At 43.3% G+C, this 136212-nt stretch overlaps 5 protein-coding genes across 6 annotated transcripts; 1 reads left to right on the top strand and 4 right to left on the bottom strand.

Annotated features, from left to right (window-relative positions):
- Window positions 1–15069: 15069 nt before the first annotated feature.
- On the bottom strand, window positions 15070–19731 carry LOC133460801 (uncharacterized). Its single transcript, XM_061741569.1, has 3 exons — window positions 19687–19731; window positions 19320–19449; window positions 15070–16356 (listed from the first exon to the last, which is right to left on the bottom strand). Exons 1-3 carry the CDS (start codon window positions 19729–19731, stop codon window positions 15821–15823), a joined length of 711 nt encoding a protein of 236 aa, XP_061597553.1. The 3' UTR covers window positions 15070–15820.
- Window positions 19732–20013: 282 nt separating this feature from the next.
- Window positions 20014–26307, bottom strand: LOC133461181 (uncharacterized). Its single transcript, XM_061741982.1, has 2 exons — window positions 26116–26307; window positions 20014–20749 (listed from the first exon to the last, which is right to left on the bottom strand). Exons 1-2 carry the CDS (start codon window positions 26179–26181, stop codon window positions 20375–20377), a joined length of 441 nt encoding a protein of 146 aa, XP_061597966.1. The 5' UTR covers window positions 26182–26307; the 3' UTR covers window positions 20014–20374.
- A 1746-nt stretch (window positions 26308–28053) lies between these two features.
- LOC133461180 (uncharacterized) lies at window positions 28054–32386 on the bottom strand. The gene is made up of 2 exons (XM_061741981.1): window positions 32235–32386; window positions 28054–28751 (listed from the first exon to the last, which is right to left on the bottom strand). Exons 1-2 carry the CDS (start codon window positions 32292–32294, stop codon window positions 28233–28235), a joined length of 579 nt encoding a protein of 192 aa, XP_061597965.1. The 5' UTR covers window positions 32295–32386; the 3' UTR covers window positions 28054–28232.
- Window positions 32387–59200: 26814 nt separating this feature from the next.
- On the top strand, window positions 59201–64988 carry zgc:114119 (Mediator of RNA polymerase II transcription subunit 30-like). 2 transcript variants are annotated; one of them, XM_061741083.1, is made up of 4 exons: window positions 59201–59688; window positions 62411–62569; window positions 62687–62776; window positions 63970–64988. In XM_061741083.1, the coding sequence occupies exons 1-4, from the start codon at window positions 59506–59508 to the stop codon at window positions 64060–64062; spliced, it is 525 nt and encodes a 174-aa protein (XP_061597067.1). In that variant the 5' UTR covers window positions 59201–59505; the 3' UTR covers window positions 64063–64988. The 2 variants fall into 2 exon arrangements, with proteins under 2 accessions (XP_061597067.1, XP_061597068.1); XM_061741084.1 differs by having other exon boundaries at window positions 63967–64985.
- A 2850-nt stretch (window positions 64989–67838) lies between these two features.
- ext1c (exostoses (multiple) 1c) lies at window positions 67839–124568 on the bottom strand. The gene is made up of 12 exons (XM_061741082.1): window positions 124153–124568; window positions 120375–121692; window positions 89967–90060; window positions 87888–87995; window positions 83408–83527; window positions 81494–81626; window positions 80487–80605; window positions 75319–75414; window positions 75156–75242; window positions 74913–75073; window positions 69094–69265; window positions 67839–68408 (listed from the first exon to the last, which is right to left on the bottom strand). Exons 2-12 carry the CDS (start codon window positions 121319–121321, stop codon window positions 68223–68225), a joined length of 2223 nt encoding a protein of 740 aa, XP_061597066.1. The 5' UTR covers window positions 121322–121692; window positions 124153–124568; the 3' UTR covers window positions 67839–68222.
- Window positions 124569–136212: the final 11644 nt, after the last annotated feature.

The following is a 136212-nucleotide window of genomic DNA, read 5'->3' as shown; positions in this document are numbered from 1 at the left end:
TTTGAAGTGTTTTGGTTAATAACAAAGAGTCACGTCTTGCATGTAGGACCCAGATGCAGGAGACAGAGGTAGCAGGAGTTCCAAACAAACAAGATTTAATTAAACTAAAAACGCTGCTGAGTCGGCTTAAACTCTTCCCACCAGACCTGGGGCCTGTACTACGAAGCAAGTTCAACATACCCAGGATATCTTTCCCTTATCCAGATTCACTAAGCGGGACAATTGCAATCACGCTAAGCGGTCACACGACGGCGGTTATCAACTCGGTATATCAACCCAGGTTTCTCCAATCTGGATATGAGCGCGTGCACATAAAAGGGGCAGTGTTTTCAGCGCATGACCAATCGCAAGCATGGAGAAGTCCGCTGTCAGAGCCGTTTATTTCAGTAGCGAAGAGCAAACAATAATTTGACGGAAATATGATGAGTATAGGCATATAATACAGGCAAAAAGCAACACAGTTGCAGCTGCAAAATGCAGGAAAGACAGCTGGCAAAAGATCGCTGACTGTATAAATGCGTAAGTTCATAGGGATATAAACATATATTTGAATATTCTGGGAATCTTAATCTTAAACTGTAAACCATGATCAGCAATATTAAAATAATAAAAGGCTTGCAATATTTCAGTTGATTTGTAATGAATCCAGAATGTATGACATTTTTTTTGTTTTTGTGTTTGCATTACAGAAAATCACAATATTCTAATTTTCTGAGACAGTCCTGTATATATTGGTTCTATAACTATTGTTGTTGACCGATAACTTGTGCTGATGCTGTACCAAAGAATTGGGTTTATTTATTTATTTTATTTAATTTTTTATTTTTTCAGGAGGGGGGTATTTAGTATTTTAAAGTGACTTCTCAGAATGTTCGAGGGACGAATTTGAAAATCCCTTTTTTGCTATCCCCTTACAAATGCATCTTCTTTTTGATTTCTTCTTGATTTATTTATTTAATTGGTATTAGTTTTGAATTGACTGTACATCGGATTTTGGGTGATGATTTGTTTTATTTATTCATTGATTGATTTATTTTTTATTTTCTCCTCCACCTCTTTTTTCTTTTTTTCCTTTTTTTTCCGGATCGTTCATACAGGTACTCATCAGGGAAAGCAAAGGGGTTTTGGCAGCCCCTGAATACGCGTTCTCTTCGGAGGGATCCTCTCACGATCCGCGCACCGAGCTGCACTGGATTCTCTTCGAAAGGGCATGTCATTTTCCAAGAGAGCTGATTGGTCAGTGGGCGGTGCTTTTATACCCGGCGATCTGTATCTCGAACATAACCTGCTCCGGAGCAGGTTAGCTGTTCAGCATAAGTTACCATGGCGATGTACCCCGGTAAGAAGTGAACCACCGTCGTAGTCCTGAAAACCCAGGGTTAAACCTGAAGTTACCTCGCTAACCCCAAATCCTGCTTCGTAGTACAGGCCCCTGGGGCCTTATAATGTACTAAGAGTGCGGCGCACAAAAAACGTGCGTTCGCCACTTTCAACGCTCACGGTCGGATGTACAAAGAATGACGTGAACGTAGAAAGCTGCGGTCCGTCACTCACACATTAAGGCTGTTGTACGCACTTTTCTGAGGTTTTGTCCGTTGGTGACACTCACTGGTGATGCAGTGAAGTGCAGAATATGAGGAAACGTAAAGTGAACAATAAGTTCACGACCACGTGAAGGACACGACAGTCCCCACATCACCAGATAAGTTACACAAGAGTGGAACTGCAACAATCTCACAATCAACTACATGATCTGAACAAACAACTAAAGGCAGGAGCTCAACGATGGAACCTGCAAATCCTGATGGAGCTTTGGCTCCATTAGAGGAACCTGCTGATGGCAGGATCAGGAGCGAGTCCTCGGGCACCAAACTGACCTGCTGGTCCAGGACTGAGACTGCACCATCAGCTGGTTTATGTACCAAGATGATCCTCCTAGATCTCTGCCCTGAACTGAACCAGCTGCTCCGGTTCGGACCAACATGATGCTTTCAGCTGGAGCTGCTACAGGTCGGACATCTGTCTGTCGTCATGACGACCGTATGGGAGGACTATGAGATAAAAGCCAGATCTTAAAACATCCCATAACTGTGTCTGGACAGAAATACATTAAAATTAATTTTGCAGCAAAAACCAGTTCTGTAAAGATGTCTTAAATTAAAAAAAAAAAAGGTGTCACGGGAAGGTTGGTTGCGAACTGATGTGATTCAGCAATGATGAAAGAAGTTTTTATTGAATGTTTAGGCAACTTTCAGAGTCTGATATGGAGTCAGCTGCAGGTTCTGCAGGATCCAGAAAGTTTTTCTCCGGTGATGGACCGGTGTTGTGCAAAAAAATGATTGCCTGCCAGAATCTGATTTCTTCTGATTTGTGGCCGCGGGAGCGCGCACAGCAGCCCGTTGAGCCAGAGCGCTAAAACGTCAGAGTTTCAGATTATGAAACTCAAGAATGAGATCAAGTCATATTTAGGCAGAAACAACTTTTCATTAACTGTATTTGGCCTTCAATCAATATTTGGCAGGTAAAACGACCCATTTTCAGGGGAGAAATCAGATTCTGGCAGGCAATCACTCTTTGGCACGACACAGGGATCTAGACCGGTCTCTCCTCCTGCGGATGAAACACTCCAAGTTACAGCAACTTTGCTCTTTATTTCTCACGTTTGCACCTCGATAATCCCGTTGGCACAAATTGTCTTTATTTCTGCAGCGGAGGAATCAGATCGTGATGCTTCATGTTTTAAATATAAATTCATGTTGTTCACATTGTTATACTTATGAGAGAGGTGATCGCGGACATCCACAATGTGTAAGACTAAATAAACGTGTACATTGGTCTTAATCCGTTATTATAATATGCATGACAATAAAGCAGAACGAGGAGCCGTTTTTCATCCACCAAAAATTCTGGTGTCGGTTCTTAAATTACAAACAAGAAAAGCAGAGTGTAATGATGCACTAACACTGCACATAAACATTCACAAACCCGTACGATCATAATAAAACCACAACTCTTCACGGAACGCAAAGCAAAGCACACCATAATGTAGGTGTCAAACTGAATCCCAGAAGGGCCGGTGTCCTGCATGTTTTAGATGTTTCACTGCTTTAACACACCTGATTCTAATTAATCATCGTCACCAACTTGTCATCAAAGTCTGGATAGTTCTGTTGATGACACAGGCCCAATCCCAATCTCCACCCTCACAGACTCGCAGACTTACGTGCGCGCTCCCGCACCTTGCGTAAGGGCTTAGGGCTGTCCCATTCCTCAAGTGGTCAAGTCATGGATGTATTATATAACTGGATACAGGATCGAAAATGGCCGCCCATTCATTTCAATGGAGTTTGCTCACCCAGCGCATCCGCCGAAAAAATTTCTGACTTCCTGGTTTACTTCCTGGTACACGGGCCCATAGAGCATGCGCAGTTGAGTCACCTCCCATGATGCTCTGGGGCCTCCCATCATGCCCCGGGGCAATGTGAACGAGCGCTGCGCGCTCTGGACAAGCGCTGCGCGCTCATGAGTCCTTCAGACCGGTAATGATAGATGTACACAATGAAATTAGGGATTTATAGGGCAAATCAACCGATGCTGTTCTCAAAGTCATGGTTATAGACTATACATGGTTCATTTGTGTGTTTTTTTTAATTAAAGATAAAACGAGTCATTTTTATTTAAGATGAGACACAGGTTAATAGGCTAAAATAGGGTAAAAATGTAAATAGCAGGTATCACCATGAAACTTCCCAAGTTTATTACTTACATTAAGACAAATATTTTTTGTATTACAAGTTTTGTCAAGTATTATGTTTAAATATGTCAAATATTATGTTTAAATGTGGTTAATTTGTGGAGTTTTATTTTTTTGAGTAAGGATAAAACGAGTCATCTTTATAAAAACAAACAAACAAAAAAACACATGGGATTCCCCACAATAACACAAGCTGTCATATGCTATTTATCTATATACCTTTGGGTAAATCTTTTTGTCTATTAATGATCGTGCAGTCCGAATGTTAGGCGTAATTAACTTTGCATTTTCTCTGATTCTTTTACAGCTTCTGGGCTCACATTAAGTGTTATTCCTGCCTGATATCTTATTTTCACAAACCATACACCGTTGGCTACAACGGAAATGTTTAAGTACAAGAATGACAAACCATTATTATTCTTGCTATTAAACATTTCCGTCTGTGATCCCCCTGGTCAGGGCGTTTAGACCGAGTGTGACCTGAGCGTCCCACCTGAGCTCTGTGCCATAGCGCGCAGCTCCAGCTCAATGAATGACAGAGGGTCTCCTGCTCAGCTGCTGCTCAACACTGATCAGAGCAACTCCCCCTCGTTTACTGAGGTTTTATTATAAACCCAATGTCTTTTGTCATGGAAAAAAAAATTAAGAGACCACAAAAACACACCTTTGAGCCGTGTTTTCCACTTTTCTGAGTGATTATTCCGCCGAACGGCTTAGCCATGCTCGTTCCCGAGACACACACGACCGCGCTTTGCGAGTGCACGGACAAAGCCGTGACGTCACGCCCAGAAAGAGACTTTTCTTTGACTTTTCTGGCCGTTATAAAACATTTTTGACGGATATAAAGTCCATGACTTAAAAATATAGAATACAAAGATTAGTAATTGCCGGTGATTACAGCTGGAAGTGTCCTGTGAACAGTTTTAGAGGCTTCTCTTTTACTATTGCGGTCTATGGGAAAAAAGCTTTCTGGGCCCCATGGGATTTTTTGTTGCAGTACCGCGGCTGGCCACTGGAAAAAATCGGCTCGCCTGCTGAGCGTGAGACTGGGGGCCTGGGTCAAGTGCGCGAGGGCTCCCGGCAGCCATTTTGAGCCCTTACTGCCCCCTTCCCGCAAGTCAGCATCCCAGCCAGGCCCCCAGTCTCGCGCTCAGCAGGCACGCCGATTTTTTCCAGTGGCCAGCCGCGGTACTGCAACAAAAAATCCCATGGGGCCCAGAAAGCTTTTTTCCCATAGACCGCAATAGTAAAAGAGAAGCCTCTAAAACTGTTCACAGGACACCTCCAGCTGTAATCACCGGCAATTACTAATCTTTGTATTCTATATTTTTAAGTCATGGACTTTATATCCGTCAAAAATGTTTTATAACGGCCAGAAAAATCAAAGAAAAGTCTCTTTCTGGGCGTGACGTCACGGCTTTGTCCGTGCACTCGCAAAGCGCGGTCGTGTGTGTCTCGGGAACGAGCATGGCTGAATCTAAGCCGTTCGGCGGAATAATCACTCAGAAAAGTGGAAAACACGGCTCAAAGGTGTGTTTTTGTGGTCTCTTAATTTTTTTTTCCATGATAAAAGACATTGGGTTTATAATAAAACCTCAGTAAACGAGGGGGAGCTGCTCTGATCAGTGTTGAGCAGCAGCTGAGCAGGATTCATTGAGCTGGAGCTGCGCGCTATGGCACAGAGCTCAGGTGGGACGCTCAGGTCACACTCGGTCTAAACGCCCTGACCAGGGGCCTGTACTACGAAGCAAGTTCAACATATCCAGGATATCTTTTCCTTATCCAGATTCACTAAGCGGGACAATTGCAATCACGCTAAGCGGTCACACGACGGCGGTTATCAACTCGGTATATCAACCCAGGTTTCTCCAATCTGGATATGAGCGCGTGCACATAAAAGGGGCGGTGTTTTCAGCGCATGACCAATCGCAAGCATGGAGAAGTCCGCTGTCAGAGCCGCTTATTTCAGTAGCGAAGAGCAAACAATAATTTGACGGAAATATGATGAGTATAGGCATATAATACAGGCAAAAAGCAACACAGTTGCAGCTGCAAAATGCAGGAAAGACAGCTGGCAAAAGATCGCTGACTGTATAAATGCGTAAATTCATAGGGATATAAACATATATTTGAATATTCTGGGAATCTTAATCTTAAACTGTAAACCATGATCAGCAATATTAAAATAATAAAAGGCTTGCAATATTTCAGTTGATTTGAAATGAATCCAGAATGTATGACATTTTTTTTGTTTTTGTGTTTGCATTACAGAAAATCACAATATTCTAATTTTCTGAGACAGTCTGTATATATTGGTTCTATAACTATTGTTGTTGACCGATAACTTGTGCTGATGCTGTACCAAAGAATTGGGTTTTTTTATTTATTTTATTTTATGTTTTATTTTTTCAGGAGGGGGGTATTTAGTATTTTAAAGTGACTTCTCAGAATGTTCGAGGGACGAAATTGAAAATCCCTTTTTTGCTATCCCCTTACAAATGCATCTTCTTTTTCATTTCTTCTTGATTTATTTATTTAATTGGTATTAGTTTTGGATTGACTGTACATCGGATTTTGGGTGATGATTTGTTTTATTTATTCATTGATTGATTTATTTTTTATTTTCTCCTCCACCTCTTTTTTCTTTTTTTCCTTTTTTTTTGGATCGTTCATACAGGTACTCATCAGGGAAAGCAAAGGGGTTTTGGTGGTCCCTGAATACGCGTTCTCTTCGGAGGGATCCTCTCACGATCCGCGCACCAAGCTCCACTGGATTCTCTTCGAAAGGGCATGTCATTTTCCAAGAGAGCTGATTGGTCAGTGGGCGGTGCTTTTACACCCGGCGATCTGTATCTCGAACATAACCTGCTCCGGAGCAGGTTAGCGGTTCAGCATAAGTTACCATGGCGATGTACCCCGGTAAGAAGTGAACCACCGTCGTAGTCCTGAAAACCCAGGGTTAAACCTGAAGTTACCTCGCTAACCCCAAATCCCGCTTCGTAGTACAGGCCCCAGGGGGATCACAGACGGAAATGTTTAATAGCAAGAATAATAATGGTTTGTCATTCTTGTACTTAAACATTTCCGTTGTAGCCAACGGTGTATGGTTTGTGAAAATAAGATATCAGGCAGGAATAACACTTAATGTGAGCCCAGAAGCTGTAAAAGAATCAGAGAAAATGCAAAGTTAATTACGCCTAACATTCGGACTGCACGATCATTAATAGACAAAAAGATTTACCCAAAGGTATATAGATAAATAGCATATGACAGCTTGTGTTATTGTGGGGAATCCCATGTGTTTTTTTGTTTGTTTGTTTTTATAAAGATGACTCGTTTTATCCTTACTCCAAAAAATAAAACTCCACAAATTAACCACATTTAAACAAAATATTTGACATATTTAAACATAATACTTGACAAAACTTGTAATACAAAAAATATTTGTCTTAATGTAAGTAATAAACTTGGGAAGTTTCATGGTGATACCTGCTATTTACATTTTTACCCTATTTTAGCCTATTAACCTGGGGTGTCTCATCTTAAATAAAAATGACTCGTTTTATCTTTAATTAAAAAAAACACACAAATGAACCATGTATAGTCTATAACCATGACTTGACCATGAGAACAGCATCGGTTGATTTGCCCTATAAATCCCTAATTTCATTGTGTACATCTATCATTACCGGTCTGAAGGACTCATGAGCGCGCAGCGCTTGTCCAGAGCGCGCAGCGCTCGTTCACATTGCCCCGGGGCATGATGGGAGGCCCCAGAGCATCATGGGAGGTGACTCAACTGCGCATGCTCTATGGGCCCGTGTACCAGGAAGTAAACCAGGAAGTCAGAAATTTTTTCGGCGGATGCGCTGGGTGAGCAAACTCCATTGAAATGAATGGGCGGCCATTTTCGATCCAGTATCCAGTTATATAATACATCCATGATCCCAGCACACTCTGGGAAAGGGAATTACCCACAGTTCATTGCGTTGTGACATGAAAGGAGGTTACCAGGGAGAATGTAAACAAAACAGGGGGCGGAGGAAAAGGAACCATATGCGACTGAGAGAAGAAAGTTCACCTGTAAATATAAATACATATCCCACTGGTGATTTAAATTCAGAAACTGTTGTCCCGTGATGATTTTTCAACGGCCCTATTATTTCCTTTACAAACAAGGAGCGACCAACAAACATATTATTTAACTATTGTTCTTTGGTTTAAATATATATATATATATATTTCTCTTTTCTTTTTTTTTTAGCATGTTCGAAATAAAGTTTTTCATTCACTCATTCATTCATTCAATCGGAGGGAAGAAAACCAAAAAAAAGGACAAATGACGTTTTGGACTTTCTTCAAGACTAAAGACAAAAAGAGAGGCTGAGGGAGCTGGATGAAAAGGAGGAGGAGAGGGAAAGGAAGAGGGATGACCAGTTATCTAAGTTAATTGACATTTGTGGGAAGATGGAGGACAAAATGTAGTTTTCTTCATCATTTTTTCATTCATAATTTGAGGTTCAATTTCATTTGTTTTCATTTTATATTAGACCAGTGTTTTTCAATCCTGGTCCTCGTGGGCCCCAGTCCTGCATGTTTTAGATGCTACCCTGCTTCAGCACACCGTGATAAAAGTACCTGTGTCATCAACAGAGTTGTGCAGACCTTGGTGACAAGTTAATGAGGACCTTTAATTAGAATCAGCTGTGTTGGTGCAGGGAAACATCTAAAACATGCAGGACAGGGAACACGAGGACCAGGATTGAGAAGCACTGGATTAGACAAATCCTCAGTTGAATAAACAAGACTTGCTTTTCTTTAATCTGAGTACAATGTTTGAATTAAGATTCCCTATGTTAACAGAAATGCATACACGTAAATACTAGCAAGATAGTTTTAGATCCAACACAAACAAGTCAGGCAGTAATTTGGTTATTAATTTATTTATGACCACAAAATTTAAACAATTTCAGCAAGTTGAACAAAAACGTTGCAGTAAATAGTAATAATATAACTGAAATATTTAGCTCAGGTTACCATCAATTTATACGCTCTCTTACAAAAATGAAATGACATCATGCTGAAAAATGGAAAGTAATATTAGATGGTCATAACACAGCTGGAATATTTAACTCAGTTTACACGCGCTTACAAAAAAGAAATGACTCTGCGATTGATCCTGGCATACTGGATGTGCTGGTATGGGTAGATTGAAAGAAAGACAATGTTAACAAGGAAATACATATTGTACTGTGCGCATGTTTAAATTGTGTTCTTTGTTGAATTTTATGCTCCTTTATATCGGCTACCACTTTGTTTTCAAACATCCGGATGATCATTCCCAAACTTATAATACCGGTAGGTAACATTTTGACCTGACTAGGAATTTTGTAAATTGAAATTTTAAATAAAGTTTATTGAAAAAAAAACAAAAAAACAGACGTTTTTATCTGACTTGTTTCCGGTTTCTGCTAAGTGTGTCCCATTCCTATTTATACCATTTGGAGCCCTCACACCCTCGCACACTTGATCACGTGACGCTGACGTCCAGTGTTGGGCAAGTTACATCCAAAATATAATACATTATTTATTACTAGTTACTGTCATTTGAAAGTAATTAGTTACATTACAATATTACTATATCTGAATTGTAATGCGTTACACTACTTGTGTATTACTTTTGAGTTATTTTCAACAAAATAGCAAAAAAAGATAAATCTTGTCCCACTGGCAGATTTTTCTACTTATTTCAAGTGAAAATTTACTTGAAACAGGTGAAAATTGTCAAATAAGTTATTTTTCTGGTGTTATTTTTCTGGTGATGACTCTAAATGTTGAAATAGCAGTAAAACCACATTCATTGATGAAATGACATAAGGGATGGAAAGGAGGGATGGCAGTTTTACAGGGGGGATGATTTGGACCGTTTTTATTTCAGGGGGGGATGATTTGGACCGTTTTTATTTCAGGGGGGGGATGATTTGGACCGTTTTTATTTCAGGGGAGATGATTTGGACTGTTTTTATTTCAGGGGGGATGATTTGGACCGTTTTTATTTCAGGGGGGATGATTTGGACTGTTTTTATTTCAGGGGGGATGATTTGGACCGTTTTTATTTCAGGGGGGGGATGATTTGGACCGTTTTTATTTCAGGGGGGATGATTTGGACTGTTTTTATTTTAGGGGGGATGATTTGGACCGTTTTAATTTCAGGGGGGGTGCCATCACATCACCCCTCATCCCCCCTCAACTCGAATACTGCTCACACGGAACTCAGAACTTCTTCATAAATAACTCCCAGAGAGAAAAAAAACACCAGCAAGCTAACAAACAAACCAATATTTCTCTCAGAGTTAACAAAACGTACCAGCAATCAACAACTCGCAGGTGTTTTAACCTCTCCTCCTGATGGGCTGCAGGTGTGGTTTAAGGCTGATTTATGGTTCCGCGTTACACCAACGCAGGCCATACGCCGTGGGTTACGCGAACTACTGCGTACCCTACGGCGAAAGCTCTGCGTCGATTTAACGCGGAACCATAAATCCGCTCTCACAGCGCGACTGACTGTGAGCCCGGCTCCTGCTCCTCGCCGGGCGCAGCTCCTCGCCGACTCCGCGCTCATATATATTTAATAAATGTATAAAGCCCATATATTAATAAAGCCTCACTTGGCCGAGCTCTAACGCTGAGACCATGGTAGATTTAAGTTACACGCGGACACGCCGCACTGTTGACTTTTCCCTGCCGGCTCTGCTCACTGGCTAAACAGTCCCCACAAACAGTGTCCAGCGGCGCTACGTTCCGCCGCGCCGCGTTCCCAACGCTTTTTTCTGTTGTCATATTCGAGGGAGGAGACGGGGCGGAGTGTTTTGCTCCCGCATGTGCGCTCAAATCCACGCTGATTGGTTTGTACAGAGAAACCTGCGTGGATTTGGGCGAACACACAGTTTTGTTCATCTGAATAAAATTGCGTTCACGTTGAAATCCACGCACTCTTAGTACATGAGGCCCCTGGTGAAAAAGTTACTCAAATGCTGTCAGGGTATTTTCTTTGAACTGTTTCTCAAACAAGAAGCCCTAAAGCCAACATGTGAAAACGCCAAGTATGTTTTAACAAAGTATTTGATTATAACAACTTCAAAATACATATGCAACAAAGATGGCGCCCCCAACAGGAGCAACACCCGTAACCAAACGCAATAGAACGCAAGATCAATTTTTCTCCAACCCAACGCAGTGGGTATCATGTGAAACTAGAAAAGCTACACTTTCAGATGATACAGAACATAATCTTTTCCGGGCCGACCACTTCATGCCAATGTCAAAACACTGCCAAAATTCACATTTCACAGCCAGCACATCACATTGCTTGTTCATCACACAGTACGTCAGCAAATCCCAAAGCTATTACGACCAAAAGCAGTATATTTTATTTCCTTACCTGTGAGAAAGTGAGCAACCCCTCCCCTTCTCACCATCACCAGACTTTTTTTTTTAATGTGTGTGGCAGAGTGGAGGATTGGGCGTGGTCTGCGGGGGAGCAGCACACAGGTGTGCCTGGTTCTGCTGATTGTGGTACACCTGTGTCCAATCAACCTCTCCACCCTGCCTGGGTTTATAAACAGCAGCTGCATACCAGAAGAGGGGTCTGCTGAATGGAGGAAGCTTGTTGGGAGGCTATGCCCCATTGTGCCTTTTTTTTTTAGAATACGGATTTTGCCTTCCGCCTGTATGTCTGTTTTTTTTACACAAAATAAAAAGCCTTATTTTTTGGCATTCTACGCTCTGCAAGGTCTTTTTTACACCTCATCACCCACGTCCAGTTTTGCCTTGTCCCCTTGTACGTGGGGAGGCCGCTCTGGTTCCTCCCATTTGGTGTCAGGAGTGGGATCTTTGGCGCCACTTGAAAAACTGGAGAGAAGAGGTGGGAAGCGAGGCCGTGGGTTTGGCGGAGTCTGGGAGCTCCGGTGACCAGGAGGAGTCTGGGAGCTCCGGTGACCAGGGGTCTGGGAGACCCGGTGACCAGGAGTCTGGGAGACCCGGTGACCAGGATGCGGCTTGTAACCGGGAGGAAGCGTCCTCGGCAACCGGGAGGAAGCGTCCTCGGCAACCGGGAGGAAGCGTCCTCGGCAACCGGGAGGAAGCGTCCTCGGCAACCGGGAGGAAGTGGCTGATTTCCAGTCTCGCAACGGGGTTGGCGAGACTCCAGAGGGGGAGGGAAGTGTGAGAAAGTGAGCAACCCCTCCCCTTCTCACCATCACCGGACTTTTTTTTTTAATGTGTGTGGCAGAGTGGAGGATTGGGCGTGGTCTGCGGGGGAGCAGCACACAGGTGTGCCTGGTTCTGCTGATTGTGGCACACCTGTGTCCAATCAACCTCTCCACCCTGCCTGGGTTTATAAACAGCAGCTGCATACCAGAAGAGGGGTCTGCTGAATGGAGGAAGCTTGTTGAGAGGTTATGCCCCATTGTGCCTTTTTTTTTTTTTTTCTTCTTTTTTTAGCATACGGATTTTGCCGTCTGCCTGTATGTCTGTTTTTTTTTGTTTTTTTTTACACAAAATAAAAAGCCTTATTTTTTTGGCATTCTACGCTCTGCAAGGTCTTTTTTTACACCTCATCACCCAGGTCCAGTTTTGCCTTGTCCCCTTGTACGTGGGGAGGCCACTCCGGTTCCTCACATTACCGTTTCATTGTCATTTTCAGTCTATCCACACCATTATTTGACCAAGATTCACGGCTTAATCCTTCATAGTTGTGCCACAAAGGGGGTGCTGGTTCCGTTATTAATAATAATTAATAAAAAAGATTACTTATCAAAAGAAAACCATGAAAACGGGGCCCCACCTGACCTATCAGGAAAATAAGAACTGAACACAAATGTGAAGCTAACTTCACGTGTGCGCTCTGGTCGTTCAACTGGGAAATGAGGAAGGGCTTTTGTTTTCTGTTGTGAAAGAACATGTCATCAAGATCCAGCAACGTGGATGCAGCAGTCGACAAACGATAAAATAAACAAACACAGTTAAACTAATAAACACAGTTGTGACGGGATCAGCAGTCTGGCTTACAACGTAAAACAAAGCTAGTGAAATGTGTTAACTATGTTTCTCTGCCGAGAAACAAAACAGCCTCTTACGGGGATCTTTGTAATTAAAGAAAAGGGTGGTTTGGTCTGGCCGGTCAGCGGTCCTTGGTGAACAGCTGGTTGGTTACGCTCCGCAGGTGATCCTGGTGAATAGCAGCTCTCTTTCCTGCTCTCCTCATCTCAGTGTGGATGAGGAGTGCAGCATGGGTACAGCAGCTGGGCCTCCTTCAGCTCCAGGTCGGTCCAAAGGCGTTCACGTCCAGGCATGCAGGGGTCCCTCGGTCGGCTCATCTGGGGCTCGGAACGTTTGCAGGTCACTCGTGGCTGCGCTGCAGACTGTGGTTGCCATTTCAAGGCAACCAGACGCTTTTTGAGGCACAATAATGGATAAGGCCGCCCCATAGTTAGTAGCTCTTCATGCAAAAATAGGAGCTGTGGCCTTCTTCATACTGTAGCTCACAGAGAACTCCATGGGACCCTAGACGGGTCCAAGGTAGAAGAGATGTTGGGAGCAAGAGTGGAAGAAAAGAGAGTGAGAAAGGGGGGGCTATTCTTTATCACCGAAAGGTTGTAAATGCAAAGCCTGCCAGGGCTTTGAGTCATTTTGGAGGTTCCTTTGTTTCGAACCATGCGGTCGGCTGTAAGAAATCAAGGCTGGCCTCAAAACTAGGCCTCAGAATTGAAATCGAGTCTTTCTACGTTCAACACAGGACTGTGGCCCAATATACTAGTGAAACTGCTTCATCCCCCGTCATTTCATATCCTGCCGGTTGCGGCCATTTTGTTGACTTCTCGTTTCTTTTGGGAATTTACATAAACTTTGACATTTTACGTGTTGCAAGCTTTCAAACAATATATTACACTTTTATGAGACTTCATCCAGCAGGCCTCTACCTTTGAGCATAAACTCTGTAGCGCCGCAGCCATCTTAGATCATTGATGCATGGGTGCACAGCGCATAGAGCGAGACGCACTGAGAGACCCGCACTGAGCGCAGTGATTTTTGGATTGAGATTTTACATGTTTACGACGGAGACTAAAAGGTGTCAGGAGATTACTACCTCAGACAACTAAATACACCATCTAAGAAGTTCTGGAGGAAGTAATGAGACGTAGTGATGTGGAAGTAAGAAGTTCTGAAGAGACGTTAACTATGACTCAGAGGAGGAGGAATACTTTTTGTCCAACATTGACACAGTTTATGAGTAAGTATACGTGTTTCCTGTATTTGGAATAACTACAGTATAGTATAGTTTTGGTAGTTTTATTGATAGTATAAAAGTTTCTTATTTTAGTTCATGTTACTAATGTGTTACTACATATATATGTTACTATATATATATATATATATATATATATATATATATATATATATATATATATATATATATATATATATATATGTATATGTATGTGTATGTATATGTATGAGATTGGGTACATTTAGAATATGCTCTGTTCGTCAGCTGTGTGAATAACTGATTCTGTATTCATTTTATCATAGCCTACCAATTATGTTGAATTCATCATAGCCAAGAAGCCAGTGACAAAGAGGGGACCCCTGCTGTTGCCGAGCCATCAAGTACAGCAGCCTCCCAGCCTCAAGCTGAATCATGTCCTCCTTCAAGGTTTGTGTATTGAGCTGTTTTTTTAGTTTCAGACATCAGCACATTTCAGAAGAATGTTCTCAATTTTTAGGCAGTAAATTTTGGGGTAAGTTATTTTTATGAACCAATGCAAACTAACTAGTTACTCTGTTCTCTGTTTCCATAGTGAAGGTGATAAGTTTGTTTGACCTCAATGGCAAATAAACAGAAAGATATCCACTTCAAGGCCAGTGACACACCTTTCACGGGGAGACTCCCCCTCCATCGATACATCCCAAAACAACCGGGCAGAGAGGGCGTGGAGCTGCAAGTAAGCGCCTTAATAAACAGGCTGCATCTGGATTTTCTGGATTTACTGGAAAGGTGGCATAATGCATTTGACAGTTTATATAGTGTATTGTTGAAATACATATATTGATTTGAACAGCTACTGTAGATGCTGCGTTGTATTTTCGTTTAGTGTGCATTTTTGCACGTATAAGTACCTATGTGCTTGTGTACATTGTTAAATTCATTGTTTTTTTTTTTTTACTATATATTGCATTTTGCTTTTGTGTTTTTTATATTTGACTGTTTATATAATATATTGTTGAAATAAATATATTGATATTTGAACAACAACTTCACTGTCTACTCATTTTTTATTGATTTTATACTGTGCAGAATGAAAGAAACTGGTGCTACAGTGGCTAAATGCCAGAGCCATAGAATGCATTGTATACACACAGCTTCCTGTAGTGGAAGTATTTTATAGCCAGATTCTGTTCAAAGAGGTAAAAAACACATTTGGCACATTTTGGCACAGTGCCCAAATGGAGAGTCCGCCTGGTACAGTACTATCCACACTAAAACCTTTATAAAATCTATGTGCTTTAAGCTATTCTCATTTAACTTGGTATATTGTCGTCATTGAGTTGCTGAATGCAGACAGTGGTATCTTTTTGCATAGATGCATTACTATCATGATGTTTTCCACTGTAAAAAAAATTAGATGAGGATAAGAATGTCATTTTTTTCTTTGGTTTATCACAATTTGCTTAGGCATGTGCAAATTCAACATTTTTCTGACACAGGAAATGTATGCTGTGAGGTCTTGGCTATCCATTGAGACCAATATTATGCATATTGTCCTTATAATAGGGGAGATATTGTTGATTTAATTTGGAGAGGCTTGTTTAGGCAAAACTCACCTCCACAATCCCTAGGGATTAACAGGTTGAACAAAAACTAGACTGAACCAGGATGGAGTACATGAACAAAAAAGTAACCATGGCATGAACTACAGACCAGCATGGAGCAAGGTACAAAGATATAGACACACAGGGTGACAAAACACAGGTACAAACACTCATGGCAAATGGGAATAAGGGAAGTCAAAACAGAACTAAAAGGCAAGTACACAGGCTTTCAAAATAAAACAAGAAAAGATAGAAACCCAAACCGTGACACAAGAGATTAAAGTGGTAAACCTGATCTTCACATGTCTTTACATGATTGAGGAATAAAGCTTTTACATACAGAACATGTGGAAAAGGGCTACAACAAACAGCATGGAAGCTTTTACCCCAGAGCCTCCGCTCTCTGTGGTGGCTAAGGTGGTTGATGGTTTGGTAGTGGCAGTAGTGGTTGGTGCAGCAGTAGAGGTGGTTGGTGCAGCGGTAGAGGTGGTTGGTGCAGCGGTAGAAGTGGTTGGTGCAGCGGTAGAGGTGGTTGGTGCAGCGGTAGAGGTGGTTGGTGCAGCGGTAGAGGTGGTTGGTGCAGCGGTAGAGGTGGTTGGTGCAGCGGTAGAGGTGGTTGGTGCAGCGGTAGAGGTGGTTGGTGCAGCGGTAGAGGTGGTTGGTGAAGCAGTAGAGGTGGTTGGTGCAGCAGTAGAGGGGATTTTTAGAGTAGATCCTGTATCTGTTCCACCCTGAGTAGAAAAAAACACAACATTTCAGCCAATGTTAGATTTTATGATTTAATTTAGTTAATACTCATTCACTTGTCTTGATGTGTTTTCATTGTTGGATTTAATTGTTTGCATTGGTGAAGCTCAGGACACACTGGACTGGGACTCTGAGCAGGTGTTGGATTTTGGTTCCTTAACTCCATAACCTAAATCTAATGACATACAATGGGATTGTTTCTGGTCAAATAAAAAAATACTGGCCCAAGTTCTGATGGTGGTAAAACATCAACTCCATGACGTATCGATGCTGTTCAGATATAGGGTCTTGAAGATTCTGATGAAAAATGTACAATACCAAAAAGGAAGGACATCACCAATGGCCATTGAGAAGCAATTGGTGCTGCAAATAAATTTGTAAAGGGTTCTTAAACCATTTCCAAAAACAAGCATGGTTTGTTTTGAAGGGGTTTTTTGTAAGTCACCAATTGACCCTTTGTTAGCCTTCTGATTGGTCCTTCTGATTGGTTCCTGACTGATCAATCAGAAAAATCATTCTCCCTGACTGACCAATCAGAAAAATCATTCTCCATTGCTACATCTGGGTCAGAATATCCGGTTGGACAAAACAGCCGTCTCTCTCGTTCACATCAATGGAAAAAGCGTAGTTTTTACTTGCCTTGTATCGACATTTAAATCACTGGATTATTATATAAACCCAGCACAGAACCTGGAACCAGTCACCTTGGAAGAGGCTGGACCTTGTTCCAGTCTAGACTCACCCAGGACGAGATGCAAAGGCTTGGGAGAACTTCGGCTCTTCCTATCATTGTGAAGCAGAATTCACCGAGCGTTGGATTGTTCACCCACTAATAGGGAACGTGAGCTGGGTTTAGACCGTCGTGAGACAGGTTAGTTTTACCCTACTGATGATGTGTTGTTGCAATAGTAATTCAGTCAAACAGCAGATGACTTGGAGTCTGTAGGTTGGGGTTTTCCCACAGAAGGCAAGAGGGTGTCTGCCCTGCACCCTCAGATGAGGGAACAGGTTCTAACTGTCTTTTGTGCTTATTTACCAAACAGCAGTTGGGAATACCCAGCATTCTCCTAAAAGGAAATCCATCCTTGTCCTACAGGAATACTTATAATAATTTACTGTGCGTCCATTGAGAGCCTGCTGATGTACTGTATCATATTATGGTTAGGGCTGTCCAAGTTGACGTGTTAACGACGCGTTAACTCAACGTTCTCTTAACGTTCTCTTAACGCCGACAATTCTTTTAACGCACGATTAAAAAAAAAAGAACGAAAAAAAAGGCGCAGTTTGCAAAAAAGGACGAGTCAAATCAAACTTAATTTGTTAAGCGCTTTTCTTACAAAATAAGAAATGCAATGCAAAGCGCTTTACATCAACAATGCCCCCCCCCCTGCACACAGACGGGCGCGCGCACACTGCGATTCGCACTGAGGATTCAGGTGAGGAAACGGCTGAGTTACTCCCGTTACATGTGCACTTTATTTGTTTGTAATTTAGTTTTTGTATCCCCCTGTTTTGATCCCACTTAGGAGAAGGGGATATTTTTTTAGCCTTTTATTTTCCTCCATATTAGGTTAGACATAATTACAGGGAAAATGTAACTGACCAATGCACTTCTTGTACAATGTTTGTGATGCATATGGTTCATTGTTTTACATTGAGCTGGTTAAAAAAACAAGGAATCTAAGTTAGTCTTTACAAGTGTAAAGTTGGGACTACATTGTGTTTGTATTTATGAAGGAATGTTACATTCAGGTCAAAAGCTTTTTTTGTGGAAAGTTGAATAAACATTGGCATAAAGCAGCATATTTGCCCTTTCTCATGTTGTTAACAGTATTAAAAACATAAAAAAAATACCTTGAGGTAATTTAGAACAGCACAAAATGTGTGAATAAATATGCAATAAATATGCAATTAATATGCGATTAATCGCAGTTAATTACAGAAATCATGGATTAATTAAGATTAAAAATTTTAATCGTTGGCCTGCACTAATTATGGTACATAAGCTGCACCATAGTGGCAAAGGAGAGACTCGAGAGGATGGCACAGAAGTTCATTGGATGCCCTCATCCCTCCCTGATGGACATCTACACCTCCCCCTGCCATTTTGCCACGCCCATTAATGCAAACCATAAAATATCAAATTTTTCGCCAGGCCTGGTTTGCATGCAAAATTTGGTGACTTTTTGGGCACGTTTAGGGGGGCAAAAAGGCCCTCCTTTCGTCAGAAAAATAATAATAATAAAAAAAAAAAAAACGCGAAGAATTCCTACAGATACAATAGGGCCTTCGCACTGAAGGTGCTCGGGCCCTAATAATATTTTTTATTCATAGAGCGCTTTTAAAAGATGTAAAAGACGCTTTACAGACACAAAGATAAAACATCGAGAGCAAGGAAATTAAAATTAAAAACTACAGGATAAAAAAGATAAGAGATAAAAGATAAGATAAAGGATAAGAAACAAATCACACATTAAAAGCTGTTCGGAAGAAGTGAGTTTTGAGATGCGATTTGAACAAGAACAAGAATAAGAACAACTTAAAACCATAAGAGCATAAGACCTGGGTTAAAATAACAAGAACAGCTAGTTAAAACAAAGGTATACAAGAAAGACTAAAAGGAATCAGCTCAAAAGCCAATTTAAAAAGGTGAGTCTTGAGCTTGCTTTTAAAAGCATCAACAGTCTCCGGCAGGCTGTTCCACAGACGTGGGCCGTAGTAATGAAATGATGCCTCCCCGTGGGTTATGGTTCTAACTGGGAATGATTAAAAGGCCGGTGCCGGAGGACCTCAGGGTCCGCAAGGGTTTATAGGCAGATCAGACTGATAAGAAGGCCAGAGACCATTAACAGATTTAAAAACTAATAAGAGAACCTTAAAATCGAAGTGTGGAAGAATGGAAGAACTCTGCTGGTGAGGTGGGGAGGATCATGAGCAGATACAGTACCTGAACAGAAGCCTGCAGATGCAGCCAGGCGAAGCCCAGAACAAAAACATACATCTTCATGATGGCGAAACAATGGTGGCAAGGCGAAGCTGCTGCAGAGAAATCGGGTCCGACTCTGCCACTGAAATGCCTTTCATCCAAATTGTATATGACAGGTCAGGATCGAATTTATAGCCGCTGGTTGGACAAATACCTTTGATCCAGGAAGATGTTATTATATTATTGACAGGTCGTCGTGATGAATGATAACCAGAGTTTGAATATTTTATTGCGACTCGGTCCAATGAAAACTTCCTCTTTTTTTTATGACTCATCTTTTATCATGTTTTTAAATGAATTGTCATGACTGTTTCCTTCTTCAAGTTACCTGACCAAGCATCTGCTGGACTCCAGACCTGCAGCTAGAGATCATTGACCAAGTTTTCTGTTCAGAATAAAATCCTCTTCCATTTGCCACCCAGTTCTGTTCTTGTGTTAAGGATTAACTCGGCAGTGAGCTATTTCATGATGGATTGTTGACCGTAAAAACTGTTTCTGTGGTACTTCCTAAAAGCGACGGCGAAGGTCACCTTTGAGAGGAGAGTCCAGAAGTCAACATGATTCGTGGATATATTCAAACAGAGGCATCAGGGTGATAAACCACCTGAGTAAAAGCATAAAGATAAAAGGACAACGGTGTGAATGTGGGAGGGTGACTGTGAGGAACCACATAAATGGTTTTAGTCAGTCAGGCTTTATTCTAAGAACATTTATTTTGTATATTCAAATGTTACACACCGAAAAGTTTACATATGTCCATTTCACTCTGTTCATTGTTTCCAGCATTTTTAATTTATTCGTACAAACATTAACACTAATACACACAAGCTCATGATCTTTATGACAGTAAAATGTAACATAAAATATATTTTCATTTATTTATCTGTGAGGGTAAAATCATGTGATGCTACATTGTAGAGGCCAACCTAAAGAACAAACTAAACAGTTCTGACTTCAGACAGAAACCAGCAGCAGCCCCTCTGGACAGAACCAGCTGATCCTGTTTCTGGATCCTCTCACTGCCAGACTGCCTGAAGAACCCCGCAGGATCCCAGCAGCAGCCCCACGCTGGCCGCCGTCGTCATGGTGCCGCCGTTGGAGTAGTAGTAGGTGCAGCTGCTATTGGACCCAGAGCAACTCCCGGACCCAGAGCCGCTACCAGAGCTGCTGCTGGACCCAGAACCACCGCCAGACCCAGAGCCGGCACTGGACCCAGAGCCACTCCCGGACCCAGAGCCGGCACTGGACCCAGAGCCGCTCCCGGACCCCGAGCTGCTACCAGAACCAGAGTTACCCCCCGAACCAGAGCCACCACTGTTGTTGTTTCCGTTGTTACCAGAGGTGGTGTTGGTGCCGTTGTTGCTCCCAGGTGCAACGGTGGTAGAGTTGGTCTGATAGAGGACATAAGAGAAGACACAATGGCCACGGTTACATGATGTTTTTTAATTCGGAATTAATTATTCCGAATTAAATAATTCCGAATTAAACTATTTTCCTTCGAGTTTACATGGAAATAGTAATTCCGAATTAAGGTTTACATGGAAAACACGTTTGACTGGCTTTATCCAATTCCTCTTAAGGTCTGTGGGTTGGGAAAGGTTCTGATTGGATAGGGGGCGGACCGGAAATTACGTCTACTGGAAGAAAAACAAACTTAGCCGCTACAACTTTGAAAAGCTCACAATTTTTATGTTTCCTGCCATCTGTTCTTTTAATTATTTCCAGGTCCTCCAAGCTATTTATTAAATGAATCGTCTCTGCTCTTGACCACCGTTTACTGCGTGCTGCCATCTTGAAACTTTGTTTCGAAAACAAGCCCAGCGCTGAATATAAGCGTCATGGCAACAGACGGGCAAGGGAACGAGCAGCGCGGAAAGACCGGAATTAATTTAAAGGTATTGTGACATGAAAAACTAATTTTTCTTGATTTTTTGTGTTTTGTTGGGTGTCTTGACATCAATTACACCCAAAAAACAACGAACTTTTAACATTCAGTGTATTGTGTGCTTTCTGGGATTTTCCACATAACTATGCAAAAACGGCGCATGTGGTTTGGTGGCGGGTCGTTACGTAACGACCCGCTAAATCACCGCCCCCTCCACCCAGCTCCCTGCCTCCTCTCCTCTCCAGCGCACCATAAAGGCTGATTTATGGTTCCGCGTTACACCGTACGCTGAACCCTACGGCGTAGGCTCTGCGTCGATTTAACGCGGAACCATAAATCAGGCTTAACACGGAGCTGTTTAGAGCCTCTTTTGTTCTCATCACCGGATGACAACTGCTAAGAAGACCCGCGGCCACTGACTGGACTTAAGATCAGGGGACACTGCTGCTTGCATGCCTTTATTTTTATGATTGTTTGCTGTGGTTCGCCCTGCTGCTTTTCCGTGCATGCTTCGCCTGTCGCTCCCGGCTTAACTCTCCGACGCCGCTGTGAGCGTATGGGCTGGGTTGGAGGAGGTTTGGAGGAGGAGCGGAGCAATGATTGACAGAAAAGGGGGAAAGCGTTTTTCACGGCGCAAAAAAACACCGTCATAAAAAGCCAGGAATGGAGTACTAGAGTGAAGTTTTTCTTGTTACACTCTTTTAGACACATTTGAGGGATGTTGGCCAAGACTTTTAATAGTGTTAAAAGCATGTTAAAAATGATGTCACAATACCTTTAAAGCGGAACGAGTGTATACATGATCGCGTAATTAACGGAATAAACCAGCCACTTACTTCGGAATTAAGTGTAATTCGGAATGGCCATTTTCATTCAGAATTAGGTGTTTACATGGTCATTTTTACTCATTTTAAATCGGATTTAATTTTAATTCTGAATTAAAGAGAAGTTAAACTTCCCATGTAAACGCACTGTATCAGATAAAAGATGTCATAGAACAAGGTGAGGGGGGGGGGGGGGGACGATCAAGAGGAAAAGAAGAGAGAGAAGATGGGGAGAAGGACAAAGAAGAGGATGAGACTTCTGAAGTATGTGCCCTTAAATACAATGTAGCATTCAGTACGTTCCTCAGTTGCATTGTAGTATCCAGAATGTATCGACACATACAGTGAAGTAGATGTGTGCTGCATACTACACCATCTATAAATCATGACTACTCAATCAATCAATTCCCCTTTCGGGATTGATTAAGTATATTTGAATTTAATTGCAGCACATACTGGATAATACACTATATTCAATTTAATTTAATTTATGTAGTATCTCTCAGAATACAACTTGTCTCTAGGCGCTTTCCAGAAACCCAGGGCATGACCCCGAGCAATAATTGAATATTCAATAGTAGACATATATTGATTGATTGATTCATTGATTGATTTGATTTATTTTGTACATGTAAAAAGACAACAATTAAAAGAGAAGATAACAAAACAAAACAAAAAATACAAAGAATTCCATCCTTTAACCCTTAATATCTTAATTTACATGTGCAAAAAGGAGTAGGAAGAAGTGTAACTTATTTAATCCTACCCCCATTCACTAATAATTTGTTAACAAGTATTTATAATAACTAACTATACAATAATTATACTCACACACTGTACTCACACACATACCTATACATACTATATACTCCCCTAGCGGGAGAAAACCTTAAAGTCAAACAGTGGCAAGAACAAACTCTCCTTTAAGAGAGAAAAAACCTTGATCAGGACCTGGATCATAAGGGGGGACCCTCCTGCTGAAGACCAGCTGGGTAGAGCAAGGGAAAAAGGAAAGAGAGGATAAAGAACAGAGAGAGTAGAAGTACAGAGGAGTGACGTGGAGTCAGGGGAGGCAGGAGAGGCCGTGCCTCACCCGTCATCAGGGAAAGAAAAAATGCAAAATGAAAAAATTAACTAAATGGTTATATTTATCCAGTGATTTGCACAGTGATGTTATTTTTCATCTAACTTCACCAGTTTTAGATTTAAAATCGCTGAATATTCATGTTTACTGTTCAAATACTGAGAACAGGCGTGCGGTGAGGCTGCAGCCAGATGAGCCTCAGCATGGATGGTGCTGGCATGCTATGCAGTGAGATCCTATTGCCATCTCTCTGTATGTCGTTAGTAAAATGTTCAAACACTTTTGCCATATTAACTAAATTTCCATAGTTTAGCGGATGTATATAATGTGCATTTTTTGGTTAACTTTATGGGTGTTGTGTTTCTTGTGCTGAGCAATCGTAAAACGCCTGCAGAGGGGTGCTAAGTGAGGCACGCAGTTCTCCTGCCTCAAAGTAGGGGGCAGTCATGACACCAGAGATTCTTGAGACTCCTCGGCTGCAGAGAAAATGACAGCAAGCTACAATCTACAGATAATAAGTCAAATGCAGCCATCCGTTTATTTTTCCCTCTTTTCTGATCTTACTTTCAAAAGGCAAGACTTAATTAACAAATTAAGGTCAGACTATAATAGCATTTCTTTTAATTAAATGTTCTTTTTTAGGTGATACAGTTTGAATGTGTAAAGAAAGCTGATATGAGATTTTAAACATAACCCATTAACTACTGCCAATCAAATAGTGAATAAGCTACTCTGTCAGGTTCCTGTTTGTAAATCTGATTGTGATGAAGTCTCACTGCACGTCACTGGTTCAGATATATTGTCAAAGGTACAAAAAACAAGACATATTAGTATTAATTATCCACTTGCTGGAGAACTAAGAGGTCTATGCACATATTACTGGTAATTATTGGATAATTAGATGGTGCACTACAGGGATGACTATATAAACAGGTAGACACTAGACACTGAGGTGGTCAGAGGAGGGGACTGCAGGGCAGTGGCGCCACCAGGGGGTGGCCACGCCCCCCCCTACAAAATTGCTGGCCACCCCACTTGCCTCAATAAAAAAAAAAAAAAAAAAAAAACACTTGCCGGGCACTTAGAGTCTATCGTCAGTTATGCGTTTCATCCCAAACCATTTGGGCCAAATGCACAGCCAGCCAGGCCCAGGAAGCTGCTCTTGATCTTCCATCACTCACAGTAACTCTTGATAAACTTTGTGGATGTGTTTGCCAAAAAACACAGCAATAGGCAAATAAAACTGTTCTAAATATGCTGTATAGCCTTCAATGGATCTCAGAATCAGAAATCCATTCATGTTACATAGAGCATAGACATGTTTCTGTACTTGCTTCTGTTTGTATCTGTCACTACCTTCTTTGTCCCAGTAATTGTTTTGATTACAATAAATGTACACCTTTAAATTAAGCTGTATGTGTCTTATTAAGGAAAAGGATAACTAGCCTGTTTTAAAAATAATTAATCACCCAACACATATACATTACACAATAAAACAAGATTGTTGATTGGAACCCAAAATGTTAACTGTACTATTAGTCTATGCACATTAGACCATTAGTAACATTAAATGTAACACAATAGACCTAAGTATATCAGTAGGCGTTTCTTTAAATATTTCTGAGCCTGTATACTACAACAGTATAATAAAATACTGTAATGATGGCTTTTAATTTTGGTGTTCACCCCAAGAATTTAAGTGGCCCCATCTGGCCAACCCTATGAAACATTTTTGGAGGCGCCCCTGCTGCAGGTCAGCATGCAGCTCCTGAAGCTCTGGCCTGCAAACATGCACAGAAGAGAAAAGGAGGGGGCAGACCAGCACAATAAACTACAAGAAAAACTGAGAACAATTATGGTGATGAAATATGTGTAATTAATAACTGATAAAGGAAAGAGAAGGAGGGGTTATGGGCACCACTCAGTGGATCTTGTTGGTGCCCCCTGCAGTGTAGGTTTATATACAACAAAGCTATATTTCCAACCAGCTGCTCTAGTCTGGTCCTGCAGCTTTGTTGACTACTGGCCCTAACACACTAGAGCAGGGGTGTCCAAAGTCGGTCCTCGAGGGCCGGTGTCCTGCATGTTTTAGTTGTTTCCCTGCATCAACACACCTGATTCTAATTAACGGTCGTCACCACCTTGTCATCAAAGTCTGGATAGTTCTGTTGATGACCAAGCTCCTTGTATCACGGTTTGATTAAAAAAGGGACACATCTAAAACATGCAGGACAACGGCCCTCGAGGGCCGACTTTGGTCACCCCTGCACTACAGTTTACACTAACTAGAGCCTTTACTTCACTGCATCTTGGTTTCAGATCGGATACTACAATATAACTGAGGTAGATCCTGGATAGTACAATACATTTGAAGTAGATACTGGATACTACACTAACTGTGGCACAAATTTGATACTAAACTGTAATTGTATTACATACTGGATACTTTACTTTATCCTAGGTACATAATAATTGGTACTACACCCTATCTATGACACATATGAGGTACATGTTGAATACTACACTCTGAGGTACATACTACATACTAAACTGTATCCTTGCCTCCTCGCCGCCTTGTCTCCTCAACTCTTCACCTCTTCACCCCCTCAACTCCTTATCTTCTTCAGGACTATTTCAGGCACTCGTTGGTTCTGGTTTATGGATATCCAGCAGGATTTCAAAGATCTTGACAACCTCTGCTGGGTATTCTTGGGCCGCATTAACCTGAAATTTATTCAGGGAGTTTGTGAAATTTTTGGTGAAAGAAAAATCATCCTTTTTATGGTTATCCTGAAGAATATAGAGGCCTGATGAAAGTTTGTCTTTTGTCAGAAATCCCTTCCTGCATTAACAGAGACAAACATCTGCTCAGAAACTTTGTTAAAACCTTCCAAACCAACTGAACAGTGATTGAACCTGCTGTTAGATCAGAACTCAGAACTTGGCTCGGTAGTAGAGTTTTACCGCTTCCATGCAGATCGCAGATCCCAACAGGAGCAGGCAGACCAGCTCCAGGACCTCGAGCTTCATGCTGCAGAATGGTGGGGCTTCTCCCAGGCACAAACGGAAGGTTCTCAGCAGGTTTCCAATCCCAGTGACCTCGCACACCGGGTGTGTGCTCAACTGACTGTCTTCAGGTCTGTAAACGGCTCCAGGACCTGTCCTTTTATAACCCCCACCTCACCTGACTCTCTGCAGGAAATCTAGCTGCCGTCCCCTCCCCAGTGATGGGCCACGGATGCAAAACGTCCTGAGATACATGCTGGAGATCCTTAAACTCACCTGAGGCTGCCACTCGTGGCTCTGATTGGTTGTTTGGACTGTGATGAAACAGATTACTTTCTTATCCGAAAACTCTGAAAACAGATTTTCTGTGAAATTAAGTAATTATTTCTCACCACTGAACAAGCACAAACTGATTTGTCACCGTGATGTTCTTCAGGACCTTCACCTGATGTTGAATGTGGGTTTTTTTGTGGTATCATTTTAAACATCCCTCTGTAAAAGAACACTACCAGGCATTTTCCACATTTCCTACATCATCGGTTTGTTTCTCCAAAATCTGTATGTGTTTGTGGAGGCTAAAGAGTCCTAACAGATGCTCAACAGAGCGAAGACAGACATCCGACACTGATGGCGATATCAACCCATAATTTGCATGTTGGGTTGTTTGAATAAAATGTGTTTTGATTGCAAAGCAAACATGCAAATCTAGTCCCTGGGACTTTGTCATGGTTTTCCATCAGCTGCAGATCATTGTCACACAGTCAAATCTAAATGACAGTACATCCTTTTAAAAAAAAAAAAAGAGTTTAAAAAACTAAATTGGAAAGCTCAAGTAACCCCGTTGCTGGTTCCCTTAGATTTAAGAGTTGCAGCCAGATGCTGCTAACGATCAGCCCTTGGTGAATTAGTCATCAGCATATGTGCATGTGGCAGGGTGGAGTAGCTGCAGCCACTCAGGCTGACGGGACACAGCTGTGTCCCATCAGCCTCTCCACCCTGCCAGCCTTGATAAGGAGGACTGGGAGACTGCAGCGGGGTTCGGAGGAGCTGCTGTCAGGCTGTGATGCTTGCGCACATGTGAGTGTTGTGATACAATAAACGGTTCTGCACGCAACTGTGTCTCTCCGTCCTTCGGTCGGGCCCCCGTGGAAGACGCTCTCGTCCATTCTTCGGGCCCCACGTTGGGCGCCAGATGTAGCAGGGTGGATGCTACGGGGGCCCGACCGAAGGACGGAGAGACACAGCTGCGTGCAGAACCGTTTATTGTATCACAACACCCACATGTGCACAAGCATCACAGCCTGACAGCAGCTTCTCAGTCTCCCACCCAGCTGCAGTCTCCCAGTCCTCCTTAGTGGCTGCAGCTACTCCACCCTGCCACAGTGCACAACTCTGTAAAACCAGAGGCTATGGTTTGTAGAAACTGGTGGCAAGTGGAAAACATTCAAGAAAGACATCAATCTTCTAGGAGTGGACATCCCAGAAAATGTACTAGAAAAAAAACACCCAGGAGTTCCATCTTATAGTCTCCAGGTCTCACTGAGCATGTTCAATGTCTATACAGCACAACTAGAAGAAGACTGAACCACTACAGTTGGTATGGAAGGGTTTCCAGGAGGAAACCTCTTCTGTCTAAAAAGAACATGGAAGCACGACTGAAGTTCACAAAACTGCATCTGAACAAACCCGCACACTTTCTGTCATCAGGCATAGTCCGTCCAGAACTATGTTTGGAGAAAAATAAACACAGCAGAAACACCTCATACCCACAGTCAAGCACGGTGGCTTGGGAATGATGGTCTGGGGTTGTTTATCTACATCATAATGATGAAAAATAAAATAAAAAATAAGATGATCTAGTCAGAGTAAATACCAGTTTTATAGAAGATCACAAACTCAACTCGGTTACAATTTTATTTGTAATAAATGTAAAAAAAAAAAAAGCCTCAGTGGTTTGTATTATATTTAAGGGGAAAGTCTTCATTAAAGTGGACAGAGCTCAGTTGGCACGGCTGTTAAAGCCGGAAGACGGGGATCTCTTCTTGCCCTCCCTGTGGTGGGTCTCCAGGTCTGGACTAGACCAGAGGCCATTGTCTGTGGACCAGGATACTGATGAGCGATAACAGCAAGGGGCTGCAGCAGACTGATACGCAGGCGCCGCCCCCTCTTGGTGTGGTGACCTTGTGTGATACCAAGACGGAACCCGAGGTGGATGTCCACGTGGACCTCGAAGTGGTGGAAGCACTGCTGTTGCCATCCTTCCCAGCTGTAGAGGAACCGGCGGCGGTGAGAGGAGAGTCAGTGGTGACAGCGGAGGAGGAGGAGGAGGGGGGAGCAGAGGAAGTGGTGGAGGCAAGGGAGGTGGAGGAGGCAGGAGAAATGGAAGAGGCCAGGGAAGTGAGGGGGGGAGTTGCAGAGCTGCTGCTGGGACTGCTGGGGCTGCTGGGGCTGCTGGGAAATGTGACAGCTGAGGCCATGGGACTGGACATACTCTCTGTAGACTGGCTGGTTGCAGAAGCTCCAGTGACATTAGTGGTCATGTTGGTGAGGGTGGCATTTGTGCACGAATTGCATGGTGTCACGTGGTGTTGCCCCTAAAACACAGAAGACATGAAGACATTAAAACAACCAAAGTTAAAACTGACACGTTTCAGGACACCACTGCATAGCTGCAGTGGTGCAGGTTGAATGAACAGGACATCTGAGCTGGAATAACCAAAAACCTAAACAGAGATCTAAACAGATGACTATCCAAAGGGCTAACCAACCAAAGAACTAACCAGAGGACTAACCACTGAACTAACCAGAGAACTAAACAGATGACTATCCAAAGGGCTAACCAGCCAAAGAACTAACCAGAGGACTAACCACTGAACTAACCAGAGAACTAAACAGATTACTTTCCAAAGGGCTAACCAACCAAAGAACTAACCAGAGGACTAACCACTGAACTAACCAGAGAACTAAACAGATTACTTTCCAAAGGGCTAACCAACCAAAGAACCAACCAGAGGACTAAGCAGAGCTAAACAAATGACTATCCAAAGGGCTAACCAAGAAAATAACTTACCAGAGGACTAAACAGTGAACTAACCAGAGAACTAACCAGAGCAATAACCAGAGAACTAAACGGATGACCATCCAAAGGGCTAACCAACCAAAGAACCAACCAGAGGACTAACCAGTGAACTAACCAGAGCAATAACCAGAGAGCTAAACAGATGTCTATCCAAAGGGCTAACCAACCAAAGAACTTACCAGAGGACTAATCAGTGAACTAACCTGAGGATTAACCAACCAGAGAACTAAACAGATGATTAACCAACAAAGTACTAATCAGAGGACTAACCAGGAGATGAACTAGCTAGTCCTGGCATCAGCTGGAACAGCTATCCTGAAGCCTGGACTCTTGCTAATAGACCAGACGCTAGCTGTCAGTAAATTAGCTGGTGCTGCATGGATCCCCACCAGGACCAGGTTCTGACGGAGCTCCAGAGACCCCCAGACTGGACTTGACTGGTTATTGTTATTGCAGCAGCGCGTATTAATAAACCGACTGTTAGCCCATAGACAGTTGGGCTTGTATCATGTGATGTTAGGATCCCGACTTCTTGAAACAACTCACGCAAGTGATTTCTAATATTGCTCTTTTTATTCTATTTCCATGGTTTTATAGTTTTGCTGGAATACTGAGTATATTTTGAACTTTTCCTGTTCCACATCTTCTGATCTGCTTCAAACTACATCTCATACAGCAAATACAGCAGAAACATTTGGGCCGGTTTTGGCTCTTCTGGTTCAGTGACAGTACAAAGAAGTGTTACGTGGAGCAGACATGTTCCAAGGGTCCCGGACTAGACCACACTTGGGCTCTGGCATGAGCTGTATGAGCCAGATGTGACCCAGATGTCACAGTCTAGTTCTGACAGGTCCTACAGCAGATGTAGTTAGGGGCCAGGCGTGGCCCAAAGACCCAAAGCAAATTGAGAACTGCTCCATGACTGGTGGACATGTGGCCGAGTTTAGATACCCAAATGTGGGCCAATAACTCTTTAGGTATGGGGTGGGCTTGGCCCCAAAACTGCAAGAAAAATCCTTTCTTTCAGGGTTAAGTTTCAATTCAGGATAGCCAAAGTCAGACTTAGAGGCTGTAAAGACGACAGGTTTTTCAGTCAAATTTCCTTCCTGCAGTGTGTGTGTGTGTGTGTGTGTGTGTGTGTGTGTGTGTGTGTGTGTGTGTGTGTGTGTGTGTGTGTGTGTGTGTGTGTGTGTGTGTGTTTGTCATCCACAGCTCACACACTTATTACCACAGCAGCTACATGAACCGTGAACACTTTCGTTGTGCTTTGCATGTTTGTGTGTGTGTTGGGGGTGGTGGGTGGAGTCCACCTGACAGACGGGATTAGCTGGTGTTGGACACGCCTCCAGCACATCCAGACATATGTTAAATAAACCTGATTAGCATGATAAACATAGCTAGTTGAATAATTGTGAAAAGTTAAATAAATCTTAAAAGTTAAATCAAATATGTTTGGTGCTATAAAGCTGGCTAGTAAAATAAACCTGGTTATTTAAATAAACCTGGTTAGTTAAATACACCTGGTTAGTTAAATAAACCTGGTTAATTGAAATACACCTGGTTAGTTTAAATAAACATGGCAAGTTATAATAATCGGGTTAGCACAATTTGCCTTGCTAGTTAGATATTTATGTCTGGTAATAAGATTCTGCCCCAGTTAAATTATTTTTTTAGTTAAATAAACCTGGTTAGTTCAGTTTCTTAGAAGTGAACTGAGTTAGCATGATTGTTAAAAAAAAAACATCAATTTGATCAATTTACGAACGTGAAAAAAGAAGTTATTTCTGACTTTAGATTAAATTTTAAAGATAAACTAAAGTATCACATTTTTACTCAAAATTATTCTCGAAAATGCTGGTGTATAAATGACTGAATCCATCTATTGCAAGGGAAAGGACTTTCTAAACTCACAAATTTCAATTCAAATTTTTGACCTCATAACTAATTTTTTAAGAAAAATATCTGAAATTCAGGCTCTGAAAAAAACAAAATTCTGAATATATGACTTTAAAGAATCTAAATGATGGAATGTATTAGTTTGAAAGGGAAATACTTTATGAAAGATTTTTTTGTAAAGAGAATGTATCAGAAAAATCTCACAGAAATGTTCCTTAAAATCTTGCACATTACCAGTATATTAAAAAAAAGTAACTTTGGATTTAGACTTTAGAAGACAAATATCAGAAATGGTTTTTATGAACCTATAATTCCTGTTAAAACTTTAAGAACTGCGTATAAAATCTTTTGAATCCAAATACAAAAACATTCTTGTCGGTAGGTTTTTTTAAGGTTGAATTCAAATATAAAGTTGTCCTTAATCTGTAGATTAAGAGGTGGTTTTACTTCTCGTTTGACAGAAAGATTCTTGTTTAACAAAGAAGTTTGGTGGAAAATGAAACCTGTCATATCATTTATGTAGTGCCTAGAACAACAACGAGTTATCTGTAGAGAATAGGAACTAAAACAGTTTAAAGTGAAGTTTGAGTCTTTCACACCAGCACTGCTGAGTTCACACTGAGCTCATGTTATCCATCAAACAGTAGTTTGATTTAGTCTCCGACGTCCAGATTCTCCCCTGAGATCCTGGTTTTACCGCAACATTTAGGTTGAACCCCCGCATCCAGATTTTCCCCAGACATCCCGATTCAACTGCAACATCCAGGTTTAACCACAAAGTCTGGATTTAATCCCCGACATCCAGATTAAACCTCCAAGTGCTGGGTTTAACCCCCAACATTCAGGTTTTACCTCAACATCCAGATTTAACCACACACTTAAGGACTTAACCGCCAACAGTAGATTTAGAGAACTTTCTGTTTCATCTGCATTTGTTTGTTCTTCATGGAAATCCGTCCAGTCACCTTGAACTGATTTGAATCGCCCATCACTTAAGCAAAACGTCTAAAGCAACACGGCAGACACCGGATTTAAATCCAGAAATCACATCTGTGGGTCAAAGCTCCTCCGACTTCTCAGCTGTCCATCACATCTGTCTTACCTGAGTGTTTCTCAGTGACAGGACCCCCAGACAGACGCACAGCACCAACATCCTCTCCATGGTTGTCCTTTGCAGCTGTCTGCACCCGACACACACCTTTTATACCTGCTGGCTGTGCATGCAGCAGGTCTGATAACAGAGCGGGACACATGCCTCCTGCACAGCTGCAAGCGTAGCTCTGTAAAGGTCGACCTGACACCTTCTCACTCCGCCCCCACGTCACCATGACACCTGACCAGGACCACAACTCGAAACCCCACACAACATAAACAGACTGAAATTATTTATGAAAGTCATAAACACAGATTCTATTCACCATCAAGAATAAAACCCATGAAATCCACCGTGTGGTACATTCTCTTCTTCCTCTCCTCTCCTTCGAACAACATTGGAACTGAGGACACCAGCTGATGAAGTTTGACAAACTAAAACTAACATAACATTGCTTTGGGTTCTATTCTGACTCAGTTCAAAAGGTTTTAAACACATCATTACTCCTGAAGGGTTGATCATAGTGGATTTTTCTTTTTTTTTTAATGCTGTAGCTGATCGGAAATGAAACCAAGGAGAAATGTATCAATTTCAATCAGACAACTCACCTAGTGAAATTATGAAACACTTTAATTGTAAAACATACTTGGCTTTGGCATTTAGATTCTGTTGAAGCATTGTTTATCAGGCCCACATAGAAGTACAGGAGTGTAGCATTAACCTTTTGTACATCAAAAACCAAATGGAGTAATTGTAATGAACCATTAGACCATCAGAGGGTAAATAAAGGTGCAGTTGCTGCAGGGATTACTTGCTCTAGTTAACTCCAAGGTCGATTCAGTTTGTTATTGTACTCAAAGTTTTCAGAGTTCATGAGTCTGACTGGGTCTTTTCATGTATTAAAAGGTGATGCTGTAATTTTGAATTAATGAATGGGTTCTGAGTAATGGTCTAAATCTCTTTCTATTTTCCGCTGTTATTTTTTGATGTGTTAAATGTCCATTTACCTCTAATGCCGACCAACCAAGTGGACCACATCAGTTTTCACTTTTTGTGTGAGGGAAATGGGGTTGTGATCATTCATTATAATTAGGTAGATTGTAGTTTCACTAATATTTGGGGAAAGGGAATTACTAATGAGAAAGAAACCAATTCAGTAAAAAAAAAGGAATAATGTGGTTCATTCTTCCCTAAACATCTCCAAGTTTATCCTGGTACATGCATTCTTTAATATTGCACTTTCATTCTGGAAGTCTGAATTTGAGCGATGTAGTTTCAGATTAATGTTAGTGCTAAAATCTCTTGCAATAATAATAATGTCTATTGAATCTGTTAATGATGAAAAGAGATAAAAAGAAAAAAGGTAGAATCATCATTATTAGGACCTTAAATGCTGATGGAAGTGAATACATTGTGATTGACTGAAGCATTGATTATGGTTAATCTTTTCTCAGAGTCTGTCGTTGTTCTATGAACAAACCTTTTTTTCATTGATCAGTATTCTGACTCCTCTCTGGCTACTACTGTATGGGTTGATGAACAATGTGTTTGAATTGTTTAGGTTTAATATTTGGGTTTTTCTGTCTCTAATATGTGTGTCCACTAAGAGGTGTATGTCTGCCTTTAGTTTATTACATTGTTTTCCTGGGTTCTGAAGCTGCAAAGATTCCATAAGACCATTTTAAGCCAATTCATAGTAGGCTAATACTACGACGGAGTATTAGGGCCAAACTAAGACCAAAAAAAATTGTAAATTACGAGAATAAAGTCGTAATATTACGATAATAAAGTCGTAATATTATGAGAATAAAGTTGTAATATTACGAGAATAAACTCGTAATATTGCGAGAATAAAGTCGTAATTTATGAGAATTACAAGGAGTTTGTCATAAAGCAAGGGCATTCCCTTTATGATGCTTTATGATTGGATAAAAAAAACTTTACATCGTTATTTGTTTCCTGAAAGAACAGATTTTTTCCGCCATAGTTTGTTCCTTTGAGCTACTTTCCTCTGCTATTGATTGATTCTTTATGTTTATAATACTCTAATTTCACACCAATGGCTGATTTGTTGCTGCAACACCTGAGATGGTAGTTAAGCTAAAGCTAATGTTGGCTAAGATAAAGCTAAGCATAACAGAAGCTACAACGAGCGAAGCTGACTTTAAAATCCATATTCTGGGTGAATTTTAGCTAAACTAAAGCTATTAACAGCTACAATGAAGCTAACAATAGCTAATTACTGTCTGATAACCAATGATGGTGTGGTAAGACGCACTTAAGTGCTTATTTGTGAGTGCGCAGCCTTGACCAATGGCATGCGTCGCCAGCCTATTTAAGGGGAGGTGATGGCGAACCCGGAAAGAAAGCGCGACTCTTCGCCCCCGCCCACTGCGGGTTCCAGTCGGTTCCTGTCTCGTTCCTCATCCATCTGTGGCTTTGGCCGGCTCGTGTCAGAAGCGGATCTTGTGGCAAGAATTCATGCAACTGCACGTCCGTTGTTCAGCGTCCTTTCAGTCGGTCGCAGCTGCGCCTTCTGAGGATGATTGGCTCGCTGGGAGCGTCTGCAGCGCAGACGACTTGTGAAATGCAGCGAGCTGCTTTAGAATAAATTAAGAAGCCTTACATCGCCTGGTGTTGCTGGTTTTAGCCCCCACTGCCGTTCTTGCCAGCGTTCTTATCTACGGGAAAGAAACAGAGCCGTGGTCTGGCTGGACTGACGCGGCCGCTCACGTGAAGAGGCTGCAAGACCTTCGAGCATCCAAGACTTTTTGATACACTTAGTTTTTAGCAAGCGTGCGTGCGTGTGTGTGTGCGTGTGTGAGAGAGAGTGTGTGTTTGGAGCGTGGTGTGAGGGATATTCTTCTTTTGGGTTAATTTGTGTTCTTTTTGTTGCCCCTGCTTTAAAACCTATTGGCAGGAGGTCCATTTGTATAACTGCAGATAACCAATAGGTTTTTGGGCCGGGTTTATTGTGTTCTTTTTCTTTCCATACCTGTTATTTGTTTTGGGGCTCGAGAGCTTGTTGAATTCATTCATTCGCGTGGTTGGTAACCACATTGGTTAATTTCTTTATTTTTCTTTCTATTACTTTTGTGCTGTTTTGTATGTTGGTTCATCTCCTAATACCCTTTTTGGTTTCTTTGCTTTCCAGGTGCTGAGCGTCCACGGCGGGGTGGCAAGCCAATCCTTGGGTGATGGTGCTTTATTTTCCGTGTGTGTGAATTTCACGTATGCTTAGTTTTCCTTAGTTTGCTGTGCCTCTTGATTTTTATTATCCTACGTTTGCAGTTCTTGGTTTATTTAACTTACTTTTGGTTTATAGTTAGTGTGACACGTGTGTCTGCATGGTGTGAATCTCTGGACCATTGATCCATTCCTTTGGTAACCCCCCCTGCTGGTGGGCCTCAGCCCTATCATTAGCGAGGATCCCCTCATCCCTGCCCCAAAATACGGAGATGTGATTGTGTTATATATTGTTACATTTGTGATGGTTTTAAAAAGAATCCTGTTTTTTAGTCATTAAATAAAATAAGAATTTGTATTTTCACAACCGTTTTGTCTCTGGTGTATTGGTCATCCCAAGATCTCAGTGCGCCCTTAAACTGTATCGGGCCACATTTGGCGTTGTTGGCAGGATGACTTCTAAACACCAGTGACTATTGTTGTGAAAGTGGTTGGTTGTATGGTTTGTTGGGGGAAAGGAAAACTTTTTTTTTTCTCAGGCATTTTAACTAACCTTTTCTATTTTTGTGTGAGTGTTGGCAAGAACGGCAGTGAGCCCAGTGTGGAGGTTGGCAGTGTATTCCTCTGGCTGTGGACTGAAACCTTCTGGCAACACGGTAAGCTGAGTTTTGAGGTATGGAGGAAGAGACGAGGTTCGACAAGCGCTGGCGATACATTCTTTGCTTCTGGGTCCTTAGTGACCGAGAGGCTGGTATTTGTTCCCCGTGAAAATGTTCAACGTTTTCTGGGATGACGATAATTGACTCCATTGAAGAGGCAGATTTCTGCGAAAGGGCATGCCACCTCTCCACCAGGGAGCAGGCGGTGAGGTGGTAGCGTTTATGATCATGTTTTTTTTTTAACTTTATTTCTTGAAAAAAAAAGCGTCTGTTGATCGGACGACTTTTGGAAGTTAGCGCTGAGTGCTACACTTTTTCTTAAGGACAATTTGGTGAAGTTTATCTTCATGCAAAATAGAGTTGAAGCTGTCTACCAGCAGCTGCGTTATTTGGGCTCGGACTTTGTCCGAGTTCTTGGTTCTGTGACCTTCGTAAAGGGGGCTGCGTGTTCCAGTAACCTGGTGGCTGATCAGCCATCGCAGAACCCAGGGTGATTGTTTGCGAGTGCATCGGCGGGGCGCCGATTGAAAAAGCTGGGGGCAGATTGTGGTAAGACGCACTTAAGTGCTTATTTGTGAGTGCGCAGCCTTGACCAATGGCATGCGTCGCCAGCCTATTTAAGGGGAGGTGATGGCGAACCCGGAAAGAAAGCGCGACTCTTCGCCCCCGCCCACTGCGGGTTCCAGTCGGTTCCTGTCTCGTTCCTCATCCATCTGTGGCTTTGGCCGGCTCGTGTCAGAAGCGGATCTTGTGGCAAGAATTCATGCAACTGCACGTCCGTTGTTCAGCGTCCTTTCAGTCGGTCGCAGCTGCGCCTTCTGAGGATGATGGGCTCGCTGGCAGCGTCTGCAGCGCAGACGACTCGTGAAATGCAGCGAGCTGCTTTAGAATAAATTAAGAAGCCTTACATCGCCTGGTGTTGCTGGTTTTAGCCCCCACTGCCGTTCTTGCCAGCGTTCTTATCTACGGGAAAGAAACAGAGCCGTGGTCTGGCTGGACTGACGCGGCCGCTCACGTGAAGAGGCTGCAAGACCTTCGAGCATCCAAGACTTTTTGATACACTTAGTTTTTAGCAAGCGTGCGTGCGTGTGTGTGTGCGTGTGTGAGAGAGAGTGTGTGTTTGGAGCGTGGTGTGAGGGATATTCTTCTTTTGGGTTAATTTGTGTTCTTTTTGTTGCCCCTGCTTTAAAACCTATTGGCAGGAGGTCCATTTGTATAACTGCAGATAACCAATAGGTTTTTGGGCCGGGTTTATTGTGTTCTTTTTCTTTCCATACCTGTTATTTGTTTTGGGGCTCGAGAGCTTGTTGAATTCATTCATTCGCGTGGTTGGTAACCACATTGGTTAATTTCTTTATTTTTCTTTCTATTACTTTTGTGCTGTTTTGTATGTTGGTTCATCTCCTAATACCCTTTTTGGTTTCTTTGCTTTCCAGGTGCTGAGCGTCCACGGCAGGGTGGCAAGCCAATCCTTGGGTGATGGTGCTTTATTTTCCGTGTGTGTGAATTTCACGTATGCTTAGTTTTCCTTAGTTTGCTGTGCCTCTTGATTTTTATTATCCTACGTTTGCAGTTCTTGGTTTATTTAACTTACTTTTGGTTTATAGTTAGTGTGACACGTGTGTCTGCATGGTGTGAATCTCTGGACCATTGATCCATTCCTTTGGTAACCCCCCCTGCTGGTGGGCCTCAGCCCTATCATTAGCGAGGATCCCCTCATCCCTGCCCCAAAATACGGGGATGTGATTGTGTCATGTATTGTTACATTTGTGATGGTTTTAAAAAGAATCCTGTTTTTTAGTCATTAAATAAAATAAGAATTTGTATTTTCACAACCGTTTTGTCTCTGGTGTATTGGTCATCCCAAGATCTCAGTGCGCCCTTAAACTGTATCGGGCCACAATGGCAACCAGTGTTAGCTTTCATTCATTCTGATTAAATCTATCATTAACCTAACCACTGGAGAACGGAGATCAGTGGAGTTCCAGTCTAAACACAGTCTGCAGCCAGACATTCATGCTCACATCTGGATCCAAAACCTAGTGGTCAGTAGGGGAACCACAGGTCTAGGTCCAAAACTAAGGGTCAGTAGTGGAACCGCAGGTCTGGATCCAGAGCCCAGTGGTCAGTAGGGGAACTGCAACTATCTTCACTTCCTGGACTGAACCAGACTAGCACACTGAATGTCGGTCCTTGGTTTTACTTCAGTTTCTTCAGCTTCATATTGAACAGGTCACATGTCTGCTGGTGGCACTAGCAGACATGTTTTTCAGGTGATCTGAACTCATTGCTCTCCCTGTCATTTTCAGCATTCAACACAAGAAACAAAAGAAACCCTGCGGTGGATTCCTACCAACTTTTCTCTTTGTTGTTCGTTACCTCTTCATGTTTAACTTTACAGCAGCAAGTAAACAGCGGAAGACTCACTTGATAAAGTTATCTAAAGCAGGAATGTAGCTACAGAGGTACTGCAGGACGGCTCTGAAAAGCCAAGTCTTCACCAACCACTGCATTCTTCAGTGTGGTAGGTCTTGATTAAATAAAAACCCCACGTTGGCATGTTGGAACCTCTGATTTCCTGAGCTGAAACTGGACCTTTATCATCTAATACCAGTTCTGTGATAACTGTGATATTTTCCAGCCACAAATCCGAAACACTGTTTGATATGGAAAAACAAAATCTAACAAAATAACATTTACTCAGACTTCTATTTCTTCACCGATTGTATAGAAATAGAAATAGAAATAGAAAGCCTTTATTATCATTATACTGGTACAATGAGATTAGGCAGCAGCTCCGTAAAAGTGCACACATGCAAAGACTATGTAAACAAAGACTGTAAACAACAAAATGAGAAACAGGAAACATAAATATATATACACTATAAAAATGAGTGAATGAGAGAATAATAATGCACATGAATGGGTGGAAGAATATTGCACGTAGATGAGTAAAGAATATTGCACATAATGGATAAAGAGTATTGCACATAATGGATGAAGAATATTGCACAGTATGAGCTTATTGGTTTAGAAAGTTCACAGCTTTGGGGAAGAAGCTGTCCAAGTCTGTTTGTTCGGGTTCGTATGGACCTGAAGCGCCTTCCAGAGGGCAACAGGTCGAAGAAGTGGAAACCGGGGTGGGTGTTGTCCTTTAAGATGTTCCTTGCCCTGCTGAGACAGCAGGAGCTGTAGATGTCAGACAGGGAGGGCAGAGAGGGTAGAGGGCAGCCGATGATCTTCCGTGCTGTGTTTGCCACCCTCTGCAGCCTCTTCCTGTCTGCTTCTGTGCAGCTGGAGTGCCACACTGTCACAGCATAGGTCAGCAGGCCCTCGATGGTGGAGCGGTAGAAGGCCACAAGCAGCTGTGTGTTCAAGTTCTCCTTCCTGAGCACCCTCAGGAAGTGCAGCCGCTGCTGAGCCTTCTTGACCAGTACAGTGGTGTTGACAGGCCAGGAGAGGTCTGCAGTGATGTGGACGCCCAGGACTGCACTTGCTCCACACATTCACCGTTGATGTACAGGGGGGAGGGGAGGCTCTGTTCCGCCTGAAATCCAGGATGAGTTCCTTGGTTTTGGTGATGCTCAGTGCCAGGTTGTCTAGTGCGCACCACTCACCAAGTTTAAGGACCTCATCTCTGTAGGCCGTCTCGTTTCCCCCTGTGATCAGCCCCACCACCGTTGTGTCATCAGCAAACTTGACAATTATGTTCTCTGGGTGGGCGGGGCTGCAGTCCGATGTATAGAGGGAGTACAGTAGTGGGCTCAGCACACAGCCCTGAGGAGAGCCAGTACTGAGAGTGCGGGAGGAGGAGAGGTGAGGACCGAGCTTCACGCGCTGGGGTCGGTTCACCAAAAAGTCCTTAATCCAGGAGCAGGTGGATGGTGGGAGCCCCAGGGTGGATAGTTTGTGGATTAGAATGTCCGGTATTATTGTATTAAAGCCTGAGCCGAAGTCGACGAAATGCATCCTGACGTAGCTCCCCTGTTTCTCCAGGTGACTCAGCGCGAAGTGGAGTGCGATGGTTAGCGCGTCTTCCGTTGATCTGTTTGCCCGGTATGCAAAATGGTGTGAGTCCAGGGTGGGGGGGAGACAGGCTTTGATGTGCTTTAAGACCAGTTTCTCAAAGCACTTGGTGATGACTGGGGTGAGTGCTACAGGGCGGAAGTCGTTGAGAGTTGCAGTGGGTGACTTTTTGGGGATCGGGATGATTGTGGTTGATTTCAGGCAGGGTGGGATGAAAGCTTGGGCAAGAGACAGGTTGAAAATGACTGTGAAGAGTTAGCTGGTTGGCACATGCCCTGAGCACCTTCACAGGTACTCCATCTGGACCTGTTTGGTGATCCAACTCTGAGGTGCAGATGTTCATAAACCTGGTGGCTGACGAGAGAATTAAAAAAGGGATGTAGACGGGCTGTTTTCTTCTCAGCCGCTCGCGGCTCCAGTTGATTTTCTCATCAGCGCGACACGAACAAAGGTGTTGCGCAATCGAGTACGTCACAGCAGCTTCACCCCAACCCGCCCACTTCTCACCTGGCTGTGGAAAAACAAACGAGACCAAAGCGGGTGGAGCCGGGACGAGGCGTGACGAGCCGTCCCGAGCCGAGCCGCGCTGAGTAGGTACTAGTGGAAAAGCGCCATTTGTGGGCTTTGTTTGACGACTGAGGGGGGTGTATGCGGGGGTGAGGAGCAGGGAGAGGTGATCTGACCGGCCCAGGTGGGGGAGGGGTACGGCTCTGTATGCATGTTTGATGTTGGAATAAACATGATCCAGAGTGTTCCCCCTCTTGTTGGGCATCTTACATGCTGGTGAAATTTCGGCAAAACAGTCTTTAAATTTGCCTTATTAAAGTCCCCTGCGATAATGTGGGCGCCATGGGGGTGGGCACGCTGGTGTTTATTGATGACGCTAAGCAGCAGAGACAGAGCCGTGTTTACATTTGCGTCCGGTGGTATGTATACCGCAGTGATGACAACAACAGCAAGCTCTCTCGGTAGAAAAAAGGGTCTGCATCTCACCGACATGAACTCCAGGTCCGGAGAACAGTGGCTGTCCAGAATAGTGCTGTTGTTACACCAACCTTCATGGACGTAGATGCAGAGCCCCCCTTCTCTGGTCTTCCCAGAGTCACTGTTCCTGTCCCATCTGTGTAGCGTGCGGCCGGTTAGCTGCACCGCGGCATCGGGGCTTTGTGTGTGAAGCCAAGTCTCCGTGATAAAAAGCACACAACAATCATGAACATAGCGATTTTCAGCCAGCTGTAGTTCCAAATCGTCCGTTTTGTGTACCATGGATCTGGCGTTTGTGAGATAGAGGCTCGGCAGCGGAGGTTTAAGTGGCTGGTTCCTTAGTTTGGCCAGTAGCCCTGCCCGGCAGCCCCGCTTCTGCTTGTTCTCGCGCCGCCATCTGCTTCGCCTGACAGACCCGATAACAATCCACGGAGATCCCGCTGGTCTCGCTATCTCGTCCGGGATGTTGTGAGTGCGTTTAAAGTCGCTGGAGATGGTCAATTTCTGTCGGAAACCGATGTCCAGTAAATCCAGACGACTGTAGTGTATGAAAATGAAAGTGCAACACACAAAAAGTATTAAAAAAAAGCACAAATAGGGTCTATGGTATGAACCCTTGCCTGACCCATTCCTGGCCGGGCTTAATGAGAGAAGGCCTGGCCACCAGACTCTTTAGACTGGTCTGTTTCCAAGGTGACAACCTGGTGAACCACTAGTCCATCATAGCCTCCTTAGAATTTCCCTGATGCAAATCTGACTGATTCCTCCTAAGAATGGCCTGTCCCCTAGGACCAGTTTTGTTTAGGACTACTAAGAGCATTAACCCCCAACAATATTGCTCTTTAGATCACTTGGGAACATACATCACAATGTCAAGGTGGTGATCCATAGAGGAGCTAGTTAATTCACAGTGGGTAAATGGTGGAATAGCCTTTATGGGTTTAGTGTGTCATCGGGGGTCCGTTTCACAAAGCAGGTTTAGTGAAAACTCTGAGTCTGTTAACCCTGAAATGAGGGAAACTCTGAGTTTTCCGTTTCACAAAGGTAACTCAAACCGGAGAAAGAGGGGTAACTCTAGCCTGTTTCACAAAGAGAGGTAACTTAAGCTCTCGGCCAGTTACCGTAGTAACAGACTCTCTATTGCCACTTTTGCACTAGTATCGGTTGAGCCCGGCTCCGCTCGGCGCGGTACGGCACGGTTCCACCCGTGTGTTTTCGCATTGCCAGGGGAGAAGCGGGCAGGTTTGGGTGAAGCTGCTGTGACGTACTCGATTGCGCAACCGCTTTGTTCATGTCGCGCTGATGAGAAATCAGCTGGAGCCGGGAGCGGCTGAGAGTAAAACAGCCCGTCTACATCCCTTTTTAAATTTTTTCTCCTCAGCCACCAGGTTTATGAACATCTGCACCTCAGAGTTGGATCACCAAACAGACGTTTTGCGCTTTATAATAAAATCGCTGCGAGCCGCGAGTCGCCTCGCTCTGACTCCCGCTTCCTGATTCAAACGTCTGACGGCCCCGCCCCCCGACCAATCAGAGGCGCGGAGGGTGGTGACGGCCCCGCCCCCCGACCAATCTGTGGCGAGGAGGGTGGTGACGTCAGAAATAGTCCCTTCTCAGCTCGCAAAGAACCTGGCTGAAATGGTTACAGAAAAAAGTATCGACTTGGAGCGGCTTTACCCGTCTCAGCCCTAGTGCGAAAGCGCAAAATGGGGCCATAGCGGGTAGAACCGGGGAGAAGTGAGACTAATGCAAAAGCGCCATATGAATGAACCTGGAGTTTCTCTGCGTCTCTGCCCTCTTTCAGAGACACACGCACATTTGATTTCCTCATTCATTCAGTCAGCAGGCGAGTTTTGGCGAAGTTCTGCCGTCTGTCATTAAAAACAGAGTCAGAATATATATTAGAAGTCCATTGTCACGAACATGGCGTGTCCTTTTGATGAAGACCCAATTGATGAGGTGCAGCATTAATGCACAGAGAATTAAATATTCGTCGGGAGATGGTTAGCAGACCGCGTAATACATGTATATTACATAGTCTCATTACAGGCAAAGCAATATATGTTAATCCTTTATTTGTTATAATTTTGATGATTGAATTGTTTATTGATTTCATAATATATTCTAATTTTTGGAGATTTTTTATTTGAGGTTTTCATAAACTGTGAGCCATAATCACCAAAATTATAACAAATACAGGCTTGAAATATCTCACTTTGTATGTAGTGGGAAATAATATTTGTTTCACCGTAAGTTGAATTTACCACGAATGAAGTTTTGCAATATATTAAAATTTTCCGACCTCCACCTGTATATTATTACATAAATAAATAAGAGCATAATATGTGTCTGTATTGGTTCAATACAGAACGCAACTTTTAGTTCACAATTACGGAACTGCGTCCGCAGTTATGCGGTCGATGTACCGGACCGTCGTGGTGAAGAGGGAGCTGAGTCGAAAGGCGAAGCTCTCGATTTACCGGTCAATCTACGCCCCTACCCTCACCTATGGTCATGAACTTTGGGTAGTGACCGAAAGGACAAGATCGCGGATACAAGCGGCCGAGATGAGTTTCCTCTGCAGGGTGGCTGGACGCTCCCTTAGAGATAGGGTGAGGAGTTGGGTCACCCGGGAGGAGCTCGGAGTCGAGCCGCTGCTCCTTCACATTGAGAGGAGTCAGCTGAGGTGGCTTGGGCATCTGTACCGGATGCCTCCTGGACGCCTCCCTAGGGAGGTGTTCCAGGCATGTCCCACCGGGAGGAGACCCCGGGGAAGACCCAGGACACGCTGGAGAGACTATGTCTCTCGGCTGGCCTGGGAACGCCTCGGACTCCCCTCGGAAGAGCTGGAGGAAGTGTCTGGGGTGAAGGAAGTCTGGGCATCCCTGCTGAGGCTGCTGCCCCCGCGACCCGGGAACGGATAAAGCGGAAGAAGATGAGTGAGTGAGTGAGAATTACGGAACAATTCCGTATTTCAAGGGACGGGTGGCAAGCCTACATAAACCTGTCCAAGCCATCAAGGAGTTCCACAGGATTGCAGGTGAATGATGTAGAGATCTGTTAAATTAATTTTATATTATATTCTGTGCTGCGGTGTTATTCTTTTTTCGAAAAACATGTTCAAATTCGCCGTATGCGCGCATTAAAATCTCTAATTCCATTCGGGTGAAAAAAGCAGACCTCCTCTTTCCCGTTGCCATGGTGAATCGTTGTATCAGGGCTCCATTGATGCTGGCTTTTTATAGTTGTGGTGCACGCGCTTAACTCCAGGTGAAACTAGAGTTGAGTAAATTAACTCAAATCCGCTGTTCTGGAACCGAAAACTCAGAGTTTCCGATCTCGGAGTAGATCAACTAAGAGTTCAGGATTAGACTCAGAGTTTCTTGAACCTGCTTTGGATGGATGGATGGATGGATGGATGGACTGCCCGAGCTGCGGATTTCTTGGCCTGCCGGTACCTATCTACTGTATCAGGAGTCTCACAGGCTAACATGCAGACGCTGCACCGATCTGTCTGTCAATCTCACGCTCAATCTTTCTCTCCGTCGTGAACAAGACCCCGATATATTTGAACTTCTCCACCTGAAGCAGGACTTCCACCCACCCGGAGAAGGCATGCCACCCTTTACCGATGGAGAACCATTACCTCGGTTTTGTAGGTGCTGATTCTCATCCCTGCCGCGTTGCACTCAGCTTCAAACCGGCCCAGCACATGCTGAAGGTCCCGGTCCGATTAAGCCAACAGGACAATGTCATCCGCAAAAAAGCAGAGACGACATCCAGTGGTTCCCAAACCGGATCCCCTCCGGCCCCTGGCTTTGCCCATAAATCCTGTCCGTAAAAATGATGAACAGAACCGGTGACAAAGGGCAGCCCTGCCGAAGTCTAATAAATCTATCCTCCCTTCTGCTGCAGCACATATTTGTGTAAAGGATGAACAACAGAGGTGACAAAACACATCCTTGTGGTGAACCAGTCGAGGAACACACTTGTTCATAGTGTTATTCACTCTCCCTCTCTGTGTTCTAGTTGATAAAAAATCTAAAATCCATCCCACAAGGTTAAGACTTAATATAAAATTTTCTAAAAGCCTCTCTATTAAAATGTGTGGTTGCATGGTATCAAAAGCGGATGAATAAAATCAACAAATAAAAGTCTAGCATGTGTTCCCTTCCCTTCAAGGTGTTTAAAAAGCAGATTTGTTAAAGTGACAGTGACATCTTCAGTGAATCATCTGCCTCCATCTAATCCTATCCTCTGCATCATCTTCTCTCACACCAACTGACATCATTTCCGCTCTCACTTCATCCCTATATCTCCTCTTTGGTCTTCCTGTCGACCTCCTTCATGGCAGTTCTAACGTAATCACCCCTCTACCAATGTGCTCACTACCCCTCATCTGTTTATGTTCAAACCATCTCAGTCTGGTCGCTCTGACTTTCTCTCCAAAACATCTAACGTGCTGTTCCTCAGATGTACTCATTCCTCGTCTATCCATCCTCAATATTTTAACCACTGCTACTTCCATCTCTGCCTCCTGTCTTTTCTTCAGGGCTCTTGTAAACTTTCCCGTTCATTCTTGCCGACAATCTTTTACACCCCTGACACTTTATTCCATCCTTTCCAACCTCCTTGCATACACTTCTCCTCTTTTCTACACAATCTTTTGAATGTAACTACTGTATGTTACTGTTGGCAAAGGCTCATCTCTGCCCTCAGTCTAACTTAAATTACTCCAGGGCAGCGAGAAGGGCATTGCAGTAATCAAGGTGGGATATAACTATGCTCTAACATCAAGACAGCTCCCACTCCCTTTCTATTGACATCTGATGAAATAGCTTGAATTTTGCTTCTAAGCTACAAGCTTTGTTACTTTTCACCCTGGTCTACTGAACACTCAGAACATCCACTGTTTAATAAGAGTTTCTGTGAATTTTCTGCTGAAGTCAAATCAAACATCTGGAGACAGTGTCTTGCCCACTGAGGAGGTTCAAACCAACAAAGTTTAAACTTACAGAGTATATATTTTTTTTCAAATATTCAGATGTTTATTAGTCATTTAACATTTGTACTGTTAGTTCAGCGCTAACTTCCGTTGTAATTCAGGAAACACTCTTGCTCATGTCTTTTGGAACCGGAACCTCAGATGGGTAATTTCAGCTGTTGGTACAGATATTTGTTATAAACTGCCTCTGAGCTGTGGATTGAAAAGGTGTGTTGCTCTCAGCCTCCTCATTGTTCTGCGTTGTGGAGTTTATCAGCGCTGTTCATCAGCACCGTTATCAGGGCTGTTAATATTTCCTGCTGCAGAAGTTTTCTATCAGATCAGCAATGATGATCCATTACAATCATCCTCATTTCTTCAGCGTGTCTCAGGGTAAAGGTTCTGATTTACGGACCTTGCCAGGTTTCCAGCATGACCTCCTGAAATGAACATCTAAACAAAGGAAACCTCAGTTACCCAAGAGCTTTCTTCTCCATAATAACCTCTCATGTCCCTGTTCATGTTCTCATTTGTCTAGCAGAAGCTTCTCTTCAAACTTCCCTTTTCTGCAACTGGCTGACGTGGTTATTCAGATTTCTGGACCTGCTTCCTTCTATGCCGCCTTCGGCGTTTCCTCCTGCAGACCGATGACATTTATGATTACAGCAATGTTTCCTCTCTAGGGGGTTTACTGCCTCGTTAATAGGAACAAGAGGGTATTGTTTCATGGTGTGAAGCTCTTTGGTCAGGTCTAACTGGTTCTGAGGATCCTGCTCTGATTCACCATGTACGATCTACTTCCGAGGCATGAATTAAAAGAGTTTTCCTCTAAATTCCTCCTGTAATTGCAGACTTTATGACTGCCGGTCCCTAGTGATTCCAACCTTGGCCCCTAGTCCTAAGCCTTGACATCAACTGGAGCTCCTGGTGACTGAAAATCGTCATTGACTATAACTGATACTGGAGGATAGAGGACTGATTCTGCTCCTGTTAGCATTTACCTGTTCTCCCCGAATCCCACAACAGAGTTCTGCCTTCATACAATAACTTTCAATTCAGACCAATCCACTTTAATTGTAGCCTACAGCCCCAATTCTTTCAGCATCATCTCAACTTCACACTGAAAGTTAACAGGTTCATTTCAGTCCAGTGAGATTCCAACTCAACCCACTATGGCTACGCTTAGCTAAGTTAGCTTGGCTGCACTTAGTTGGCTAAGCACACCTTCCTTAGCTAAACATGTCTAACTTAGCTGCCCTACTACTGGGTTCACTTGGGACTGGGAAAAGAAACTGCATCTGAGTCAGAAGTGCCACAGAGAGAGTGGTCCCTGAACTTGGTATTTTAGCTTGAAAACTGGAACAAGATCATGCTGTCTCCATCTGTTCATATAGCCATCCCTGTAGAGCACCAGTTTTCTCTTTTCCTGCTCACCCAGCTGGTCTTCAGCAGGATATAAATGAGACACACTTGTTCAAACGGAATTAGTCTCGTGAATTCGTAATTCCTACAATGTAATAATTGCTAGGAGGCCTGTTCTGGGTCTCTGGAGCACCTAGAGACAAGTTGTGTTGTAATATTTGTGTTCAGTACTTCTTAGTAGTTAGTTACCCAGCTATCTACCAACATATCTTGGTAATTATTAGCTAGTTATCTAAAAAACGTTACCCTATTTTGCGGATCATTGGGGACACCACATTAAAAGGAGCAACATCAATGAACGGGTCTATTTTCATACATAAGGGGCACAGGGTTATATTTGAATCCCTAACCCTACTGCTTTTGTAATTTCTTAATTTTTCTGTGAGGTGACCTCTGGTGTAAAAAGTTTTAATGATATTCGTGTTAAAGGGAACCTATTATGAAAAACAAGTTTTTTCTTGTTTTAACATATATAAAGTGGTCTCCCCTCACCCTGCCAACACAGAGAAGGAAGAAAGCAACCAAATTCTGCAGGGTCTGTTCACCCCGCCCGGAGGATCCTTCCAGTGTCATGTGACTTTTACGAGCCGTTCAGAATCTGCGCCTATCGTGACGTCACGATAGGCGGGAATCCTCCGGATTCCCAACACCAAGCTCCGCACCATGGGTGACCGGGCCTTCTGCTTAGTAGCGCTCCACTTAAGCCTGAATTATGGTTCTACATTAGACAAACGCAGATCCTACGCCGTTGCCGTGACGCCGTCGTGAACCCTTCGGACTTCTCCGTCACTCCATTTCGCCACTGTGCAATACCCCCCGAGAGCGCTAGTTGATACTTTGTTTAGCTTCCGTCTTTTCCGGTCACAGTGAATCAAAGAGATAAGGACAACTATTGTGCAAAAAACCAAAGAACCCCCCCCCCAAAAAAAGTCTCACACACATGAAGAAAGGAGCGCTGAAAGTTCACCACTGCTTCACGAACCGGAAGCAGAAATGCGTTGCTACCAAGCAAACCAATCACAGCCCTCTCGTTCTGCGTTGGGTCTGCGTCGCCTCGACGAGTAGTTACATTTTTTGGGAGGTGCACGTCAGGCTACGGCGTAGGCTACGGAGAGCCTCCCGTGCCTATTCCTCCCCAGGTTGCATCTACATGACGGTGAGAGCATCTTGATTTCATTTCATTAATGCAATATTATAAACAGCTGTTAAATATGTGAATAGTCTATGCATTCAGTCAATCTGCAATTATCCATTACGTTAAACATCTTTCTTTTGCTCAAGTAGCCCATATTGCATTTTATTTTTTCATCTATTTTTAAATATGTACTTATATTCATCATATGATTGCACTTAGAGGTGGGCACTAACGAAGTACAAATACTTTGTTTCAGTATCTAAGTCGATTTTTCAGTTATCTGTACTTTACTTGAGTATTTATTTTTCTGAAGACCACTTTTACTCCTTATATCTAAATACAAAATGTTGTACTTTCATCATCAAAACAGGCCAGTTACTTTTTCCAACCTCCACAGATGAAGACCTCACATGAAAGAGGTCACCAACTAGAGAGAGAAATCAAGTGAGTGTACGGTTATGATAGAGGGAAAATCTGCAACAAATCAACAATCGAGTAGATTTGGAAAAGCAAGACGTTCCCCATCCGTGGCCATATTGAAAAGAGCTGTTTGATGTTGTTGGCTCCAAGAAGGATTCAGGGCTATAGTCAAGGGGCAACTTTATAAAAGAGCCTCCGTTAAGACTTTTGCTCACATGTCTGGGTAAAGTTTGACAACCTATTTTTTTTGTTAGAACAAATCTATAGAAGGAATTTTAGGGGTGTTGTCATCTTGAATTTTTTTGCTGGTTACCACTAGAGGCCCTAGAATATTCAAATTCTCAATTCAGGCATATGGTCAGTTTTGGTCAACCTGTACAATTTGTATGCATAATTGTCAAGATTAAAACATTGTATATCTAAGGAAATTGATAAAACAATACTAAAAAAGCCTTTATGAATCATATTGTAATATTTTAGCCAATATTGGATCCAAAATATCACTTTTTTATAGATGTTTTTGAAACAGAATTTCATAGAAAATGTGTTTATTCACACTAAACAACAGAAAACATCTTAATATATGTGGGTCCAGTAGCTGGTCTCCTTGTTTGAGAGAGGGGGGAGCATGTCAACTCGCTGGTTAATGAAAGACATGATATCTCTCGAACTGGTCAACAAGTTTATCACATCATGATCCCGTTTGACTCTTGATGGAAGACAGTGTTTATTGGTATCTTCACCATCCTCATCCTCATGTGTCAGTCCAAAGAGTGATCTTGTATCCTCTGCCAGGGAAGCATGTTCATTGTAGGTGATGGACCAGCGATTTCTCGCACTCTCATTTCTTGTGATGCCCACCAGTCCTCCAGCAACTTTTCCTGTTTTGTTGATGGGTTCAAGGCGAAGGTCAAAAGGCATCCCATTGAAGCTATGCTTGGTTTCTTTGGCAACAAAATCACCATCTAGAAATCCCTGGTAGACCTCTGGTGCTGTGTTTGCTAGATGTTCCATGTCTGCAATGAATACAGTACCCCATCTTGTGTAATGAGTGTGATCATAAGCAGCGAACCAGGACATCATGCTCTTGAATGGTGACATGTATAGCTTCCAATCTCCACACCTAAGTGCCCGTGTGAATGCCAGGAGAATAGACACAAGCTCCATGTATTGTCTCCAGAAGGTGAAGGTTGGCTTGTCTTCATTGGCCTTGTCAAACTCTGCAATGAGATTCTGAACCTTACCGACTTCCAGCAAAAGCTCCTCATACCATGCTGCAGCTGTTTCAACATCCCCATTTCTTACATGTGCTCTGATGAGCTCAGCTCCAAGCACCCCCTGGTGATTGTGTATTCATTGTCTTCCACCCATTGGAGAAAGCTTGGCCACAAGATCTTCTTTTTTTTGATAATTTTATTTATTGAGCATTAATAGCACAGCACATGGATACTGATACAAAAAGGTTCACAATGCTCATTTTTATATTTTAACACCCCTGCCCTCCCATCCCCTGAACAGGTTGGACACCTAACCAACAGAATTGTAAAATTGAATGAAAAAATAAATAAAAAAAAAAATAAAATAAAACAGACCAATTATGAATATAGCAAGTCAACATGCACATAAGCACATATACACACACATACAGGTGGCTGCTATGCGATATCTAAGTGGGCACAGTTCTAAGTTTGCTCATGTACAGTAACACCGGATCCCAGACAGAGAAAAACTTGTCCTTGGACCCCCCGAGAGTATATTTGATCTTTTCCAACTGTATGAAATGTGTCAGATCGCTAAACCATAGCGACACTTTGGGTGGATTTTTTGACTTCCAGTGCAATAGTATTCTTCTTCTTGCAAGCAGCGTTGTAAATGCAATAATATTTCTATAGCTTTTCTTTAATGTTGTATGTCTAACACTTGTGGTACCAAATATGGCCATAGCAGCATCGGGTTGAAGATCAATATTCAGTGCTTTTGATAACGTTTTAAAGATGGTGGACCAGTAATTTACCAGGGCAGGACACAACCAGAACATGTGTGTTAAATCAGCAGGAGTGTTTTGACACCTGTCACACCTCGCATCTGTGTTAGGATATATTTTAGCCAATCTTGCTTTGGAAAAATGCATGCGATGTAGGATCTTGAACTGTATTACGTTTAATTTGGCACAGGAGGTGCTGTCATTAACTCTTAATAGAGCGCTTTCCCAAGTGTCCTCCTGCAAGTCCTCCCCTAATTCATTCTCCCAATCTGCCCTGATTTTCGTTAGGGTTGCGTTTTTAAAGGAGGTTATATTGTCACTTATTCTTGAGATTAGTTTTTTAGGATTGAACGGGGATTTCAACAGATCATCTAAACCAGAGGGCGATGTTATATGTGGAAAGTTGGGGTCTTGATGCTGAACGAAATGGCGAACTTGAAAATAACGAAATAAGCTAGACCGAGGTAGGCCAAATTTGCGTGAGAAATCATCAAAACTTGCAAAAACACGATTTATGTACATATCCTTAAAATTATAAATGCCTTGTCTCTGCCATAGAGCAAATCCAGAGTCTAACCTAGCTGGAGGGAAAAGGTGATTGTTGTGAATGGGACTTAGATGGAGAAGGTTTTTAAACCCAAAGCTCCGTCTAAGTTGAACCCAGATTTTTAAAGTGTTTTTAACTACAGGATTGCTAGTGTAATGAGAGATAGAGAGGGGAAGGCTGGAGGTAACCAGGGCTGCGAGGGAGGAAGAAATGCAAGATGAGGCTTCAGAGCGGCACCAGTCTGTGTCAGGAGTATGAAGCCAGTGCATAATTTTTTGAACATTAGAGGCCCAATAATAATGACAAAAATTAGGAAGAGCTAAGCCACCCTGACATTTAGGTCTCTGTAACAGCTCTAACCGCACCCTAGGATTCTTTCCGTCCCATATAAATGAAATTAAAGTCTTATCAATGGATTTAAAAAAAGATTTAGGAAGATACAGTGGGATACATTGGAACAGGTAAAGAAACCGAGGGAGCACATTCATTTTGATGCAGTTCACTTTACCTGCTAAGGATAGGTGAAGTAGACGCCACTTCTTCAGGTCCAGTTTGACTTTCTCAAATAGCGGATTGAAGTTTTTTTGATAAAGACTCTGCATATCCCTTGTAATATTAATGCCCAAGTATTTAAAGCCATTTTTAGACATTTGAAACGGTAAAACACCGTCCTGAATGTGAAGAGCCAAGTCATTAACAGGGTAGCATTCACTCTTATTTAAGTTCAGTTTGTACCCTGAAAAAGCACCAAATCTCCTCAGTGCACAAATAATATGGGGAGCACAAGAGACAGGGTCAGATGCATAAATTAACAAATCATCCGCATAGAGAGATACTCTTTGCTCCCTCCCCCCCCTATGGATTCCAGTAATTGTTGGCAAAGTTTTGAGTGTAATAGACAAGGGCTCTATGGCCAAAGCGAACAGCAATGGGCTGATTGGACAGCCCTGACGGGTCCCCCTTGATAGCTGGAAATACTGTGAGCGCTTACCATTCGTAATTACAGAGGCTTTGGGTGATGTATATAACAGTTTAATCCATGAGATGAAATTAGGGCCATATCCGAATTTCTTCAAACATGTAAATAAGTATCGCAATTCCACCCTGTCAAAAGCTTTCTGTGCGTCCAGCGCAATGACCACTTCAGGAACAGCACTGGACGCAGGGGAGTGGATAACATTCAACAGCCGACGAATATTTGTAAACGAGTGCCGGCCTAAAATGAAACCGGTCTGGTCAGCTGATATCACATCCTGCATTGTTGTTTCTAGGCGTAAGGCGAGGGCTTTGGCCAGGATCTTCACATCACAGTTTAGGAGGGAGATGGGACGATATGAGCCGCAGTCTGTGGAATCTTTACCTGGCTTTAGCAGGAGGGAGATTGATGCCTCAGTCAAAGTCTGCGGAAGTGAGCCACGGGTCAAAGAGTCATTAAACATATCCAGTAAGAGTTTTGATAGTTTGTCAGAGAACTTTTTAAAGAACTCTATGGGGTACCCATCAGGGCCTGGTGATTTATTGTTCTGCATTGCCTTCATTGCATTCACGATTTCTGTAAGACTCAATGGAAGCTCCGTTCCGGTTCTATGAATTGCTGTAACAGAAGGAGCGTGAAGGTTATCAAAAAAAAGTTCCATGTCAGAGTCGTCATTTGTCATCTCTGATGTATACAGGATTGAATAAAATGAGGTGAATGTTTCTTTAATTTCTTCTGGGTCAATGGTTAATTCCCCATCATTCTTCCGAATCTGTAGGATTTGTTGAGAGGCCGAGCGGCACTTAAGTTGGTGTGATAGTAAACGTCCAGCTTTGTCGCCATGTTCATAGACATACCCTCGTGCTTTTAAAAGGAGACGTCCTGTCTTTTCAGCAGATAGCAAATTATATTGCATTTGAAGGTCCAGCTTCCTTTTGTAGATCTCAGGGGAGGGAGAGACAGAGTACTGAGCATCAACCATAGATATTGCCTTAATAAGCTCCTCTTGTTTTAGTCTGTTATTCTTATTTATTTTAGCCGAATATGATATTATCTCACCCCTGAGTACTGCTTTTAGTGTCTCCCACAGGAGAGAAGGAGAAATGTCATCCTTTTGGTTGAATTCAATGAAATCATCTATTTTTTGCGATATAATTTGGCAAAAGCTCTCATCAGTCAGGAGGTGTCTGTCTAATTTCCAGGAGGACTGTTCAAATTGATAAGGAGGAAATGCAAGGTCTAATAATACAGGGGCATGATCTGACTCTACTATAGATGAATATTCAACTTTTTTAACAAATGATAGAAGGTTCCGGTCAATGAAAAAATAATCTATTCTACTATACGAGTGATGTACATTGGAAAAGAAAGAAAATGATTTGCTCTGTGGGAATAAAAAACGCCAGGGGTCAACACCTCCTATTTGGTCCATAAACGCTGATAATAGCTTGGCTTTTTTAGAAATATTCGTAGAGGTAGAATTGGAGCGATCAAGCGCTGGGTTTATCACACAATTTAAATCTCCACCAAAAATCAGTTGTCGTGAGTTCAAATCTGGAATTAATGACATGATTTTACTCATGAATTTATCATCATCCCAGTTCGGGGCATAAATATTAACTAGAACCACAGGCTTATGGTGGAGGAGTCCTGATACCATCACAAATCGCCCCCGTGGATCCGAGATAACAGTGGTTGCATTAAACTGAATTTTTTTATGCATCAATATGGCTGTCCCACAAGTTTTAGAATTAAGGTTGGAATGGAATATATTCCCCACCCATCCTTTTTTAAGTCTGACCTGATCCTTTATCTGTAGATGGGTTTCCTGGAGAAATGCAATATCACACTTTAAATACTTAAGGTGATTGAATACCCTGGCTCTTTTAACAGGCCCGTTTAAACCCTTCACATTCCAACTAATGAATCGCATAGCAGCCACCCTTGCATTAATGTCATTTACCATGTTTAATTAAAGAAAATAAACTGAACAGAAAGGTAAGTAATGTAAAAGTACAGCCGTGATCATGTTTAAGTGCACAGTTTGGTCCTTTTCTTCTCTTAAAGAGATAAGTATATGTTTCAAGAATGTGGCGGTGTCCCTTTTCCCAACCCTATCTAAGAACAAAAACAAAACTAAAACTAAGCCTATACCTGTCACTCTCTCTGAGGCAAGCTGCAGGCTAAACACTATTCCAAACAACTTCTGGTATAACATTTCCTTACTACCTCTGCCTTGCGAGGCTCCCAGTTTCTATAATAAACTATATAATAAACCACTTAACACCACAATATAAACAAAAGAGATGGTTGAGCAGTACAGCAACTATCAAAAGTAAATGTGAGCGCATATGAAAACGCATGCAACCTCAACATCACAGTAAAAAATTAAAAAGAAAAAAAATAAATAAATAAAAAAAAAAAGAAAACAATATTTAAGTATTTTTCTTTCCTTTTTCAATGATACAGCATCATATTGATCAGTCCACCCATACCATAACTGTCCATACCTCGGGTCCGCCAGCCGCGGGTTGACAGTATGTCAGAGAGACGGGCACGGCCGCCGTCCAGATCAGGTGATGAACCGTTGCCAGGCAACGCAGCCCAAGCCGTGATATTCAGTCTTATTTTTTACCGAACCTCCGGTCGAAAAACTTCTGAGCTTCATCAGAGGAGTCGAAGGTAAACACGTCGTCCCCGCACATCACTCGCAGCCGGGCCGGGTAGAGCAGGTGGAAACGGACATCCCTCTGATACAGAGCCTGCTTCACGCTGTTAAACGCGGCTCTCTTCTTGGCCAGAGCTGCGCTGACATCCTGATAAATCCTCACGGTGGCACCCTGGTATTTGAGCTCATGATTCCTGGCCCAACGCAGCGCGGCTTCTTTCTGCTGGAACCTGGAGAAGCAGACCAGGAACGGGCGGGGGGAAGATCTCTGCGCGGCTCTGAAGGTCGGGGTCCGGTGGGCTCGCTCCAGTTCAGGCGGGGAGGAAAAAACATCAGGACCCATCATGTCCATCAGAACTTCTGACATGAACTTTACGGGATCTTTGCTGACTTCACTGCCTTCAGGGATGTTCAGTATGCGGAGATTAGCTCTCCGTGAGCGGTTCTCCAGGTCGTCGCACCGGTCCAGGAGAGCCTGGTTCTGGCTCTGCAGCAGTTTGATGTCGGACTCTGCCGCTGTTAGCCGCTCAAAGTTGTCCCCGGCTACAGACTCGACGGAGGTAAGACGGCTCTGGAACGAGGACACTGTTGACTGTAGTGAGTCCAGAGAAGCTTGTATTGGTCTAACAGCATCTTGAATCAGAGTAGAAACGTCCTCCTTGAGTGATGTTCTCTGTTTAGCGAACTCAGCAGACAGTTGGTCCATAGTTAACACCGCAGCCGCGGCTGCAGGTGCAGGTGCAGCAGCGCTGGCTCCAGCCGCTGTCGGAGGATCTTTAGCTGCGAAGGCTGCTAGCTTACCCGCCGCACGTGTGGACGGGGTTTGCGAGTTAATAGCTGAATTTGCTTGCTTTGGCTTGCTCATCTCTGGGACAAAGTGGTCAGATTGATTTTACCTTGTAAATTACGTCGAGATTCAAGATAAAAAATGGTTCAAAAAGGAAGGTAATAGAAAATTAACCGGGAGCCTTCGCTCGTGCGTCCTCTCCCTACATGTCACAACCGGAAGCCCCGGCCACAAGATCTTCTAAAGTGGTTCAAAGACAAGTTTGTGTGCACGGGCTATGCGGTTCCATCCCTTTCCCATCATGAAATTATCTGCTGTGTTCTTCCCAAACACACCGCTTTCCTCAAGGATGTCTCTCAGCCCTGAATCAGCAACATGATGGCCAATGACCTTTGCAAAGTTCATTTGCACGTCAAAGCCACCCAAGAGGATCTCCATGTTCTCACACTCCTTTTGATGGTGCCACTGAAGCATCTTTGCTTTACAATAAAGCTGCTCATCAAATGTTATGACTGTGTACTTTTGGCCTAGGTTGTCGGTCATGTTATGGCAGTTTTTTAATACTGTCCAAAGTGTATCATAGTCATGCGCTGGAGAATTAATCATTGGCATCATTCCGTTCAGTCAAGCCAGAAAGTGAAGCCCTGAAAAGCAGAGCTCTAGCTAGCTTGCCTTGCTAGCTTGCCTAGCTACCTAGCTGCTTCAATTAGCATAACATCCCATTACTAGTTAGAATGCAAAAAAAAAGATGCTTATTATGTGTGCGTTCAAAACGCCTATAAAAAAGTCATATTATTTAACCAATATTGGACAAAATATAGCAATACAGTTAAAAAAAAAATCAATTAATGTTTTATCCATTTCCCTAAATATAAAATCTTGAACATTGAAGATTTTGCATATAAACTGTACATTTTGACCATTATTGTGACCATATGCATGAATTGAGTATTTGAATGTTACAGCGCCTCCAGTGGTCATCAGCAAAAAAATCCAAGATGACAACACCCCTATTATTCCTCCTAGGGGTTCCTTCTAACAAAGAAATAAGGTTGTCAAACTTTACCCAGAAGCGTGAGCATAGTTATCAATCTTAGGGTTTGCCCCCTGACTACTAATGCTGTGTGGCCTGTACAAACTTAAAATCCACAAACTTCTGGTGTACAAGAATTTGCTCTGTAATCTGAAAAAAACCCATACTGTAATGTTTAAGTGTATTTTCAGTTGTTCTTATTAGCTTATCTATCAATTCAATTCAATTAAATCTATGTATACAGTATAGCGTCTATTACACAGAAGATGATCCCCGAGCAATTATTACATAAACATAACATAACACTGGCAGGTAAAAAAAGGAAGGAAAAAAACTTGAACGCACCTGATTCTTCTGCATAAACAGCTGTACAACATGTACCGGTACATATTTTTGTAAACAATTATCATTTTATGGAAGTTGTTTTACAACTTCAGCAATGCCTTGGGACTTCTGGTCAGTTCAGTCTGGATTATTTTTAACTGTAGCAAACTAAATCAGTCTATTTATTTTTTGGGTGTAATATTTTTTGTTTTACCTCGTTATCGAAAGATGTGTTTTTCATTGATGACAAAAAATAACTTTTACTTTTTCACTGAAATAGACTGTACTTCCTTACTTTCATTAGAAGGTGAATCAATACTTCTCGAGCTAAACGCAGTTGCTGGCCAGCTCTCTGCGGTGCGATTAACCCCAATCTTCAGATAAAACTAGTTTGTTGAGGAAAAAATATTAACTCTATTTGTAGCTGCAGTGGAAAAAAAATAATCCCACGAGGAAAACAAAAATATTGCTCACGCCTCGGAGTCTCTTCCGCATAATATATAAATATAATATAATAATAATATATAATATAATATAATATAATATATAAAACCCTTCTCGGATTGGTCCCTGCTTACCTATGTACATATCTCCATAGAAGCCAAAGCCATTATGGCCTACGCTCACATGATGCTTTGCACTTCATTATTCCGCGTGTTTGCACTGAGCTGGGAAAAAGAGCTTTTAAATTCGCTGCCCCCTTTGCTTGGAACACCTTTCAGAAAGACTTTAAACTGACGGACCTGATATCCTTCAATGCCTTTGGTTTGGTCTTGAAGGACCTAGAGCATTGGACAGTGTCTCTGTACCTGATGGTAGTTATGTCTTTCTCAACATCTGCACTTTATATGGTTGATGTGATTACCTACTGTTAACTGGCTGTGACCTCCTATGCATCTGCACTTTATAAGAAGTGTTTTTATCATTTTATTTTTACTTTGTTCCTCTGGTATTGTTTTGTATTCTGTCTTTTAACCTTGTTATTTTATTTGTTTTGACGTGCGCTGCTGCCTTCCTGGCCAGGTCACCCTTGTGAAAGAGATCCTTGATCTCAATGGGCTACTACCTGGTTAAATAAAGGTTAAAAAAATAAATAAAAAAATATAGCGGTCAAAAAAAAAGAAAAGAAAAAAGTAAGAGAAATACAAAACATGTACTGTATGTTGTACTATTATATTAATTTATTAAAACACATTATAAGATTATAGCAGTGGTTCTCAAATGGGGGTACGCGTTCCCCTGGGGGTACGTGAAGGCACTCCAGGGGGTACGTGAGATTTTAAAATATACATAGCCTATATTTAAAAAGTAGCATCCATGCAAAAATACTTTAAAAATAAATATTTCATAAATAATTGAGGAAAATATAAGTCTAAATTCATAAAATGAATTTTATCTTCAGGAGTAGGCTATTCAACTTATTATCCTAAAACCCCAGAGTATCCCCCACACCAGGCTGGCTCCACCTAACCTGTCAATCACCTGGCTTCACCTGTCAATCACTTGGACCAACGATGGAGTCGTGGTTGAAGCGTAGCAGCAATATTTTTATGTTTAATAAATCAGTTACTGATGGCACAGTGCTCTGTTTTAGGTCTTTTTTTAACAACCAACAGTGCTTTGCACTGGTTAGGGGATACTTGGCTGAAAAAATATTTCACAGGGGGTACATCACTGAAAAAAGGTTGAGGACCACTGGATTATATGATATATATAGTCTGATATCAGGTATCGGAGCCAGATGGATATCAAACAAACTTCTCTCGTTTCTGTCTCCATCTAGTGGCGGAAAACACTAACTGCTCCCCCCGGTCCCGGAAGTGACGCAACGAGAAGGCGGCAAGCTTTGTGATAGAAACGAGCGGAAGCGTGTCGGTCGTGTTTGGCTTGAGGTAACAAAGAAAGACACGTTTTATCGCAGTGTTTTCTGCAGAGCAATCGTTTCCGGAGCCAGAGGACCAGAAAGAAGCCGTCGGTGTTGGTGAGGCGCGGCTGCTTGTCGAGAAGAAGCTTCATCCCCTCAAAGCTGCGGCTTCTTCTTGGGGTTTTGTAAGGTGATTACGTCACCTGCCGCGCTCTGGGTTGTCGGCGACGTCACCCGGCTGTTGCTGCCTTGCTCCTGCCCCCTCTCTCCCTCTCTCTCCGATGGCCGCCCCGCTCCCCCCGAAGCCGGGCTTGGCCGCCGCGGCCCCGGCCCCGGTTGCGGTCCCGCCGCAGGGCGCCCTGCGGGAGATCTCCCCGGTGTTCCTGTGCAGGATCGGGCAGGAGACCGTGCAGGACATCGTCACCCGCACCATGGAGATCTTTCAGATCGCCCGCGCCACGCAGGTATCACTGATGCAAATATTGAGCTTGGTCTACTTAAAAGAAATAAGTCAACTTTTTGCATGAGATTAATTTGTAGATCAAGAAAGACTAGTCTTTGTATACAGTACTTAATTTTTTTTGTATGTAAATAATACATTTTGCAAGTACAGTCAACTTAATTGTGATAAGTTTACTTTATTTATCAAAATTAAGTTGACTTTACTTGCAAATGAATTTTGCACATACTAAAAATTAAGTAGTTTTATACAAAGACTAGTCTTTGGGCCAATCCCAATGTTCACCCTACTTTCTACCACTAGCCCTCACCCACTACCACTAGCTGTGCAATACCCCCCGAGCAAATACTGCTTGAAAAAATACTGCTTGGAAAAAATGCACAATGTCTTGTTTTTTGAACAAATGCAAATTAAGTAAAAAAACTAAATGTATTCATGTAAAGCAACAACATTAATTTATTCAATTCATATATGTGTGTGAATGAGAAGAAGATAAGATAATCCTTTATTTCTCCCTCAATGGGGTAACTCGCATTGTTCAGCAGCAGTACACTTAACACACACATGCAGGGGAGGGGTAAAAAAATATATAATTACAGAACATAAACAGTATATACAGTACATTGCAATGGAAATAAAGTAGTGCGAAAGACACAAAACAGTGCAAAAAAGCAGGTAGAATGTGTGTGAGATAGACAGACAGATATTGCACATCTTGTTATTGTTATTATTGCACGTGTTATTGCCCGTTAACTACTGAGAGCAGGCCTGCTTGTAGAGTCTGATGGCAGCGGGGAGGAAGGATCTGCGATGCCTCAGTGATACATCGCGGGTGACGAAGCCGGTCGCTGATGGAGCTCTCCAGTGCTCTGACAGTCTCATGAAGGGGGTAGGAGACATTGTCCATGATGGATGACAGTTTAGCCACTATCCTCCTCACCACCTCCACAGGATGGAGACTGCAGGAGAGAGCAAGTACTACTACAGTACAGGACAGAGCCGGCTTTCCTCACCACCTTGTCCAGTCTCTTCCTCTCTGCTGCAGTGATGCTGCTGCTCCAGCAGACCATGAAAGATGGCTGACGACACCACAGAGTCATAAAAGGTCCTCAGGAGTGGTGGAAGAGTGAGGTTACAGGGAGGAGAGATAGAGAAGGTGGAGGATTTTAAGTACTTTGGGTCAACAGTTCAGAGCAATGGAGAGTGTGGAAAAGAGGTGAAGAAACATGTGCAGGCGGGAAGGAGCGGGTGGAGAAAAGTGTGATGTGTGATAAAAGAGTATCTGCTAAAATGAAAGGAAAGGTGTACAAAACTGTGGTGAGACCAGCGATTTTGTTTGGTCTAGAGAGACAGTGTCACTGAGGAAAAGACAGGAGGCGGAGCTGGAGGTAGCAGAGATGAAGATGCTGAGGTTCTCTGGGAGTAACCACACTGGATAGGATCAGGAATGAGGACATCAGAGGGACAGCACATGTTAGAGGCTTCGGAGATAAAGGCAGGGAGGCCAGACTGAAATGGTTGGAACATGTCCAGAGGAGAGATAAATTTTGAATTGCGAGGCAGGAGAACCAGAGGAACCAACGAGGAGGTTTATAGATGTAGTGAAAGAGGACATGAAGGTAGTTGGGGTCAGAGAAGAGGATGCAGAAGGAGAAGCCGAAAGGAGAAGAAGTAACTCCTAAAATACTGAAACGAAGTCTGAATGTGAGTAAAACCAGAATCCCGGGAATTGTGAAGCTACTAAAGCAGCATTTTATTTATGAATAACATACATGTCAGAAGTTTAACGTGAGAATTTGAACCTTTTTAATATTGTTTGATTTTTGATGTGAGCAGCACATCTGCTAAAAGCTTGGACAGACAAAGTTACCAGTTCAGTCTGGAGGAACATGTGTATCAGACTAGGTGAATTACCAAGGCCATAGTTAAGATCATGGACCTATTCATTTCTAGAGATGCACCGAGCGATCGGCAACCGATCGGTATCGGCCGATAATGCCCCTATCGGTTTTGATCGGCGTTCTCAAAATAATGGCACTTTTCCACTAGTACCTACTCGGCTCTATTAAGCTCAACTCAACTCGGCCTGGTTTCTTTTCCATAACAATACAGCCGAAGTAGGAGGGTTGGAGCGAAGCTGCTGTGACATATTTGATTGTGTGATCTAAACGAAGAAGACATGGAGGAGATGATAAATGTGCTGCTGGGTCTGTGACTTGTGTTCAATATCAAGTTAAAAAGTGAGAGTGAGAGAAGCTTCAAGCGGCGATGCTTTTTAATTTTTTTTAGTTCGTCTCGGCGCTGCTGAAAAGTCAGTTGGGAGCTGCGAGCAGCTATGAAGTGACAGAGCTCCTGGTAGATCTTGTCGTTCCTTATCGCCCGTTTACATCCCTTTTTAATTCTCTCTCCAGCCACCAGGTTTATGAGCATCTGCACCTCAGAGTTGGATCAGAAACAGACTTTTTCGCTGCCGTTGCTGGTCGAATAAAATGAACAAGAAGCCGCCGTCAGAGTCGCTCTTTTACTGATTTCCGCCTCCTGACTCAGACGTCTGACTCCAACCCCCCGACCAATCGTGGCCTGTAGTGTGATGATGTCAGATACAGCCGACTCAGCCGCTTTGAACCTCTGCAGAATAGATACAGAAAAAGTATTTTTGGGCTGAGTAGGTACTAGTGTAAAAGCGTCATTACTCAGAGTCCGGTCCGTTGTTGTCCTTTATCCAGCTTCCCAACGGAGTCAACCAGAGCCACGCTGTGTACCAGGACCGCTTCGGGAAGCTGCAGGAGCACCTGCGGCAGCTGGCTCTGCTCTTCCGGAAGCTTCGGCTGCTGTATGAGCGTTGTGTGGAGATGACCTCGGATGTGCAGGAGGCACCAGCGGAGGTCAGTGAGCAGCCGGCATTCCCGCCCTTCTCCAATCGGCTGATGTGTCCCTGATGGGGACGGTTTTGATCAGACTAGCCGGTCTGGTAGATGATTGTGGTTCTGGTCTGTGTTCAGCTGCTGCCATTTGTTGGAGAGGAGCTGGTTACTGTCAGAGTGGAGCCCTGCAGCCCTGCTGTCAACCAGGAGAGGCAGGAGGTTCTGGAGGTGGGTTTTGGTTAATCTTATCTACGGCTGCAGCTATCAAATATTTTAGTAATCGAGTATTCTACTGAAAATTACATTGATTAATCGAGTAATCGGATAAAACATCTTTTTATTTAGTTAAAAAGCAATTATAAATATACATAAGATGTTAGATGTTAATTGACATTACTAAGACTAAATTATATAATACAGTAGGTTCATGGCTGTGCATTTAAAAACCCTGAACTTACACCAGTTGACCAAATTCACTGCCTTCACTCAAAAAACTAAGGATCTTACCAAGAATTGTTCTTATTTCTAACCTAAAAATGCCATTACACCTGATAACACACATTACTTAAAAGGTTAGGTGTTTTTCCCACGTGTTTCAATTGAACTTTCATTTGTGTCAAGCAAATTTTACGTTCTAGTTAAGTTAAAGTTAAAGTCTTGATAAGTGTTCAGTGTTGAAAATAACATTCTGAGACCTGCTGTATTGGAGCACATTAGGCACCAGAACTACTTGATGTTTTATCCATCAATGACTACAGAGCTAAAATTGACAACTACCCAGTTAGCTTTATCACGTTTTTATTTTTCCCCCTAATCACTCTACAGCTCTGTGTTTTTACAGATTAAATGCGTTAGCCGCATCGACAGTCGTCATAATTAATAGAAACCTCGCCCTCCACAGGGCTAACGTTATGTTAGCAAGGTACCGTAACTTTATTCTCATTAATAAGCGCTACGTTAACTTAATTTGACCGTGTCTCGGGTGACGGTCCTCCGCTCTCGGAGTAAACAGGGTGTTGGGTGGAGAAGCTGCAGCATTGAGGACGTACTGTTGTGTATCAGCGCTGTCTCACAGTGATACATGCAACAGTGTTGCCTTGGTGTCCAGCTTGAAATGCTCCCACACTTTGGTTTTAACTAAAAGAAAAGGCAGAAAATGTCAAAACCTATCCGCCGCCTCTTTCTTCTTCCTTTACGTGCGTGGCGTCAGCACGTTGTGCCGCATTAAACGTAGTCCGGGTGAAATACCCTTCTTTGAGCTGCAAAATTAAACGATTCCTCAAGGCAGAGAAAATTCCTCGACCATTTTTTGTAATTGAATTACTCGAATTATTCGAGGAATCGCTTCAGCCCTAATCTCATCCCAGATGGTTGTCATTTCTGGCATCTTATATTTATTCTCTCATGTTCCACGACAGAAGATACGCCAGAAGAATCAGGAGATGAAGGTTCTGATGGACCAGATGAGGAACCTGCTATGGGACGTCAACGCCATGCTGACGCTCAGGAAGTGAACTTGACCAGCCTGAGGGTCAGAGGAGGGGGAGCCCGGACCTCAACCTCCATCTCTGACCTTCCCAGATATCCTCTCGACCCAGAGGAGGCGGAACTCCTCCTGTTGGACGTGGACTTTGTTTTGCTTGATATAAGCTGTTGAGACGTCCAACATGGCAGCTGCTGCATGACTGTTCTTTCAGGGCAGTATTCAGTTTCTATGGTCATGACAGGTACAGGTGAATCTGAGCAGGTGACGGTCCAGGACATGATGATGTTCCAATATCGCAGGTTCAATCATGGCAGCTACGTGTCTCAGGTGTTTCCACAGAATTGTGTGTCTTAATATCATTCCTGAGTGGGAGACCCGTCCACCCAGAGGTGGCGGAGGTGAGCCGGACGCTCCTTTTCTTTTTAGTGTTTTGGAACTTGAAGTTTGTAAACTGTTGTTATGGCATCCCAGATCTCTATATTTCATTTTAAATACATTTTTCTAAATTAATTAAACATTTGCAATGTTGTTTTTTCCCCCCACTGTAAAGTGTCTGACCCACAGTTCACCCTCTACTGACCACCAGGGTCTGGATGCAACAGTGAGTTAATCTCCAATGAGCTCAGTGTTAAAATGTCCAACTTTTAAAATAGAAATAAACATATTTACAGTCTAGTTTAGAAGCAGGTTTGTCACCATAGTTAGAGTTCACATCCATGACAGCTGTGTGGGATGATTTAAATGTACCTCATCAGCTAAACTAATACACAAAATAACATGTCATCACTTCAGCTTTGTAAATTAAGACCTTAAGGACATAATACTTGTTTTGATGAGAATGTGTCTTCTGCAGTTAACGGTACCTGCAGAGCTCTGAGACCAATCCTGGGCTGGTCTGGAAGGAGTGCGTGAAATATAAGAAAAATAATGGGAGAAAAAACCAAACGTTTTATCTAAATTTTATCAAAACTATTATACAGGACTGTCTCAGAAAATTTTAATATTGTGATTTTCTGTAATGCAATTACAAAAACAAATGTTATACATTCTGGATTCATTATACATCAACTGAAATATTGCAATCCTTTTATTATTTTAATATTGCTGATCATGGCTTACAGTTTAAGAAAACTCAAATATCCTATCTCAAAAAATGTGAATATTCTGGGAATCTTAATCTTAAACTGTAAACCATAATCAGCAATATTAAAATAATAAAAGGCTTGCAATATTTCAGTTGATTTGTAATGAATTCAGAATGTATGACATTTTTATTTTTTTTAATTGCATTACAGAAAATAAAGGACTTTATCACAATATTCAAATTTTCTGAGACAGTCCTGTATAATAAATAATTTAAGAAAATAGAAGTGGGTAAATCTATACTCATCAGACCACATGACCTTCATCCATTGGTGCAGAGTCCAATCTTTTATGTTCCCTAGGAAATCCCTGGCTGGACCACAGTGGTCTATTTTTGCCCCCCCATGTAAAATATTCTAGATTCGCCACTGATGGAGATGGGTCTAAATACAGCCGTTCATTACTTAGATTCAACCTGCTTCTCTCTGTACGTAGACCGGCTCACTCATCAAATCCTTCATTTAGTGCTGATGTACGGCATTGAGAGTGAACACTTTACGTGTTTTCCTCACAACTCTGTTTCAACTCTGTTTGATAACATTTTAGTTTAAGTTACTTAATTACACAACATGTGAGGAAATATTCATAGTAGTCATCCATCAGATGACGCTGTTATCTAAATTCACAAAAGTGATGTAGTAGATTAAATCAACCAGATGGCTGCAGAAAATATTTATTTACATGTGACCTGGTATAAATAAATTATGTTAAAGGATGAAATAGATGGGTTATGTGTACCATAACCACCTGCGAATATTCTCTCTTGGGGTTATAGTTACTGAGAGAAAACACCAACAACTTCTTCCTCCAAGCTGCATTCCTCTGCTCCGTCAGAACAGGACATCTGCCACATTTACGTTTCCTGCAGTTTTAGAGTTTTCACACTCCTTTACCGTCCCTGAACCTCCACCGATGAAATGACGCAGAGAGCGATGTTACCTTTGTTTGGATAACAGCCTTGTGCTGAATACGCTTATTTGCATAAAGCCTATGACATAAGGCCTGTGTTGAAAAAAAAAAAAAATAGATTTTCCGATCCTAAATGGATTCTCATATTAATTCCTAAAAATCAATTTGTATGTCTAAAGATCGATTTCTTTTTTTTTTTTGTTTTGTTATTACATTACAACTTTTGGTATTTTTTTGTTTATGCCCAAAAAGGGAATGTTTTGTTGGACACAAGAATAACTGGTCCCATGTTTTCCCCTTTAAATATGTTTAAAAACGGTGCACGGTGGCGCAGCTGGTAGTGCAGCGGTCTCACAAGAAGGTCCTGGGTTCGATTCCCGCCGGGGGACGCTGTGGGTGCTGAAGTGCTTGTTAGTTCCCCCATGACTTCAGTGCCCACACCCTGGGTGGGGTTGGCGAAAGGATCTTTCTGTGTGGAGGTTGCATGTTCTCCCCGTGTTCTCACAAAAACATGCACACAGTCCTGGGCTATACATGCCCCCTCTGGCCAACCGGGGCGCCAGATGGGGTGGGGAGGATCCGGCCGGAATAACGTGATCCTTCCACGCGCTACGTTCGGCCGGAGAAACCCCACCCTGTCTGGTGAAAAGATGCGGCCTGCTCACTCCTCAGGTTAAGGAGGAGACCTGAGCTCAGTGCAGGGCCCTCCCGGGGTTGGTAGAGGATGGTAATGCCCAGGACTGTCACTTAGGTAGGAGCACGGGGTGGTAAAAATGGGAAAAAAAACGGGATAAAAATTGAAAAAAAAAAAAAAAATGTTTAAAGGCATGAAAACATTAAAGCAGGGGTGTCGGACTCCAGTCCTCGAGGGCCGGTGTCCCTGCAGGTTTTAGATGTTTCCCTGCTTCATTGCACCATGATACAAGTGACTGTGTCATCAACAGAACTATCCAGACTTTGATGACAAGCTGGTGACGATGATTAATTAGAATCAGGTGTGTTAAAGCAGGGAAACATCTAAAACATGCAGGACACCGGCCCTCTGTGGATTCAGTTTGACACCTGTGCATTAAAGTTTTCAGTTGCATAAATTGTATATATTTCATTACTTTATATACTGTCTTGGGGTTACATTTGCATAAAATGCAAAAACCAAATTTTCAAAAATTAAAAACTGAAATAGACCGAAAAAGGAAAAAATTAAAACTGAATGTGGGGAAAAAATAAAACCAATTTCATACGTCTCTGTTTGCTGCCCTGGATCTGTTTGATAATTCTGCCACACGATGTTTCTGAAAGCAGTTCTATCAGCATTCTAGGAGGTGATTGGTCCTTACAGCATCATTAGCTGCCAATACTTGCTGTTGAATCTCAATATAATACTAGTATTAATATGTTGCATAAATACACATAATTCATGCAACAGCTCAAAAAAATGTTTTAATAACACTAACCCAAATCGATATTCGGATTGAATCAAATCTTGATAATGGATTCTGAATCTTAAGAATTGGACTAAAATTGATTCTTGACATTTGAATCGATCCACAGCCCTATATGACATGCTGCCCAGATGTGCTGCCTTCCCAAGATCCCTTGTGCAGGGGATAAACAAGCGTGTGATGCGAGCGATTACCCGCCGATACAGGACACCAGCGCATTGTGCTGCAGGACAGGTCCTGTCAACTGCCATGATGGCTTCTCTCATAGCCAGTATCTGAATCAGAGACACAGGAGAGGGCACGTGAACTCAATCGGGGGAAAAAACTCAGTAGCATTTAGAAACCGTTTTATTAGTTTTACATTTAGAGTTTTGAAGTGAAATGATATGTTTCTTTGGAAACAGTCTCTGGACAGTAATGCTTGGAGCAAAGTCCTTGTGATACTTCTGGAGCTGTCTGTGACCTCACAGGATCTCCTTCAAGGCCTCCTTCATGCTTAGATTCAGCTCAGACTCCTTTCAAGTGGTTCCAGAACCTGTAACTTCCTCATCATTGGTCTTGAGTCCTGAACAGATCCCCAGAGACTGCCCATGTGGCAAATGGACCGTTCCAGGACGTCCTCCACTAACCGGTCCATTTGTGCATCCAGAGGGCCATGGGGCGACATTTCCCTCGCACTCCCATTCTGCTAACATTAGACACGCTCCAAGTCTTTGTACTTCTTACGGAAGACGGACACCTGATCTTTGAAGAGCACCGGGTCCAGACGGAACTGCGAGTGGACCAGAGGCATGTAGCCGAACCAGTTGGCGAAGGTGTTGACGCACTCCTGCCTCTGGTTGAAGTGTTCCGAGTTGGTCCAGGGGGCGCTCCTCGTTCCCTGGTGGAGAGGACGAGACACTGGGTCAGCAGAGACTCTGCCATAGCTGCCAACCGTTCCGTATTTATAAACTACAGTACGCGTCCCGTATTGAGCTGAAAAGGGACGCACTTTGTCCCGTATTACTATGAGAGTCAAAAAATAGTCATAAAATGGCATTGAGCTGTTGAGTTCATAAGTTATTTTTTTCTGTTTTACTACAAATGTAGCCTACAGTCATGGCCTTTGAGGCACAAATATGTTAGCAAGTTTTCTACAGACTTTCTGTTTGCACTTTTGTTATTGCACTAAAAATGTGCACTATTACAGAATGGATGTTCTGCTTTCTTTCTATTGTTTTATATTCATTTATACAATTTTAAGTTAAGCAGGACAGGTTTCTGTTTAAGAGAGATACTTATTTTATTCAGTTCATTTTGTTATTTTGTATTAAAGTGAATTGCTGGATAATAATTTGTGTTCATGGCATTCAAAAATATGCATCTAATTCAATTCAGGTTCGAGTCAAATAGTTAAAAAAATCGTTTCACTCACAAAAAAAAGGGGTAAAAAAAATTCACTACACCAGGAAGGGTGAAGGCAATCGGGTCGGCCGGCCGATGAGGTGTTATTTATTTTTCAGGGAGTTGGCAACCCTACTCTGGCGTCAACCCCCATCAGAGAGACCCGGGCGGGTGATTCCTACCTGTGGACCCGGCAGCTCCTTGTACTGCTTCCTCTGAGCCACTTTGATTGGCGGCAGGTGAGTGACAGCAGAGACTAAGAAGTTCATCAAGATGTCCTCGCAGTTGGAGGTCCGGTCCACCAGGGTCCGCAGAGACTGGGGCAGGTAGTGGGAGAACAGGTGATGGTAGTACCTGCAGGGCACAAGCAGCTTTTTATTATCCAAAGCTAAGCTCGGTTCGATTAATAATAATAATAATGGATTTAACTTGTAACGCACTTTCCATTCAATGAATCTCAAAGTGCTACACTTAGATCATTATTCATTCATACACATTCTCTCCAGTGGTGGTAGCTACAATTTGTAGCCACAGCTGCCCTGGGGCAGACTGACAGAAGCGTGGCTGCCATTCCGCGCCAAACGGCCCCTCCGACCACCACCAACATTCATACACATTCACACGGGGCAAGCTGGGTAAGGTGTCTTGCCCAAGGACACTACGACAGCAACTGGGATAGAGTGGGATTCGAACCTCCGACCTTCTGATCATTGGACGACCCGCTCTACCACCTGAGCTACTGCCGCCCCATTCTCTCGGAGGGTTTCAGCTCCTTCCGGCCGCCTGCCTTAAAGGAGCTTGAGGCTCCTTTTAAGAAATGAGACTCTCTAGCGCCACCCTTCACCACGACGGCCGTTGGGGGTACTGCAGCCAACAGTGAAGCCGGCACGGGAGAACGGGGAGAACGCACATGCAGTGTCATGTGACGTCACATCCGCAGCCCAGCGCGGGAAATTCGGGACCGAATTGCAGCACATTTTGCAGCACACAGCCTGTTCAAGGCAACGGAGAGATACACTAGAGGGCTCATTCTTTTGGGTTTGGAACGCTTCATCTGACATTATTACTAGAAAACTTAAAATGTATACAGATTTTTTTCATAAATCCTGCCTCAATCCGGCCTCAAGCTCCTTTAACAGTAGTTTGCCCACTGTACAGGTGTAGTTAGGGATGGGAATCGAGAACCGGTTCTTGTTCAGAACCGGTCCCCAGTGTTTCAATTCCTTGGAATTGTTTGCAAATTTTGCAAACGATTCGCTTTTCGATTCCCGTGGGCACAAATGACGTCAGCACACACGTTGCTAAGCAACATGCGTAAGCCAACAGTCAATAGTACACATGGCGGCAAGCGATACAAATGCTCAAAAGTCTGGTTACATTTTAGTTAAAAAGAGGACACCAGGGAAACTTGCAATACTTGCCAAGTGAATATATCGTCAAAGGGGAAAAAAAATCCTACCATCATTTGTGCAAACAGTAGGCAATAACAATCAATGAATGTGGCGTTTTCGATCTGCTCCGTCCGGACCACGTCAGTAATTCTCCACCCAGCAGCAGCAGGAACGTTAGCATGTCCATGGCTAATAATACTGCAGGTAACTAGTTAACAAACAAACACTGCCTATCATATTAGCACCATTTGCTTCATTGTTGTCCTTTTTTTCCCCAAATGAAAAATCGATAAGGGAATCGATAAAGAACCGAATCGTTAAGCAGAATCGAAAATGTAATTGGAATCCTAAAAATCTCATCAATTCCCATCCCTAGGTGTAGTTGGTTCTTCAGCCACCAGGGGGCGCCACGGCCCAAGGTGAGAGTCAAGATCCAAAATTAGAACAAACTGTGAAGAGAAAATCCGAAGTGCTCAGGGAATTGTTAAGAAAGAATCTTGAAGGTGCTCTTTGGTGTTGGGGAAAAAAACAATATCTAATCAAAAAAAGGGAGTCCAAGGCACTCTTCTTGTGGAAAAATATAAAAAGCCTTTATTGAAACATGGCTATTAGTATAAAAACATGGGAGCAGAGACCCACGCGTTTCGGCGCAAGCCTTCTTCTTCTTAGAACAAACTGTCTTCATCTGAAGAAACCCAAATAAGAACATGTAAGAGCTTCACTGAGAAGAACTGAAACCCAAAGTAAACTAAACTAGAATCTGGTTATGAAATGACTGGGTTGGGAAAAATGTACGAGTTTATACAACTTTCCCCTCAGGGATCAATAAAGTAACTGATTCTGGATTCAGGAGGGGGTAAAAGAGCACAGATCTTCCCTGGGGCCGGTTAACGTGCACATCAAGCACAGTGCATTCATTCATTTCACTGTATTTTGTGTAAAGGGACATCGTACATTGATAAACATTTTAAAATGTAAATATACCCAATTGTAACCAAAAGGCTAATTTGCATTGGCAGTCCCCCTGCAAGACTCAGTAAAAAGATACAATCAACATTACACGACACACAATATCAACGGCAATTAAAACTCCAGACTCTGGAGCAGCTGGTCCTCCGTGTCCTGAGGTCAGAGGTCACTGATGCAATGGAATATACTTTAACAGGTATATTTTTTGATAAAGTAAAGCTTGCTGTTATATTTATTTATATTTATTATGTATTCAAGCAAAATTGAAAAACAAGGGGTGGGACCTCATAAGTTTTTTACTTCCTCCTACTCCTTTTCGGGCATGAAGGTGTATTTCCCTTTGATTTTGTTTAATGACCGTTTATTTGTATTCTTTTCTGATGTTTTGTATAATTGTTTTTCTTTTTTTATAATTAATATGCTCAAAATAAAGATTTCAATCAATCAATCCATCAAACAGAGCGGCCTCAGTATGTCAGGCTGGAGAGCTGTGTCTCCGGGATGGTCAGGAGCAGCACTGGTGCTCCACAAGGGACTGTCTTGGTGCCATACCTGTTCACACTCTACACAGCGGACTTTCAATACAACACTGAGTCCTGTCACATGCAAAAATATTGTGACGATACAGCCATTGTGGCTTGTATCAGGGGTGGTCAGGAGCCGGAGTACAGGGATCTTGTGGAATCCTTCAGGGACTGGTGTAATAAGTGCTGTCTCCACCTGAACACAGCCAAAACCAAGGAGATGGTGGTGGATTCCAGGAGGAAGAGGCCTCCCCAGTTACCAGTCTTCATACAGGGGGGGACATTGAGGTGGTGCACACATACAAATACCTCGGGGTCCTCTTGGACGACAAGCTTGACTGGTCCCCTAACACCGACGCCCTCTACAGGAAGGGGCAGAGAAGTCTGTTCTTCCTGCGGGCACTGAGGTCTTTTGATGTGTGTGTGGAGATGATGACCATGTTCTACCACACGGTGGTGGCCGGTGCATTCTTTTTTGCTGCTGTGTGTTGGGGAGGCAGCCTTTCAAACAAAAACACCAAGCGACTGGACAAACTGGTCAAAAAAGCGGGCTCAGTTTTGGGCAGGAGTCTGGACCCCCTAAGATCTGTGGTGGAGAGGGGCACACTGAACAAACTGAGCTATCATGGACAATAGCAGACACCTTCTCTCTCCACAGCCTCCTGGAGCAACAGAGGAGCAGGAGCAGGAGCAGCTGCAGCGGTCGGCTCCGCTCACTAGACTTCAGAACAGAGCCATTCAGGAGATCCTTCGTCCCAACAGCAATAAGATGTTATTGTTTAACGCCTCCTGAACTCAGTCCCACACACACTCACACACTCACACACCCACACCTGCCACAACTGGACTATATGCTATTTTGCACTTTATATGCTATTTTGCACTTAGTTTTAACCTTTCATTTCATGTCTATTTTAATACTAATGTGCTTTTATTGTCTGAGTGGAAGTGTGGTTGTTTTTTATGTTTTGATGAGCTGCTGTACAGTTGAATTTCCCTTCGGGGATGAATAAATCTATCTATCTATCTATCTATCTATCTATCTATCTATCTATCTATCTATCTATCTATCTATCTATCTATCTATCTATCTATCTATCTATCTATCTATCTATCTATCTATCTATTTGTTAATACAACAAACAATTAATGATCACAGATTTGAGATGTTTTAAATCATTCCTTGAGATTTCCCTTAAAGGAAGAGTATGAGGGACAATCCCTTATTGTAGATGGAAGGCTGTTCCAGATTTTCCCTCCTACAACAGATAACACATTCATCCCAAAGGTGGTTCATCTATGTTGTATCTCACAGTCACCTCTATCACACGAGTTTCATACCATCCACAGATTTCCTTCTGAAGAACTGTTTCAGCGGCAGTGGTGCAAGACCATGAAGGGTTTTGTACACAGTGCAGGCATTTCTGAAGGTTTTAAAATTTTGGAGGCTTAAAAATGTATGTCTTTTAAAAATGTTACGAGTATGAAATGAATGTGGTTTTTCGTCTAAGATTTTTAGTCCTCTTTTATAAAAGGGATTCAATCGGCTTGAATGCTGTGGAACATGCTAATGACCAGGGGCCTCATTTAAAATGGAGTGCGTAGAATTCATACTAAAAGTGCACGTAAACCCAAAAGCCGAAAATGGCGTGCGCAAAAAAAAATCCGGATCTATAAAACCGCGTGCACGCAAACTTCCACGTAAGGTTCTCTTTATAAATCACAGTCCAGCTGGAAAGTTGCGCAGCTGAATCCGGCTCACATCCCGCCCTCTACACGCCCACTTCATACCAAAAATGGTATGTTTTTGCATATGAATGAGCCTGCTGAGCATGCGCAGTGGCTTCCTGCAGCCTGTTTGGCTTCAGAATCATGGAATGAATGAACGTGTCGAGCCACCGTACTGAATTTCACTGAGATCTGAGATCTAGATGTTGTGGATGAGGTGGAGGACAGGAAAACGACATTATTTTGTGGTCACAGTAAAAGTAGAAAAATAAATAGTATAAAATACAGCGAGTGAGTGCAGCACGCCATTGCTGCGCGGAACGCCGTGAGTGCCCCGGCGCAACAGGCGGGGCATGTCCCCCCGTCTTTTCAAAATCATCTTTTTGTCCCCCCCACTTTTTATAGTTTAAAAACTAACTGTAGGATCAGCCATTAACTGCAAATCACACCCTGTGCGAAGGGCCCGGCAGCCCCGCTTCACCCCCCGCTCCCCCCTCCTACTCTCCCGTCTCCCCTCAGAGCTGCTCAGGGAAGGTTTATGGTTCCGCGTCACCAACGCAGAGCCTACGGCGCAGGTGCGCGTCGCCGCGTACCCTACGCCGTAGGCTCTGCGTTTGTTTTAACGCGGGACCCTAATTTAGGCTTACACCTAAGCCTAAAGGTTTCCTAAAGGTTTCACGCCCGCGTAAAACTCATTATATATATAAAAAAATCTGTGTCCCTTTAGGGAAGAAATGAGAGGCACCGTGGAGCCCCTAAACGCTCTAGGGACCCCCTCATTTGTTCTGTCCTAAAGCGGTGGGTGAAGGAGGTTCCCGGCGTCACCGCGGCTGCAGCAGCAGCAGAGTCCTGACTGAGCTTCACACACAGAGGAACACGATCAGCGCTATTTTATTATAAGTCTGATATATGTTGTGATATGTGATGACATTATTAAGAGTATGACATGAATCTGGCTTCATTTCACCCCCTCACAGCCTGCCTCCCCGGTTCCCCGTGTCTTAAGTAAATTCTTACGGGAGGGTCCTGGTTGCCGTAAAGATAAGCAGATTTTTCGGTTAGTTTTTTCTTTTTAGATCCGAGACTTTGCGTAGATGGTGGCTTCCGCAACTTTCAGGCGCTTTTTCTGCGCAAGCAAGCTTTATAGATGAGGCCCCAGCTAAGTAGGCAATAGTCAATGTGTGATAGGATCATTGAATGGAAAAACATTATTGCTGTCAGTCAATGAGTTCCTTATTTGTCTGAAGTTTGCCAGCTCCTCTGTGGAGGTGCTCTGGTTTGTTTACATGTAGTTTGCATACTGAGGAGTGCAGACATGGACATATTTGACCCCGGGTGGGGGTTGTTCTTGCTGCCGGTCTGCGGCGTCAGCGGTTTCCTCAGACCGACCTGTGGTAGAAGGCAGCTCCCGTCAGGACGATGGAGTAGTCGTTGGTCCATTTGGACGTGTAACCCCAGGTGTGCTTCAGGGGGTCCCAGAAGTGGCTGCGGGGCGGGAAGCCCACGATCCGCTCGGGGAAGCTCCACCACACCAGGAAGGCAAAGTTGACCTGAGGAAACACGCAGGAAACACCTTTTACAGACCCACTCGTCCATTCTCTGCTTTACATCCATCCCTTGGTGGTCACGCACCTCGCTGGTCAGCAGGACCGTGTCCTCGTCCAGACTCAGCACGGCCTCCGTCTCTATGGCAACGTGGGGTAGGAATCGGCTGGTGGTCTGAGAGAGAACCGGTCGAGGTTTGAGCGAGGGGAGAACATGGAAGACGCCAGCAGAAGACAGCGAGACGACTCACCTTCCTCCTGCCGTCCGTCACCACGAGGGGAACCGGCGTGGGGGGCCACTTACTCCGACTGGGGGGCGGCTTCTCGCTGTTCCACAGGATGATGATCTAAAAGGGAGGAGGCCGCACACTTTCAGTCACATGGTCGGTCTGGAAGGGCTGGCCTCTCCATCGCTGGCACATTCTATTATCATTATTATCATTATAATCTTTATTTAACCAGGAAAAAAAGTCTTGTTAAGGTTAAAAATCTTTACTCAAGACTCAAGAGAGTCCTGGCCGAGACAGGCAGCAGCAAAACACAAAGTTGCACAAACAAACAATAACAAAACAGTTAAAAACAAATCAGAAATACAGATCACAAACTAAATCACCAGTCAAAGCATCTACAGCCAGTTGTACTTGCTTCCAAGTCTTTCAGAAAAACCTTAAAAGCATCAAGTAACACCAGATTATTCAATTTTAAGATTTTCTGCAACTCATTCCAAGTTTCAAGTTTCAAGTTTATTCATACATAGCCATTTAAAATAAACGTATACAATTGTGACCATTCAGACATCTATAATGGTCCTTTGGCATGTATGAATGGGTCCCCCAAAGTAAGCTATTGAAAGCTTTTGGGAGGGGGCCCAAAGTTTATGAAAGAAAAATGAAATTTACAGTGCAATGTGGTACCGTTGGAAACATGAGAACAGTAGACATTACGATACAGACAATCAAACACCAATACATACAATCATTCATCCAGTCATCCCAATATCTCCATCATGTAGCAAGGGTATTTTATAAATAAGTAGACAGTAAATGTACTTTTAGATTTATTTTAAAAATGGAGAGAGAAGCAGAGGGGGCAGCATAGCGGAAAGCCCTGCTACCTTGTCCAGTGCAGACCTTTGGTACAGTCAATAAAAATAAGTCCTGCGACCGAAGAATTCTTGTCTTTAAATGAAGGAAACTTCATATGACATTTATATTTGATATTCCCTCTCAAATATTACTGGTCTTATCTAAAATTAGTTTATCTCAGTAACTAAATGTGTTTTTGAATACATTTGGAATTAAAATGGAGCAGACACATGAGAATCTCGCAGAATTCAGTTCAACAATCATTAATCCTGAAGGGAGGTTAGATGTAGTAACTTTTATTATCCAATTATCTTCAAAGAGAAATTAGAGATCCTGGGTGTGTGTGTGTGTGTGTGTGTGTGTGTGTGTGTGTGTGTGTGTGTGTGTGTGTGTGTGTGTGTGTGTGTGTGTGTGTGTGTGTGTGTGTGTGTGTGTGTGTGTGTGTGTGGGGGGGGTCTCCTGTAGAGGTCTGACGGACCTCCTGCGGTGGTCTGGACGACTTTTTGTATTTATAGAGGTATTTATCCTCCTCCTCCACCTCCACTTCATCTCCCATGATGGGAAAGTTGTTGAACTAAATCCTGGCTCTCCTAACATCCACAAGCACCTCCTTTGTCTTGTTCAAGATGAGATGACGAACAGCTGGACGGATTTAGATGTTTTACACCTCCACAGAATCAATAAGTGCTCATGACGCTGCTAACAGAAGCCTATTATCAGTCCCCGACCCGGACTCAGCTACCTCTGTTTTAGTTTGGACTTTTCTCTTCTATCTAACATAGTAGTTTCTAGGGCTGGGGATCGATTCAAATGTCAAGAATTGATTCCATTCAGATTCTTAAGATTCAGAATCGATTATCAGGATCCGATATTAATTTGGGTTACTGTTATTAAAAATGTTTTTTGAGCTGTTGCCTGAATTATATGGCTGTAGTTATGCAACATATGAATACTAGTAGGCCTGTCACTGCAATCGCTGCAGCTACTCTTCGTTCATTGTTTGATAGTTTCACACCACGCCCATGTGTGAATTAAATGACGTGACTCGTGACTGCTGGGATTAAAGTAAAAAAAATTAAAGTCGAAAAAATCGATTTTCCAATTCTAAATCGATTCTCATATTAATTCCTAAAAATCGATTAATATGTCTAAAGATCGATTTTTTTTCATCATTACATTACAACTTTTGGTATATTTTTGTTTATGCCCAAAAAAGGAATGTGGACACAAGAATAACTGGTGCCATGTTTTTGCCTTTAATTATATTTAAAAGGTATGAAAACATTAAGGTTTTCAGTTATAATTGCATGAATGTTCTATATTTTATTACCTTATATACTGTCTTGGGGTTACATTTACTTAAAATGCTAAAAAAACAAATTCTAAAAATGTAAAAACCGAAAAAGAAAGAAAATGGAACAAATAAAAATGGAAAGTGGGAAAAACTAGAACCGATTTTATACGGCCTCTGTTTGCTGCCCTGGATCTGTTTGATAATTTTGCCCCACAATGTTAGTTATATCAGCATTCTGGGAGGTGATTGGTCCTTACAGCATCATTAGCTGCCAATACTTGCTGTTGAATCTCAATATAATACTAGTATTAATATGTTGCATAACTACAGTCATATAACTCATGCAACAGCTCAAAAAACTGTTTTATTAACACTAACCCAAATCAATATCGGAATCGAATCGGATCAAATCAAATCTTGATAATCGATTCTGAATCTTAAGAATCGGAATCAAATCGATTCTTGATATTTAATCAATCCCCAGCCCTGGCTTGAATACTGCCCCCCCGCCACTTCTGGTGGAATTGCTCCGTTTCATCCGTAATATTAAGCATCAATATTAATAATTTAGCATCAAAAGTCAACACAAGATACCGCCCGTCTCCGCATCTGCTACAAATAGAGAGTATAAATGAGCCTTTATCTTTAACCTGGCCAGCTTCTTACAAGTCAAGTCAAAGGTTTTTCTTTAAATAGCACAATTAAAACAATAAAAGTTGACCAAAGTGTTGTACAAACTGCACAGATAAAGAAATATCCATGCAGATACAAATCTAAGAACGATAAACGTCTGTGTAATAAATTAAATAAAACGAGGAAAAACAAATGAACATGCATACGCTCAGTCAGCACTAAAAACTAGAAGAAAAAAAGCCACTGAAAGCCTCTGTTTACGGTTTGGATCTGGCAACCTCCGGGAGAAACTGATTTGTGGACCTAAATGCTCGAGCTGGAGTGTGAGGTTACAGAGGCTTACGATCATAAGATCAATGACAGTTGGATGATTGGAATCTGCTTAATCTGGGGTAAGAGCAGCGTGATCAGACTGTACGATGACGTCCTCTTGTGTCGTAGCTACAACCTGATGGAGATAGATGTAGGTTGTGCCATCAGCATGCGGAGTGGTAAACAGAGAAAGGGAAAATTAACTGCTCTGTTGTATAGAGGCCTGGACCCCATGTGACCTGTTTGTTTACAGCGCCATTGCGGCAGGAAAGAGAACCGATCGTGCACGTCGAATGTCACGGCTTAATCATGAACTTCAAAGCGTCCGAGTCTACAGCGCATTTCAACTCAAAAGTTAAAGAAAACTATGTTTTATTAGTACTTTTTAAAAGCATTGAAACTGTAACAGAGCTGCCAGTCCTCCAATATCCTAACATCTACGACGACCTGATCAACCTTGCTTCGTCCTTTTTCGGGGATTCTCTCAAAAATTACAAAAGCCTGGAGGGTATTAATGAACGTTATGTCCTGAATTTGTGAATAACATTAAGCTTTGGACTCTTTCAGCAAAGGATTATTTTATCACCACTGGAAGGGCAAGTGGCTCTTCATTAATTTAATTAATGAAGACGCTAAATAAAGGCACAACACCAACACAGTCAGTGCAGGCTAATGTCATCGGCATGTTCATCAGAATCATATGTTACTGTGGATTTTCACATTACTGAATGAAAATTTGAGGCACCACCTCCTGCATTAATTTCTATGATAAATAGTTATCGTGCAGGTGCCTTTTTGATTTTTTGAAGTGAGTCGTTCACACAGACTAAATGACCCTCTTATGAAGGCATGGATAGATGTCAGAGCGGATGGTGTTGAGCTTGGAGCCCACTGCAACTGCACAGCTGGATTCGTGAGAGCTGCTCTCATGTGTCAGCTGTATTGGTCACGTTTTATGGCATAAATCTGTTTTTTTTCACTTCTCTGGATCTTTAGGAATCTGATAAAAAGCTCTATCTGTTCCCCTTTTTCTAATATTCTGGCATCCCAGTGCACCACAAGTAGCGGGCATCGATTCCATCATTTACTGACGCAGGAACATCCTTCTCGCCATCTTCAGCTTCACTGCCAAATTGGCGTTGGTAACATTCTAGAGCGTTGAATGCTAGGAGTTCTGACGTCACGGTCCGGAGCTCTACATTAGCAGTCATGATTCAGGAGAACAGACCAACTTTAGGTGTCAGGTTTGTAAAGAATTCGTCCGTGATGTTACCAGACTGCAGACACAAACATCATGTGAGATAACTTCAATGTCTTCATAGTGTTGACATCTGTAATTCCACCAAATCTGATTCTTTCTCAGAGTCGACATGATTTGTCCCTGTGAAAATATATTTAACATTTTTTTAAGAAATTGACTTAGGTCGCATTGATATGTCATTTCAATTTGTATTTTAATTGGTGAGTCAGTAGACGGAGTCTGGTGATTTCTGAATCGCAAGACAGCTCTGCCCCCATTATGCCCCTATCTCCCTCTGAGATGGATGGCCATTTTCTGGAGCTATGATGGCGAATATCTTCCTAAGATTGGGCATCTTTGACCTGAGACAGCTGACCTGGACTCACAGGCTAGTGTTTGTAGCATGTAGTAGCTGGTCGCTAGTGGTATTGTGTTTTTTTTCTGTTGGAAATTAATTTGAACGACACTGAGCTTGTTCCTGTTTGGTGAGCTGCATGTGGACATTATATAATATCTATGAGCTATAAAGTGGCAAGAATTACTCTATGAGTCTTCTTCATACCTCAGATTTAGTCATGGTGTTCCACAAGGTTATGTACTAAGACCAATGTTTATGCTGTATAATAATACAGCATCAGAGAAACTTTTCATCAACATGCATATAATACTGAGCTACATTTGACCATGAAAACATGAGGGAAGTCACATGTTTCCTGGGAAACCTGGGTACTGAGACTTTCTGATTCGACGATGGCCAGTAAAATATTTCCTGAGCACATCCTGAGGTGTCTATATCTATTCAGGATGTGTTCTAGCTAAACTCTGAGCTTTTCATGATAAGGATAGTTTGTTTACCTGTGAGCAGTACTTGGACTTGGAGACCACCTGAAGCAGCTTCATGACTGGCTGTGACTGGGAGACCAATGGGGAGACGGCGTGAATGATGGCGGTGAACTCCTGACCAGGACTGACTCCTAAACACACCGCAAACAGAACACAAACAATGAAGCCAACATTGAAGCGCTAAACCCTGCAGTTTCTCTACTGACCACTAGAGTCTGGAGCCAACAGTCAGTACGTTTACATGCATAAATTGTTGCCTTAATCCGAGCGATATCGAATAAAAAAAAAAACATGTTTACACCTAAGCCGGGCTGTAGTCAAACCAAACTGAAGCACTTGAGATCGAGCTTTCAGTGCCAGATAATGCGTCCTAATCAGAGTTATTCCAGCATGTATACGCAACCCACGCTTAGCCGAGCTAGTCTTTCCTGGGACTTCTCCTTCCGGAAGAGACGACACCACGAAAACCAGAATATCAACAAACTAGAAGAAGAAGACCAACAACAAAGAAGGAACCGGAAGAATGCCAACGGAAAAGTGCATGTGGCGCTACCTAGCGTCGTGGAGTCGAACGCATCTCACCCAATAATCGATTGTCTTCTTGCGCATGAAAACTTGGATTTCTCTGAAACTCTAGTTTAATCCTTAACTAAATTGTTGCCACTAGCTTGATTTAGATGTGCACGTAACCGCACTGAGTGAGTTAGTTTACTTTAACTTCCATCTTAAAATATCCAACTTTACAGTAACATTAGTCACAGTGGTATAACATGAGTAACAAAAAAAGATTTTTAGGTCATAAAAAAATGTCTTTGGATTCTTAAAGGAATAAACATTCAACAAGTCTACCAGAAACAACATTCAAGTTGTCAGAGAAATCAAAAAAATACAAGGTTAAAAATAAAATGAAAAATTGATTTTGACAATGAAAAACCACCTCAGTCAAACAGACGGAAATGTTTGGTGACAGGCCTGTGGTGGATAGTTCCTCAGCTCTGACACTATCAGGAGGTGCTTACCTAGTCCCAGGTAGTAAAAGGGGAAGTGTGCCAGGTGTGTGGAGTACTCTGGCAGGACCAGCAGACCTCCTGGCAGTGAGTTCCACATGTACTTGTTCCTGGAGGTGTGGGAGAACACTCTGTCCTTAATGATCTGCAGAGAAACACAGCAGCTTGGGTGAGTTGGACGAGGACAGAAGCAGCTGCTGAGACAGCGTTCCAGCTGCTGATACTTCCTGATAAACACCAGGCAGGTGCCCAGGCTGCAACTGGTGCACCTGCCACACCCCATCTGTCTAAGGCCCCGTTCACACGTAGCAAAAACGTTGGTGTTTTCATGAGTTTTTGCCATTCATTTACACGAAAACGAAGCTCAAAGACACCAAAAACGATAATTTCTGAAAACTCCGGCCAAAGTGGACATTTGCAAAAACTCAATCTTCACATTTGCTTGTAAAGAGAGGGAAACGGACATTAAAGCCTGATTTATGGTTCTGCGTTAAACCGCCATTGTAAACTACGCCGTTGCAGTGACGCCGTCCTGAACCCTTCGGAATTCTCCGGCACTCCATTTCGCCGTGGTGCAATACCCCCCCAGAGCGCTATGATGTCGCGTTCTTTTCCCGAGAAAAGAAAAGGCGATTCATGCTCGAAAACCCTCCAATGTGGCTGAATTACAACAATTTTATTGTTATCGTCGTCTCTAGTTGATTCTTTGTTTAGCTTCCGCCTTTTCCCGTCACAGTGAACAATGGCGACCGAGAGAGAACCGGAACCGGAAATGCGTTGCCAACAAGCAAACCAATCACAGCCCTGTCGGTCTGCGTTGGGTCTGCGTTGCCTCGACGCGTAGTTAAATTTTTTGGGAGGTGCAAGTCAGGCTATGGCTTAGGCTATGGAGAGCCTCCCGCGTAGCCGCGTACCCTATGACCTAGGTTCAACGCAGAACCATAATTCAGGCTTTAGGCTTCAGAAAGTCCCATTATGCGACAGAAACGTCACCAGCGTCATGTGTGCGACCTTTGTTTACAATTTGTTTGGCCACTGTAGTTACTTGTGTCATTTGTTGATGTTTTTTTCCAGGATTCTGATTGGCTAGCATGACTTTATCCTTCTCATTACACTGTAGGTTTGGCTGCTCATAGCACCCCTTAACAGCGTATTTATGCAGGTTCGTGTAAATTAAGAGATTTTGAAAACGATCTGATGTCGTAACGTAGAGGGGGAAACATCAGTTTTTGTAAATACCTGGCTATGTGTAAACGTGGCCTAACCTCACATTTCTATCCTCAGCTGCTGCACCTGTCTGTCTTCATATCTTCCTGCATGAGTGTCCTTGAGCAGACTAACAATAGCGTCCTCCAGTGCATACAGTAAAATCAAACCAGTGGCTGCAGTGTGGCTTCCGGGCTTCTCCACCTCCCCAGGTGAAACACAGGCTATGTAATGTTTCATTACTAAGAATCTGACTGTAGCTGCTGAAAGACGCAGACGTCTGAATGGGAGCAGATGTTGCTCTAAAACCTGAGTACACCTTTCAAATGTTTCCTTCCCAGATGTTCCAGGTGTCCACTGCACTCCATTCCACTGCACTGTTGAACTGAGCACTGACAGAAGCTCCTTGGTCTCTCTAATCTTTCCCCTTGGTCTCAGTCTTGTGGCATGAAGATGGTAAACCTGCGGCCTCTGTTTGCAGACGTTAGGCTTGGACTAAAGGACACTGGTCTAAGACAACTCTTTGCAGATATTAAGAATCTGCATCTTTAGAGGCCTTTTTACATTAAATGAACCAGCCCAACATTTAAGACCCTGCAAATGGTTCATAAGAGGGGCCACCTCCCCCTCCTCCAAGGACCTACTCCAGTTCCAGGAAAATCCTCCATGTCCAGGTTGTTTTGGGTTCTGCTGGGAGTCAGGATGTTGCTTCGGACTCACCTCTAGCGTGGTCAGAACAATCTTGTCCACAGAAGAGAAGTAGGCATCCCACAACATCTGGGTCTTCTGTCTGTATGCCAGGACCCGCTGGTTTCTGATGGACCTCACTGTGGACGGCACCTGGAGACACCAGAACAAAACAATCCAAGATAAAAGTCAATAGAGGTCCATCCACCCTTTATCTATACATTCATTCATGGTCCATCCCTCTGTACATGCATCCATCCATCCCTCCATTATTCAATGCATGCATCCTCTTATCCAGGTTCAAGTCGTGGGGGCTGCAGTTTATTCCGAGAAGTCCAGTCCTCCCTCACCCCAATTTCAAGCATCAATTTCAAGGCCTAGCTCTGAGAGCAGCCTCGGTTTTAAGACCACATTGTCTTAACGTTGACCGCATGGTTTTAAAACAAAGGAAATTAAGACATGATTCCAAACCCCAGGGGGTTTGCAGTTTATTCCCTTTTGGGGGGGTAGTGTGAAAGTGACGCGCAGACGATGCATTGGTCAGTGACCTTGATTTACAGCAGGTCCACCCTGCTGACATGAAGAGAGCTCCGCTGGTGGTTAAATAGCAGTGACTTCCCGAATTTCATTGTCTTTTATCTCAAACTTGCTTCCCTCTCCCATGGAGCGCTTTGTGTGCTACAAATGCTACATGCTCGTAAACACGGAGAAGAGAAGAGCAGGGAAAAGAGCCGCTTTTCACCAGGATCGCCTGTGGAGCTTAACCATGCAGCTGTTCACCAAGGAATGCTGGTCTGCTTCCCAAATCTCTCTCTCTCCGACTTTCTTCATCGCAAGAGAAACGTCCACAGTCCTTACGTTCTGTAGGGACTACACTTCATCTCCGATCAGCGCGACCAGCATCAGCCGAGGAGCATCCCGCCAGCTGCCCTTCTGAAAGCCCCATGGTTACCAAGAACCAGTGAAGGCATCCTTCGTTCACCCGCGTTACAACGGAGTGACCTGCAAACGTTCCGACGATTCGACGAGCGGAACGAGCACTCGTGCGCAACGAGACGATGTCACCAGGCTACAACGACCAGGAAAAAATGGACAGCCCGGCTGCCTGCAACGCTGCCTTCTCTGTCTTCGAGAGACAGAAAGAGAGAGGAAAAAGGGAGCCGCTCACAGCTGGACCACCGGCGGGAGCGTAAAATCAGCAATCAGCAACTGGACCGGGACCAGAACCACGAGTTCCACAACCACCATGACGCTGCCGACTACCTCCAGGGTATCTCAACGTAAGAGGCTTGTGTCTGGGGAGTGTTAGTTTAAAGTGATGAGCGTTGAGTGTGTTTGCTGTTTTGTTTGCTTATTACTGCGTAACGTGCCGACGGTCTCTCAAGTGGACCGACGGCCGTTCATTTGTATTATTATATTGTTACGTTTGTATTATTATATTGTTACGGGCCCGTGTAAGTGGACCAGTATAACGAGTTCCCTCACTACCGAAGCGGTTCGTGCTCCCGTTTCCCGGTCAAAAGCTTAGAGCGACTGTCAAGGATTTTGCTCCAGACACTGGCTCCTGAGAGGGAAACCACAGAACGATAAAGGTACCGGTGTTGAGAGATCACGCCAGTTTTCCCACCCCTCCTTATTAACCCACATGGACAAGTTAGTATCCCGGCCATCAGGCCTACCATACTTTCATCTACCACTGGGTGGAGGAAACCTCCCTCCGCAGTTTTGAAAACACACACACACACACACACACACACACACACACACGCACACGCACACGCACACGCACGCGCACACGCGCACGCGCGCACACACACACACACGATCTGAAGTTTGTTTAATGTTTAGTTAGGTGTTGTTTAGGCATCGGAATTTATCCCGAGTGTTGTTTCACTATCTTTTAACACTTGTGTAAATACATTCAGATTCATTTGAATGAGAGAAGTTGTTCGTGTTGATCTTGCACATATTTGTAACATTGGTTGGTTGCAAAGGTCTGTGCTCGGACTCCTTCCTTCACTGTTATTCTGTAACGCCACCCCTGGCCACAGGCTGGCTCGTATGGAATAACAGCTACTTTGAGACTGATTGTGCTGTTTAGTTATTATTTTCCTGATAAGTCAGGTGGTTCCCCGTTTTGATTGATTCATTTTGATAATTCATTTTGATAAGTAATCTTCTTTATTAATTATTAATAACTACCGCAAGACAATTAGTAATAACTCTAATAACTGAACCAGCAATCCCTTTGTTGCACAACACAGATCATAAACAAAAAGCAGACATTAAATTGTTGGACCACCAAACCAGGCATTCTTGAACTTTTGACCTCTCCTGGTTATACTGAAATAAAAAGAAGACACTAAGAGGTCAAGATAGCAAAACTGAATTTGAAAAACTGTCTAGAAGATCTTCCCTCCACAATGCGTGTCTCCTGAAAGAGGGTGCTAAGGGGAAGGTGATAAAAATGAGAACCCAGTGACTGCAGGATGGAAGATTAAGTCATTACTCTCAGTATTAAGTACCGGTACTCAGATATCAGTTATCACACAACTGTTTAAAACTAAAACACATCCGTCTACGTCTCACTTCTGCTCCACTGGACATCAAATAACAACCAAAATCACATTCTATGTCTTTATAGATGACATGAATGAGGAAAATTTGTCGATTCTCCCCATCAACTTCATTTTATTTTTTAATTCTGACCCTCTATTTGTTAAACGGCTATTTTAACATTTCAGACCTGCAACACCAAGGAACCGGTTCCTGTGACCGGGGGTTGGAACAAAGAGGGTAGTAAACCCAAGTGCAGGAACGCCCAGGGTAAGATGGCTTTGGCAACTTCCCATATCTTGCATGTGGCCCATATGGCCCCTCCTAAAGGCGTTCACCGCCTTTAGGAGGGGCCACATGCAAGATATGGGAAAAAATGAAAAAAAAAAAAATCTGTGCAGTCATCTACGTGATTCAAGTGATTCTGCTTTTTCCAAGCTTATTAAAATGTACTTGAGGTCCAGGATGTCACAGGAGCGTCTCTCTGGACTTGCCATCATCAGCATCAATCATAGATTTGCACAAAGGATTTCATATGTCATAATTGATGATTTTGCATCAAAGAAGGCGAGAAAAGTCCGATTTTAGATTGTACTCCACACCTGTTTTTAAGTAAACATGGTTATTAGATCCTGATGAAGGATTTGTGCCATTTACATCTGTGTAACAGGATGTCAAACGATTCATTTTTTAAATTGCGATTAATCGCATGTTGTCCATGATTAACTCGCATATTAATCGCACATTTATTCACACGTTTTTTTGCTGTTCTAAATTACCTTAAGGTATTTTTTTAAAACTGTTAACAACATGAAAAAGGGGAAATATGCTTGCTTTATGCCAACGTTTATTCAACTTTCTACAAAAAAAGCTTTTGACCTGAATGTAACATTCCTTCATAAATACAATGTAGTCCCCAACTTTACACTTGTAAAGACTAACTTAAGATTCCTTGTTTTTTTAAGCAGCTCAATGTAAAACAATGAACCATATGCATCACAAACATTGTACAAGAAGTGAATTGGTCAGTTAAATGTTCCATGTAATTATGTCTAACCTCATATGGAGGAAAATAAAAGGCTCAAATAAAAGGCTTGTCTGCTTTTGAAGGGGAGGGTGCGCTCTCTGCATCGGTCGTGTGTTTGGCTTGTAAGTGGTATTTGAGACTCTACGTACTTCGATGGTAATTCATTTCAAATCAACAGTACATGCAAATAACTTTAGTCTTGTCCAGCGAACCAGCTGGCATCTTTTTGAAAGTGAACTTGCTGTTCAAAAGTCCCTTTTTATTCTCCATCTTTCCTTGCTTTTCAAAAAAGTTCACGCAGTAGTCCACCATACTTTTCCCCAAGTTACAGGTGCCGTCGACTGCCAGAAATTATATAATGCGCGTTAATCGTGCGTTAAAAAAGTTGTCGGCGTTAAGAGGATGTTAAGTTTTTTTTTTATTTTTATTTTTATTTTATTTTTATTAGAGGACGTTAAGTTAACGCGTTAACTTTGACAGCCCTAGTGTTTATATACTATACTATATTTATTTTCATTTTCTTTTTATTTATCTTGTTTTTTCTCTGTTCATGTTACGTTTTTTTATTTAAGAGTATATAATAAAAATAATACAAATAATATAATATATTGTTGGGGTAAGTCTTTATTTGTTTTTTGTTTATTGTGTGTGTGTGTGTGTGTGTGTGTGTGTGTGTGTGTGTGTGTGTGTGTGTGTGTGTGTGTGTGTGTGTGTGTGTGTGTGTGTGTGTGTGTGTGTGTGTGTGTGTGGGGGGGGGGGTTCCAGGGCGCCCAGGGCGTAAATCTAGCCAGAATCGCCTCTGGTGGCAACACCACCCACCGGACCGTGATCTATGTTCCCCCAGTGAAGATAGAAGGTGCGAGTAAATCCTAAACAGAACCAGGTCTGCCGGTTCTTTCTTCCGTCCTGCAGGTTGTATAACTCATTTACCTGCAGCAGGAGCCTCTCATCCCCCTCGACGACTGCCTGATTCCACTGGATGACATCAGAGAACGGCAGCTCCCAGCCGTTGCTCAGCAGCACGGGGACGCATGCCGCCTGGACACAAAAACACAAGTCAAGTGAGGCTGGACTGTTCTGGTACCGAGACTCCATCAGATGGTTCTACTTCAGGTTTAAAGGGGACTAACTACTGAATATGATATGAACTTCCGAACTGCTCTCGCTCCCACACCTGTGCAATGTGGACAGATCTTCAACAGCTCTGCTGGTTCAGGTGGACTTACGTGAACTCTGCTGCTGCACTTCCTGTAGAGGGAAACCGCTAAACCGGTGTTGGATGTTTAAACCGTTTTAACAGAGGTCAATAGATAGTAACTCACTTTTGGATCCAGACTCTACTGGTCAGTATAAAGACCTGCAGTTCTGGATCCAGACCCTGGTGGTCAGTAGATGAACTGTAGGTTCTTCACTTGCTGGATTGATTCAGAGTAGCAAAATGACAAGCCTAAAGCCCCTTTCACATAGAACGCGCAAAGCGATGACCGCCGCCGGCTTTCTCATTCATTGTGTATTTGCTACTGCTACATCTCGACGCCTCCAATAGGAGAGAAGGTGGCGAATGGTTGGGGGGGAAGATAGGAGGCTGAGAGAAGCCGGCCCACGTGGATTGGTTAACAACTGATGATGTGATCATGTACAGTAAAGTTAAAAGACTGATGACGCTAGCATCGCCTTTTAACAATTTGCACTAGTTTGTTGATTTATACAGTGCTGTTGCAAGTACTGCACATGCCTCCGCTAATGTTGATGGTGTTGTTGATGTTGTTAATGTGCCGTCTGTGTCTCTCTGTACTACAGCATTGTGGCCTCTACTCCGAGACCAATTTCTCCCGTGGGAGATTAATAAAGTAAACCTTGACCTTGAAAAAAAAACTTGCAGGTTGTAGATCAGAGACGATCAAGATGGAGGAAAAAATTATCCTGGCTATGAGTCTGTGTGAGGAGCTGTGGGATGCGAGACTGCAGGCCTATTGCGACCTCAATAAGAAGAGACAAAAGTGGAGAGAAATCTCTCAGAATCTGGACATACAAGGTGTGTTTAAAAGTGGTACGAGCCTGTATTCCCCCAAATCCTGGAGTTCATGATTTCATAGACCCTCCTTGCTGCTGCTGCTCGTCTCCTCCTCCTCCTCCTCAGAAGAAGAACTAAAGCCAGGGCTTTTCTTTGAAGCAAGGACAGATACATTTTGCAAACCGAGCTGTAGCTACTGTACGTCCAAACGAGTGGGAAAACGGCGCCAGACAAGAAAAACTTTTTTTGGTCGCCTAGCAACTTGCAACATGTGCGCGATGGGCGCATGCGCGCCTTGCTCGGCGCCGACTCTTTGCCCTACTCGGCGGTGTGCAAACCGCGCTCTATGTGAAAGCAGCTTAAATAGCTAAAGTCCAAGACTTTAACTTTTTAGGCTTGTCATGTTTTCTGAACTTTGATTAAAGACCAAGCAGAACCCAGCAAAGCTTCACCAGTCTTAATTTCAGCTCTGGCTGGACTTGTTCCAGATGTTGTTTCAGTCGCACCATTTAAAATGAGGATGTCTGGACAGATATGATCAGCATGAATACTCGATAACATTAAAATTAGAATTAGCATGAGCTTAGATGTGAAAACAAGAACTGTTCTAACTGAGCTCCAATGGTACGTGTTCCAGTCAGCCTTCAGGAATGCTTGTTGTACCCATTTGTATATTTTAAACAGGGTTGAGCAGGGTCACAGGGAACAGCCTTCTGATCCCCATCCCAGCTGTGAAGCATGGAAGTGGCAGTGTCATTATGTGGCACTGTTTTGCTACAGGAAGGACTGGTAGACTTTATCAAATATTAAGTGTTAAGAGGACAGAAGGTTCTGTGGTTATGTTGAAGCACTGGCTGTAGACGGGCCGTCCAGCCGGGCAAGACCCCAAAACACCTCCAGATTAGATGGTTTAAAGTCCCAAGTTAGGGGCAGACATGCAGAAATCAAAGCTGCCTCTTTCCAGACCATTCAGGCCCAGTCTGGTTTGTCTTTACCTGCAGAGACTCCAGGAAGCGAAAGGAGCCCAAACGTCGACCTCGAGGAACCAAACAGAAGGTGGAGTTGTGGAGCAGCTCCTGGTAGTCGAACCTGAAGGAGACAAGAAAGACCAGAATTTAGCTCCTGTTGTCCTGATGGAACAGGAACAAGGCCACTTTCAGATGATGTAGATGATTAATACCCACAGATCTGACTGGTGGACTTAATGTCCCTCACTCGGAATGCTGCCGAAGCATCCAGAGCATCATTTATTGCATAATTTATTTATTATCATTCATTAAAATGAGGTGGCAGCTCCGTGTGTCTGTGAGGGTTTTTCCCCAGGTACTCCGGTTTCCTCCTACAACAAGAAACGTTCTTTACGCCCATTTTTTGTAACCGAGGAAAGGTGAGCGTGTCCCAGGCCTGCTGGTTCCTCATCATCATATTCAAATTGATCTACTTGAGGGAGGAGTGTCGTGCTCCTGTGTCCACATTCAATTTCACATTGGTTGTGATGTTCAAATGAAACGTGCAATGATTTGGGTGTAACCCCAAAAACTACAGAGCAAGCATGCAGGTGAACAAGCCAATGTGTATGCCTACGTGTGTGTGTGTGTGCGTGTATGTATATGTCTGTGTGGCTATGTTTGTGTGTGTGTGTGTGTGTGTGTGTGTGTGTGTGTGTGTGTGTGTGTGTGTGTGTGTGTGTGTGTGTGTGTGTGTGTGTGTGTGTGTGTGTGTGTGTGTGTGTGTGTGTATGTATGTATATGTCTGTGTGGTTATGTGTGTGTGTGTGTGTGTGTGTGTGTGTGTGTGTGTGTGTGTGTGTGGTTATGTGTGTCTGTGTGGTTATGTGTGTGTGGCTATGTGTTTGTATGTTCCGTGTGTATATGTATATGTCTGAGTGGCTGTATGTGTGTGTGTGTGTGTGTGTGTGTGTGTGTGTGTGTGTGTGTGTGTGTGTGTGTGTGTGTGTGTGTGTGTGTGTGTGTGTGTGTGGCTATGTGTATGTATATGTGTGGCTATGTGTGTGTATGTATGCATGTATGAATGTATGTATATGTGTGTGTGTGTGTGTACATGAGTGTGTGTGTGTGTGTGTGTGTGTGTGTGTGTGTGTGTGTGTGTGTGTATATTTCTATGTGGCTATGTGTATGTATGTGTGTGGATATGTGTATGTATGTATGTATGTATGTATGTATGTATGTATGTATGTATGTATGTATGTATGTATGTATGTATGTATGTATGTATGTATGTATGTATGTATGTATGTGTGTGTGTGTGTAATAATCCTATCAAAGCTCCACCTGAACTGTATCTATAGTGGGGGGGGGGCAACCCCGCCACCCGCGAGACCAGAGGGCGACAAGGAAGAACCCGGAACCCAGGCCACCCGCAACCCCACAGAGGGCGAGAAGAGGGCGGGAGGCAACCCACCGCCTGCAAGGCCCACCCCCTCCCAGTGGCAGCCGAGGAGACCCGCGGACTGGGCCCCCATGACTACTGGAAGAGGCAGCTAGGGATCCCGCGGCAGCGGACCGCTACCCAGGCGAACCCCGGCCACCCGGTCCGGGCCGGACATGTGGCCAGGAGGCCCTCATCCCCCAGGCCAATGACCCCCACCCGGCGAGAAGCCAGCCTGCTCGGAGAGACAGAGCCGCCCCAGCCGCCGACGCGGGCAGGCGCACCCGCCCTCACAAAAGCGGCCCTCCAGGACCAGAGGAGCGCCCCGCCGCAGAGGCAGCAGGGGGGACCGGAGACGGGCCCGGAGAGAGGGAACCCCCCCAACAAGGCGACACCCGCGCGGGCCCGACAACGGAGGGCCCCAGACCCAGGCATCCCATTCTGATCTGCTGATCTTGGTGGAGTCCAGATGATTTTGAACTGATTTGAATTTTTGAAACTGGTGAGAGTTGGACACCACCACCACTTCCTGTCCTCAGGACATTTAACAGAGCAACAGCCCCAAAGGGGTCCACTGACAACTTGAACTGAACACATTTCAGATGGCAACACAAACATGATTTTAAGAACCGAAAAGTTCAGGATCATGGATCAAACCATTGAAATCTTTCATCCTTCACCTCCTCCACCTTCTCATCACATCTGTCTTCATCCTCATTCCTGTAATCTCCACATCCAGGAGAAGCCGGACTGGGTTTACAGGCACAGCAGCATGTGAATGTGACTCCAGATGTTAAATCCACCCTGCATCTGTCCCGTCTGGCGGCAGATGGACTCATGTTAATCTGGTAAAACAGCCCTGTGGTTCTGTATTTTCTTCAGGAAAATCAGCTGAGGTCAAAGACGAGAACAGGTAGGTTTGACAAGGCCTAACACAATCTGGAGCGGTGGTCTTAACTCCAACCTGCTCAGAGACGTCCACACAGCTGGACTGAAGAGATGAGAGGAAGAAGTCCAGCTGCGATGGTTCCATTTTTACAAGAATTGGTTCTGGAGGTTCACACCCTGGTGCCGAAAAATATCCACTCATCCATCTATGGACCCAGACACCCACCCAACCATCCAACTACTAATCTCTACTCATCCATTGATCCATCTGCCTACACCCACCCACCCATACATCCATCCCTCCACCCACCTATCTACTTATCCACCCATCCATTTATCCATCCATCGCATCTTAGTCCATCCTCCATCCATCCATCCATCCATCCATCATCTCTTAATCAATCCTCCATCCATCCATCCATCCATCATCTCTTATTCAATCCTCCATCCATCCATCCATCCATCATCTCTTAATCAATCCTCCATCCATCCATCCATCCATCCATCCATCATCTCTTATTCAATCCTCCATCCATCCATCCATCCATCCATCCATCATCTCTTAATCCATCCATCCATCCATCCATCCATATCCCCACCCACCCATCATCCCTTAATCCATCCATCCATCATCTATTAATCCATCCATCCATCATCTATTAATCCATCCATCCATCCATCCATCCATCATCTATTAATCCATCCATCCATCCATCCATCCATCCATCATCTATTAATCCATCCATCCATCCATCCATCCATCCATCCATCCATCATCTATTAATCCATCCATCCATCCAACCAATCACCCATCCATCCATCCATCCATCCACCCATCATCTTTTAATCCATCCATTCTCTATTAATCTATCCATCTATCAATCCGTACACCCACCCACCCACCCGCTCCTCCATCATCCATCCATCCATCCATCCATCCTAGCTAGCTACCTTATAACAGTAATGCTGTATCTGACGACGTTTATCTGTTGTTGATTGACAGTTGAGAAATTTGTTCAAGTTTTGATAGTTTGATATGTGTTTACAGAGCAGGTAGCTCACCAGTGAACTATGCTTATTTCAAGCTAGTTAATGGCTAGTTAAGCTAGTTAACTTTCCTTGTTGCTTGCTAGGAACTAGTTATCAGCCCAAGAAGACTGCGTTTGTCTGCATCTGTGACTCAGATGAAGAGCAGGTCACATTTAAAGGAGAGTAAAGGCAGAGGTGGTTCATCCAGAGGGTTCACATACTTTTCCTGCCTCTCTAGTTCTCATGTCAGCACATTCTTCTCATCTTGACAGGATGATTATGGGTTTCCTGTCTGCCAGCACCGTTTCTTCAGATTGGCTCTGTGACTGCAGAACTGTAATTTTCATTCTTCTGTCCGACTGTTGGAAATATATTTTTATACTTTCAGCTCTGAAGCAAGTATTTGTTTAAACGGCAGCTTGACTTTTACGACCTCCTGATACCACAAAGCTCCTCTGTGGACATCACACACGAGCTGAAGTTCACCGTTCAGCCCTGCTTGATTCTGGACCGGTTTCACTACAAACACAGCGACCACAGAGAAACCTGTCATTACACACTCCGCCCCCTCGCTGCTAAATACACTCATCTGTTTCTGTTCAACCCAAAACATCATAAAATTCATCTGAAGGTAGTGCATGTCAGTATCAAACACAACATCAAACTTTTATCACCATCTCTTTAATTATTTAACTAAATTGAAGGCAAGAAACAACATAAATCCCGCGGGAAATGCCAGGAACCTCCCGGATTCTAAAGACTGTAGATGTAAGAAGTTAGAGGAGGGGTTTCCTGTTTGAGTTCATCGACCTCTCTCACGCTTGTTTATTTACAACACTGGGTCTGCAGGCGGGTCCTCTGGCCAAGTGCCATTTGCTCTTTCCAGAACCATTTCTAATTGACTAACTGGACCGTCAACCATAATAATAACTTACACTCAAGTTAATGACATGATAATATCTTAAATAGACCACTAGCCTGCACTTTGCCAGTGGAATTCTAGGATCCAGAATGCTCTGGTGGAGTTTGTGGTTCACTCGGTTACTGAAGGTGTCCAGGTCCCCCGTGCCATCATCCCACCATCGACGTGCTTTACACAGTTTGTTCTTTGTTGATGTCAGTCTTTCCCTCTTGGCATTGTGTCCAAACATGCTTTTCCAAACATGATTTTCTTCTTTTTTTTAAATTTGATTTTTGTTAAATAAATCCTGACTGTCAGACTCCTTTTCTCCCTGCAGCCTCTCCTTCTGTCCATCACTCGTTAATTACAGATTCAGAGGGACTAATCTCTTTAATCTGATCCCTGAGTTCTCGTACGTTCAAACTCGGACATGATCAGGTAAACAAAGAGGTGAAAGTGGGATTTGCGTCTGTAATCGTGTGCTGCATGAGATTAAAATGTTTTATTTAATGTTTAAGGCTCTTTCAGGATAAATGCTGTGGAGACGGAGGGGTTTTTATTCAGATTACAGACATGTTAAATACCAAACTTCCAGCTGGGATCATGGGAGAGCTCCTCTCTAAACCTTTCTAATGGTGCTTTAATTTCACGTAAAAGCATCTTTCACATGTTGACTCTGAGGCGATCAGACAGGAAACGGCAGAATCTGCAGCTCACAGAGGATGTGAGACCAGTTGCATCATGGGACCTCGTGCTTAAATTTAGAAATGGGAGCACAGCTGTTTGGATGGGAGAGCAGCAGCAGGACGCTGGCGTGAAGAAAACATGAAGACGAGGCACCAGAGTGAAGGACAGCTGCAGGATACTGATGATGTGTTTGAAAGTCAGACTTGAATCAAGATGGTGTGAAGACGAGAGGAGAGGCTAGACACGAGGAACGGGAGGAACAACCCAGAGGTCTGAAGTCCAGACCGATTAGTCCTGGTAGATGATGACCATGTCGGTCGGAAAAGGACAAATCAGGGAAACAAGCTCCTCCAGAAACCAGCTGGAACATGTCCACAACAATCAAAACCACAAAAACAACAATAATCAATCAATCAAAACCACAACAAGAAGGGCAATCAATCAAAAGCACAACAACAATCAAAACCACAAAAACAATAATCTGCCTACAGTATATAGAACATTTCTAGTTCAAGACCACTGGAAGCGCCTTCACAATCAAGCTTTCTCTCACTGCTACATACTCACTATTCAGACTAAATTACTCCTAGCAATCAAATCACATTATAGTTAACATATATTACGCCTTGGTGGGATTTAGTTTCACCAATAAGCCTTTACATTTTTTTTGGGTGGGAAGAATACCCAGAAAAAACCCACAGAGTGACAAGGACAACATGAAAACGCCACACATAAACGCAGCACAACTAAGATCCACCAGAAACTTCTTGCTGTGAAGTGTCAGTGCTAACCAGCCCACTACTGTGCTGTTGTCGCGAAGAATTCGGGAAAAGAACAGGAGTAGCAGCTGCACCAAGAACCAGCATCACCATGGTAGGACCTGCAGGACCTGCAGGTACCAGGACCACCATGGTAGGACCTGCAGGTACCAGGACCACCATGGTAGGACCTGCAGGTACCAGGACCACTATGGTAGGACCTGCAGGTACCAGGACCACCATGGTAGGACCTGCAGGTACCAGGACCACCATGATAGGACCTGCAGGTACCAGGACCACCATGGTAGGACCTGCAGGTACCAGGACCACCATGGTAGGACCTGCAAAAGGAGAACACTACGGAAGACAGACAATATCAATGCTACTGAATGATCCAGGTAAATGATTTATAATCGTAAACTGAGATAAAAGAGACAAGATGAAAATGCTCAATGCATCATGGGAGTCCACCCCAGCAGCCCCGGCCTATAGCAGGTGAACTGAGAGATGCTCTACGAGACTGGTTAGGAAACCAGCCTAACAACTACCACCCCTAGCAACCAGCCAGCCTAACAACTACCACCCTAGCAACCAGCCAGCCTAACAACTACCACCCTAGCAACCAGCCAGCCTAACAACTACCACCCTAGCAACCAGCTAGCCTAACAACCAAAGACCCTAGCAACCAGCCAACCTAACAACCAAAGACCCTAGCAACCAGCAAGCCTAACTACCAACCCTAGCAACCAGCCAGCCTAACAATTACCACCCTAGCAACCAGCTAACCTAACAACTACCGACCCTAGCAACCAGCTAACCTAACAACTACCGACCCTAGCAACCAGCTAGCCTAACAACTACCACCCTAGCAACCAGCCAGCCTCACAACTACCACCCTAGCAACCAGCTAGCCTAACAACTACCACCCTAGCAACCAGCCAGTCTAACAACCAAAGACCCTACCAACCAGCTAGCCTAACAACTACCACCCTAGCAACCAGCCAGCCTAACAACTACCACCCTAGCAACCAGCTAGCCTAACAACTACCACCCTAGCAACCAGCCAGCCTAACAACTACCACCCTAGCAACCAGCTAGCCTAACAACTACCGACCCTCGCAACCAGCCAGCCTAACAACTACCACCCTAGCAACCAGCTAGCCTAACAACTACCACCCTAGCAACCAGCCAGCCTAACAACTACCACCCTAGCAACCACCTAGCCTAACAACTACCACCCTAGCAACCAGCTAGCCTAACAACTACCACCCTAGCAACCAGCTAGCCTAACAACTACCGACCCTCGCAACCAGCCAGCCTAACAACTACCACCCTCGCAACCAGCAAGCCTAACAACCAAAGACCCTACCAACCAGCTAGCCTAATAACTACCGACCCTAGCAACCAGCTAGCCTAACAACTACCACCCTCGCAACCAGCCAGCCTAACAGCAAGCTCTGTAGGCTCTGGTTTAAGATCAGACATTGTCTCAGTAGTGATACTTGAGGATGAGGATGTACAGATGGATTTGATCAGAATGAATATAAAGTCAAACGAATTAGCATTATAGCCTTCTAAGCCAAAACAGCTTTCTGTGATTGACATGAAGTGGGCGTGTCCTGCCGGTCAGACCTGTCCTCATTTGGTTGCCTGTGTTAAATTGAAGTGAAGCAACTGAAGACCCCCCCCACCCCCCCCATTTCACAACATCTGCCGGTGTAGCGTCCGGTAGTACGTCTTTAAATACAGATGAGCGTCAGGGTATTAACACATGAGAGCTAAGGCGCTGCTTTCATCCTTGTCCGCCTCGGCCCCACCCACGCTCTGGAGGATGGAGGCAGCACTGTGGCTCATCAGAGAGGATGATGGGACAGACGGAAGAAGGAGGAACACAGCAGATAAGCACCTGCTGGAGACAGATAAGAGGAATTATTTATAGGGGAATTTACACTTCAGTGACGGAGCTCCCTGTTCGTCTGCTGGGGATGAATCATGGGAACTCCTGCCGGTGGGAGGCCTTTATGAACGTGCACAGAGACGGTAGGAGATAGCAGTAACGGGAGGAAGCTGACTGATGTCTGCTTTTCAGGGAGAGCGAATGAACTGAAAATCTGTTAAAGAAGACATTCTTGCATTAATGTCTGCTCATCCAACCTCCAACTTCCAGCAGAATACGGAGGCGTACACAGACTAGGTGAGTTCCTCGCCGCAAGTCCCGGGTCTGCTTCAGGGACTGCTCCCGATGGACATACCTGATACACCACATCTGTTCGCAGCAGCATCCTTTATGGGGTGGAGTCAGGCACTAGACTCCACCTTCCTCCTCCAAGAAGTGTGCCACGTTTGAAACCATAGACTAGACACACCCCCTGTCACACCACTCACATTCCTGGTATGGGCCGAGCAAACAGTCCTGGAAGTTGAAGGGTAGTACCCAGGCAGACAGAAAGGTCTGTGAAACCATACACAAGGAATAATTCAGAAGCACTCGTCATGTGCGGTCCCTAGCGTGCCTGCTGGCCCATGGATGTGAAAAGCTGGTCTCACACCTCCACCTTTAAGACGGTTTAGCCCATGGGACACATGGTGGCCTTGATATCAACGTTGTCTCCTGACGTTGTGGCTTCAACCATGACAAACCCATCCACGTTCTCAGTCTTCTCGTAGTACATTCCAAAACGTTCTCAAATTAAACTACGATAAAACAGCCAGATAGCTGCCAATCTCGGAACCCTATCACACTACATCAAACCAATTGCTAGGAATTTGGGTGTTTTATTTGGCTCTGGCCTTTGTTTTAATGAACAAATTAAGAAAGTTGTCCAGTCGTGTTTTTACCAGCTGAAGCTGATTTCCAAAATCAAATCTTTTTTATCTACTGATAATCTCCACAAAGTTGTCCATGCTTTTATTCTCGCCTGGATTATTGTAACGCCCTTTACACCGGTATTTCTCAATCATCACTCCACCGCCTTCAGTTGGTACAAAACCCCGCTGCTCATCTGATCACTGCCTCAAGAAAAGAACATATAACTCCAATTCTGCCATCCCTTCACTGGCTTCCTGTTCAATATCGCATTAATTTTAAAATGTTATTGCTGACTTTTAAGGCCCTAAATAACCAAGCCCCTAGTTATTTTAAAGAACTTTTAACCCCCTACCTGCCAGGGCCTGCCTCAGATCAGCCAGTAGTGGTCTTCTGATCATTCCCAGGGCCGACTTGTGACCAAAGGTGATGGAGCTTTTGCAGTCAGGGACCCCAAACTTTGGAACTCTTTACCTGCTGAGATCAGGTCAGCTAAATCCCCCACTGCTTTTAAATCTTTACTAAAAACATTCCTTTTTAGAAGAGCTTTTATTGTGGTGTGAATATTGTATTAATTTTAGACTTGGTTAGTGCTGTCTTATGTTCTTATCCACTTTGCCCTGTATTTTTATCTAATGTATTGTATTGTTCTTGGGAAGCACTTTGTAACTTTGCTAAGAAAGGTGCTATATAAATAAAGTGTATTATTATTATTAATACAATTCGTTGCACAAGGCTTTAACACAGTTATGCCCACTGCAAACCAGTCCGTGTACAGGTTGGAGTCCCAGGGGCGGAGAACACGATGGCCAGAGTCTCCATGAACTCATGAACTCACTCCTGGACTTCTCCAAAAGGTTGTGAGTGAGTACACCAACACTTTCCGTCGCGAAAGTGCAAACCTCTGTCCTTATGGGGGGACTGTTGGTTGCGGTGGGTTGTATGTCTCCCTATTCTTACAGTACATCATAACAGCAGAAAACCATTTCTGATGCTACTCTGAGTCTATATGTTGTCACCTGTCCACGTTCTCATGTGCAAATTTGTTTTTACGAGCTGTAGAGTTTTATTTAAAGAAAGCGGCAATGCGGGCGTACTGATGGGAGCGGATGTGGATCGGTTTTGCCGTCTGGGAGCTGGTTGGTGGTTGAGAGGAGCTGCAGCAGATCTGAGGAGTCCTGAACATTCATCTTTATCCTCTATTAATAGTCCCAAGGTTTTAGGAATGCTCTATATTTCATGGCACTGCGCTCTGCAGCGGATCATATTACAAAACTGTGAGTCACCGCTGGGTCTGGATGACACTGATCCGAAGGTGTAGGCTGGTATTTCTGTCTACATTTGGACAGGAGAGAATCAAACAGGATCTACAGCTGCACCATGAAGACAGACAGGACATGAAAGGGCCTATGTCGGCTTTACTGGAATAATGGAAGCAGAAATCTAAGATGTTAAACCTGAGACAGCAAAGTAAATGTGCATCTTTATACTTCAGGTGTTAACGTAGATCCCTGGGAACTAAACACACACCCCTATGATGTCACCCACAGGGTTCTGAGGAGCCTCTTCTTACTGTGGAGAACATAGACTGTATAAAACAATGGACGAAGCCTTCAGTCACATCATAGGTTTCTGAGCTTTAAAGCCTTTGTTGGCACCTTTCTTCTGTTAATAAGTTCATGGACTTCCCGGGATCAGTGGTCCACCCGTAGATGGATGTTAGAGCTCTTCCAGGACAGAAACCAGCATCTGCCCGTTTCTCTGGAGACAGGAAGCCTCTTCCATCAGCTTCAGATCCAGTAGGCCATATCCAGAGTGGTATTGATTAATGCTTGCTTAATGCTTGCTGAGAACACCAATGAGCTTATTTCCAGGAAGTAACATGATCTGTCCAAAGTGGGAGAAGCTACTGTGATATATCATGTTTCCTGCTCTGGTTCTTTACTCCTCATCTATGCCATCATTAACTCACAGTTCCTGTATCATGAGCCCATACTTTATCTTTAACTTGTTTCAGCAGTAATTTCCCATAAACGGGATCGGATGTCTAAATAAATTACGATAACAGACACAGTCAGTCCACCATGGTCCCCTAAAAGAGCTCCAGAGCTCTCTTAGCTCGTCATATTCTCAATTGTAGTTTTGAGATCCTCTATGCACCAAGCTGGAGCCCCGTTCTCTTTTTACTAAATATGTTACCTTTATTAAATACCAGGCAAAATAGTGATCCATCCATCCATCCATCCATCCATCCATCCATACATCCATCCATGATGACATAAGCAGTGGTGGACAGTAACGGAGTAAATTTACTTGAGTACTGTACTTAAGTACATATCCAGAGGATTTGTACTTTACTTGAGTATTAGATTTCTTTGGTACTTATTACTTTTACTTGAATACATTTCCAAGACAAATATTTGTACTTTTACTTGAGTAAATTTCTAGGAAGGCTGAAAAGTACTCGTTACTTTCAGGTCTGCTCTTTTTTCTTCTTCCCTAAAATCCTATTGGACACAAGCTGTTTTTGTCAAAGGAGGAGACCTATCACAGTGAGTGCACGCTCTCCACTGGGATGTACGTAAAGCGGAAATACGTCAAGCCTCCTCAAAACGATACCGCCAAAGGAGCCTGCGTTTGTCAAGACAGAGCCGCAACAATGGCTACGCTGAGTCGTCTGAGTGTGATAATGAGCCGGACTCGGAGCAGGGACTTTCACAAAATCCTTGGCCATATCTTAACTCAATGTTTGAGTTCGACCGAGTAAAAAACGAGGGCACAGACAAACCACAGACAAAATAAAAAAATTAGATTAAATTAAAATTAAATTAAAATCAAATTAAAATTAAAAAATATAGTAATTTACTGATGTGGAAAATAAGAAATGTACTCTTACTCTTACTTTTACTCTAAATTTAAAAGCATTTACTTTTGGATACTTAAGTACCTTTAAAAGCAAGTACTTTTCTACTCTTACTCGAGTAATATTTTGACTGAGCTACTTTTACTTGTAACGGAGTAAATTTTGACCAGTAGTATTTGTACTCTTACTCAAGTACTGGGGTCGAGTACTCTGTCCACCTCTGGACATAAGTTAACGACTGTCATTTATGTTAGTCGTCCTCCAATTACAGTCTTGACGATATAAAACACACTGACAATGGTAGAGGAGGTTCTAATCTGGTAGAAACCAGAACCGACTAGAACTCTGAGACTTTTCAGAGTTTTCAGGGTCACACTCATCTGAACATTTAAAAACAATCAAAGCACTTTAGATCAAAGGTAAATGTTAAGGTGTTTGCTGTTTGGAAACTTGTTAAACGGATAAATGAGGTGAAAAAGACTGAATGATGTACAGCGTTTCAATTCAATTCAGGTTAATTTGATGATACCGTATCAATCACTGGAGGAAAATTCTTTGTTGCTTTAACCATTATTATTTAAGGATCCCGTTGTTTAAATCAGGTGTTGGCTGCTGGATGCCAGGGACAGAAGGGACAGCCAGTAACTCCACCAGGACATGAAACCATGAGGGAGCAGGGAGTCGGTCATTGATCTCCAGTTACCGGCAGCCCGTGGACACAGACAGGAAGAGTGATCACCGGAGGACAGCTGGGACAGGCGGAGCAAGCAGCAGGAAACCTGAGTTGGCGCACGACAACTCCTGTATCCAGAGATCAACCAGCTGGAAGAACGAGCAGCCACCCCGAGAACTAAGGAACGCCTTGCATGTGAGCGATCTGCTGTTGGCACTCAGTCAAAGGTCAGCGGCGACCTTGAAGGCCACCGGAGGACAGTTAGAGGTCTTCACAACAGCCAGATGACTGAAGGAAGGACGTCAGCGAAGACGGCAGTACACAAATCACCCGAACTCCTTAAACAAGGAGGAGGAACCAGACCTACAGTGAGCCAGACCCATTTTATCTGTTTGGGGATGGGTCACAGTCTGGGGCAGGGTCTGGGTCACGGTCCGGGGTCACGGTCCGGGGCAGGGTCTGGGTTTATAACAGTGCAGGATAGGGCTGGGCGATATATCGAGATTTTAATATATATCGATATATTTTCAAACGCGATATGGTACGAGACAATATCGTTTATATCGATAAAAAAAAAAAAAAAATTATGATTTTGATATGGCTTATTTTGTGACAAATTGACTTGAATGTTTTATTTGAGATTTGCACAAATGTTTTCTTATTTGCACAACTGTCAACCTCAGTGGAAAAGTCTGCCTGTTACTGTCTACATTATATTAATTGCAGTGCATTTTAATTTAATTGTTATGCAGGAAAGGGATATTTGTTTTATTTTATTCAAGAAGCATTTTTATTTTTCCAGGGGGAAAAAAAAAAGGAAAAAAAAAAAAGAAGCATTTTTATTCTATATATGCAAGCAATTTATTTTTATTTCATTTGTTTTATACATTATGATATTGTGCAGACCTCTGTTAATAAAGGTAACCGTGTGACATTTGGCACGAGATATTGTATTAAAACTGACTGGTTTTTTAAGGGTTTGCCTCAGAAAAAAATGAAGCTAACAGAGATGCTATGCTATAATGCTTTGGGGGAAACCCCAATTATGGCACAGAAAAAGAGGCACAGAAAAAATATCGATATATATCGAGTATCGCCATTCAGCTAGAAAATATCGAGATATGACTTTTGGTCCATATCGCCCAGCCCTAGTGCAGGACTTGCATCAGCACCACAGACAGTCAGAGCAAATTCATGCTCCGATACCCTTCAGTGTCATCAAAGCTCAGATCCAGAGATGATTTCAGCATTAGTTCTTTGGACCCTCCGGTCCAGATTATCGCTGACTATCAGTCATCTCTGTAGCGGCCAATCAGGGCCCTGCGTTTCACATTAAAGCAGTAAGAAAGGAGGTGTTAAAAGCCTTTTCATCAACATAATTTGACCTAAATTCAGAAAACAAACTTCAGGCAGCTCCAGAGTCCTCAGGAGGAAATGTTAAAGAGGTCCGAGGAGGAGTTTGGGCCGGTTTAATTCCTGAAATACCCTCTCGGAGCTCCTCTGTGGCTGAACAGTGTTAAAAGTGATTTCATAGTTAATTAACTGCAAACATACGAGCTGCACTGAGACACGCTCGTCACCCTCTTCCTCATAATTAACCAACAGCAGCTCGGCAGCATGCAACTGGGGGGGTTGAGGGCAGAGGTGCCACGGGTGCTGTCGGGACCAGGACCACGGTGGCTTCAGGGCCGAGGCTCCAGCCAGATTCCAACCTGAGGTTTTCCCCGTCACCAGTGAAATAAAAGTCACCTCCCTAAACGCGGAATACGCGCTGTGCGTAGGACCTCATCTTCCAACGGGGGCTCCGTTTTGCGCAAGGGGACGCATTTACTCAGCAACGTATATGCGTAATGGATGCACATATGCGCTACCGTGAGGAGGAGGGAAAGAAAAGAGACGCAGGTATCTGAATCTTGCCGTGCATTGATTGACAGCAGAGATTTCAACTTTTCATCCAAAAGACATCACAAATAACGAACGAGCAAGAAAAGAAAAAAGCAAAAACACAAGGAAACTCTTGATATGAATCTGTCTCCAGTCTCTGTCTAGACTGGAGAATTGTGTTTTTCCACCAGCCCTGATGAACATTTATTGAACGCCTTGTTAACGCCCTCTGCATTCACCTCTGTTGAAAAAGAGTGGTCACATGACCAGTTGGTCGTACGTAAGCAACAAACTTTAACCAATATATAATTTATTGGCTATAGTTTTATATCAATTAATATTGTTAGGAAGTTTGACTATTTTTAATGAGATAAATGTGCACCTGCAAAAGGCACACGTGTGTTTAGCTCTGATTTCCGACCTGCAAGACCGGCTTTCAGTTTTTTGTGGGGGATTAAGGTGGTGGAGGTTACTTTCTTTTGAAAGAAAGTAACCTCCAGTAATTGATGAGTAATTGATCGGTATTTGTGACTTGTTTATATGTTTTTTATTTAATATATTTATTTATTATTTCAGGTTGATTTTTCATTTGACTCATACAGTCAAGCTACTTTATGTACCGTACATTTGTTATTATTGGCGGGTTGTCAAGTTAAATGGCACGTTGTGATACGTTCATCCTGAACCAATAATACATTTGGGATGTGGAGAGGTTTGAGGGCGGGGAACCTCCAAATAACATTTCGCTTAGGGCCCCAATTTGCTCAGGGGCAGCCCTGCCCGTCACCATCGCTATGAAAGCTACCAATCCCAGCTGAATGTGCCCAACGCAGATGAGACCGCCCTCATGGGCCTCTTCTCTGATGGAGATTAATCAGCCTACTGGGGTGAGATAGACCGTCTGCTGTCATGGTGAAAAGCATCGACAACCTAGACCTACAACGTTCTCAGGACACTGCTGCCATGGAATCCATCCTCACAGGGGCAACAACCCTTCTGGGAAAACCTGCGAGGCACCTGAGAACCTGGAAGTACCAGAAACTGAGGCTGGGGTCTGGGGAGGAAGAAAGCTTTCAACACCTACAACGAGACTGATTCAACCCAGAACATGAAGAAACCCGCAGTTCCGGTAGTGACCACTAGGCTCTGGATCGAGATCTTATTCATATGATTCAAACCCTAAAACCTTGAATTGAAAATGGAAGGCAGGAAGGCAACAGAATAAAACCCTGAACGAAGCTTACATAGTAAAACATTAGGATTAAATAACTAATAACAAATATAGTTGTGTAAATGTAACCCTCTGTTTTAAAATGAGGCCTACTTACAAATAGAAAATACATTTAAAAAGCCTAAAAGATGCAAAAATACAAATAAAATGTCAATGTTACTAAAAGTTGTGGTAATTACCGTAATTAGCACGTATACTTGATCATTAGGGGTGGGTACCGATTCAAATGTCAAGAATCGATTAGATTCCGATTATTCAGAATCAATTATCAGGATTTGATTTGATCCGATATTGATTTGGGTTAGTGTTATTTAAAATGTTTTTGAGCTGTTGCCTGAATTTTATGACTGTAAAATAACTAGTGAACTAATATTTTCACTAATTTCACATCGAAAGAAAAGTTTGTCTAGTTCAGGAGTTTTAAAAACCAGCGCTTTGTTAATGTTGCAGCTACTCTTCATGTTCATTGTTTAATAGTTCCACACCAGGCGCATGTGTGAATTAAATGACGTGACTACAGGGGTTTAAAGTTCACTGGGCTAAAATGTAATTATGGGAAAAAATTTTTTTTTAAAAATCAATCTTTAGACATAGGAATCGATTTTTAGAAATTAATATGAGAATCGATTTAGAATTTTCAACACAGGCCTATTGATCATTTCTTCCCACACAGACGTCCAGAGTGGAGCAGCAGGAAAGAGTCGGAAGCTGGGTGACTCCTTCCTTAATCGACCCGGACGGGAACACGTCTCACCTCTGTTGGCCGAGCTCCACAGGATACCTGCGGCTGCCCCGGTACAACACAAGTCGCTGCCACTTGCCTGCAGGGGATCTTGCCTGTGTGAGCTTAATGTGACGGCTGACACCACTTCACAAGCACTGCGCTCTTCACGAGGACACCGGCTGGCCTCGTCCTCTCCTCACGCAAGGAGGTCATGGTGCAACCTGTTCCTCCACCTGGTGCCTCCATGGTGGAACAAGTCACCCGCAAGAGCAGTCGTCCCTCTCTACGTTGAAGGTGTGGAAAACTCCCCCTCCAAGACCTTCTGTCATAGGCTGCATTTAATTAAATACTGTTTTATTTAGGCCTGTGTTGAAAAAAATTGATTTTCCGATTCTACATCGATTCTCATATTAATTCCTAAAAATGGATTTGTATGTCTAAAGATACATTTTTTTTCATCATTACATTACAACTTTTGGTATTTTTTTGTTTATGCCTAAAAAAGGAATGTGGAGACAAGAATAACTGGTGCCATGTTTATGCCTTTAAATATCTTTAAAAGTATGAAAACATTAAAGTTTTCAGTTATAATTGCATAAATTGTCTATATTTCACGACTTTATATACTGTCTTGGGGTTACATTTGCATAAAATGCTAAAAACCAAATTCTATAAAAGTAAAACGGAAATAGACCGAAAATGGAAAAAATTCAAACAGAATGTGGGAAAAAATGAAACTTGATTTCATACAGCCTCTGTTTGCTGCCCTGGATCTATTTGATCATTCTGACCCACACGATGTTTCTGAAAGCAGTTCTATCAGCATTCTGGGAGCTGATTGGTCCTTACAGCATCATTAGCTGCCAATACTTGCTGTTGAATCTCAATATAATACTAGCATTAATATGTTGCAGAACTACACAGTCATATAATTCATGCTACAGCTCAAAAAAACAGATTTAATAACACCAACCCAAATCAATATCAGAATCGAATCGGATCGAATCAAATCGTGATAATCGATTCTGAATCTTAGGAATCGGAATCAAATCGATTCTTGACATTTGAATCGATCCCCAGCCCTAGTTTTATTCCTGATCTACTACGTTGCTCTGGGTTGACTGTGTTCCCCTGTTGCAAGTCACTTTGGACAAAAGTGACTACCAAATGTAATGTGTTGTGAAGGTGTTAGCTGGACTTGCCCCAGTAGCCACATCAGCCCTCCGGACCGAGCTAGCCAATGGCAGCAGAAGAGGAAGGGGGGGTCTCCCTGAAAGGCCCCGGCGTGCTGGCTTTTCTTTGCAGAACGATTCCCCCTCTTCCCCGTCCCGGGGCCTATACACAAGAGCCACTTTCCGGAACGGTGTAAAAACGGATCCCGTCTTTTTTCTTTCCCTTTTTTTTTTTTTAGACAAAAAAGGTATATACAAAGAGATACCCGTTGTGTATGTGAGGGCCGTCCCCCCACCCCATCCCATAACCGAGGGAGGATTTCTAACAACTTCTGATCACGTTGTTGACACTTTCACACGGGCGCAGAAGAAGAGGGGAAACTACCGTCAGCACAACGCATCATACTCTAATTCACTCGCTCTGAATAATTCAACATCCGGGGCGCCGTTTGGAAAGCAGCTCCCTAAAAATAACAGCAACACTTCTCACATTTAAAGGAGCTTGAGGCTGGATTTATGAAAAAAAAATTGTATACGTTTTAATTTTTCTAGTAATAATGTCAGATGAAGCGTTCCAAACCAAAAAGAGTGAGCCCTCTAGTGTATCTCTCCGTTGCCTTGAACAGGCTGTGTGCTGCAAAATGTGCTGCAAGGCTGGGGCCGAATTTCCCGCGCTGGGCGGCGGATGTGACGTCACATGACGCTGCATGTGCGTTCTCCCCGTTCTCCCGTGCCGGCTTCACTGTTGGCTGCAGTACCCCAGACGGCCGTCGTGGTGAAGGGTGGCGCTAGAGAGTCTCATTTCTTAAAAGGAGCCTCATGCTCCTTTTAAGTCCAAACCATGTTTGTTGTAAGTCACTATTAGCACATTTACAACAGTTGTTAACTTAGAATTATACTAAATAGTTAAATCTAAATATTTAATGTTACACCTCAATGTCAAATGTTTAATCTAAATGTTAAATATACAGTAGAAATTAAATATAAATGTTAAATCTTAAACATTAAACATTTTGGGTGAAGCTAAATGTTAAGTTAAAATAAGTAAATGTAAATGTATACCTCCGGTTACAGGAAGTACAAAAGTAAAAGATGTCAGAGTGTGTATCTGTAAACGTCTGATGGCGACATAGACTGTAGGAAACAACGGACCAAAGTCACGTGACCCGCTGGTTTCTGAAGCCCGGTTTTCTTCGTATGGAGCGCAGACATGTTACTCTGCAAGCCGACAGGAACACGCATGTCAATCAAAGTTCACTTTGGTCCCAGCTCCTTCAGTCGAACCCCACCGAAAGTAAGCAAATTTAGTTAACAAAGTATTGTTGTGAATGTGCTCAAAATGACTTACAAAAATTTAAACCACTTTCTTAAACATCATTTGGAGCTAAATGTGACAAAATGTTGTTATTTGTAGAGTGTAGTTTTACAAACGACGCTTCCTATTAACAAAACTGAAAACGTCTTAGTTGTCAAGGAGAAGATGAAATCAGGCGTTACATTATTAGAATGGTTAAAAAAACAGCTGAGTGAACGCAGCCAGAACCGGATCTTTTACGTCAAAGAGAGGATGACGCCTAAGAATCGGTCACAATTATTCGGGATGAAATTGACATGACAAAAGAATAATGACAGTGACATAAATATTTTTAACCGTCCCTTACCGACCATAGTTATCAGCGCTGGAGCCGCACTTCACTCCAGGGAGGAGCAGCGTCTGTGGTGAAAACCCGCTCCAAATAGTAACCTCAGGTCTTGCGGAAGACCTGGACGCCTCCAGCTGGTGAGGAAGACCCGGGTACTTCCAGCTAGTGAGGAAGACCTGGGTACTTCCAGCTAGTGAGGAAGACCTGGGTACTTCCAGCTAGTGAGGAAGACCCGGGTACTTCCAGCTAGTGAGGAAGACCCGGGTACTTCCAGCTAGTGAGGAAGACCCGGGTACTTCCAGCTAGTGAGGAAGACCCGGGTACTTCCAGCTAGTGAGGAAGACCTGGGTACTTCCAGCTAGTGAGGAAGACCCGGGTACTTCCAGCTAGTGAGGAAGACCCGGGTACTTCCAGCTGGTGAGGAAGACCCGGGTACTTCCAGCTAGTGAGGAAGACCTGGGTACTTCCAGCTAGTGAGGAAGACCCGGGTACTTCCAGCTAGTGAGGAAGACCCGGGTACTTCCAGCTAGTGAGGAAGACCCGGGTACTTCCAGCTAGTGAGGAAGACCCGGGTACTTCCAGCTAGTGAGGAAGACCTGGGTACTTCCAGCTAGTGAGGAAGACCCGGGTACTTCCAGCTAGTGAGGAAGACCCGGGTACTTCCAGCTGGTGAGGAAGACCCGGGTACTTCCAGCTAGTGAGGAAGACCTGGGTACTTCCAGCTAGTGAGGAAGACCCGGGTACTTCCAGCTAGTGAGGAAGACCCGGGTACTTCCAGCTAGTGAGGAAGACCCGGGTACTTCCAGCTAGTGAGGAAGACCCGGGTACTTCCAGCTAGTGGGGAAGACCTGGACACTTCCAGCTGGAGGAGCTGCGGCGCTTTGATTTATTGTAGCGATGCTTTACATGCAGCTGAATCTGTCTAGTTCAAACCGTCCTGGTCAACTTCTCCACATCATCACACTGCACTCACACAGTCACTTTCTCATCCACGCGCCTCTCATGCGCTACTTACACACACAGATCTCAGTTAAAAGCCGTAACACTATTATCACCATATAAGAACGCTGATGGCATCATCTCTTCAGCTATTCATTTTTTTTTTTAAATCTAGCATGAAGCAATGAATGCGACACCTCACATCACGTTAAGACACACGAGGTTGAGTCACACTTTTTTTCCCCAGGATGCTAGTTTTTGTATGTAAGGACATAGGTTTGCAGTATCTTTCTGTCGTACTGGGGCCAGTACGTAAAGGCTGATGGTGTACTGTAAAATTGGTGATCCACTTTCACGTGTTAAGAGTACCAGTATGCAAAGCTCCACCAGTCCTCCCGTTGACCTAGATGGAAAAGGTGCATCTCTGTGTTCCCAGCTATTGCCTATGAAAAGCTGTGCGTCAGACTTGTGACTGGTGGTGTAAACAAGCTGCAAACCATCCCAATGATGACTGTTAACATTCAGGGGGGCTAGGGCTGCTTCAGTGTCTCAACACTGAGCAGTGGTTCAGAGAACAATGAGGGCTTCAACACACGACCACAAACATTTATGAGGAATAACAGCATGCCACGCTGTTTTTACCCAGAATACAACAGCTCTCTTTTTTTAGACGCTGGAATGAAAGCTGTGGTTTTCCTGCCTCACAGAGGAGCAACGTTGAATGTTCCAGCTAAAACATTGGTCCTCGCAGCTTACTTAGGTTACAAATATAAATGTAGATCTGAGACCAGAAGGCTCCAACGCTCAGTCAAGACCACTAAAAAAAAATAAAAAAAATTCAGGCACTGCTAAAACCAGTTTTTTGGAAAAAGTAACAATAACCTTCAAGAGGGCAGATCTGACAAATAAACCTCTAAACAGGTGATGAACCAGACTGTAAATAAAAAATTAAAAAATCATTTTTGATATAAAGTTGAACATTTTAACATGGAGCTCAGTGGAGACTAACTCATTATTGACTATTATACCAGACCCTAGTGGTCAGTGGAGGAACTGCAGGTCTGGATCTAGATCCTAGCAGTCAGTAGTCCAGCTGCAGGACTTTATTCGGACTGTGGTGGTTAGTGTGGTCCTTATCTACTGGGTTTGTGTTGTGGTGGGCAGGTTGGTCCCTGAATCAACTGGGTTGATTATTCGAATCTTCATACTGAGTCAGGACTCCAAGGTCTCCATTAACTCGGGCCCTCAGTCTTCGGGCTAAAATTCATGGGAACACAGCAGACTCAGATGAGTTAAATATTTCAATAAACAAGTGGCAAACACAAAGGTGTTTGTTATCTGGCTGATATATTTATATGCATAATTATTATGTTATAATGATGGTGATTATAATTATTATCAGAATATAATATTAGAAGCAAAATGACTATAGTTATATCATAAAAATATGATATCATATATAACTATAATAGTGTTCTTTAGCGCTGTTTGTCAGGAACCAGTGTCCTCCATGTTTTAGATTTTTCTCTGTTCCAACACACCTGGATCAGAGAAATGTGTACATGTAGATAAACTGATAGGGATCCAATCACATGTATTTGAGGAGGGAAAGTAACCCGAGTTTACCACCACTAACATCCTTGTCTTCAACACTTCCAACAAACCTCCGGGAACTGGTCGGATCTGAACTTTATTGCGGGTTATAGTTGCTTTCCTTTTTTGTTTTTAGCTTTTTGAACGTGGTGATTTGTTGTACTAAACTGAGCCGGTCCCACAAGAACCTCAGAACCTCTCCTTCCATGTGCCAGCCCTCCACTCCACTCCACTCACTCTGGTTCATTTATATTCATCCTACGATCCACGCTGCCTTCACTTTCCAGAGAAAACTCTGCACCAAGAAAACTAGGCCATCAGGACTGTAGTCTTCCTCAACTCTTCTGGTCATTTTTTTCTTTCCTCTTTTGCGCAACATTCTAAGTAAAAGTAAGAGGAATTTATCCAGACATCCGAATAGGGTTGCTTGCACTCATTCATGACAACAAAGCCTATTGGTCCCAACAAGGCCTTTTGGCATCATCTCAAATTGCATTTTTGCCCACACCTGCATTCTGTTGCAGCATGCTTGCATAATGTTGCTCCTTGGCCAGCGCTTTGTCACTACGCACCAGGGTTTGGTCACTACACACCAGAGTTTGGTCACTACACACCTGCGTTTGGCCACTACGCACCTGTGGTTGATCACTATGCACCTGCGTTTGATCACTACGCACCTGCATTTGGTCACTACGCACCTGTGTCTGGTCACTACGCATGGTCACTACACACCAGAGTTTGGTCACTACACACCTGCGTTTGGCCACTACGCACCTGTGGTTGATCACTATGCACCTGCGTTTGATCACTACGCACCTGCATTTGGTCACTACGCACCTGTGTCTGGTCACTACGCACCTGCATTTGATCACTACGCACCTGCATTTGATCACTACGCACCAGCCTTTGGTCACTACGCACCTGCGTTTGGTCACTACGCACCTGAGTTTGGTCACTATACACCAGAGTTTGGTCACTACACACCAGAGTGTGGCCAGTACGCACCTGTGTTTGGTCACTAAGCACCTGCGTTTGATCACTATACACCTGTGGTGGGTCACTACGCACCTGCGTTTGATCACTACGCACCTGCATTTGATCACTACGCACCAGCCTTTGGTCACTACGCACCTGCGTTTGGTCACTACACACCAGAGTTTGGTCACTACACACCAGAGTGTGGCCAGTACGCACCTGTGTTTGGTCACTAAGCACCTGCGTTTGATCACTATACACCTGTGGTGGGTCACTACGCACCTGCGTTTGGTCACTACGCACCTGCGTTTGGTCACTACGTACCTGCGTTTGATCACTATACACCTGTGGTGGGTCACTACGCACCTGCGTTTGGTCACTACACACCAGAGTTTGGTCACTACACACCAGAGTGTGGCCAGTACGCACCTGTGTTTGGTCACTAAGCACCTGCGTTTGATCACTATACACCTGTGGTGGGTCACTACGCACCTGCGTTTGGTCACTACGCACCTGCGTTTGGTCACTACGTACCTGCGTTTGATCACTATACACCTGTGGTGGGTCACTACGCACCTGCGTTTGGTCACTATGCACCTGCGTTTGGTCACTACGTACCTGCGTTTGATCACTACGCACCTGCGTTTGGTCACTACACACCTGCGTTTGGTCACTACGCACTTGCGTTTGGTCACTACGCACCTGCGTTTCATCACTGAGTCACTGATCTTTGTTCCAGTTCTGGCAGAACTAATTTTAGAGGTTGTTTCCATAGCAAAGTTGAAATGAAGACGTATGGACAGACATCTTTGGTAAGTTTGGTTGGTGGTCTGGTAAGTCAACCTGGAAGGGTCCGGAAATTATCCATGTTGAAGGTTTCTGGACAAAAAGGTGCTGCCAGAAGTAGAAACTGATGGTCTAGAGGCAGTCCAGCTGGTGTCCTCTGGTTAGTCTGGTTAGCAGCCTTCAACCTCCAAACTCTTCCAGACCAACCCAGAACCAGAGTCTTAGTAAAGCAATGGCACGAAAAAACATAGCTCTAAGATTAAAGATTTCGGTTAGGGTTTTATTTACAGCTTAGACAACAAGACGGCACTACGCAGGTGATTTAGTGTTCAGGAGAACTGTAATAATTCTTCTTTTTTTTATCTCAGCTGAGAAACAAGATGTTTTGTTTTACTGTTCTCTTTTGTCTCTTTCTTCATCCTTGTCTCCCTGCCCTCTTAGCAGATCATGACAGTTTTTCTGTCTCAACAGCCGGACCTGGAATTGATATTTAGTCCATTAAACTGGAGTGGTGCTTAGGTGTCATCCTACTGGTAACTTAGGTCTTTGGTTTCCCAGGTCTCTTGAGGCTAATCTGTAGGCCAGCAGATGCATACGCTCATTAACCTGAAGACACCCTCTAAGAGCCTCATAAATTCACCACGACAGACCGGTCAAATGCTGGTTAGCGGATTTCTGAGGAGTGAAACAGGTCAGGGAACATACTGAAACCAAGTGGGCGGGGTTACGCAGACATCACTATTGCTGGTTTTATGGCTCCTTGTTTTTCATACACACTTCTGGCTGGATGTTTTCCCTCAGATATTGCTGTCCTCTTTCCCCCAGAAGCCACCCCCCCAACCCCCACCCCGTCGACCCACCAGCAGAAGGAAAACACCATGCAGCTCTCAGTTTCCTGACAAACAGCAGCTGTCTCTCACATTCACACCCCCGGAGCTCAGGCTGCATCCAAATCCACCTCTAAATACTAAATACAGAACCCAGCCCCTCCCCCACCACCCATGCGTCTGAGCAGTGGGCTGCCTGGAATAAATGAGCTCATTCATGCCATGAAGTGCCCCACCATCAGTGTAAACAGGCCAGAACTGGGCTGCCGCCAGGGTGGTTGTTGGACCAGAACCACCTCACAACGGTCAGTCTCAAAGCAAACCCAACGATGAATCAAGATTTACCCCCTGACAAACGTAACTGTTACTCACTATATCACCCGAGACAGATGTTAGAGACGGATACTCAATTACAGCCAACTATGATCAGCAAGGACTGACGGAGAAATCAAACCGTAGACTGCATCAGAGCAGAAACTGGATCACACCAGAGACCAGATCAGTTCAATTACATTTTATTTATGTAGTGTTTATTAAAATACAAGTTGTCTCTAGGTGCTTTCCAGAGATCCAGAACATGACCCCTGAGCAATTATTACATAAACAATGGCAGGAAAAAAGTCATTATTAAGAGGGAGGAAACCTTGAGCAGGGACCCCCTGCCAAAGGCCAGACGGGTAAAGCAAAAAAGGAAGATCAGAAAGAAAGGATGAAGAACAGAGAAAGGAGAGACACAGATATATTGTCAAAAGGTACAAAAGACAATATATATTAGTATTAATTATCCGTTTGCTGGAGAACTAAGAGTTCTATGTACATATTACTGATAATTATTAGATAATTAGATGGTGTACTACAGAGACAACTGACAGCAGACACTGAGATGGTCCGAGGGTGGGACTGCAGGTCAGCATGCAGCTCTGCAAGCTCTGGCCTGTACACATACAGAAGAGAAAAGGAGGGGGCACACAAACACAACAAACTACAAGAAGAATGGAGCACAATTATGCTAATGAGATACTTCTAATTAATACAGCCCAGTGGATCATGTTGATGCTCCCCTGCAGCATAGTTCTATAGCAGGATATCTACAACAAAGCTATGTTTGAGATTAACTATTTTATTCTGGTCCTGTAGTGCAGCTATGACTACTGGCCGTAACACATTAGAGTTTACACTAACTAGAGGTTTACTAACACTAACTAGAGGCTTACTGAACTCTAACTACAGGTTTATTAAACACTAACTAGAGGTTTACTAAACAGAAACGTTTAAGTTTGGTTTTAAAGGTGGAGGTGGTGTCAGCCTCCTTAACCCAGATTGGAAGTTGGTTCCATAGTAACGGTGCCTGAAAGCAGAAAGCCCACCCTCCAAATCTACATTTGGATACTCTAGGAACTACGAGTAAACCTGCACTCTGAGAACGGAGAGCTCTGTTAAGAACATACGGTACTATCAGGTCTTGGAGATAATTTATATGCAAGCAACAGAATGTTGAATGGAACCTTTATCAGCCTTCTGATTGGTCCCTGACTGACCAATCAGAAACATCATTCTCTGTTGCTACATCCGGGTCAGAATATCCGGTTGGACAAAACAGCCGTCTCTCTCGTTCACATCAATGGAAAAAGCGTAGTTTTTACTTCCCTTGTGTCGAAATTTAAATCATTGGATTATTTTCTTAAAGCAGCACAATGTAACTTTCAGCTTTTCTGAGTTTGGCGACATCTTTTGGACAAAAGCGGTAGTGCTTTACCAGAAAGAACACTACGTTTCCCATGAGCACCAGCGCGTACTGCCGGAAAACTCCTGTCCCGTCGCTGCATTTGTTTTGAGAGAAGACAGGACGCTTTTCTGTTTCACCAAGTGAACAGACGGAACGCAAAAAAAAAGATGTTAAACTGCTGGAAAGGAACTGGAATTTATCAGGATACCTTAAACAAGGAAGCCAGGGAGCGGTATATGGAGAAAATAATGATTATTAACAGTCTGGATCCATATGAAATCCCTACTAAAGAATGGAGCTCCTCGTCAGAGCGCCACTCTTTAGAAGGGATTACTGCCGCAGTTCTGCAGAACCACTGTCTCCGGCTACCTTGTTTAGGAGTGTTTGGCAGCTGCTTTGGTAAATGTTTGACTCGCCATGTGTTTCAATAAATTAGTATAATAGTACAACATACAGTACATGTTTTGTATTACTCTTACTTTTCTTTCTTTTTTTTTTTGACTGCTTTGAAGAGGCTCCGAGGCGTGAGCAATATTTTTTTTTCCTCGTGAGATTATTTTTTTCCTCTGCAGCTACAAATCAAATAATTAATATTTTTTCCTCAACAAAATTAATCGCACCGCAGAGAGCTGGCCAACAACTGTATTTAGCTGGAGAAGTGGGAAATAAAACCCGTTTGAATGATCCGACCCCGGTCTGTGAGTGTTTGTTTGTGGTTTAATAAACCCGTGTTTTGATCCGACGCCCGTCTGTGTGCGTGTTGCCGACGACTCTTTTACTCTTTTACTTTGTTATATCAGATACTTGGCCTGCGTGGTTCTGCCTCCGAGCAGGAAACCGTTGAAAAGTTAAACCATTAGGATCTTTTCCCCACGTCTGTTGTGTGGAGCTGCTGCAGCCACAACGCAGCAACGGGTTACCAGCTTCTGCGGAGCTGCGCTCCAAGCCCCGCCCATTTTCGTCTCGACTACGAATCGGGAAGGAGGGGGAAGTGACGTATGCCGTAAAGCTGTCAAAGCCGTAAAAATGTGTAGTTTTTTAGTGTGGAAGATCAGGGATGGGCATTGTGGGGGATGAAGGTCCTGCAGCTCCCCGGACACTCGAGGTGGCAAGAATGTGTGGTAACTCATCGCTGGAATTGTGTACCATAACCGTAGCACCTTGAGGCGGGATGGGGCTGGCAGCGTTGGGCAACTGTGCAGCTGTACTGGGAACAGTTGGCATCACCTCCTTTCTGGAGTCTGGATGAGTGGAGCTTTGCTCGGTGATGGACTGGCCCAGTAGAGACATTAACCCCGTCAGAACCTCAGCGTAGTCCCGCCCTGTGAGTTTAGCCAACTGTTTTAATTCGCCCAGGTATTCCCTTGTTTTTAACTCCCCAAAAGAATCCGCGCAAACGGTGGCGAGTTCTAAAATATCATAAGTCACTTTTTCTTCTTCACAACTGTATGTGTACGGCAAAATTTTCTGCAGTTCACACAAAGCACTTCCCGACTCAAATTCGACAATAATCATGTTCTGGAAAACGCCAGGCTCAGTTATAGCCACGATATTAGAGGGGTTGCCGTACCGACTTACGAATGCAACAACCTCATCGTCTGTGTGGTCACCGGTTACATGTTTAATTAAAACAGCGTTCGGAATTTTTATGCCCTTTGTTTCCAAAACGTCCATATTTGCAATGAATGTCAACTTTACTATTGTTATTTGCTCAGCTCTGCACTCCCTCCTGGCTAGCTCACCACAAATTATGTAGCACCTATGTCACACAACTTAATGCTAAAGCTAATGTGTAACAATAAAATACAACAATAGGCTAGTGATCAGAAGGCTAAGGTACGACCAAAGGAGGGAGCAGACAGAGACTGAGTTTGCTGGTTATTGATACCATGTATTTTTTTATAGCAAAAAGTGCAATGAAAACCCACAACAATAAAAGTGAAATTATATACAGTGAACCGACAAATCTGCTAAAGGCAGACAATTCATGAATTACGGTAAGTTAACTTCCTTTCAATCATTTGCATATTCACATTCAAGTAATCAAGATTTATCAAAGTCAGAGTCAGCAATAAGAAAAAAAACCCATACACTTGGTTCTTTATGAACACCAAAAAGATGCTCCCAGCTGCCCCCCCCACAGTTTAATGTAAACCCACGTCTGGGTTGGGGAATTGAGTCCAGGGGAAATGGGTGGTAAAGTGTATAGGGGAGGATGTGTGTGCGTGTGGTGGGCAGGGGCTGAGCAAGTGGGGTGAGAGTCTTTTACTGGGCTACAAAGAGCCCCCTACCAGCCTGGCAGGAGGGATGCGACTCATTCGACAATCTTGTCAGTCCGTGGCTCCTTTAGCTCACCATCTATAAGACCCGGTCGTCGCTGCGTACTACTCATACGTTCGGGCGTCACGGTCTCGGCACGGCAGTTGCGACACGGTAAGGGGCTCCTGTAGCTCGTCTCTCATGCAGCTTCCCCACTGCTCTCTCTCTGAGACTGAACTGCAGCGGCTCAATACTAAACCTTGGTTGGTCGCGCCGACCCACGTGACCCCGTGACGTCACTGCCAACTACAACGGTGATTGGCCCAGGTGAACCAGGTAACCATCCCGCGAGATTTGGACGTAATACCGCGAGATTTGGACGTAATACCGCGAGATTTGGACGTAATACCGCGAGAGTTGAGAAATAGATAACCCGACTTGAGGGATTTATCACCCCTGTTACACTACCATGCTCCTCAAAGTTACATAGTGCCAGTGAAGGCGATACAGACCCCTCAGACCATGACAGAGGTTCATTAAATCTGTTGGAAGTTGATGTACCATCACAATGACTCTGGAAATATGATATTAAGGTGGAAAAGTTACGTAGTGTCGCTTTAAACTTTGTATTAGTAAAAGGAACACTTGGGAGCACACTGCACACAGTGTAGCGAGGGTGCAGCATATCCAATCCGTACTTCCAAAACAAAGTCGGCTTTGCAGCAGGCTACAACCCTTAGCTACAACCTTGGAAAAACCTTTATTAATTTGTCTTAAAATGGTTAAACGGTAAAATGGTTAAACCGAGGGAATCACAGGAATACATTTCATCCCAAAACCAACGCTAAATTACAAAAAATGTCTGCTTTGAATAAAGCTATGTGGACGGCTGCACACGCAGTTAACCCTTCCACCGTGCTATGAGCTAAACTAATCAAAAGATCTTGTTTTTGTCGAAAACCTCAGTTTTTTTAAAGTCACTACACGGTACCTGAAGTGTTTCTTTTTACCTATATCTTATATATATCTAGTTGCTGTTTATTTTCATTGGTACATTAATTAGAAATAAAGTGATGTAAAACCCCGTTTTTACAATGGAAGTGGACAGGAGAGATGACAGTTTTGTCCGACCTAGCAACAGGGGCGGGGCTTGACAAAGGGTCAATTGGATTCTGACTTATACAGTACAGGGATGAAGTGAGGCTAAAACTGGAGAGACGTGGGCTCTCTTGCTGATTCCTGTCAGCACTCGCGCTGCTGCATTATGGATCAGCTGGAGGATATTCAGAGAATTACTTGGACATCCTGCTAATAACACATTACAGTAATCTAGTCTAAAAGATACAAAGCCTGAAGTTTTTCCATATCACTCTGCGAGAGGATGCTCCTAATCTTTGCGATATTATGGATATGAAAAAAATTCTGTTTTACAAACCTGATTAATATGCTGTATACGACAAATCCTTATCGAGAATAACTAACAAGGTTTCACACAGTTGCACTGGAGGCCATCGCAACACCATCTTATCCCTTCCTGAGGTGTTTGGAACCAAAAACAATAAACTTTGTTTTATCTGGATTTAGAAGCAAATAGTTTGTTGATATCTAGTCCTAATTGTCCGTAAGACTAAGAAATTTGGTTAACGGTTCTGTTTCATCTGGCTTCATTGACAAATACAGCTGTGTATCATCAGCATAGAAAAGACAATTGATGCCATAATTCTGGATAATACTTAACAAGGGCTGCATGTATGAACTGAACAACATTGGGCCTAGCACTGAACCCTGTGCAGTAAAATTTTGTAATCTACATTATCAAAAGCAGAGACCAGATCAGACCGGAGAGCGCATCAGACCAAGAAACTGCATCAGACAAGAGACCGATCCAAACCAGAAAACCACTCACTGTTTTTTTATTGCTTGACATCATTTTGGTAGGAACAAAATGCACCCAACCCCCGTTTATCCAAAACTAGGCGATAGTAGCAGACCTGGACCCCCGCTGAAACACACCCACCTTAGTTCAGTGTGCAGAAGTTACCACAAGATGGCTACAATAACAAGGAGCTTCTGCTGCTGGAGGTGGACTGAGGAGCTAGCAGTTGTTCAGGCAGCCGTCCTCCGTTCCTCAGACAGACGCCTGAGGGACTCCAATTGTATGACAACGAGCCGAGGATTAACCCCTGAGCAATTCAGGACCCAGGATAGGGCCTTGAGGAACTCTAGATGTAAGAAAGATGGCTCAGAACAGAGCACTGAGAAACTCCACATAAATTAAGACAGTCCTAGGACATAGTCCTAAGTCACTCAAAGCCCAAAATGAAGACCCTAAGACTTTCAAACCTAAGAAGATGGGCCGGGTCCAACTCTGGAAACAGCATGGACTATCATCTCTGAAACTGCTTCTCAAACTGTATTAGACAAAGACTGAACATATTCCTGTGAGCCCCAGGAGACGATGGCAATGAGATTCATTTGGAGCTCATACATGAAGTCTGGCTGGTATAAGATCAGTTATCTGTATCGGCTGATGCCCTGAAGCCTATGTGTCTCTGAGAACATGAGCACAACCATTAAGCTAAAACCAGCACCTAAAGTTCAAGAGCCTTCACCTCAGCTGACCCCCCTCACTGTTGAGTGATGTGTCTTACCTCTCATATTCCAGGTTGTCGTGGTCACAGCGAGCATCTTTGTGCTTCTCCCAGTCCTTCCCGTGACGACAGGTCGTCAGCGACACAATGTCCTTCCCGTTGTGGATGTGATGGAGGGCATTGCGGGTGTCAGAGCCAATCCCCGTCAGGTAACGCTTCCCTTTGAACATAAGCAGGTACTTCCTGCGGGGCGGGGTGCTGTTCCTCACCAGCCAGCCCCGCTCTCCACCCTTCTGTGGGTGGTCCCTAGAGAACAGCGGGATGGAGACGTCGAACCCAGGCCGGAAGTGCTCTGAGTTCAGGCTGGCTTTGGCCAGGATGGCCTGGCCCACATTGAACCCAAGGTCCTCAGTGTAGTTGGGCCAGGTGCCCGAGTACAGATTGAAGATCAAATGGTTGCGTCCGTCATTCCACAGAGGGTAACCGCGGATACGTTCATCCACGTTGGGAACAAACTGTCCAGAAAGCTGGTCCCGGTCTAATGTGTCAATGCCAAGCACGAACAGACACGCCTCCCGGGGATCTGATGTGTAGTAGCGCGACTCTGATATCGAGGTCAAGATCTTCCTGTAGCTCTCGGACACCCGGTCGCTCTTCTCTGCTGGGTACACATAAACCCGAAACCCATCCCTGCCTCGGTGCCGGCACCGCGAGAAGTCAAAGCACGTCTCCATGCGGCAGCGGCTGTCCTTGTAGATGGATGTCCACGCCTGGCGGCGCTGCCATGGCGACTCAGCCATCCCCGGATCTGTCTGGAGCTCATCCAAATGGGCGTAGCGGGGCAGGAAGACCCGATCGGTCCAGTTGGGCCAGGGCCGCACCACATCACCCCGGTGACGTGTCAGCATGTGCAGCAGGCGGAGCTGGGCCCCCCCGCCCCAGTAGACCAGAACAAGCCAGCAGCACGCACACAAACCCAGCAGAACGTACTTCTTACGCGCCTGCATGGGGGTTGTCAGGGTCCGCAGACTAACCCGGGTCACTGAGTGCCAACAGTACACTAAGAAGGGACAACATCAGCAGGGGTCTTAGAGGAGCAGCTGCTGCTTGAAATCAACCTGGGGAAGGTCATAAAACCATTTCCAGCATCAGATGTGGATCTTCTGACATGTGACCATTTCTGCTTCCTTGCTCTCCTTGGTTCTCTCGGGCTCCAGTTCTCCTCCGACAGTCCGAGTCCCATCCACCTGCTTTCAGAAGGAGACCTTCAGCAAATCTCAGCTCTGCAGCTGCAGCAAGGTAGACCAACTTCCCCAGGGCAATTCAGCCGCCTCATGCTGCCGATCTGCACGGCCCCGCCCCTTCACGCCCCGACACCCTACGGAGAAGAAAGCAAACAAGAGTCCACATCAGGACACATTGTCACATAGATCAGCGCCGATCAAGACTCAGGGCTCTGAGGGCTTCTTCACACCACTCTGATCCAGCCAGACAACCGCATCCGGTCGTGTTGAGGGATTAGAACCTCTTTTTTCATCCTGGTTTTGTGGTTCTAACTTTTTTGTACGACTTCATCTACCAGGACCAGAACTTTGTCTAGGATCGGTCAGCTTAGGGCTGGGCGATATATCGAGATTTTAATATATATCGATAAATTTTCAAACACGATATGGTACGAGACAATATCGTTTATATCGATTTAAAAAAAAATATATATATATATTTTTTTTTTTTTTACATTTTTTTTTTTTTAATGATTTTGATATAGCTTATTTTGTGACAAATTGACTTGAATGTTTTATTTGAGATTTGCACAAATGTTTTGTTATTTGCACAACTGTCAACCTCAGTGGAAAAGTCTGCCTGTTACTGTCTACATTGTATTAATTGCACAGTGTATTTTAATTTAATTGTTATGCAGGAAAGGGATATTTGTTTTATTTTATTCAAGAAGTATTTTTATTCTATATATGCAGGCAGTTTATTTTTATTTCATTTGTTTTATACATTTTGATATTGTGCAGACCTCTGTTCATAAAGGAACCTGTGTGACATTTGGCACGAGGCTTTGTATTAAAACTGACTGTTTTTTTAAGGGTTTGCCTCAGAAAAAAATGAAGCTAACAGAGATGCTATGCTATAATGCTTTGGGGAAAACCCCAATTAAGGCACAGAAAAAATATCGAGATATATATCGAGTATCGCCATTTAGCTAGAAAATATCGAGATATGACTTTTGGTCCATATCGCCCAGCCCTAGGTCAGCTTAACTGGAAGGTGCAGACTGGGTTCCAGTTGAACTGGTTGTGTACTGGTCAGGCACCAGGTTTGGAAACGGACAAAAGAGAAGCTTTTTACATCATATTTAAAAACATTAGAGTCTTTCAAACAGTGAACAAGTGTGTGAGTCAATAAAAGAACGGCAGGTCCGGATCCAGGCCCTAGTGGTCAGTAGAGGAACTGCAGGTCTGGATTCACACACAAATACACCTCATCTAAGAAGTTTCCACGTTTATATGACCACCTCAAAACCGTCCACCCTATAAACCTAAACCTGACTTTCCTGGAGCGGATCCCTGATCAGTTCAGCATTGATCTGCCCTCTAGGAATGTTCCAGAGGGTTTTCAAGATCCCTGACTTATGGCTTACTGAGGATCCAGAGGAGATATGATATACAAGGAAATACTCAGGATTGTGGGCAATCCTGAGTATTCCCTTACTACTTTTGTACTGTAAGATGTAGGAGCTGCAACCATGTGCTACTAATCCTCATCATTGATGACCTGATCATCAGCAGGTGGGCAGAGCTCTAGAAAAGTAGATGTCCCAGCAGATTGACCTCAAGATCAGAAACCCAAGAGCTCCATCTCAGAGCCCACGGGCCTCGCTAAACAAAGCAGCAGACTTCTGGATCAATGTCCTCTGGACAGATGAGACCAAAGGTCTTAATGTCCATAATCATGTTTAGAGAAAACCAAACACAGCATTTCAGCAGAAACACCTCATACCCACTGTCAAGCACGGTGGTGGAGGGATGATGGTCTGGATCTTCTAGAAAAAAAAAAGTGTGTCTGAGAGATAAAGATTGACTGCTGCCAAAGGTGGGTCTAACAGCAGTTGAAACACGGGGGTACTTAGGATTGCTCTCGTTTTACAGAGAAGGGTTTTTGTTGTGTGAAATAAGACCTGGAAACAGGCATTGTAGCATAAAATTGTCAAATTGGTTTAATTCACCGTACAAATTGTTAAAGATTACTTTTGTAATACTGTATTTGACCCGGTCTTTGTACGTTTCGACCGTATAGAAACGTAATTCTTGCCATTGTAAGAATGAGATGTGTACCTGCTGTACTTTACTGCCCTTACTTTTTAACAACTTGTGCTTTCTATTATTTTATCTCTTTCCTTATAATTGTATTTGTCATTTACTGTTTAATTGCATCTTGCTGCTTTTGATGTTGATGAAGCACTTTGCTTCATTAACTTTGCACTTTGCACAATTACCTTGTGTTGAATTGTGCTACACAAATAAACATGCCTTGCCTTAAAAGTGAGATCATCCATCATCATCAGCTGGTTATAGACTAAAAGATCATGAGCTGCATCACTCTTCAACCACCCAGCCAGGTGAGCAGCAGTGCTTCTCTCTGTTTGAACCAGACCAGAACCAGACCAGAGCAGAAGCCAGAACCAGAGCAGAACCAGAGCCAGAACCAGAACCAGAGCCAGACCGCTTACCTCCTGCTCCAGGCAGCAGCGCAGAGCTGAGATCCGGGATCCGGGATCCGGGACGCGGCGAGCGCACCTGCGGGGGAACCCGCCACCTGTTCGGCTCACCTGTAGAGACTCGGACCCGGCGGTTCGGCTCGGAGCTCAGCAGAGCCTGCAGCTGTGAGATGACGCTCGTTGATCCGGAGCGGACTGACACCTCTCCCCCGCGGATTTGCGGATCCCTCTGACACCTCCGCGGGCGGATCTAGTCCGCTGCGTGATCCGCGTTGCCGTCCATCACTTCACCCAGATCCAGACCCTCCAGAACCTGCACACCCGGGCCTCACGTGCGGACATGCGCGTGCGCAGCTCTAGGTGATAACAATGAGAGTGTCGGCTCCAGGCCCCTCCTCCTGCTGCTGGACGGTGGTTCTTCTGTTCACGAGCATCTGCGGGCCTGCGCGATGGCCTCTCCGCTTGGCCGTGACCGCCGATGGCGCATGATCCATTTCTGCAGAGCCGCGCTGCGCGCAGGAAACCCGCCACCCCTCTGCTCGCTGATTGGTCCAGCAGCGTGGTCGCTCCTGCACGCAGACACACACAAACAAACACACATACACACACACACACACACACACACGCACATCTGGAGGCGTCTATGGCAACCCCCGCTGTCCAGTAAACACCACCGTAAAAACATTTTTTTTTCTTTTTGAGTTTTTTTATTTAAAGGGGACCTATTATGAAAAACACGTTTTCTCTTGCTTTAACATATATAAAGTGGTCTCCCCTCAGCCTGCCAACTCAGAGAAGGAGGAAAGCAACCAAATTCTGCAGTGTCTGTACAGCCGCCCGGATGAGCCATCCAGTGCAGGCACGCCGATTTTTTCCAGTGGCCAGCCGCGGTACTGCAACAAAAAATCCCATGGGGCCCAAAAATCTTTTTCCCCATAGACCACAATAGTAAAAGAGAAGCCTCTAAAACTGTTCTCAGGACACCTCCAGCTGTAATCACCGTCAATTACTAATCTTTGTATTCTATATTTTTAAGTCATGGACTTTATATCCGTCAAAAATGTTTTATAACGGCCAGAAAAGTAAAAGAAAAGTCTCTTTCTGGGCGTGACTTTGCGGCTGTGTCCGTGCACTCTATGGATGTATTATATTAATACATATTATATAATTATATTATATTAATACATTGATAATATATGTAATAATATACATTAATTAATATATTATATTAATACATATTATATTAATACTCGTTCTCATTGCCCCTCGGCATGATGGGAGGTCCCAGAGCATCATGGGAGGTGACTCAACTGCGCATGCTCTATGGGCCCCATAACGCGGAAGTAAACCCGGAAGTCAGGAACTTTTTTCGCCGTATACGCCAGGCGAGCAACTTCCATTGAAATGAACGGGGGCTATTTTCCTGTCCGGTATCCAGGTTAATATAATACATCCATGATCCAGTGTCATGTGACTTCTACGAGCCCTTTCGTTACATAACCAAAATGCAAACCACGGCCACAACTAAACACCGTGTCATAACTGCATGCGAGCGTCCGACTATCACGTCGCGTTGCGTGACATCGGGCGCTCTCTGTCCACACTGAAACCGTTAATATGCAGTTCTGTTATTAATTGTTGTTCAACTCTAACAGGCCATATTATTGTGCTGAACTTGCTAACTACCCTCCCTCAACGGTTTAACAGTAGCTAGAGTACATTAACAGAAGTTAACGGTACCTGACAAAACACACAAAAATAACGGTCAGAAACTTCCAGCTCCCTGTCCATCTCCCTCCAGCCAGCTGCCACTTTATTGAGGTTTTAGTAGTGAAATGAGGAGGTATCATAGAGATAACTTCTCATTTCAACTAACTGGATCAGCCGTTCCTCATCAATGACTGTTTCCTACAGCGCTTTCAACCGGCTTTCAACGCGAGCGACAGGAAGAAAATAGAAGCAGGGCGTCCGACAAATGTTCAGCTCAAAACGGCGCGTCGTGTGCCGCTGCGCAGCGCTGCGTCGCTGCGTCGCTGCGTCGCTGCGGCCAGTTAGGACAGTCCAATAGAAAATAAAGCAATGGAATTGATTTTGTCGTTGACGCTCACTCGCATCACATGCTGTTAGGACACGGTTTAATAGTGTACTCAGCCGGCTGCTCTTGTGCCCAGAGCGATGCTTTGTGTCCTCCCCTGCTACGCATCATTCAGGCAGCCAATCAGCACAGTGCCTCATTATCATAGAATCCCGCATAGATAATGAGGTTAGAGAATGGGAAGATAAAGACATGGTTTAAAGAATTAATTTATTTAGCAAAAAAAATCAAAAGCTTGTTTTTAAGACATTCAAGGCCTGTTTAAAACGGGTATTAGATGCCATAATAGGTCCCCTTCAAAATAAAAGCAGTGTCTTCCAGTGGCATAGCCAGAAAAGAGACATTGGTTGCAAAGACTGGGTGTGGCAGATTTATTTTCAACAAAACTGGACGTTACACCTCCACAATAAAAATAATATTTGAGATGGGAAGATTTTTTTTTATTGTGCACTTCGAGAAAAAAGTCGAAATGTTGAGAAAAAAGTCGAAATGTCGAGATTAATGTTGAAGTACAATTTCGAGGAAAAAGTCGAAATGTATTTCAACTTTATTCTCGAAATTTCGACTTTATTCATGAAATTTCAACTTTATTCTTGAAATTGTATTTCAACATTAATCTCGACATTTCGACTTTTTTCTCGAAATTGTATTTCAGCATTAATCTCGACTTTTCGACTTTTGTCCCGACATTTCGACTTTTTTCTCGAAGTGCACAATAAAAAAAAATCTTCCCATCTCAAATATTTTTTTCTCCTGCATGGCCCTAATACTTTTCCGTAGTCTTCCAGTGGCATAGCCCGAAAAGAGACTTTGGTTGTGCACCAGCAAAGACTGGGTGTGCCAAATTTATTTTCAACAAAACTGGACGTTACACCTCCACAAACATTTAAAAGCATGTATATCCAACATTATTAACAGTACAAAACATATCCACACGTTGTGTGTGCTCTGATCAGTAATAGAAAACATAACCATGTTTGAGATATGTGGTGCTCTCAAATAAAATCAATAATATATAATCAGAATCAGAATCAGAATCAGAATCAGAAAAAGCTTTATTGCCAGGTCAGACACAAATCAGATGAGAGAACTTGACTCCGGTTTACACCGATGGCACCATTAATACGAACGCCATTATAATAAGTATAATAAAATATATAATATAATAATAAGTAATAAAATAAACACACTTTATGCGTGTCCTAAAAAAAACATCACAAAAACATAACCACACACACACACATTGCGTGCCCAATGAAGAGAACATAGTGAAATATAACACTCATGCACTCGGTTGCAGGTGCCACGACACATTGCCTGACGGATGTGGGTGGGCACCGGCACACCCTGGCACACCAGTAGCTACGCCACTAGTGTCTTCATAAAGTGTCCAAAAAACAAACAAAAAAATATATACATTTTTAACATTAATCAAAAATAATCAACATCAGTCACAACATTCAGCATCAACTCCATCAAACCCAGCTGACTGGATTCAGAGAGGATTCACAACCCTGTTGAAGCAGGTTTGGGTGGCATTGACTTTGGCGGTGTCCTGTCAACAGCCCTCCGAGTCCAGGCCCCAAATCCAGACACATGGGAGAGTCAGAAAGGTTTTCCGATGCCAGATCAATACGTGGAGCACAATGATCCGCTGCGGCACTCCCTGCAAAGGAAAAAACAGAATCAATTTGCTTTGAGAAAATATCTTTTCACTGTTTTCTGAAACACATGCCACATTTAGAGCATCACAGCAAAAATGTTTTATGCTGCAGATGGTGACATTTCAACCTTTAATAAGTGCTTTATATTTGTATGATTGATGAGCTGTTCCAACAAATGAAGCACGAATTATATCTGAAATAATAATAATAATAATAATAATAATAATAATAATAATAATAATAATAATAATAATAATAATAATAATAATAATTGGCTGCATTAAAGCACCAAGGGCCCTGGCATTTGATTTTTTTTAAGTGATCTTGTTTCCCTGCATTAGGAATAATCATGGTCAACAAATGGAATATATCACATGTATCGTCTTAACTGACTATTTCTTCAAATTTTTGTTTTCAATTCCCCCGTCTTCAACTTTTCTCTGACGTCTCATCACCTTATTTTCATGCACACCTGCAACTGTGCTTGTACTGCATCTTCGTGCCAATCACCCAATGATGTCTAAGTATTTATGACTTATATAGCTTTTGCTGTGACTAATATAGCTTGTGTTTAAATATTAACTTTGAAAGTGCAATAATTGTCTGACTGCAAGGTCACCTGCGGTCACTTCAGATCAACCCATGCATCGCTGGTAATAACCAAGCAGCAAACATCGAACCTCCGGGTTAAAGGTGTATGTGGGGCTAAAGTTTGTTGCAGTTCCTCAACTGGCCACTAGAGGCTGGTTCCGAAAGCAAGTCAATCTACACTGACATCCATGTTAAAATGTCCAAGTTTAGAGCAGAAATAAACATATTTACAGCCTGGATCAAAAACACGTTTTGATCCCAATCATTTGACTTCGCATCCATGACAACTCTGAGCGGATTGACATTTTTTGTACCACACCATATAAAGCATTACACTTATTTCTAACATGATAGACTGACAGTTGGCTCAGCCAACAGCTAGCTCTTATGGTCCTCATCCATAATCGTCAGGCTAGTGCTTAGTAAATCATCCAGCCGTTTGGATTAACCCGGCTAAACACAACAGTAATCTTTTTTATTTCACTGCTGCGAACATAAATGGTATATTCTGCTGTAAATGTAAAAACTTGCTCAAACTGGTATTAACTAGCACTAATTGTTAAAAACTGGCACTAACAAGTACTTACTGGCAAAACCTGGTACTAATTGGTATTTACTGCATTTAACTAGTACTAACTAGTAGAACTCATCAACTGGTCAAAACTGGCAAAGTGTTAGTAACTGGTTAAAAACGTTCTCTAACTGCTGAGTTTAAAAAGGCTTGAGATTATTGAGCTCAGATGTGATTTAAGGCATATCTGTGAAGGAAACGGTTGTGCTTCCTTATAATGTGCAGATTTGACCATTTATTTAACAGCACAGTAGTTTAATTCTGTATGAAACCAGAATTATATAATATATTATATAAATATATTATATAAATTATATTTCTTATCTTTTTAAACTGACAAAATACAGAAGAATCTTTTATCGGGATCTTTTGGCTATATATTTATATATGTATATGTATATATATATATATATATATATATATATATATATATATATATATATATATATATATATATATATATAAGTATTTTAATTAGTTTTCATTGCAAAACAGGTTATTAAAATTATATTTAGAGCCTTGGGTGGCTTCCGATTCAGCTCAGTTTCACGACAGGTGTGTTTGGGCATCACAGCTCTCCAGAAACCAGATGCTTTAAATGAAACCAGCACCAGGCGTTCTGAGTCCCAGTGCTTGTTTCACACAACACAGTTCCAACTCAGCTCCACGCTGAGAATCTGTGGCTCTCTGGCGCCACACTATGGTCAAATGATGCCACTGCATCTCCTCTGAGCCAACAAGTCCCTGCAGAAGAATGAGCTGCAGTAGGGCAAGCTACAGTATCAGGTCCGTAAAAAACAAACAAACAAACAAACAAAAACCTTGCTTAAATAAATAAATAAATATAGATGAAAACCGATATTGGATAACTCAACTTTATTAAAGCACTTTCAAAACATGTTTGCCAAAGTGCTGAAGACAAAAAGGGTGACAAATACAACAATACAATAAAATCAAAACACAAAAAAAAAAAAAACAGCAAAAAATAATACTGTAAAAACAATAAAAGACAAAATCTTATCTATTAACAGTATACATTGTCCTCCAGTTTAGAACAAACTCCAACAAGTCCAACAACGTCTTGTGAGCCCCTCCTGCTTCTGCAGCCACTGGCACAGATGTCACATCTACTCCTTCCACAAGTTCCAGCAACCATGGACCAGGAGCTCCTCCAGATTACGCAGCTGAGTGGTCTGTTATCCTGAAAGGACTAATCTGGTGAGCAGAGGTGTTTGAATGACCCTGAGCAGCCGGATTGTGCATTGAAAGTAGGGTCAAAGGCGATGGTCTGGTGTACCATAGGGTGACAATTTATTCACCCAAAAAAGTCTAAATAACGAAACAAATACAGTGCAACAGACATGCCAGCAGGTGGGAGATCTGACCAGCCAACAGGACAGATGGAAACTGGTGCCTTTTATACCCCATTACTAGTCTACCTGATTGGACACTTCCACACACAGGTTAATTTACAAACTATATTATCATATGGCTAATCACCACAGACAACATAATCAGCTTGTCATGAACATAAGGTTTTATCTGAACCACTGTATTGCCATCACATCCACCAAAAGAAACAAAACCTTAAAACCACAAATATATAGATACACCAAATACTACAGTCCCCCTCTACCTATCCTGTCACATTGTCTCTCCCAGAACCTTTAAAATTGGTGTTTGCCCCCCCCGGGGAGTCTTGGCTGAATACCCTGGAGAAGACAAAGGACAGGTAAGAACAAAGCCATTTAACACATGCATAGCAACTTTCACATACCCTTTCTTTGCAGCACATTAATGTTATCCTATACACAAATCCAACAGCACCATTGTCAATTATTAACCCATGAATTAACAGTAATGTCATCTTGCTTCCTTTCCACTACAGGTAAACCAGATCATCAATTACCGCCCCTGGCAGAAGACAACACACATCATATTTGTTAAAACTGTTCGATCTTCATTCCATAAAGATATATGTGCAAATATGCCCTATGCAAACTCTGCCAATACAGTGGTATTCCAATGAAAGTTAATAGCATAGCATAGAAATTACTTTCTAGAAAGTCAACAAAACTGGCAACAGAGGGACATCTTGACTATTAATGTAGGAGCTTAAACAACATGAGAAGAGCTCATGACGGCACTGCGTGTCTCTAAAGGGGAGACTGATGATACAAGCAAATACATAGTTGGAGAGATGTTTGCACTCATGTAATCACTTCTCTGTTCAGATTGTGCCATTGTTGAAGTTTCTTTTAATCTATTTATGTAGTAATTCATTTATTCAATTGCTTTTCAACTGTGTTTTACATAAGGAGACAATGTTTATGCTGTTTGATATGATTTTGCAGTAGGAGATGAATGTCCAAATGTTAAAAAATAAAAGCAGGTAAACTTTAGCTGCAGTGTCTTGTTTGCTGATGTTTCCTCTCACTTTCACATGCAGGTTCAGTGTGCCACACTTATACATTATTTTGAAAATTAAAAAAAGTAATCATTACTACTAGAGCAATTTTCTGATGCTGCTGCCCCAGTAAGGTTAAAAACCATCGCCAGAATCCAACGGTATGATCAATGTCAGCTACAAACAATGCCAATGAATGGGTGTGTTACATTTACAGTTGGCCTAAGCAACGCCAGTGTTAGGGCGCTTGGTGAATATTAAAGGATTTTATTTAATTTATTTTTTACTCCGTACTTTACTTTTTTATGTAAGAATTATGGTATAGGTCTACAGTTACCATATATGTTGACCTTTAAGACAAAACACAGGTCCTGCAGGTTCCAGCGAAGAGCCCAATGTTGGCAACACCAGAACTGGCTGGTCGTCATGTTCCTCTCTTGAACAGCAGGAGTGGGTCTCAAAGTTCAAAATGTTCAAAACAAGTTCTCAAAGTCAGCAGAATCCTTCTGTAACCTTTGATTTGTGTCTGAGGCTTCATGTACTTGTGTCTGAGGGAGGAGCCTCTGGAACCAGAACCTTTTGACACTGTAGATCATGGCATTCTACTGCACAGGCTGCATGTTGCTGCCTGTGCTGCATGTTGTTGGGATTAAAGGGACAGCTCTACGGTTTAAATCATATCTTTCTGACAGATTACAGTTTGTTCATGTACATGAGGTTTCTTCAGAACAAACGAGGGACTGCTATGGTGTTCCACAGGAATTTCTTTCCTCGTTTTTTTTTTTTCCTTCTTCCGACGAAATGAGGGCCTTTTTGCCCCCCTAAACATGCCCCAAAAGTCAACAAATTTTGCACGCAAGCTAGGCCTGGCGATAAATTTGATATTTCATGGTTTTCATTAATGGGCGTGGCCTAATGGCTCAACAGCGCCCCCTAGAAAACTTTGTGCCTCAAGCCCCACAATATGGTTTGATGTACATGCACGAAAATCGGTACACAACTGTATCATGTCGCAACTTAAAGAAAAGTCTCTTGGCGCCATGGCCGAAACCGAACAGGAAGTCGGCCATTTTGAATTAATCGTGTAATTTTGCTGCAATTTATGCCATTTCTTCAGCCGCTTCTTCGCCTGAACCGTAAGGTGCCCCCAGGTGTGTTATACATCAAAATATGCTTCTCCATTCTGCGACGATGCGCATTACTGCGCATTATTTTCTCAGTCAAAAGCGTTACCGTGGCGACAATAGACGCCAAAAAGCACACCCCCCTTCATCTGATTGGTCCATATTTGATAGTCCCCACTTTCTGCCATAACTTTTGAATGGTTTGACATAGAGAGTCGTGGGTGGTGTCATCGGACTTAGTTTTGAGTCCTTCACCTTAATTGGTGAAAATTGCACGCGTGAGGGCCCGTTTATCGCTGCTTGCAGCTTTAATTTATTTTGTATCTGGAATGGTGCTGAGCAGAGTTGCATGGACAAAGCATGACATCTGTGATCCTGCTAAAAATCGAGAATCAGCGTTATTTCATCAGATTTCTCATCTAATGCCGCCCACTCTGCAGCAGTGAAAACAGACATTTTGTTGTTATGCTGATTTCTGATGGCAACTCACCTGCAAAACCACCGTCTTTCCAGGTTTGCACACACTGCAGCAGGGATTTTGGCCCACTCCTCCATACTGATCTTTCGGCTTTTGGGGCAAGGTCTTGAGACTGGCTAGGGCACCTGAGTGTGTGGACAGGTGTCTTTTATGCAGATAAACTAGTTCAAACAGGTGCAATAATACAGGTAGTGAGTTGGGGATATGAGGGCTTCTTAAAGATGAACTAACAGGTTTGTGAGAGACAGAATTCTTGCTGGTTGGTGGATGATCAAATATTTATTTCATGCAATTAAATGCAAATTAATGATTTAAAAATCATCACGTGATTTTTCTGAATTTTCTTTTTTTAGATTTTGTCTCACAGTTGAAGTGTTCCTACAATCAAGTACACATCTCCCTATTCTTTTTTTTAAGACATGCTTGTGTTGAACTTTTTTTTCTTCTCTTTTTAATCAGAAAATGCAGCATGTGTCAGAAAACCCAGCAGAAACCCAGCAGGCCTGTCTGCTGCCGACGTCTCAATGCACCACATATTAAATATCCACCTCCCTCCTCTGCATGTGCCTCTATGATCCACATGGAAAGAAATCATCATGCAGAAAATAATCTATTTTCCATTTCCACCTGCAGGCATCTTCACCTGCTATGTTTAACATCTATCTGCAAATTAAAAATCTCTTTCCGTCACCAGCTTCAGTTTCATAGACAGGACTCCTCCCCGTCTCCAACTGCAGTGATTAACATCTATTTTCAAATGAAAATTCACCTTCAGACAAAAAGCCGTCCTCCTGTCTCCCAAAGCAGCATTTCACATCCACCAGAGAAAATGTGGCCCTGAAATGAACCTTTTGACCTCCGCTCTCCCAAACACTGGCGTTTGTAGACTCCTTTGCTGAATTGCCCTTGAAAGTGAAGCGTAAGGGTGAACTGGTGTGTGTTTTCTACTTTTTATTTTAGTTTAGGGAGTTAGGGAAGTTGGAAAAATTAATGTAGCACTGGGTTTAACTAAACAGGATGATTTGTTTGTTGTTTTGGCATTAGTTCACCCTGCAGTTTATTTTTGTCACTTTCACTTGATTGACATCTCGTAAACAACATAACACTTAAAACTGTAAATAAATAAATTCACTAATTGAGCTGCGTGTGACCTTTTCTGTGGGTTTGGGGATCGGGAGATGAGAGGTGGTGTCGTTTATCTGGTGTCTCATGACCACTGGACAAGGGGGGCATAACACAGATGACATACGTACACTCACCGGCCACTTTATTAGGTACACCTTGCTAGTACCGGGACCTCCTTTGCCTTCAGAACCGCCTTAATCCTTCATGGCGTAGATTTAACAAGGTTCTGGAAACATTCCTCAGAGAGTTTGGTCCATATTGACATGATAGCATCACGCAGTTGCTGCAGATTTGTCAGCTGCACATCCATGATGTGAATCTCCTGTTCCACCACATCCCAAACGTTCTGTTGGACTGAGATCTGGTGACTGTGGAGGCCGTTTGAGTAATGAACTCATTGTCATGTTCAAGAAACCAGTCTGAGATGATTCTTTATGACATGTTATCCTGCTGGGAGTATCCATCAGGAGATGGTCCACTGCAGTCTTAAAGGGATGGACATGGTCAGCAACAATACTCAGGTAGGCTGTGGTGTTGACACGATGCTCAGCTGGTACTAATGGGCCCAAAGTGTACCAGGAAAATACCCCCCACACCATTACACCACCAACACCAGCCTGAACCGTTGATACAAGGCAGGATGGATTCATGCTTTCATGTTGTTGATGCCAAATTCTGACCCTACAAATCCGAATGTCCCTGCAGAAATGTAGACTCATCAACCAGGCAACGTTTTTCCTTATTCTGTTGTCCAGTTCTGGTGAGTCTGTGTGAATTGTAGCCTCAGTTTCCTGTTCTTAGCTGACAGGAGTGGAACCTCTGCTGCTGTATCCCATCCGCCTCAAGGTTGGATGTGTTGTGTGTTCAGAGATGCTCTTCTGCACACCTTGGTTGTAACGAGTGGTTATTTGAGTTACTGTTGCCTTTCTATCAGCTCCAACCAGTCTTGCCATTTTCCTCTGACCTCTGGCACCAACAAGGCATTTGCGCCCACAGGACTGCTGTTCACTGGATTATTTCTTTTTTTCAGACCATTCTCTCTAAACCCTAGAGATGGTTGTGCCTGAAAATCTCAGGAGATCAGCAGTTTCTGAAATACTCAGCAACTGGGAAGATACCTGCTTAAATTTCAACACTTTTACATCAAAATTCTCTTAAATTAAAACATTAATTCCAGAGAAGAAAACCCAGCAGTCAAAAATGTGCAGTAAAACAAATGTGTCCGCTTTGTTTAATATCCTGTAATAAAATGTAAGAACAAGTCTGTATGATACATACATGGACTTTAATGTTACATGAAGTCATGCTTTAATCAATAGCACCTGCAACCCAGTAATCATCAGCTTGAAGGTTTCCCCTCCATGTGCAACGACCCTGCATCCAGTCCGGTACTCTGCGATAAACGGCGGGAAAAGACGGTTAGCCATTACATCTACCAGCATATGTGGTGTGATTTAAAAGACAGCCACTTTTGCAGGGCAGTTCCTGGTAAAGAAGATGTGTATCAACGATCTGGCCCCGAAAAACTACCCAGGACTCCCGCTAATGGAAACGCACCTAAATAGTGACAGTTACTTCAACACAGAGTTTCCCTTCACCTTCCTCTAAGAAAGACATGACCTTCTGAAAGACATGTCGACGGCTCCTTAGCAGTTCTCTTTGTTGCCCTCTTGCATGTAGCTCCTGGTGGTCAAGATAATCTCCAGGATCTGTAGTCATTCTCTCAACGCTACGCTCAAGAGATTTTATGAAACGGTTGTACTGAAAGGGATTGCCTTCAAAAGCTGGAATTCCTCTTGAAGCAGGGTGGTGAAGAGAGATACCATTGCTAAACTAAGTGCAATGTCTTATTTTTTTCCACTTATTAAAAATATACTATTTACTCTCCAGTGCTTGAAGCAAATAAGCCTTGGGATACCACAATGATGAGTAGCTAGATGATGTCTGGATTCTCACAGAAACCATGGAAAAGAAAGAGATGAATTGGGGTTGACTGTCTTCAGTCAACATTTGTGTTAGTGATGATGTTTAGGGAGATCATACATGGTCTATATTCAGATTCAGACGACTTTATTAATCGCTTTGGGAGATTCCCTCATGGGAAATTGACATCTCC

Source organism: Cololabis saira, chromosome 15 (assembly GCF_033807715.1).
Source record: "Cololabis saira isolate AMF1-May2022 chromosome 15, fColSai1.1, whole genome shotgun sequence".
Lineage (NCBI taxonomy): Eukaryota > Metazoa > Chordata > Actinopteri > Beloniformes > Belonidae > Cololabis > Cololabis saira.
This window is presented reverse-complemented; position numbering and strand designations above follow the sequence as displayed.

What these genes read in the sequence shown, in the direction of transcription:
- LOC133460801 (XM_061741569.1), bottom strand. Translation starts at nt 19,731, where the DNA reads ATGATCTCTAGCTGCAGGTCTGGAGTCCAGCAGATGCTTGGTCAG. An exon ending in TCCAGCAGATGCTTGGTCAG is followed by an intron (nt 19,450 to 19,686) that starts GTAACTTGAAGA and finishes TTTGGATGAAAG; the next exon opens with GCATTTCAGTGGCAGAGTCG. An exon ending in ATCTGCAGGCTTCTGTTCAG is followed by an intron (nt 16,357 to 19,319) that starts GTACTGTATCTG and finishes TTTTCTACTCAG; the next exon opens with GGTGGAACAGATACAGGATC.
- LOC133461181 (XM_061741982.1), bottom strand. Translation starts at nt 26,181, where the DNA reads ATGAAGCTCGAGGTCCTGGAGCTGGTCTGCCTGCTCCTGTTGGGATCT. An exon ending in CTGCGATCTGCATGGAAGCG is followed by an intron (nt 20,750 to 26,115) that starts GTAAAACTCTAC and finishes GTCCTCTATCAG; the next exon opens with ACCAACTCTACCACCGTTGC.
- LOC133461180 (XM_061741981.1), bottom strand. Translation starts at nt 32,294, where the DNA reads ATGGAGAGGATGTTGGTGCTGTGCGTCTGTCTGGGGGTCCTGTCACTG. An exon ending in TGTCACTGAGAAACACTCAG is followed by an intron (nt 28,752 to 32,234) that starts GTAAGACAGATG and finishes TCTGTGTTTTAG; the next exon opens with GGGCAACACCACGTGACACC.
- zgc:114119 (XM_061741084.1), top strand. Translation starts at nt 59,506, where the DNA reads ATGGCCGCCCCGCTCCCCCCGAAGCCGGGCTTGGCCGCCGCGGCCCCG. An exon ending in AGATCGCCCGCGCCACGCAG is followed by an intron (nt 59,689 to 62,410) that starts GTATCACTGATG and finishes TCCTTTATCCAG; the next exon opens with CTTCCCAACGGAGTCAACCA. An exon ending in AGAGGCAGGAGGTTCTGGAG is followed by an intron (nt 62,777 to 63,966) that starts GTGGGTTTTGGT and finishes GTTCCACGACAG; the next exon opens with AAGATACGCCAGAAGAATCA.
- ext1c (XM_061741082.1), bottom strand. Translation starts at nt 121,321, where the DNA reads ATGCAGGCGCGTAAGAAGTACGTTCTGCTGGGTTTGTGTGCGTGCTGC. An exon ending in GACAACCTGGAATATGAGAG is followed by an intron (nt 90,061 to 120,374) that starts GTAAGACACATC and finishes TGTCTCCTTCAG; the next exon opens with GTTCGACTACCAGGAGCTGC. An exon ending in TGACGGACGGCAGGAGGAAG is followed by an intron (nt 75,243 to 75,318) that starts GTGAGTCGTCTC and finishes GTTCTCTCTCAG; the next exon opens with ACCACCAGCCGATTCCTACC.